This window comes from Mchenga conophoros, linkage group LG11 (assembly GCF_057382185.1).
Source record: "Mchenga conophoros isolate Kocher_MC1m ecotype Shallow Benthic linkage group LG11, M_conophoros_male_GT1.1, whole genome shotgun sequence".
Classification (NCBI taxonomy): Eukaryota; Metazoa; Chordata; class Actinopteri; order Cichliformes; family Cichlidae; genus Mchenga; species Mchenga conophoros.
The window spans coordinates 28,912,718-29,051,695 of record NC_140536.1 but is presented as its reverse complement, the minus strand read 5'-3'; the positions used below and the strand labels follow the sequence as shown (position 1 = coordinate 29,051,695).

The 138,978-nt window shown below is 41.3% G+C and overlaps 12 protein-coding genes across 21 annotated transcripts in view; 9 read left to right on the top strand and 3 right to left on the bottom strand.

Moving 5' to 3' along the window:
* Positions 1–7,262, bottom strand: part of ccdc12 (coiled-coil domain containing 12) — a 7,972-nt gene extending 710 nt beyond the window's left edge. The window contains exons 1-6 of the mRNA XM_085292283.1: positions 7,106–7,262; positions 3,851–3,924; positions 688–767; positions 496–557; positions 377–411; positions 187–263 (exon numbers count right to left, since the gene is read on the bottom strand). Of these exons, the coding sequence (XP_085148409.1) occupies positions 187–263; positions 377–411; positions 496–557; positions 688–767; positions 3,851–3,924; positions 7,106–7,189 (412 nt within the window). The 5' untranslated portion in view covers positions 7,190–7,262. The remainder of the gene's footprint in view (positions 1–186; positions 264–376; positions 412–495; positions 558–687; positions 768–3,850; positions 3,925–7,105) is intronic.
* A 1,082-nt stretch (positions 7,263–8,344) lies between these two features.
* On the top strand, positions 8,345–40,430 carry nbeal2 (neurobeachin-like 2). 4 transcript variants are annotated; one of them, XM_085292274.1, is made up of 55 exons: positions 8,345–9,040; positions 15,422–15,510; positions 15,682–15,846; positions 16,354–16,435; positions 16,742–16,854; positions 17,118–17,200; positions 17,908–17,993; positions 18,108–18,411; positions 18,560–18,666; positions 19,059–19,145; positions 19,939–20,022; positions 20,234–20,332; positions 20,475–21,130; positions 21,232–21,364; positions 21,543–21,662; positions 21,765–22,095; positions 22,334–22,416; positions 22,524–22,616; positions 22,845–23,016; positions 23,645–23,778; positions 25,522–25,681; positions 26,010–26,112; positions 26,294–26,444; positions 26,682–26,837; positions 26,959–27,118; positions 27,613–27,701; positions 27,810–28,523; positions 28,660–28,841; positions 29,012–29,168; positions 30,209–30,352; positions 30,999–31,322; positions 32,479–32,628; positions 32,713–32,870; positions 32,994–33,118; positions 33,206–33,323; positions 33,428–33,585; positions 33,665–33,798; positions 33,953–34,060; positions 34,153–34,248; positions 34,355–34,479; positions 34,566–34,706; positions 34,794–34,924; positions 35,013–35,122; positions 35,236–35,353; positions 35,466–35,563; positions 35,667–35,780; positions 35,879–35,962; positions 36,077–36,186; positions 36,820–36,992; positions 37,080–37,174; positions 37,300–37,416; positions 37,935–38,096; positions 38,195–38,343; positions 38,458–38,593; positions 38,749–40,430. In XM_085292274.1, the coding sequence occupies exons 1-55, from the start codon at positions 8,966–8,968 to the stop codon at positions 38,854–38,856; spliced, it is 8,454 nt and encodes a 2,817-aa protein (XP_085148400.1). In that variant the 5' UTR covers positions 8,345–8,965; the 3' UTR covers positions 38,857–40,430. The 4 variants fall into 4 exon arrangements, with proteins under 4 accessions (XP_085148400.1, XP_085148399.1, XP_085148403.1 ...); XM_085292273.1 differs by having other exon boundaries at positions 28,657–28,841; XM_085292276.1 differs by lacking the exon at positions 8,345–9,040 and adding an exon at positions 14,093–14,262 and having other exon boundaries at positions 28,657–28,841.
* Positions 40,431–43,184: 2,754 nt separating this feature from the next.
* nradd (neurotrophin receptor associated death domain) lies at positions 43,185–53,108 on the top strand. Its single transcript, XM_085292272.1, has 6 exons — positions 43,185–43,639; positions 47,459–47,591; positions 47,696–48,049; positions 48,895–49,099; positions 49,228–49,370; positions 51,590–53,108. The coding sequence occupies exons 1-6, from the start codon at positions 43,601–43,603 to the stop codon at positions 51,898–51,900; spliced, it is 1,185 nt and encodes a 394-aa protein (XP_085148398.1). The 5' UTR covers positions 43,185–43,600; the 3' UTR covers positions 51,901–53,108.
* A 1,790-nt stretch (positions 53,109–54,898) lies between these two features.
* setd2 (SET domain containing 2, histone lysine methyltransferase) lies at positions 54,899–75,923 on the bottom strand. Of its 3 annotated transcripts, none has more exons than XM_085292270.1 (22): positions 75,599–75,923; positions 74,104–74,225; positions 70,000–70,021; positions 65,913–69,877; positions 65,669–65,800; positions 65,357–65,485; positions 65,006–65,129; positions 64,828–64,905; positions 64,638–64,735; positions 64,367–64,499; positions 63,194–63,328; positions 62,973–63,101; positions 61,815–62,885; positions 61,645–61,693; positions 61,287–61,566; positions 60,442–61,168; positions 59,928–60,050; positions 59,402–59,538; positions 59,192–59,303; positions 57,623–57,697; positions 57,343–57,444; positions 54,899–56,765 (listed from the first exon to the last, which is right to left on the bottom strand). In XM_085292270.1, exons 2-22 carry the CDS (start codon positions 74,130–74,132, stop codon positions 56,604–56,606), a joined length of 7,812 nt encoding a protein of 2,603 aa, XP_085148396.1. In that variant the 5' UTR covers positions 74,133–74,225; positions 75,599–75,923; the 3' UTR covers positions 54,899–56,603. The 3 variants fall into 3 exon arrangements, with proteins under 3 accessions (XP_085148396.1, XP_085148397.1, XP_085148395.1); XM_085292271.1 differs by lacking the exon at positions 75,599–75,923 and adding an exon at positions 73,420–73,460; XM_085292269.1 differs by lacking the exon at positions 74,104–74,225.
* Positions 75,924–84,520: 8,597 nt separating this feature from the next.
* Positions 84,521–89,089, top strand: rbm12bb (RNA binding motif protein 12Bb). Its single transcript, XM_085292262.1, has 2 exons — positions 84,521–84,663; positions 86,733–89,089. The coding sequence occupies exon 2, from the start codon at positions 86,755–86,757 to the stop codon at positions 88,657–88,659; it is 1,905 nt and encodes a 634-aa protein (XP_085148388.1). The 5' UTR covers positions 84,521–84,663; positions 86,733–86,754; the 3' UTR covers positions 88,660–89,089.
* Positions 89,090–89,836: 747 nt separating this feature from the next.
* gra (granulito) lies at positions 89,837–97,566 on the top strand. 3 transcript variants are annotated; one of them, XM_085292267.1, is made up of 8 exons: positions 89,886–89,944; positions 90,804–90,863; positions 93,918–94,000; positions 94,104–94,147; positions 95,129–95,186; positions 96,768–96,874; positions 96,967–97,025; positions 97,309–97,566. In XM_085292267.1, exons 3-8 carry the CDS (start codon positions 93,919–93,921, stop codon positions 97,334–97,336), a joined length of 378 nt encoding a protein of 125 aa, XP_085148393.1. In that variant the 5' UTR covers positions 89,886–89,944; positions 90,804–90,863; position 93,918; the 3' UTR covers positions 97,337–97,566. The 3 variants fall into 3 exon arrangements, with proteins under 3 accessions (XP_085148391.1, XP_085148394.1, XP_085148393.1); XM_085292265.1 differs by lacking the exon at positions 90,804–90,863 and having other exon boundaries at positions 89,837–89,944; XM_085292268.1 differs by lacking the exon at positions 90,804–90,863 and having other exon boundaries at positions 89,883–89,944; positions 93,854–94,000.
* On the top strand, positions 89,848–102,148 carry upp1 (uridine phosphorylase 1). Of its 2 annotated transcripts, none has more exons than XM_085292264.1 (8): positions 89,848–89,944; positions 98,670–98,712; positions 99,061–99,172; positions 99,279–99,437; positions 99,579–99,693; positions 100,879–101,088; positions 101,190–101,336; positions 101,421–102,148. In XM_085292264.1, the coding sequence occupies exons 2-8, from the start codon at positions 98,675–98,677 to the stop codon at positions 101,570–101,572; spliced, it is 933 nt and encodes a 310-aa protein (XP_085148390.1). In that variant the 5' UTR covers positions 89,848–89,944; positions 98,670–98,674; the 3' UTR covers positions 101,573–102,148. The 2 variants fall into 2 exon arrangements, with proteins under 2 accessions (XP_085148390.1, XP_085148389.1); XM_085292263.1 differs by lacking the exon at positions 89,848–89,944 and adding an exon at positions 97,706–98,414.
* A 1,644-nt stretch (positions 102,149–103,792) lies between these two features.
* On the top strand, positions 103,793–107,823 carry stmn2a (stathmin 2a). 2 transcript variants are annotated; one of them, XR_014894434.1, is made up of 6 exons: positions 103,793–103,950; positions 105,563–105,658; positions 105,821–105,993; positions 106,144–106,335; positions 106,434–106,543; positions 107,091–107,823. XR_014894434.1 is itself a non-coding variant. In XM_085292261.1 (5 exons), exons 1-5 carry the CDS (start codon positions 103,932–103,934, stop codon positions 106,491–106,493), a joined length of 540 nt encoding a protein of 179 aa, XP_085148387.1. In that variant the 5' UTR covers positions 103,793–103,931; the 3' UTR covers positions 106,494–107,823. The 2 variants fall into 2 exon arrangements, 1 of the variants encoding a protein (XP_085148387.1); XM_085292261.1 differs by having other exon boundaries at positions 106,434–107,823.
* Positions 107,824–109,412: 1,589 nt separating this feature from the next.
* Positions 109,413–111,447, bottom strand: LOC146564455 (hairy/enhancer-of-split related with YRPW motif protein 1-like). The gene is made up of 5 exons (XM_085290368.1): positions 111,286–111,447; positions 111,048–111,120; positions 110,869–110,952; positions 110,696–110,777; positions 109,413–110,585 (listed from the first exon to the last, which is right to left on the bottom strand). Exons 1-5 carry the CDS (start codon positions 111,369–111,371, stop codon positions 109,957–109,959), a joined length of 954 nt encoding a protein of 317 aa, XP_085146494.1. The 5' UTR covers positions 111,372–111,447; the 3' UTR covers positions 109,413–109,956.
* Positions 111,448–121,514: 10,067 nt separating this feature from the next.
* On the top strand, positions 121,515–122,412 carry fabp4b (fatty acid binding protein 4b). Its single transcript, XM_085292259.1, has 4 exons — positions 121,515–121,675; positions 121,779–121,954; positions 122,043–122,144; positions 122,281–122,412. The coding sequence occupies exons 1-4, from the start codon at positions 121,603–121,605 to the stop codon at positions 122,332–122,334; spliced, it is 405 nt and encodes a 134-aa protein (XP_085148385.1). The 5' UTR covers positions 121,515–121,602; the 3' UTR covers positions 122,335–122,412.
* A 2,388-nt stretch (positions 122,413–124,800) lies between these two features.
* LOC146564453 (protein FAM8A1-like) lies at positions 124,801–128,852 on the top strand. The gene is made up of 5 exons (XM_085292260.1): positions 124,801–125,438; positions 125,605–125,725; positions 126,407–126,530; positions 127,476–127,615; positions 127,724–128,852. The coding sequence occupies exons 1-5, from the start codon at positions 124,940–124,942 to the stop codon at positions 127,866–127,868; spliced, it is 1,029 nt and encodes a 342-aa protein (XP_085148386.1). The 5' UTR covers positions 124,801–124,939; the 3' UTR covers positions 127,869–128,852.
* Positions 128,853–138,077: 9,225 nt separating this feature from the next.
* The window catches only part of atxn1b (ataxin 1b), a 16,471-nt gene continuing 15,570 nt past the window's right edge, over positions 138,078–138,978 (top strand). The window contains exon 1 of the mRNA XM_085292258.1: positions 138,078–138,151. The gene's annotated coding sequence lies outside the window, so the exon portion shown is untranslated. The remainder of the gene's footprint in view (positions 138,152–138,978) is intronic.

The window sequence follows — 138,978 nt, the reverse complement described above, 5'->3', positions numbered from 1 at the left end:
GCCTATTTTTAGAATCACTCATCAGTTATGATCACCTCTGATGTTATCAGACAGCTTCAAGCCTCCAGAGTCTGTCAACCACAGAGCAATTAGCCTAATAAATTATGCCCAGCTCAGGCACCGTCATCTCTGTGGCCTCACGAAAATGTAGTGATAAAAGGCAGAAACATAACAGGAAATACTGACGGATGAGCTCAGCGATGGCTCTCTGTGTTCTCCTCTCCAACTTCTCCAGCTTCTTTGCCACATCGCGCTTTAGATCCCTAAATCCAGAATTACAATTTTTAAAAAAATCATTAACGAAATATCTTAAAATACACCAAGAGTTCATCATGCACCGTACAGCTTGGAAAGCTATTTTGAAAACAGGTCTTACCAGTCTGGTTTTCTTGGGGCAAGGTTGGCTAAATCCTGAAGAAAGAAAAAGAAAAAACTCAACATGGCAGATAAAAATGCTTCAGTGAAGAAAACTCACGTTTACACAGGGGTACCCACCACTTCCTCAATGATGGGCTCTGGATTAGCTGCCTCTAACTGATCTTTGACTTTATCTTCCACTGCAAACAATAAATACTTATCATTATATAGCCAACAGGAGTCAAAACTACAATCAGTAAGGCAGCATTGACACCAAAAAGGGTTTTTTAAATGTTTTTTAAAGGTCGCCTTTGATTGAAGATTTCTTACCTGATGCTGGTTTGGCTTTAGGCACCTGTCTTTCCTTTAGCTCTTCATCCTCTGGAGCGTAATTCCTCAATTTCAGTTCTCTGTGGAAAAAAATACCACTTAATGTGATACTACTATTAGAAGTCTGAATGCTCTTAAAATGCTTTTTTCATACCATTAACCCACACTCTAGACCTCCAGGAGGTGGCAGTGTAGGCAAATATACTCCACCGGAGACTAAAGAGCATAAAAGACCACCTGCAATCCCTACACAGCTGCACATCTAATGTCTAAAGAAGGTTGGGTATAATGTCCCTCTTTATTCCCGTGAACACTTCTGATTAACATGTTCCACCTGCCGCCGGGCAGGAGAGCAGCAAACAGCTGAGGAATTCTTCCCTTGATGTTGCATTATACCGTCTTTCATCACAACTCCACATGGAGGAATTGTTGGCAAGCTTAGCTGACATCTCTGCAGATTAAACCGAGGGTCCAGAGGCAGAGGTAAACTACCGTCTGCCCAAGCACCAACCAAGAGTTATCAGCTGCTCTGAGCTTAACGTGGATTTGTGATGAAGCTTGAGAGCGTACACTCTTGATGCATTCATCAGACTCCTGGTGCTGCCAAAAGACAGACCAATGCCTTGTATGGGTGTGGGCAAAAATGCTAGTCATGTTCTGTGGTTGGACGCCTGAGGTCCACTTTTAATTCACACATCTCTCTTTCTCTACCTCCAGCATATCAGACCTTGAAGGGGCTGTTTTAAGGAGGCACTGTGCTGGTTTGTCCAGCTGATTATTAAAAGGGACTTTTTTTTTAGCATTAAAACTGCAAACACAACGAATAGAAATAAGACATTCTGTTGCACTTATCTGAAAGGAGCACAGCCTGCTGTTTAAATCGTTGCATCTTTGCAAAAGGCACCCAATGAGAAGAAAGTCAGCTCAAAGAGTGCACAAAAGTCTAGTATATGGTAAAAAAACGACTATTTGAAATAGTTAATCATGCAAAGCTATTGTAGGAGCATCTACAATGAAAAATATGGACCTGGTAATGAGCTTAACATGTCATCTTTATTTAAAACATCGTTACTGCAGTAAAATTTATGTGATATGCAGAGGTATACTGATAAACTGCTTTAAAAGCAAGCAGAGCAGGTTTTCCTAGCAGCCACAATACACTTCAAAGGTTAGTAGAAGCAGTCATTTATCAGCCTTCATCACGTAAAACTGAAATAAATAGAAATGCTTTCAAAATGATAGCACAACATGTCTTCCTCAGGCATCCTGAAGCTTGGGTTGGAGCTCTTCTGTTACCCCTTATCTTCTGACAGCTTTCTACAATTAACAAGCTATTAAACAGGCACAAACGTAGCCCAAAACATGTTGCTACATGTAAGAAACATGAACACATTTAGCACAATCCTCAACTAAATTATGCATTATACTGTGTTTAAATAATTAACGTATATACGGGGCCAGAGGAAAGGGTGGATAAGTGTCACAACGTCAAGCACAAAGTCATTCTAATCTCTACTGTCTAAGAATGGAGCTAAAGTGGCACGCAAAGTTCCAAAAATACAAAAAATAATTCCTGTAGGGAGCAACATCAAGGTAAGTGGGAAGAAAGGAAACATCAGCGTCATCATCTGAGGACCACGTCGTGGAGGTGCTGGAGCCTATCCTAGCCATCACTGGGTGAGAGGTGGGATACACCTCGACAGGTCACCTGTCTATCACAGGGATTTTGTGCTATTTTTTTAAGAGGGTTTGTCACAGACAAACTGTGCTACGACTCGAGGGAATTATAACCCACTAATCTATCAGGAATCCTCCCCCCGCCTCCAACCCCACACCCCCTTTAGCAGAACAAAAAAAAACAGGACAAAGAGTTCATGTAAATTTTCGCCCTTCAAAAGCTTTTTGTTCCTGACTGTCTCTTAGTTTTACACTTCCAAACCTTTTGACGGTGTTTACACATTTCCACTTCAAGCACACCGTAGCATCAAAGAGAACCTGTGATAAATTCAGAGCTCTGGTCGAAGTCTGGCTTTCTCAAAATGTTTAGAGTGAACTGTTTTTAAGGAGGAGGTGCAGCAGTGTGTTCAAATGTTTGCACTGATAAAGCTATCTGCTTCATCAAACCCCAGTAAAAATAATTCCAGGCTACCAGAAATCCTTTAATTTAAACGTGAAATTAAAACAAAAAACTAACATGTAACAACAATATTTCCAAGTTCAGATTTCTTAAAACATGTTTGCCATTTCCAAGAACTACTTACCTATCTTTAAAAAAAGAAAAGACAGGGAAACACCCTGACACCTAACAAGATCTAACAGGAAAAGCTGCCTGGTTTGGTTGGTGCCTTTTGTGGAACAGGCTTGGAGGAATGCATGATATCACACAGGAAGCTAAAAGGTTCTTTGCAATCTTAATGAATTCATTTTGACATTTGAAACTGGTGAAGCTCTCACAAATTAAAATTGGAATAACCTTGGGACAAACATTTTGATTGTTCTGTTCCCTCATACATTCGTTTAGTCATTTGATGCCCCATGAAATTTTAATACCAATCCCAAGATACATTACACTGGCACCCTGCTAAAGATGAGTCTCAAATTAAAACATAAAAAAAAGAAAAAGAGAAAAAGCCTATAGACTGCATTGAGCAATAATTAGCCTTCGTTGCAGACAAATGTCTAAGTTAGGCTCTTAACCCTACAGCGAGTTTCTCATTCGCATGAAAGAGATCTGCCCTGTTGGACTGGAGGAAAAACAGAGGCACTCCCTTGGTGCCGTCAGTGCAGTCATTAAATATAAACAATGGAAAAAAGGTCCTGTAGGACAGGAAAGATGGCTGCTCCTTCCTACAAATGAACGCACATAAGTTGAGTAAGCTGAAGGTTATTTGAGCAGCTACTAGCACAAGGCTGGGATCCAGCCAAGTGTAAATACTGCATTTCACAACTTACACCGAGACATGCATTGGTGTCTAGATAAAGGGCAGATAAATGCTCTGATGATGTACTTGTGAGTCAGTTTCAGTTCCGTTTGCACAGCTTAAAAAGCCTCAGCTAAAGGGGCGAGTAACAGCAATGAGTGGAGACGCAGTAACAAGCTTTTATGACGAATATTTAAAAGATAACAGGCATTTGTTTTCTGTGGGAGGTGCAGCAAACCAACCTGTGTTTCTCTTGAGTGGCCTCTTCTAATGTGGCTTTTTTGCTCTCTGGCTCCCCATCGTCCTGCTCTCGCCCCTGTAAGGACATCAAAGTTATTAACATTACCGGCATTAATTGTTCATTATTCTTAGAGTACAAACTAGAAAAAAAAAAACACTAAAAAATTATTGTAATCTGCCCTGAAGAATCATTTTGTAACATATGATAAGAAAATGAAAATCATTTTTTCTTTTATATTATTTACATAAACGAAATGTATTGGCAGTGGCTGGTGAAAGTGAAGGTATGTATGTGGTCATTTTAGCTCCAGCACCATAGAAAAACATGGTGCTGTTTGCATAGAAAAACAAACTAATATCTGCTTGTTGTCACTCGTCATTTGAGAGTCAAATAATGAATTTACATTTTAAGCTGCATTATTTCTTGACACTGAGCTATTCAGGAGAAGTAGTTCATAAACCCTGAGAACTCCATCCATTCTCTTATGCTTATCCTTATCAGGGTTGCGTGGGAGGGGGGTTGGTTGCTGGAGCCTATCCCAACTACAATATGGCAAGAGGCAGGGTGCACCCTGGACAGGTCGCCAGTCTGTCGCAGGGCTAACACAGAGAGAAAGACAAAAATTCGCACTTACATTTACACCTATGTGTAATTTAAAATCAGCCCCACTAATCCAACTCTGATTACTCATCCTGATCATTTAAAGCTTTGTTTCTAGTCATGATGCATCTGAGATGGTGTCACACACTAAACCTTTCATTTGTAAACAACAGTGTAAGTGAAGAATGAAAAAGGCTTGCAGAAATTCCAAAAGCACAATATTGAGCCCATGTCACATCTTGTAACAAAGGATATCAAACCACTCCCAGCTTACATTTTCCTGAAGAGACTTCCTGACCACCTGCTAGAACAATTCAGGGTACTGGCTCATTCTTGAAGCGCAGCACAAACGGAAAACAACGACACACTGCAGGAATGTCAATGATCATTTATCGGCTGTTGCTAGCAAAACTAGATAACGTTTGCTTAGTGAAAGTTGTGATCCAGCTTCCAAAACAGTAGCTTTCGCATTGAATGGGCCTTCCTGTTGCTAAATGAATTGATAACTAGAATTGAAACTCTGCCATAGTGGCGGACAATGATTGTGTAACCTTTAAATTGTTCAACACAGACTGCAGCCCTGTGGAGGAGTGACAGAAAATCTGGTGCAACATCCCCGTCTGAGTCCTGTAGTCCAAGAGCCGAGGTGTGCTGAAGCAAATGCAGCATCAGTTCTGATTGTACATGATGAAGAACTCATTCTCAAACACATCTAACACACTGCTTAAATTTACTACACAACTGACTGCTTTGATTTATTCTCGGCATATTTAATAAAACTGAGGTACCTGCATACTTTACTCAAAATCCTCCAAATAACAGGGAGTCCGAATTTACCCTACCGTATTTTTTTTTACCAAGGTTTCTCCAACTTTCACCATAAATGATGCATTTTTTAACTAGCAAGTTTATTTTTGTTCCATTTACACTGCATCAGTATTAGTAAATGAGAAACAAACAATATCTGAAAACTATTTATTTATACATCTACAGTATAGTGACTTGATAAATGTAGACTATAGTGGCAATCATCACTGTTTTCTTCTTCCTCAGGGTGCTCAACACAAACATACACTAACACTCACCTGATTCACTGATACACTCTACATGTATATACCATTAATTCTGCACTAAAGCTGCTACAGTATTTTTAGTAAATATATTTTCTTTATTTTATTTTTACCCAAATGCTACTTATCTGCAACTTTACATTTCTATGCACCATTCTGAGGGAGCTCTGAGCCTAAGAATTTCATTGCCTTTATATGACAAATAAAACCTGAACTTTGGCTCGATACTGTGGTATCTGACCTCCCAGCCCATTGTTCCTTCAGTGGTGCTAGTTTCAGTCATTATGCAAATGTACTGTTTATAAGATTGGGAAAACCTGCAGTCAGCTGAGGCTGAAGAAGTCACTTGGATGAGTGATGAAACGTTTCTCCCACTGAAAACGCTACGTCCAGATGAACAGAATTAACTTTTGGTGATACTGTGATATTCATTTCAATTTCTTTATTTACATGAGTGTTTGAGGTTGAAGTTTGTGATGAAGAATATTTATCCATTTATGCTTAATTTCTTTTATTTTATGTATTGTTAAGAAAGATTAGAATGAACGAGCTGTGTGGGCAACGTTTTTCAGAAGTGAATACCCACCCACCCAAGTTTTGAGCCACCCTCATTTCTTGATATGTTAATAGGAAAATAAGAAAGCACAGTTTGCACAATTCTAACAGTCTTGAAAGTCAATATTTGGTATGACCCCTTTTATTCAACACAGCCTGAGCTCTCTTCGGAAAGCATTCTTGTCATTTCTTTAAGTAGTCTTCAGAAATAGTTCTCCAGGCTTTTTGAAGGACATTTAAAGCTCTGTCTTCTTTTCTGGTTTCTGTCGAGACGATCCCACACTCCTCATGTTGAGATCTGGTCTGACTGACAGTGCTTCATTGTGTGTTTTTCCATCCAGTGATATTTTTAATGCACTGGCAGCTTTTTGAGATCTCTGTCGTGCTGAAAAGCAAACCTGTTCCCAATGAGACACTTTCCATATGATTTTGCATTGGGGAACAAAATGCTACTTTTCCTTTTTCATAACTCCATCAACTTTGACAAGATCCCTAACACCACTGGCTGACCTGCAGCGCCAAACCATAACACAGCTTCTACCGTGGAAGCAAAAAGGAGAAATGATGGCCCAAGACTCTTGCACAGTATTGTAAACTGGGTCGTAAATGATCTATAGTCTAACTGACTGTAGTTAATGTACAGCATCTGATGTAGTATCACTGTAACTGACTTTGAGAAGCGGTTTTAATTCAACTGTCGACGCTAGCAGCGACCTAACATGAAACCGAACTAAAACACAACGAGAATGTCACGGTGCAAGAACAATCACATGAGATTAGAATAAATGCAAAACATACCAGTAAAATAACAATTAATTACTAAAACTGTTTATATTTAAACGAATTTATCGAAACTTTGACAGCTCACTAACAAAGCTACGGGCTAAAAATAAGGCTGATTTTACACACGAGTATGCTAATATTAGCTAAAAGCTAAGTCTGCTAACGGTACCTCAGTGTCAAAATGACGGGGTTTCTGTGGCCTGTGCTACACTTTGCAACATACCGCCAACGCCATAAAAGAAACTTACATGAAGCTGTTTCTCTCTTAGAGCCTTTAGCCTCTCCTTCCTCTTTAGAGCCTGCTCCTGAAGCGACCCAACACTTTGCTCCATGTTTTTAGCCACACGCCGCTCGATTCTCTCTGAAATCTACTCATTGTCCTGATCGGACAAAAGAAGTCCATAGAGCACATCGATTGCGATGCCTTTTGCCTCATCATGTGATTTTGTTATTTGTTGTGTTCATATTTTTAAAATCACAATCATCCGTAAGTTTCACTTGAAATCTGAACGAGAATTATTTAAAAACCAAACTCTTGCTTACAATAATGCGATCCCCAAATAAATAATTAAAACATACTTTATAAATAAGATGTATGTGGTCTATGTTAGTTGTATTATCAAGTACCTTAACTAATGTAACTTTCAGCAGCTTACAAGCTATCTTTGAATGGCTTATTTCAGTCTATTTTAACGATATTGACAAACCTATATTTATATACTAAACGTAAAACACGGACTTGTACACAGACCTGCCTGCTGATGGTCCCAGTGACAGGTCCTGGTTAGGAATGTAGGCCATTGCCATGGTAATACAGCTGCCTCGAGCTTCACCCTGTCTATCCTCCTAATCGAGAGTGTGTATGACAATACAAACCTGCTGCTGATATTACTAAGGTGGTGATCATAAAACTAGGAGGGATACGATTTATATATCAATAAAATGACCATGTGCAATAAACCATGTTATTGCTCAGTCAGGGGACAAACATACTTCTGACATGCATTCAGCACAGAGCGGAGAGGAAACATTGTCATTTACAGTAATTCCGTAAGGTAATATTTTACAAAATAAAACATTCCAGTGTGTATTTATTTTTTGTTCAAGATAAAGCCGTGTTTTTTTCAGTATACCCCTCATACTTGCAGGAGTAAATGTTTTGAATCTTTCACCTACGTATTATTTCAGTTTTTAAGGACTAACGCAGCCACAGTGTCGCTTTATCTGATCACAATAAGGAATATAGTAAGGACCCACTGTGAGCAGCTGTCATCAGAACTGAAAGTTGCTCGCTTTAAAAGCTGACAGTTACACCCCTACACCCGTAACTACACAACGCAGGCTTTTATTCAATAATCAAGTGAGAGTTTGAGCACTCAGTCTTCTTTGCACAATTTTTTAATGGTTATTTGTTTTATTTGTACGGAAACGTTTATATGATAAAAACTTTGGGGGCAGCTGCATTCATTGCTCCCGGGTGGCAGTCAGTTAGTGAGATCAGCCCTCGAGCAGGCAGTGTTTATATGTGTGTGTGCCTTTAAGAATATCAGCCTACCTGTGAGCATGATCTAGAGAACTCTTCACCACATTTCTTGTCTTTTTTTTTTTTTACAGGGTTACACACTAGTTGGTGATAATTTTCTCCTGATTGTCACACAGCGTTTAGGATCGCGCACCGCTCCAGACCGAGACCGCAGGGGCAGCGCATTAATTTGTTGGTCTTGAGCGGATGGCATCTGTCGCTTCCGTGGGAACTCTCTCCAACAGGAATCATACGGCAGCGAGCTCGCTCTAAATGCGGACATGGGTGTTTCTCCAGACATGCATTTCCACGCATTTGTGTTCCTAGTTGCACAGTTTGGGCAGTGACCGCACCGCGGCCACATCCACACCGTCATGTTTTGCTTTTTCACGTCACCCTGACAACTTTGTGTGTCGAGACTGAAGAGCACTTTTTTTTTATTTGGGATTACTGTGCCCGAATTTGCAGGAATGGTTCACCCAGGAGCGTGCTGCGTCCTCCTGCCTGTAGGAAGCAACTTCAGACAGCCGTGGCTTTGACCATCTTTGCCAGTTTCATGATCTTTTAAAAGAAAATAAAGGAAATAATGAGCAACCACAAGGGCGGCGGAATGGCATCGAAAGAAAAGCTGTATGAGCTGTGGATGTTATATTACACTAAGGTGAGTGCAAGTGCGGAAGAGCTGACGGTGACACCTGTTGTTGCCACAGGTTCCTTGCCTGAACTTTATTGTGACCCCTAAATACTCTGCGTGATTCACGGTGTGTGTACAGGGTCGCTCTTTGAAAAATCGAGGTTTTATTGAGGAACTCGCGTATTTTTTTTCTCCTGCATTTACAGTGACGCTCTCTTAATAGCCGAAGCTGCCTTGTGCACACTATAAAATAATATCATGTCACATTGATGCGCCTCTAAGCTGTCCCCAATTCGAAAGCAACGCGTAAAAAAATGGCATTTGAAGCTGATTAACCACTTGTTCGAATATCCGTTGTTATACCTGTGATGCAGGTGTTACTCAGACTACTTCCTGTTTCTGCTGCTTGCCTGTCTCCCCTAGTGAAAGCATGCGCCTTTTAAACTGTTGGAAGATCCTACTGTCATATATTACTTGAAGCATATGCTTAGGCTTTGCACGCAGCAGCACTGTTACGCAGTAGCCAATTGCTTTCCTCTCTCCGATGTTGAATTGACTGTCAAATTTGTTTGTGTGGGAGTTTGGTCTCAGATGTTGTCCCCTGTGGGCGTGAGTGCAGCTCAGGTTTCTGGATGTTTATTAAGGTGTAATATATTGCTAATATGGATGAAAACAAATTAACTGGAGTAAAATATTGCAAATGCTTTCATATCATGTTCCTACTTGAAGAAGGAAGACAGTTTGGTTGGGTATTATTATTATTTAATGAGTTTGCAATCTGCTTCCATGCCTGAGGACACAAAAAAGAAAAAGAAAAAAGAAGAAGAGGAGCGTTTTTTTTTTCAAGTTTGTACGCGCTGTATCTCATCATCACAGCAGATCTAAAGGGCTAGTCTCTTGACAGTGATAAAACCTTCTCAAAGAGTGGCTCATGTTTCATTATGTATCTCACTGAATGTTGTTTTAATGAAGGGCTTAATCCCAATCTTGGAAAGCAGCCAACGACTTTCTAGAAGAGTGAAGTCAAAGGTGGACAAACTGCAAACAAACCCTAATAAATGCATCACCGATGAAGGTCAACAGTGTATCACCTTTTGCAGCATTTACTGTCAAAGTGGTGATTGTGGTCGCTCTGGGCAGATCCCAGAGGAAGTGTGTTTAATCCACTCCTCTGTGCTCCTCCTGCTGCTGCATGTAACTGCAAAGTTACTGAACTTTTCTGGTTATGCAACAAATAAAACAAGTAGTAGGTGCTGTCACAATCCATTGCTAGAACAAATCATTGGGGGGGGTGTGTCTGTGAGGTAGGGAGGGGTTGCCCTGAATCTGGCTCCGTCAGCTGTCTCACATCTCTATGTGCAAGATCACTTCCTTATTAAGCTGCCTCTTGGCTCCGTGTCACTTTCCTTCAGTTGCCCTGAAGCCTAAAAGGACCAGAAGTTTCCTCCTTTGACTTTAAGAGTGGCACATGTTTTCGCAGCATTCTTGAAAGTGTATTTTTCACATGTGTAAACGACATACCCCGTTGCTCGAGCGGGATTTGATTTGAGCTTAAATGTCACCGCCTTATGTGACTCAGAGGAGCACAGCAGGCCGTGGAAAGGCAGGAGAACCACTACAGAGAACAATCACTGGCCTCTCCTACAAACACCACCATGTAATTGTATTCAGTGTTTTTGTTACCCGCCTGTTAGTCAGGTAGACACAGACAATATCATCTTTTAGTACACAGCCCATCTCTGACTCACAGACCTTGTTTGTAATTTGTCACACTAAAGAACGTATTGACTGCTGTAAATCAGTCAGATGGACAAGAAACCTGAGCTTTATTCAACAGGGGGTTTTGTCAAAGCTGTAAATAAGCCCTCGGCTGCTTTACACCCTGTAACACGTCTCATTTTAAGTCCGAAAGCGCCTTACGTGTCCCTGTTTGTGACACTGACAGATTTGTTATATTGGTTTAGAAATGTTGTGCATTTATCACCTCCTTTGTGCACCCTGACAAAACCAAAACCGGTGTACTCAAATTTTCAGTGACCTTATATTGTCCCGTGGAAGTTGTTAAGTATGTCACAACAACTTCATACATCATAACAATCGATTTCAGCATGTTTGAGTAAATGTGGTATCTCCAGCCTTTAATCTGTTTTAGAAAGCACAGCTTGTCATTGATAAAGGAGGTCCGCCTCCTTTGACTGTGCAAAAAAATCAAATTTCTTGCCAGACCTTTAGATCAGGAGCTAATGTAAATGTTTAATAGACATTGTGATTGAGTAGCGTATTGCGCTAAAGCCGGTGAAAAATGGTAAAAGTTCTGTGCAAGTGACTTCAAAAATCACAGGCAGACGATGATTTATAGGCTGATTATTTTCTCGATGCCAGCTTCCTATTATTTTGCCACATACTGTAGCTCAGTAAATACCTGAGCACAGGCAATTTACATCTACACTATTTACTCACAGACAAGTTCTTGGTTTTCAGGGCTTGCTGATGTAATTTTGTCAGGAAATGTGCTAAACAAAGTTGTAGTTAGGGCACTTTAAGATTTTGTGCAAGAGACAGGACGTGTTTGTGTCTCCAGTTTTGTAAGGCCAGCCTTTCCAGCACTATTTCATTGCTTCATATCTCACATCTAAGAATATTTGAAGGCCATTATAAAATCCTCATGACTTGCGGTATGGAGGTACGCAGAAGAGTCTGATCTAATCGCTCTGGTGCATAACTTGTTAGATCTTGTCTGGAAAAAATGCAAAAAGGTATTGTTCTTGGGCATGTTTGAGCTTTTCACCAAGTCAGGATGTAGTAATAACCAGTACTTGATCAGTTTTGTTGGTTTGATATTTTATATCTGTATCAATGTAATTGATTGATTGATCAATCAACTGGTGATTATAGTAAAAAGTTACATTTGTATCTTCTTGTTTTCTATTTTGTCCAATTAAAACCAAGGACTATTACATAAGAATAAATAGGCAGCGAGTAGTTTTACTAGAGTTAATAACATTGTTGTACTTACTCTTATTGTTTGAGTTCTTCTTAAATATTGAATCTTTAATTGACCTGTTGACTTGGTAAAAGTCAGGATAGCTCAATGAGTCATATTGTCTTAAATATCTGGTAAATATGCTTTCATGTTGTTACAAATGCATCAACACGCACCACTAGGTACAAATGAAGTGATCAGTTGATGAGATGGCTGACATAAAAAAAAATTAATCAACAACTGCTTTAATTAGTGTTCAAATTAATATACTGGTAAAAAAAAATCCAGCTTTCACGTGTGAGAATTCTTTGTTTCCCCGTCATATTTGAAAGTACTACATAAAACAAATCTGAGGATAGTAAACAATAAAAAGGTGGATTTTCAGTCTGTTTAGATAAGATGGTCAATAAATCTTCAAAAATAAAGAAATAAAAAAGACTGATAGTTCCAACCTTTCAGGCTGCTCTAAGTCAGGAGTAAGCCTCCAATCACAGATGCCATTTTTCTGCCAAAAAAGAGAAGCATCATTTTCAGCCAGTAAAGATGTAAGAGTAAGATATTAGTCTGGAAGAGAAATGGTGTGTTATTATTCTGTGGTCCATAGCTTGAGGACCTAATTAAAGCCTTGAGACGCAGCGCTGGGCCACAGCGTTAACCCAGCTGCCACCCATCAACAGCTGTGAAACCACCTCCTCAGATTTCTATGAAAAGAACAAATCACACATCCTTGCTTTTGTCCCTACACAGTCAGTCGTGCTACTGTGTGTTTGTCCCAGTTACTAGTGCTTTGATGCATGTCAGCAAACTGTTCTCAGAGATACATCCATCCCTGCAGCTGACGATATATAGCCCTGTTAGCCCTCTGATTGAATCCCCTTGTGTGCCTGGGCTCCCCTGTTTACCGACCGAACGGCTAACCAGGAAAATCAAAGTTCTCTTTGCTTTCCCTTGTGCAGGAAGCTGGAGCGAAGCTGAATGCCAAGCAGCACTGAGCGGCACAGCTGCTTGGCCATGTGCAGAGAAAACAGAGATAAATGACATGCTTTATAGAGGCCGATAGCTCATGGTTGGTTTGTGACATTTGTTCTAATTGTGGTTTTAATTAGCTTTTCTAATTGTAAATCTGTCTTTGAACTAGCTTGTTGAATTAGCTGCGAGCAAATGATTCGGATTTGTTTAGAGGGGCTGATCAATAGTAAGTCGATATGGGAAGATTTTAGGAGTCGTTAAAGGTGGAGACATAAAGCAGCGCTGTACCAGAAGTCTAAGCCAGTTCTGTTTTATTAAAAAAACACACATTTTTTGGCGGGTTTTTATAAACAAGAACTGATTCAAACACCTGGTGTATCTGTGATCTCTGTCTCTCCCTGTTTTTTAATCATACACTAAAATCTACCTGTTGCACAGCCAACCAATGTACCTGGACTGAATGCCACAGCCTCTTTAGTCAACCTACACTTTATGAAGCATATTAGTGTGCATACTTGTGGATTCTATTCAATAATGAAAAATAAAAACCAGCTTTAAGATTCTTATCTTCGCCCCTCAAGTTTAAAATACTTAATTGTTCAGATGACAGAGCCACACAACAATAGGTTGTTTGTCATTTCCTGTTTTCGTTGAGCACACGCAGAGATTTTAAAATGCAGTTTGTGTATCAACTTTAAAATCAGATGGGGGGTTTTCTGCATGTAAAGTTTAACCGTTTGAAGGCATCTAAAGTCAATTTCTCCAATTTCAAATGCAGTTTTTGTGATTTTATAGCATCCACCTACTGTTTCAGCTGAATCTGCTCACAGTCTTCTGGTCCCTGTGCATAAGCACAGCCAGACACACTTTACAAAAACAAACGCTAAATTTCAAAGTTTCTCCTGCAACATCTTTTTTTTTTTTTTGGCTAAATATAGGAATCATAAATGTAGTCCCGGTGCTTTATTGTTACTGTGGGATGTTTTTATAGAGGCCTCTCATCAATCTACACACAAGTTGCACTACAACCAAAAGAGGAAGGGGTTTGACGAGGAGGCGAGGATGAAGGAAATAAGCTTCAGTTAAAGTGACAAGTAATTTCCTGGTTGCTCGCTTTACGCTTGAAGACAAAAAACGAGCGAGTCAGACGCTGCTGGTGGTCAGGAGTGATGTGCAGCTGAGCCGCTGACTTTTGTCTACGCCGACGGTTCATCTGAGACTGGGTTCGCAAGAACCCGGCACCCTGCTCAGCCGCATACAATGAGAGATGGACAGGCACATAAGTCAATGCCAGTTGGTAATGTACATTTCACATTAATGCAGGAAAGGCATAGTTGCACAAAGGGTTCAGGTTATTAGATTGCTGCTACTCTTATTCAGGCAACTTAAAAATGCAGATCTAACAGAACATGAAAGCATACATGTTGGAGAACTGTGCTGAACTGTAAGATTTTAATCGCCGTGCTGCTTTCCCACACGAGCTGCAGCAAACGCTGCTCACTCGAGCCATTTCCCTGCTGGTTCAGGGGGAAGTACCTGATGAATTGTTATACCATGTGCTGTTTTTTATGTTATTTGTGTACAGTGAGTCAGGCGGTCTGAGACAGCTCATGTCTTCCTTCTAAATCGGAGAAGATTCACGCTACGCTTACTTGCTTGCTCAGTTATCAGAACGCACAGGTTGTTTTGGCACATGAACATCAGAGAACATTTCTGCACATTTCTCAGTTTTTTGAGTTTTTTCAGATTGAGTTTTGAAACTTTACATTCTCAAAAGTAGGGCTACTTGTCTATCGATAATAATGAGCCAGCTTTATATCGAAATCAAAGCATTGCTCATAAAAGAAAAACAGTTTAAAGTTGACCTGTTTCGCCTGTGACCTGTGTCATTTGTTTGTAACGAGATCAAGAGACTGTTGTGTGGAGGGAAGACTGACAGGATATGTTGCAGTGCAGAGACTGATGGTAGCTGTGATAGCAACTGTTGTATATAAACATCCTTGTACAAATGAAGTTGTCTTACATGACATTATAGAGGGGCAGTAATAAGAACATCTTGTCCGAGACGAGGATGTGCTCACGGTGAACACAGGGCCACTGTTGACGTTATGGGTGGAATTATGATTTGAATGAAAGGAACATGTTGTTTTTGTTTCTTTCAACCTCCCCCGTGATGAAAAAGGAAAGAAATAGCTCATGTGTTCCTCTCTGTGAGAATTGCATCTCTTTGCAACATCCTGTTACAAAAACAGGTCATAGCATTTTCTGTAGCCACCGTGTGTCAGAGTTTAGCGCTAAACCTTTCTGTTTGATACTACTTGGTCCAACTGACCACAAAGAGCTTGCTTTTATAGGTGGGCATTTTTCATGCCCTTCATTGTTTACTAACACTGTACGCCTAGAGGCGTGAAGGCCGATTTGTTATAGCCTCACCTGTTTCTTCTTCCCTTCCACAGAAGGATGTGGGCTATCTGCAGCAGTGGCTGGAGGCATTTGTGGCATCCTTTGAGAGGCTCATTGATGTGCAGTCGCTGGAGCCTCGGAGGTGAGCGGCTATTTATTTTACACAAACTACAAAGCCACAAATTTCCACCGGTTTATATTCCGCACTGTGGACATTGGATGTGACATGTTTATGCTTCACGGCCTCTGCTGCAATCCCTCTTTGCTCTTACTTCCCTTCTCTTCTCTCATGTCCTCCTCTCTCATCTCCCAGGCTGGAGGAGTGCAGCTCAGAGGTGCCCCTGCTCCCCCGGGAGGTCCTGGTGTTCCTTAGCACGCAGCTATGGCACAGTGCGCTACACCTCACCGGCGCTGCAGAGCAAAACAGCAGCACTCCACACCCACTGCTCCTCATCAAGTTCTTCATCATTGTTTGCAGGTGAGGGCACAGCCTGCTGTGCAAATGTGTTGTAATGAGAACTGTAAACATGTTGCGCAGTTAATAGGTTGTGCTAATCGTAGCGTTCTGTAAAACAACTTGCAGACGTTCTCACGACGATAGGCAGGAGATGACTAATTAGGACAGGCTACATCTCGGGTTCCAAATCATACGCCCGAATTTGCGTCGCATGTCTCATGATGTCACCTTAGTTCACGCAGTGGGTGGAATTAAATCTTAACCACTATCAGTTCTCTTTATTCAACAGTCTGCACCAAAAAAAACAGGGTGTGAGGGGAACTGGGTAATTTCTATTTTTCACAGATATAGTAACGTTTGAAGGTGTTTTTTTTTAATTAAATCAGATTTGACTGGTGATTCTACTGTAGATTTTTTTATTATGCTCCACAGTGACTAACCGAAAAAAGTGCTCTCACCCCTTTCAATCTGTGAGACCTTTCCTAGCACCTTTCCTAACCTAATTCTATGATTTCTCTTTACTTCTAGGAATATGGAGAACATTGATCCAGAGAAGACCCCTAGTTTTGTTTTCGAGACTATCAAACTTTTGAATTTCTGTTTAAACCAGGTAAGGCCCTCATAAGCAAGATTTCAGCGACACAGTTTGGCTCCCCATACATGGACAAATTTGCTGAAATAGGATATGGAAGTAGAGATCCAGTAGGCTTACACAGAACTGGGTAGTAAAATATATATGCTTACCCTAAGGAAAGAGAACTAGGCTATGGTTAAAAGAGAAGTGGGTGGGTGTGCAGTTGACCTTGTTTTCATTGTTAAGGAATTTGAAAGATGTTCAAACAGGGGTTTCTACTCTGATTATGAACTACAGATGATGCAGATGTGAATAAATGTGTACCAACTTTCATTCGATCAGTTAAAGAAGGGACAAGGGGAGAAATCGTCTCTGGAGTCGGTCGTGCAGTACGGACTTGTGCTGTGCGAGAGCCTGTTTGACCCTTATCAGACGTGGAGGAGACGCCTAGCAGGGTGAGTGTGTGTTACTTCAACACTGGACATTGCCTGCGTGAATGTGTGGGAGGTGGAATTTGGGCGCACAAAGACTAGAAGAATACTCTTATTTGCATTCAACGTCTTGCACAATCTTTTGTCACAGTAACACCTCATCTTGTTGCATCTAAGCCTTCAAGTCAAACAAACCTCATTAGTACCAGCGGTTTGAGTGGCAGCCGCACACTAACTAGGCGTGATGTGAATGGGAGCGTGGTGACTCGAGTCTTTGTGTGTTACAGGGAGGAGGTGAGCTTGCTGGAGAGGAACAAGTATAAGTTCTCCCCGCTGGCCTTGCCAGAAGAGCTGCCTGCCCTCTTCCATGGTGAGACACTCCCTTTCAGCTGTTCTGCAACTCTGATCTTTGTCAGGCTTCACATACCACAAGAATCAAACAGTTCCAAGTGAATCACTGTCTGGGAATAAAAAAGAAAAAATATATGTGTATGTAGAAATGGTTCAGTTCTCAGCATGTTTACTTCGGGTAAAAAGAACTCAGTTATTCTGCGTCTAATTATCAGGTCTCAATCAGCTGTCCAAGCGTTAGTAATTATAGAGTCACGTTTGCTCTAATCTGTTAGCCATGTGGGAAATCTCAGGCTGGACAAGTTTCAGTATGTCCACATTTTAGGAGGATTATCATAATACCAAGCTGTAATTGGCAATGTTAAGGGGCTACTTGTGTAATACCGAGCCTATAAGAAAGGCTTAGGCTTTTCTCTTTTGCATAACTGTAAAACAAAGAAGGCACTCCAAGGGACGTTTTCTGAGGCGTTGTGGTATGAAGTTTTCCCTTTCATTTATTTATTTTTTGCTGTTGGTCATTTACTATAGCCCCGTGTGCTATTTATAGTGACTGGAGCCTGGAATCGGTCCCAGTATGCATTAGGGAAAGAAACAAACTAGAGAGGCTGAAAAGAAAATGTTTTTGCTTTAATTTAATTATATTTTGAGAGCACTGCGTTTGTTTTCTGTCTTGTGGTTCCAGTATTAGCTTGTCTTACATAATATTGTTTTGGCTTCCTGACACAGAAAGTCTGCAGGAGAGCGAGAAGATCCCAGAGTTCCTCACGCTCAGATTGGCTCATCTCCAAGGCGCTGTCATCAGTGGAGGAAAGGTCTGCTACTCTGTCCTGTCTATCAATAATCACTCAGCAGTCTGAGGAAAAACAGTAGACAGTCAAACTAAAATACAAGTGAGTCAGAGTCACGCTCCGCCTTGTTTTTTGCAGAAGAATGGTCTTCTTTCCATCACTCCTTACTCTGTGGATGACCTCTTCTCGGTCCTGCGAGCATGGTGCTGCCGGACCTCCCCTGAACCCAAGGACACCAGACTCCCGCGGCTGAGCTTGCAGTGCCTGACAGCGATGATCCATCTCCTGCACACCAGCAGCCCTGTGGAGCGGCAGGTGGAGATCAGGACCATCCTGGAGAACTACTTCCAGCTCCTCAACTGGAACCGTCCACTTAGCAGCGATCAGGAAGACAGGCAGTCCTGGGAAGACAGCCTGATCTCGCTCCAGAGCCAAATGCTAAGTAAGAGCACATTCACTAAGTCTCAACTCTGCCTGGGGGCAGATTGTTCCCTTTTTGTTGATCTCTCTCAGTCGGTATGAAGGGCAAGAATCAATTGTCCCAGTGTGTGATAAATAAGATGAGTCAACCCTATTGTTGTCACTTTTAGCTGCTATTCCTGAGATCCTGCAGTGCTCTGACAGACCAGTCCTTCAAGCTATCTTCCTGAACAACAACTGCTTTGAACACATCCTCAGACTCATTCAGAACAGCAAGGTCAGAGCAAGTCCTTTAAAAACATTTTGTGTCTGCTCTTTCATCTCTGTGCTCTTCTGAACCAGCCTCCCTACCAGTCTGTCACCTTTTTATTTGTCTCACGTCTATTTCCTCTGTTGTTCTCATAAATGTCACATCTGCCGCCTAATCTCTTTCTTCTTTGGTTACCTTGAAAAAAAAAAATCACAAATGTTCATGCTTCCATGTTACTTGTCCGTCACTTGGCTTTGATAAAGAAGTACCCCTGCATCTGTTGAGAGAGACCAGGATCACACCTGTCTCTTCTGCCTCTCTCGGATGAGTTTTTTTTTTTTCTTTTTTGGTCTAATTGTCTGTCTTTTTGTGCTCTCTGTGTGTGCGTGTCTGCCTGCGTGTGTTTGTATGTCCTGTAGCTCTTTCAGAGCAACAGGCGTAGGCCGGAGCGTGAGGTTGTGTGTGACCTCACCACGCGTTTACTCACTGAGGTCGAAGTGGACCAGGTACTTTCCCCCACTCTGTGTTGCTATTGGACTGTCAGCAGGAAACTCAGTGCTCTCTCCACTCGTTAGCTGCTCTGAGCTATTTAAACAGGAAGCTTAGGGCAGGAAGTCTGGCTTACACTCATTTGTAAATACAGCAGGTAGCACTGGCTGTACATGATAGTTGCCGTCTCGAGTTTTCTTTTTATCTGCCATCACACAAGTGTCCTGTCACAGCTCATCTTAGTTATTTCAGGCATTATGTTGATTTCTATCACAGATGTAAATAGGCTGAATTCCCTGTTGACAGCACTGAGCAATAAGAGCATGCTGTGTTTTTCATAGTGCATGAAATGGTTGCTTTTGGGTGCACGTCTTTCCTTCTTTTCCTCATGCGTTAACTGCTCTGACGTGTGACTGGTGGTGCTTGTATAAAAGATCTGGCTCCTATCCTGGAGTTTGATGTTGCTTAATTTCTCGCAGTAGTTGAGGATTGCCTCAGCTCTTTCTTTTTTTTCGGGTTTTTTTGGTTGGCTTTGGGTTTTGCATGCTGAGACCTATCAGTAATTAACAACGGGGCGATTGTTTGGTGACTTGTTCAACAGTGTGCTTACTTTTAGTACTTACGGTGTAAAAGCTTTTTTAAAGAGGGCTGTTTAATAAAATTCCTCTTACAATTTGTAGATATTTGGTGCAAAATTCATGTGTTGAAGCTTTTGTGTAGGGTTTACTTTTAGTTTGTTTTGGGAAATTTTGGCGCCAGCTCATGATGATGCACATTTCTAATCAACTGTGCCTCCTTTTTTCCATACAGGTCTGGGAGAAAGGGTCAGACAGTATTACAGTTCATGCTTTGGGAGTCCTCACAGCTATAATGAGTAACTCACCCAATGCTAAGGTAAAGCCCTCCTTGATGTCCTCTAGACAAAAACCTGCATGTTCTCCTCAACGCTACAAATGTTACAATTCCTGGTTGCTGACCAGGAAAGTTCCTTCCGTTAATGTGGGGAAAGCTCATTGTATTTCCTTCCAATATATGGAAGTGTGCCAGCTAGCTATCCCCTGCAGAACAGCGTTCTCCAGCCTATTTCTGTCTCACTTCCCCTCAGGAGGTTTTCAAGGAGAGGATTGGCTACTCCCAGCTATTTGACGTGCTGAAGAGTCAAGGTCAACCCACCAAAAGGCTTCTGCAAGAGCTGATGAACATGGTGAAATATGAATTTTCTCATTTTCCTTAATGAGTACAGAGACAGTAGAAGTCAAACTGCCCCAGTTTAAATGGTGTTATAGTCATTAGCCTAACCTGTCTATATCTTATCCTTTATTTCTTATTCTCTGTCTTCTATCCAGGCGGTGGAGGGCGCGCACGCCCATGCTCATCACCTTGGCATTAGTAACGACCAGCCTCTGCTCCTGCTCCTGCAGTGGCTGCCTGACCTTTCAGGTCAGAGGGACCTGCAGCTGTTGGTTGCTCAGTGGCTGGCTACCGTTTGCGGTGGCTCCTTGTCTTGTCGCACGGTGGCTGTGGAAGCAGGCATGGTGGGGGCTCTGCTGCAGGTGCTCTCCCATCCCCAGTGTCTGGACAGGCAGTGTGCAGACTCCCTGCTGGGCCTCTTGCAGGACTTGGGCTCTCTATGTTTCAAACCAGAGGAGCTGAAGAGTCTCTTGAGACTCCTCAGGGTTGGCCAGGACAACGGCGCACTGGCAGGGAGGGTCCACCCCTACTGCACTCGCGTTATACGTGTGCTTTCAGCCATGGCAGCCAGAGAAGGAAAGGACAGTGCCTTGCAATATTTTGATCTTACACCCCCGATGGCAGGGATCATGGTGCCCTCAATCCAGCGATGGCCAGGCAGTGGGTTTGCTTTTCACGCTTGGCTCTGCCTTAACATGGAGTTCCCCTCTTCTCACTCAGACTTCTCCAACAACCGTAAACCTGCTGCCAGCTCTGGCATGGGTACTCAGCATGACATGGGAAAGGGACCACGCAGGAAACAGCTCTACAGGTAAAAGGACACATTTGTGAGCAATAAAGTAACAACACGATATAATTACATTTATTGCTGTGGACTAAAGTGCTTGACTGAGATGCTTTTTTTCTGTAAAGTTTCTTCACAGCGAGTGGAACTGGACTGGAGGCCTTCTTCACCATGGAGGGCGTGCTGGTGGTGGCTGTTTGCACTAAGAAAGACTACATGGCTGTTGCTCTGCAAGACTATCCACTAGCTGACTCGTGCTGGGTGAGTGTGGACACCTTGGAGTATATCTGATGTAATAAATTGAGTTTTTCTCTTGAGAATAAAGTTGCTGTGAATTTTGAACTAATGTTCATAATGTTCACCTTTGTAGTATTCAAACTTTTAGCATGGCATTTTTTTTTTTCCATCAACACGTGTGTTTGCTGTGCTATATTCACAGCATTCAGTGGCTATAGTTCACATCCCAGGCCGCCGTCCTTTTGGTCAGAATTTGGTCACTATCTACATCGACGGGGAGCTGCGTAAAACCGCACAGCTTCGCTTTCCATCTTTCAGTGAGGTAACTGAAACTAGCATCGCATGTATTCTATTATTAGAGAGGAGTTCCTCCTTATCATTCTAATTCCTTCTCTTTGTACCCCACCCAAACCTGATCCTGAAGCCTTTTACATCCTGCTGCATCGGCTCTGCAGGCCATCGGACCACTACCACCACCACCTCTCCTAACCTGCCCACATCATTTTCCTCCACTCCGTCACCTGAGTTTGCCTTCCCCTCCCATGCCCCCTCCCTCATCCGTTCCCAATCCTTCCCAGCTTCCTTTGCGGGTGGCCGCTGGGGGTCCATAGGAGACTCTCCAGTGCACACAATCCCAGCAGGACTGCAGGACACGGAGTGGGGGACACCCACATCCCTGGATGGGCTCCTAGGCACTGCCTTCATCTGCCACGAAGCTCTGCAGCAAACCCAAACAAGAGCTCTACATGCTGCAGGTGCAAAATGTTCTTAATCACTTTGAGTATTAGTGTAAGTTAGGATTCACCTCTGCCAGAATTCAGCATACAATCAAATATTCAGGAAACCAGCAGTAAAGAAAAATCACAGTCTCTCAGACGTGTTGCTGAAAGATTAGTCCTGCGCACACTGAAAACAAGAGTAGCTTTTTTACATGTGCACCGAGCGATGTTTGCATATTTCATGACCTACATTGCTTTCTACACTTCATCACAGGCCCCAATCACGTGTCCTTATTCAAAGTGGAAGGAGAGCTGTCTGAACTCAATAGCAAACTGCTGCTGTACTACACTCCACAGGTAGCTCACTGAAACTTTCATATTGCACTACAGTGCTGTCATTGGGTGAATTATAAACAGTACAGATTATTCCTGTTTATGCATGTGTGTGTGTATGTTTTCTTCAGGCCTTTAAAAATCAGATATGTCTGGACCTGGCACCCAGTCACCATTATGATGGCAGGCTTACAGGACACAGGGTGGTGAACTGGGACATCAAGGTTAGATATGAAGCATTTTCAAATGTATTGTATTCATTTTGAAACTGTATCTCACATTTATGGCAAGTAAGAAGTGTTATAACTACCCATGTTATATGCCTGCGAACTCTTACCTATACTGTACTAATAATGCACTGAGCACTGCACAATGCTATTTTTGTCATGGTTTAATTTTCTTTTTCTTTTTCTTTTTTTATGATTGTGATTTATTTTGTTTTGTCCCTGCAGGATGTTATAAACGTGGTCGGTGGTATGGGGGTTTTGCTGCCCCTGCTTGAGCAGGTGTGTGAGGCTGAACAAGTTTACAATGGAGGTCAGGAGATCTCAGACTTGCTGGGGCCAGAACTCACTTCCCCCAGAGGCCCTGCTGCAATGCTGCTGCCGCTGAACAAATCTGCAGGTCAGTTAATCTTGAGTTAATTTAATTTTTTACTGCTCTGTGTATTATATGCGGCTATAGCATACAATCAAATAGCTCGCTCGCCAAAATGAATCTCACAAATCTCTAGTAGCATATAGATAGTCTTCGATTTGTTTGCCCAGGTTTTGAGATATCTGCTTTTAGTAAATTAAACCAAGCTGTCAGCATGTCTGCATACACTGCATGTATACTGGTCAGAAAGCATTGCATGTTTATAGTTTTCAAAGCTAGTATCACAAATATTCATTATTTCCTGTTGAATTTAGTTTAGATGTAATCTATAAGTGACATCCTGACTAGTAGTAAATTAGAGCTTAGATGTAGTGCACGATGCAATGACAAGCAGGAAGTTGCAGACAAACAATAAGCATTGTGCAATCAACCCTAATAGGTTAAATGTCAGAATCTATGTGGGCATAATGATGAGAAGTCAGTAGGTCAGTTCACCTAAGACTGGAAAAAATGTAACAAAATGAAACATATAATCTGACATATGTCGGATGACTCATCATGAGATTAGAAAATGTCAATAAAGTGCCTGGTAATGCGAAATGATGACTGCCGGTAACACCGGAAAAAATGATTTGCCCTATTTTTCTTCTCACAGAGGGCAGACTAGAGAGAAACAGCATCGCCGCGTTCCTGCTGATGGTGAAAAACTTGATTCGCCAACACCCCGTTAATCAAGAGAGCCTCTTGCACTGCCACGGCCCAAGCATCATAGGAGCCATGCTCAGCAAAGTAAGCTCCCCTCACATGCTATCCATTCCATCGAGTGGGAACTAAATGAGAGAAGAACTGATTATCATCTGAAAGCGAATATCTGACCTTTTCCATTGTATTGATGCAGCGTAATCGCCGTGTAATAAACGGGTCTAGTGTTGTCGAAAGAGCAGCGGTTCTCTCAGAATGACAGTATCAAATGATTATGTGGGGTGAATGTATGGAGTTTGCTAGACTGCACAGTCACTCTTTGAATGAGAGTGGTGATAGCAGCTGTACGACCTGAGAAAGTGCTGAATTGCAGTAAGGTTGTTTTTTTTTTTAGTGATATCTAAGGACAGAGTAGTGTTTACTTTTTCTCACAGTGACATGGGAAACATTAGCCTCATGTCTCAGAGTCTCCTGCTTTAAATATTTTCAACAGTCTTCTTGTGTTTAACTTTACACAGGTGAACTTTTGCACAGACTAAGAGTGTATAAGCTATAGTTTATTTAGTTTGTTCTACTAAAGTATGTATGGATGCACAAGTACATACAGGATGTGGCATATTTTATAAAGTGTAGTAGTATATGGGTAAAAAGCTCTATTCTGGTGCATTATATGTTGCAGATGTTGCACAAGTACTGTGGCACACATACTTTTGAGGAAATGTCTGAATAAAAACACGATGAGCGTGAATGTCAGACTGATCAATGTTACATGTTTGAAAAGGGCTAAACAAAAACACTCACTGTCTTGCATCAAACAAAACACGGATTAATGTGGCGTGTTTCCGAGTTACAACAGTGCTGATTCAGCAGCCACAGTAGTGTTTTTTCTTCTTCGGGTCAGTGATAATTTCCTGTATGTTTAAGCTCTGAACTTGACTTCATCATACAGTATTCTCAGATGTAATTCTTCAATGCACCTAGCTAGGTCTTGCATTCTGTGCCATCTTGGCCATATACACTAATCAGCCACTTCATTAGGCACACCTTCCTATTACTGGTTGGAGTTCCTTTTGCCTTAATTCTTTGTGGCATAGATTCAACAAGCTGCTGGAATTCCTCAGATATTTTGGTCTTTGTTGACATGATAGTATCACACAGTTGCTGCAGATTTGTTGTTTGCGCATCCATGATGTGACAATCCTGTTCCACCGCATCCCAGAGGTGAGATCTGGTGACTGTGGAGGCCATATGAGTACAATGACCTCGTTGTCATGCCCAAGAAAGCAGATTTGAAATTTTGTTATATGGCATGTTATCCTGCTGGAAGCAACCATCAAAAGATGGGTACACTGTGGTCATGAAAGGATTGACATGGTCAGCAACATTACAGGTAGGCTGTTGTCCAGTTTTAGTAAGCCTGTGCAAATCGTAGGTTTCCATTTCTTAGTCAAGTATCATTCAAAGTTTCTTAAATCAAGTAAGACATCTTGACCATTCATACTTGCATAAATGCATTAAGTTGCTGCCATGTGATTGGCTGGTTGAAATGCTTGCATTAACAATCGGGGGTAATTAATAAAGTGGCCAGTGATTGCATGTTTAAATGTATAATATTAATGTGTTCAATCCTGTAAGGAAACTACTTCTTATTAGTGTGGCAGTGGCTCACAAATAGAAGTGTTATATACAGTAAACAAACACTACTTCTTCTTCTTCTTCTTCTTCTTCTTTTTTAGTGTTATTTAAACGGGGCTTCATTCCCAAAAATCCAGATAAATGAAAGCAAACTGAACTTTAATACAAACTGCTATCTGCTTGTTTCTTCTGCAGGTTCCAGGCAGTATGATGGACATGAATGTTTTAATAGCATGTCAGCTGCTGCTGGAGCAGGTTTTCAATGAGGGCAACAGTCTGCTCTTACAGCATCTCTACCAGCACCTGCTCTTTAATTTCCGCATCTGGACCAAAAGCCACTTTGCTGTTTGTCTGGGTAAGCCACAAGCAGCCCCTTGTTGTGGAGTAATGCACCTGTGAACCTTTTAATGTCTGCCGAAGCTTTTTGTGTCCCTTTTTATACATGTGCACATGGTGGGAGGAGAAGGAGACGGGTCAAAGCACAACAGAGTGGGGGCTGAATACATTAATGTCTCAAGTTCAGGCTGTGGGACGGGTCAAAAGGGAATCGGTGACTGATGCACCACTTCAACGCCCCGTGTTATAAATTGCTGCTCCTCTTCACCACAGTCTTGCATATTAGTTTGACATTTCTAAATGTCAGCCTGAAAGAAGATGACAAAAGTATTCTTTGTCTCCCAAAGCACACATACAATACCTGCAGTCTGTGATAAACAAAAGCAAGCAGCGGATGAGGAGGAAGTACGGCGTTCAGTACATACTGGATACCGTTCGAACATACTACAGGTAAACCTTCTGTTACGATGATGAACGCTCACATTAGGTAAATGATTAGTGTATTCAAAAATACTCATCACTCTTATCCGGTTATTGTAAATATCCGTGTTTTGTTCACTCCCCTTTGATACCAAAACGTTGTTCCTCAGATGGGATTTCATTGAATTCATTGAAATATCTTTGGTCACAGTGTGGAGAAAGACGGCAGCTCTCTGTCTGATGAGAAGCAGACGATTCAAACCTCTCTCTTCGCCTTGCTGAAAGATTTTCTTAAGTCTCCTACACAAGAGGAGCTTCACTGCGTCCTTGCCTACGTTCTGACTGTAGGAGAGGAGCAGCAGGTAATAACTCGCATGTTTTACAGCTGTTTTTATTTCAGGAGTTTAAAATTGCTATCATTTGACCTTTTCCGTGTAATATTTTACTCCTAATCTCTTTTTCTTTATATGTTGTTTTGGTATATCTGCACTTTTCGAAATGCTCTTTGTGCAACTTCAAACTTTACCCTCCCTACTCCACATTTCTTGGCTCTTCATCAACCTCCTCCTTCACATCTTTCCCGTGTCTCTCTCACTCAGGTGGTGAAGGCCTTGGATGTGCTGTATGAGCTCTTGAGGAGCAGCCCTCCTCGCGAGCAGGTGCAGACAGTGCTGCTGGAGTGGGGCGTGGAGCAGCTGTACAGTTTGCTGCTCAATCCAAGCTTTGGGGATGAGGCCAGAGAGAGGGTCTTCAGGGTGAGATCCAGTCACCGGACCTCTGCTTAACATATTGCAATTTATTAAACAGCAGATATGTGCATCGTACTGTAAACTGTGAAAATGGGATCCTCACAGTTTCCCTGTGGTTACCTTCTAGGTTTTGTACAAGATCCTCAAGAGCGAGCGTGTGTCGGAGCGCAACAAGCATCGCATTAAACTAAGGGATTTTGGCTATCGTGGACTTGTTTGCTGTCTTGATAACATTCCCGTAACCATGACCACTGTCCGGTGTCTGTACGAGCAGGTCCTCGCTACAGGTAATACAAACACAAGAGTTTTCCTTTTATGATGGAAATGGATGACAAAAAACATTTATCTGATGTTTAGATAAGAAAGCTGCGCTTTAGCCCAAAATCAAGTGCAGTGGTCAGTCCTGTTTTTTGTAATGCTTTGAGAAAATAATATAATAATAGTTATAAAACGTTCTAATAATGACAAAATAGTGAATTAAATTGAATGTTTCACTAAAGGTTCATAAATGTATGTAAGATTAAAAAAGCAGCAGGCAGAAGTCCAAAAAAGAAACTCTCTCCCAACTCGCCTAGCTTGCTTTTTCATGCCTCCCAGACCTCCTCAGATACAATATGCTGAAAAATGATTGCAGGTTTCTGTTTGAAAGTGACGCTGAAAACATATTGCCTACCCCAGCCTTGAATCGACTAACCAAACAAACTGAATAAACAGCAATAACTTCCTTCCATTAAAACAAGCTTGAAATGATGAAACCAATGAATTAACTGCTGCTCCACAGATGCCAGTCCTAGTTTTAGAGACCTCCTGGCTGTGGCCTGTCTGTCCCATCGAGCTGAACTTACTGTCCGACTGGACGTGTGTCGCAAGGTCAGTCTGCTTAAGAAGTCGTGCTCTTATAAAACTGGCTTTTTCCCTCCTATCCCACCAAAAGATTTATTCTCAGTAATGAAAAGCTCTTGTTCTGTTTTACCCCAGCTCTTTCATCTGATCTACTCCAATGAGGATTACGTGAAACAGCTTGCGAAGCAGCCTGGCTGGCAGGATGTTCTCACCAAACTCTATGTGAAAGAGTCCTATGAGGCCCACGCCGCCACCATTGCCGACTCGAGCAACCACACTCCAGCAGAACCAAACTACCGGCCGCCTCTGCGCAGAGAGCAATCCCTGGTCATAGAGGACGCACGCACAGACATTTTCATGAACTACCGCACCTCGCAGGAAATCGAGGATGAGGACGAGGAGGATGAAGGTGGACAGCGGGACATCTCTGAGGGTTTCTCGGATTTATCACAGTCGCCTCCCAGTGGAGGCGGAGGCCCGCTGAAAAACTTCACAGGCTCCCTGCATTTCAAGTCGTTTGACTCAGTGGATCAGGGGAGCCACTCATCCTCTACCTCCAATCCCGTTGACATCGCCTCGTCTCACCATGAAGAAGAGGGAAGGGACTACCATCCGCTCTCCCCCTTCGGTACATCACCTTTTGATTTGGATTTGCCAGGTGTGGGAGAGACTGGCACACACACACCTGCTGGTAGTCTGACCAACACACCATCCCCTCTAGAGCACTACAAACCATTCCCACCGCTCAGACCAAGGAAGAGCTCCAGTTTGTCCAATGTGCTGGATGACACCAGCTATGGGACCGATCCTCCTACTGGAGACACAATCTCCAACACGTCCAACCCACAGGTATGCCTGCTCCCTTAATGCGGGTTTCACTGCACTTAGCATGTAAATCCAGGCTTTGAAATCTCGTTCCTTGTCTATGATATCTGATGAGATTTTGTTGAGCTCCATTTACCAGCTATTGTTCACACTGCAGCAGACCCCTGAGGAGGAGCTGTGCAACCTGCTAACCAACATCGTGTTCTCCGTCCTGTGGAGCGGCAGCGGAGCGGAGGGCGCGGAAGATGTGGTGTGGAGAGAGCGAGGACAGGTATTTTCTGTTCTCACCAAACTGGGCTCCTCCTGCCAGCTGGTCCGCCCTCCCGATGACATCAAACGCAGGTTAGTTACGCGGACTTGGAGAAGAAACGCACCAGGAGTGAGCCTGTCTCGCAGCTGAAAAAACAAACGAAACCACTCCTTCATCTTTATCACCTTATTGTAAATATCTAGAAGCACCGTCTTGTTATGCAGTGAATTATTCAAAGTCTGTTTGCTGCTTTGTGCATCAGCTTGTTGGAGATGATGCTGGAGTCATCACTGTCAGACCTGAGGGACGCCCAGGGAGCGTTCCTGCCTTTCTGTCCCAGTCTCGTTCGGCTCCTCAGGCTGCTGCAGGACTTCCTGTTTGCAGAGGGTACAAACAACCACGCGCTGTGGAGTGAAAAGGTATATTAGCTGATTCATGTAACAGCAACTCATTCAAGTGTTGCATTATTGAAAGCCTGTATTTAACTCTCATAAGTGAAAAACACCAAAGACAAAAGAAAGTCCCTGACAAATTTGATTTAATATTTTATGGTTATATAAGCAAAATGAATCAATACACCAAGAAAAAATATGCTCTTAATAAAACCTGCCAATTTGTAGCCCAAATAATGTCACATTTTCTCCTCTTTATCAGTCCAAATTCTTCAGTTTTAAACACAAAGCACAAGTGCTCAATTTAAGTATAATCAGCTTACTGAATATCCTCATGATTGTGTCTTATTTTATCTCTTTCTATATGTGAGTTGAATTTCAAAATAAAATTCAAGCTAGTACAGATCAGTAACGTTAGCTTAGCTTAGCACAGGGTTTTTAGAAAAAGGTGGCCTGGCAGTTTCTGTGACTGCTCCAAGACCAAGAAACGGTCATAAAATTTGTAAATGTGCTCCACCTTCATGATCCTTTTTACAAAGTACTTATAATGTGTATATAATGTGTTTCTCACTACAAGGTGCTCATCTCCCATCAGAATCAAACAGGGATACACAGTGGCTTACCCCAAAACACCTTGGTTTGTAGACAGAGCAAGCAAGGAACGGCTGTGATTGGTAGAAAGCCTGCTCTGACACCATGCTGAGTCATGACTGACCCTTTGTTGTTTTAAAGGAAGATTTTATTATTTTGCGATGCAGCTACGTTAGCCATTGATTTTCTCATTTAACGCTCAGCGAGAAAATAAATCAGTGTTTCCAAAAAAGATTCTCAGACTTTCCCTGAAAACTAGAAAAGTACTATATAAGAACCAGTCCATGTACTAAATGTGGAACTTGCTCTACTGAAGGGTGGAGAGGCGTGGTTGGGTGAGAAGTTTGCATTTGAATAACCTTTAAAGTCAGGCTGTACTGAATGGCTTTGGATTTTTATAGACGCTGCAAGGTGTGGAAACAGGTCTAGGCTTTGTCTTGAGTTCTTTGTTGACAGATGTTGTTGTTCTGTTGCAGATCTTTGAAGGGGTGGTGAACCTGCTGGACAAGTTAAACGCCTGGCATAGCACCCCTGGAAGTCCAGGAAACACTGAACTGAAGGAAATGGCCCAGATCGGCCTGCGTATCATCACCGGATATATCCAACAGCAGCACCCCACGGTCAGCTGCAACCACGATATTATGCACCAACCATATATGTCAAATACTTTTCACCAAGCATGTCTTTCACAACGCAAACACCTGCAACATTGAATTTTGCAGAACTGTAAAGGTTTACAGTCCCTATCATGATAAGTAAACCCAGATAAAGATAGTTTTTAAATACCAGGCCTTCTATGGCTTTCTGTTCAAAGATATTGCAGTCATACTTTTTAGGGAGTGTTCTGTATGAAAGGGCAGCTTCTCTCTGAGTTATCACGGCTGTTGTGGCTGTTCTCGCTGTAGGATAGAGAGAGCAGTGTTAAATGAACTGACCATAAGGCTTTCCATTACATGCTGCTGGTTTCATTCATCTCCTAAGTAGTGCAACTCCCCCTTTTGTCACTTTAAAGATATATTAACTTAATTGCACTTTGACACATATCACAATTTTTGGTCTACTAAGGAAAGTAAAATGAATCAGGTGTTTGGAGGTAGTCATGGATATTTGCTATGTACACAAGTGTGATTTTGAGGGACTTTTTAACCAGTTTCTTTTTAACTTCTCAATCAAATACTGATATAACACATAAAAAATGTGCCTATAATAATAAATTAGTGTTATTTTTTTCTTTCTGAGATCTATGTGTCTGTTTCCCCTTATCAGGTGAGTGAGATGGCCTATCTCAAGCTCCACAGCCTTCTTCAGACTGTGCTCTGCCTGAGCTGGGAAGAGGTGTGCTTCTTGCTGGGGCGGATTGGTTCCCCCTTGTGGCCTGGTGGTGCAATGGACAACACCAACTACGGACAGCCAGAGACCTTTTCCCACCTTGTGCCCATCGTGCGTACGCTACTTGACCAGCACGCCGACCCCGTCAACCTCCAGAAGCTCCTGCCCAACCTGCCCATCACCAACGGCAGCACCACCTTCGCCCAGGACCTGAAGGCCTATTGTCAAACACTGGAGTGGCAAGGCTTTTACCAGCAGCAGGTCAGTGTCCGCTGAAATGGGGCATTTAAAAATAGATGCCATTTATCTTTTGTTTAGGGAGTCTCGAGAACTTGTTCTCCTCACTAAGCACGTTTAATAAAGCGTGCACTCTGATACGGCTGCCTCTGTTCTCTGTCAGGTTTGTGTACTTTAGGAATATTTGCGGTTTTATTTTCAGGCTTTACCAGTTACCTCCCGGTGGGCAACTGAGAAATCTAATGCAAAGTTTAAAAAAAAAGAAGAAAAGCTATCACAAGTTTAGAAAAATGAAAAGGCAATCTTAAACTCCCTAATGTTGCCTGGTATTTTAGGCAGAGCTTAGTTTATGCTTGTACTTGCACCTTAAATAGTTCATGAACTGATGCCAAACAGACACACTCCACACTGAGCTCAGCATTGATTTATCATTGCGCTGCGTGACAGTGTGTGTTTATAAATCTGCTTCGTTTAGATTACTTATGTATACGGATCCCGCAGTACATTAACCAGTATGGCATAACTTTGGCTAACGTGAAACTTCCAGGGCGCTTTTTTCATGCAGAAAGCGATCACATACCGTCTGTCTTAGTGTGTTTTCAGTTTATTTTTAGAACAGTTTGTTGTAAATGTGCTTACAGTTTTAGCATTTAGCGTTAAAGCAGTAAGAATCTTAATACGCAGTGCTTAACGGTTAACGACAGAAGGTTTATGCCACAGCTGCCCTAAATAAAACAATATTGGTCCTGACCAAAATGATGTTCTTGTCATGGTTAATGTGCAAGCTCTCTAATTGAAATGATATTTGATATTTAGTTTGAATGACTGAGTGTTACCTTGAATAATTTTTGACTTCTCAAAGATGACCAGTGTGCTGGCTGTGTGACCAAAATCAGTTTGCTTATTTGCTTTTATTAACCACTTCAAAAACAGTGTCCGAGCTGGGAGACAATACCAGAGTATCATTAATTCCTGCATAAACTCTGACACTGTCTCTCTGTGTTTTAAACGTGCTGCGGTCCAGAGTGTTTTTGTCCTATCTTGCACTTATATAGCATATTGGAATCCTTTCCGTCTGGCTTCAAAGCCTTTCCTAGTACAGAGACGGCTTTTGTTCTGTTTAAGCTGCGTTTAAATGTGCTTTATAAACACATTATACTTACTTCAATTGCGCCTCTAGGTTCAGCCCACCATGGAGCAGTACGAGCTGGACACGTTTGGGAGGAGCCATGACATCATGTCCAATTTCTGGAACTCGTGCTTCGATGACCTGATGAGTACAGCCTTTAAACAGGAGAAAGAAAGATCTGACAGCAAATCCAAATTTCAGGTTAAGACCTTACGACCTTCGCACTGCAAACTGCCGAAATACAGTTTCGCATCGTTTACTTCATGCATGTGCCTGTAAAAACAGGAGGCAATAGTGGATCCCTGCTTGAAGCGAGCCCGGACTGAGAACAACAGGTACCTCATTTGGCAGAAGCAGAGCTCCAGCCAGCAGGGGGTGGTGTGGCTGCACTGGAAGTCTCTCCGCAGGCTTTTGACCTGTGAGAGAGCAGCATGGGCCAACAGGTACGACAGCTCCTCTCAGCTCTGATCAAGATATCATGTTTAGCTGTGGATTTTTAAGACTAAGTTGTTACTGTGCTCACTACCCAAAATGTTCTGATGTGTACTTTGTGTCTTTGATCCCAGAGTTCAGCCGGAAGTAAAATGGAAATTGTCCAATGCAGAGACATATTCAAAGATGCGCCTCAAACTTGTGCCCAACTATAACTACGATCCACACAGCGAGGCCAGCGCCCTGCGGGATAACATGGGTATGCCACAGACTGTAAGCACGTGAGTGTTTTTTCTCAAAGTACAAAGCTGCACTCACCACGTTGCCATATTTCTGTGATTATCAGGAGCTGAAAGCCCCCGTGGCTCCGAACCCCTCCCACTGGCTGTTGCTAAGGAAGCAAAAGTAAGCGACATGGAGGACGATCAGTTAGGAGAAGAGGACCTTCTCTTTTGGGATAAGACGTGAGTTCTGCAGAGCTACTGCCACCTTCTGCAGCAGGTTTCAGTATTAAAAAATGTAAGGTACGGACATCCACTGAAGCTGTACTTTTTTTCAATGCTCGCAGGGCGGAGGGAGAAGACGAGAGCCAGAAAGAAAAGCTGGTTCTGTCTGAAGACTGTGAGCTCATCACCATCGTGGCAGTTGTTCCCGGTCGTCTGGAGGTTACCACACATCACTTGTACTTCTATGACTGCAGCAGTGAGAAAGAGGAGACAGAGGAGGGTGAGAAATCTTTGACACTGTGGAAAAAAAACCAAAACACGTGTCCAAGCTGAGGTCACTAATAAATGTGTCCCCCCAGGAATTGGGTTTGATTTCAAGCGACCTCTGTCACAGCTCAGAGAGGTTCATTTGAGGCGCTACAACCTGCGAAGGTCTGCACTGGAGCTTTTCTTCATCGACCAGGCTCACTACTTCATCAACTTCAAAAAGAAGGTGACGCCTGATTTAAATTGAACTGCTCAGGAAGCTGCAGCCATAATTGAAACTGAAGAGCTTCTGCTGTTTAGTTTCAGTGAAGTCTGTGCTTTTGAAGTTATGAAACTGCGGCTTCTGTGCTCTCTAAGATTCTCAATCTCTCACCCTTCAGGTACGAAACAAAGTCTATTCTAGGATACTCGGTCTGCGGCCTCCAAACCTCTTTTACTTTGGCTCCCGCTCTCCCCAAGAGCTGCTGAAGGCATCTGGGCTCACACAGGTCTTAATTCATATCATTTCTTCAGACATTCTTCAGACAAAGATCATCAATCATGTACATGTTTGTGACCAGTCCAGTATTGATGTTAACAGAAATGGGTGTGCAGAGAGATCTCCAATTTTGAGTATTTGATGCAACTGAACACCATTGCTGGACGCACTTACAACGACCTGTCGCAGTACCCTGTGGTAAGTGTGCCGCACTTGTATCTGCTACCACTGCTATCACCAAAGAGTTTGCACTTTCAGTGTGAGCAAATGCTACAGTGAGTTGTGTGTTTTTGTTTCTCTTCAGTTTCCCTGGGTCTTGTGCGACTACACCTCTACTGTTCTGGATCTGGAGGACCCTGCAGTGTTCAGGGATTTATCCAAACCCATCGGTGTGGTCAACCCACGTCATGCACAGAATGTCAGAGAGAAGTAAGTGGGTCTTGAAGCAGTTCCTGTGTTACCACCTGAATCGATAATATAAATAATTTGTTGACATATTTTTCTTTATTCTTTAGATATGAGAGCTTTGAGGACCCAACGGGCACCATTGACAAATTCCACTATGGCACACACTACTCTAATGCAGCAGGAGTCATGCACTACATGATCCGCATGGAGCCATTCACCACCCTGCATATCCAGCTACAGAGTGGAAAGTGGGTGGGAGTGCTGACTAGTTCAGGAGTTTCTTGAGTTTCCTGGTATCTTGTTTTCTCACACAGGTCTTTGTTGCCACTGTTTAGGTTTGACTGCTCTGACAGACAGTTCCACTCGGTGGCAGCAGCCTGGCAGGCTCGCATGGAGAGTCCAGCTGATGTCAAAGAGCTCATCCCAGAGTTCTTTTACTTCCCAGAATTCCTGCAGAATATGAACGGTAAAGAGTGCCCATATATATATATTTTGTCAAATAAATGCTTAAAGATGAAAAATATTAACTCATAGCTGCTCCATGACTGTTATAGGCTTCGACCTAGGCCAGTTACAGATATCTCAGGAGCCTGTGACAGATGTTGTGCTGCCTCGCTGGGCGACATCAAGGGAAGACTTTATCAGAAAACACAAGAAAGCCCTGGTGAGTCTACACAAACATCCTGTGTCTCTAAAACTTACTCATGCATTTTCTTGTGAGAATATTTTGTTAAGGAAACTGCTAAAGAACGTAATTTCTTTTATCTTAAACTGTAGGAGTCTGAGTACGTGTCCAATCACCTCCATGAGTGGATTGACCTGATCTTTGGTTATAAGCAGAGAGGCGAAGAGGCAGTGAATGCCCTCAATGTCTTCTACTACTGTACTTATGAGGGTAAGGCTAGAATAAAGAACAGGAAAAAAAGAGGAAACTTCACTCAGCATTAATTGTTATTCTGTTTTCTTGGTTGTGGCTCTTTCTTACAGTTTTCTTGACCTCTGTGCAGGTGCAGTAGATCTGGATGCAATAGCCAATGAGAATGAGCGCAAGGCCTTGGAGGGCATCATCAGCAACTTTGGACAGACACCTTGTCAGCTCCTTAAGGTACACTCAAAATATTTCACAGCTTTTTTCAAGATAAATAATAATCTGACTTTTTGTTTAAAAAAAAAAGCAGCAGTGTTATAACACATTTGTGTCCAATCAGGAGCCTCATCCGCCTCGCATGTCAGCTGAGAACGCATCAAGGCGGCAGGCCCGTCTGGACACTCTCCCCCTGAATATCTTTGAACATATCCAAAAACTCCGGCCATTTAAGGAGGTACGGCCTAAAATCTTTTTAAACTCATTCCTCAACTCAAATAATGAATATTAAGTCATGTTTGTGTATGTGTATGTGTTTATTCGTGTGTGCCTCAGGTGGTAAGTGATGGCTTTCCTGTGGTCCAAGCTGTGGTACCAAAGACACAGACCCGCTCCATCACCCAGGGCTCAGATATACTGGTAAGGACCAAATTCATAACTAAACCCAGGCAGTAGCAACAGTAAGACATTTGTGTTAGATAGTAGAGAAAAGGCTGGTGTAACTTTTGCATTAAGATGATTTTTCCTCTGTAGGTGACCGTCAGTTCCAACGGGTTGATAGGGACACACAACTGGCTGCCGTACGACAAAAACATCGCCAACTACTTCACCTTCTCTAAAGACCCCACGATGAATAATCCTAAGTGAGTGCCTTAACAAATAATACACCCATAGGAACTCCATTTTCTAGGGAGAAAAGTGTTCGTAAATTACACGTAATAATGTCCTGATAAGGGCCCAATTGCAGGACTCTAGAGGCAGGTGTGGCAAGCAGTAAAAGAGCTCTATTTAAAAGCTGATGGCAGAAGAAATCACACTACCCTGCTATTTTTTTCTTTTCTGAGAAGATCCTCTGAAGTACAGGATCCTTATCTGACTCTACAGAAACGGTGACAAGATTACTTTGGGTACTTTGTGCTTAAATTTAAATGTTTTGCACTCATTGCAGCATTTCCCAGGATAAAGAAAATTCCTGATAGCTGGATGGAAGCACAACATCTGTCTGTCCTCGTCCGTGATGATTCAGAGTTCCTTTTAATTTGTTGAAATTTGCTTTACTGGATCTTATTTTCAGCTTATCGTTTCCATGGATCAGGAAGCAGGAAATAAATAACGATAAAAACCATTTGAACATTTTCTTTCACACAGGTTGTAATCTGCAGAAGTCGTGACAGTTTTATGGCACATTATAAATCGTCCACATTTAGACCACAGCTTGCTCTTGTTGTTTGTTTCGAAGTCGCTTTGATCTTTTCCAATCCCGCTTTGTGTCCCAGAACTCAGCGTTTCTTGAGCGGACCTTTCGCTCCTGGGGTCGACATCAGCGCTCAGGTGCTGGTCGTGTCTAATGATGGTCGCCTGCTGTTCAGCGGGGGACACTGGGATTGCAGTCTCCGCGTCACCCAGCTGGCGAAAGGCAAGCTGGTTGGAAGGATCTGCCGGCACGTTGGTGAGTTCTGATGGTTATCTGTCTTAAAGCAATATTTGTATTTTGCATTGTTGCGCATTTATCTGTGTTTCTGTGTGTTCTTCGAAGACGTTGTTACTTGCTTGGCTCTGGATCTCTGTGGCATCTACCTCATCTCTGGTTCAAGGGACACATCCTGTATAGTGTGGCAGGTTCTACAGCAGGTGATCATCTTTATGCTTAGCCTCACTCACATGCAGCAGTTGTAAATTGCACTAAGAAGCAGCTGTGCTCAAAATGAAGCCTTCACGCAAAGAGTCTCTCTTTTCTTTTTTTTTTTGTCATTCAGGGTGGTTTCTCCAGCAGCTTGTCTCCCCGGCCAGTACAGATTCTCTGTGGGCATGACCAGGAGGTAACCTGTGTGGCCATCAGCACTGAACTGGACATGGCTGTCTCAGGATCAAAGGTCAGAGATGTAAAACGTGGACGTGTTAAAGATGAAATAAAAGTACTTATGCTACTATTTAAGAGAGAAATTTAAAGATGTTATGCCAGCGATTTTTTTTAAAAAGTATCTCATTATTAAATGATCTAGATCTGTTTCACACATGAAGTCCAGGCAACGTTCAGAAAATCAAGCCAGGCTGTGGCCCAGTGTTGATCTTTTGCACATGTAGCATACAACAGAAGATAGTATGCTTCAGATGTGTTCTCCCTTCTGGAAATACTCCGTTTTTTTGATTAGAGTGCACAGAAGGCGTCCTGCCAAGCTGCCCCTCAAACTTTTATATAAATAAATAGCATCAAATCCTCAGGGGGCAAACAGAAAATTCAGGTCTGCAATTCTTAGCTCTTATTACAGGAACTTAAACTTGACTTCTTACGCCAAGAGTTGTCACCTCGCAGCATGACAAGATGACAGGTTTAAGCTTGAAGTGCTGTTGGATCTTTAATGAAGCTCTGCTTGTGCTTCCTGTGTGCCAGGATGGAACTGTGATAGTGCACACAGTCCGACGAGGCCAGTTCTTGCGAACATTGCGGCCACCTAACGAAAGCTGCATACCCGCCCAAATCTCCGGGCTACAGGTGGGAATGGAAGGCCACATTGTGGTACAGACGTCTCTGGAGGAACGCTCCAACAAGAAGGCACGTCCAGTAAACATATATTTTCTAATGCATTCGAATGTACGGCTCCTTTTTTCTTTCCGCTTATGTCACTATCCAAATGTTGCTTATTCCTGCAGGGCAAGTACTCCATTCATGTTTACTCAGTGAACGGCTGTCTGCTGTCTTCTTTCACCATGGAGGAGCAGGTGACTGCACTCCACCTGGTGTCTGAATATGTCATCCTGGGAACTATTCAAGGCAACCTCCACATTCGGGACTTATACAGGTAAAGAGATGAAGAACACGGTGCAATGTTAATTTAAAGGCTGCTAATTTATAGCATTTGCACAAAACTTCAGAGCAAAAAAATGTTTGGTTCTAACTCTTCCCTCTTTTGCAGCCTGGATGCTTTGGTGACACCCCTGGCCTTGAGGGTCACTGTGAGGAGTGTGTCTGTCACCAAAGAGTGCAGCCACATCCTAGTGGGACTAGAAGACGGGAAGTTAATTGTGGTGGGGGCTGGGAAACCAGAGGAGGTGAGAAGCAGGAGTGGTAACTGTCAGATGTGAGAGAGTGGGGGTGTGGGAAGGAGGCTCTTGTATGCTAAATATTTGCTGAAAACAAGGTTTTTCTTATGATAATCGAGCCTTTTTAGAAGTGAAGATTAACGTGCTGGCCCTCCTCCTTTCAGGTTCGCTCAGGACAATTCTCCCGTCGTCTGTGGGGCTCCACGCGCCGCATCTCTCAGGTGTCGTCAGGTGAAACCGAGTACAATCCCACAGAGAATGCTGGCAAATGAGACGAGCGACAGTCGGGAGGAACCCTGAGGACTCTGTAGGATGCATCGTCACACGCTCGCGAGACTCAACAAGGCCTCCTGTCCTTTACAAACTGTAAAGAATAGTAAACTATGCTCTCCAGCCAGCCACTTGTCTCTCTGAGAGAGCAACTATACACTGAGCACTTTCTACTCTTAAATGGTTTTATATTTTATTGCATATTTCATTGATGGTTACACTGTTTTTAATCAGCATCATTCCAAAGAGTGGCCTTGTTTTGTGTATGGAGAAGAGCTCCGTGTTTGCGGTTGTGGACTGCTGTCGAACTGTATGTGCTCTGAGTCATATTTCAGGGGACTGACTCACTCTGATCCACATTCAGCCTCAGACGCAAAGACGAGTCGTGCTGTGAACTCCCCGGGCTCCATGTTTTTCTCCTTTATTGTCGGAGACACGGCTACAATCCCTGTACTGTTGAATGTCCCAAAGCCATTCTTTGGCAATGGCAACTTCTTAAAACTCCTGAAAACTTGAAAAAAAACTACAGTAGATGTTGCTTGAGATTCCCAAATTGCAATACTGGTAATACCACAAAAGGTCAGATTTTGTAAAGAAAGACACGGGGTAACAAGGCTAGTATACTTAATGCCGTTTTATAATGTTTAGTGGTTGAAAGATCCTTATCCTAGCACCAGAAATACACCAGGATACCACATTTTATAATCTCTGCATTCCTTAAGGCTCTAGGTAATGTAAGACTGTTACAATTAAAGCAATAACTGCTTTAATGGTCAAGTATGTGAAGTATATTCGTTTTTTTAACTATGTGGAGTTTGGATGCAATGAACCTCAAATGCAGGGCCCTCTGTTGCCTTATTCATGATAGCGTTAAGGCTTTTATAAATTCTTCTGGAATGGTTTTGTTGCTACTCTGTTCACCATATGACTGTATTCCTGTTATATTTGAGCTCAAAAGTGCCTTTTTCATCTAAGGCCTTGTATAAACACTGAATCTAAAATCACTATATGTCAGATTTGTTGTCCCTGTTGATCCATTTTGAACACACTTTTCTACTCCGCTGTGACTCAGACGTGGATTCGATGAACTGTTGACTGTGCTGGTATTGTAAAACCACTTATGAAGTACTGAGAACATCTGAAACATGTGTGTAGAAAGTCTGTCAGTGAGTTTTAGAGGAATTCACTTCCTGCCAGCTTTTTTTTTTTTCCTTTTTCTTTTTTCTTTCTTTCTTTTTTTGTAATACTGCGGTTGGAACAAAGTCGATGTTTTGCAGTGTCATTAATGGGAGAAAGACAAAGGGAACTATCTGGGTGAAAGCAATACCCATAATATGTTGCACACATAAAATGACTAGTTGTCAGAGATTCTCTGAATAAATGCATAAGAAATGTAAAGGAAACTATATTTGAAATGAAATGTTTACTCCTCATTTCAACCTTTTTCTCCACTGTTTGATTCAATGGGTTCAGACTGTCTAAAAATCATATTTACACAGAAGTAAGATAAGGATAAATGTATAAGCTGTGCATTGCTGAGACAGTCTGTGAATAAAACACGTCTTGCAAATACTGATATCGGTTTATGACGTTTTGCTCTAACCAGGGCGAATGCATTATTTCACACAACTATGCAGTAACTCTCAGAGACTTTGAATTCATCAGTTTTAGATGTACGTCTTTGCAGTCATTGCAGTCCCGATCCTCCATCTAAAGCACTTTTGAGTCGTGCTGTATTTTACGTATTTTAATTTTGGTGTTGAAATCATTCAGATTCAAAGTGATCCGTAAGAAACGCCATGCGTGTTGCAGTTGGACTTGATCCATTTCTCTTTCCCACTGTTATTAAGTGGTGGCATTGCTCTAGTAAAAGAAACGTCCAGCTCCTTGTAACTTTAAAGACATTATTGTTTCTGTTTGCTCTCAGTGTGAGAAGTTGTATTGCTCCTTCCCGATGCTTACTTTCAATCGTCTTATTTTCAGTGAACCAACAGCCCTGTTACCTGAGGTTGATCAGATGATAGGGCTGAAAAATGAGCTCTGATTGTGCGTGTGTGTGTGTGTTTGTATATGTGTGTGTGTGTGTGTGTGTGTGAACCCCAGGAGGAAGGAAACTGATCTGCTGCCACAATGTAGCTCATCCAGCTCCTCCATAATCCCAGCCTTGCATGCATCTGTGATGTTAACCCTAAAAGAGTTGAAAAGGTCACAGCAAGCAAGAGCGCATTTACTTCAAGTGACTTTGATCTCCTGGTGGGCCGAACATCCTGTCAGCCTCCCCATAAACGCCTCTATGAGGTACAATTCAGTAGGGTTGGGAGGGGGGAGGTGGGTGGTAAAACTGACCTGTGGACCTCCAGTCAAATACAAACCACAGCGCAGTGAATAAGGGAAGTGTAGTAGGAGGGTGCAGTTGCTCTGATGTGGTCCCTCTGACAATGGAGGGAGGGATTAACACCTCGCTCCCAGTTGCTGCCAGCATCTCCGTCTGACCTCTCCAGACCTGAGGGCAGGCAGAGGGGATTGATTTCATGATATGCTGCAATTTTGGTGTTGTTCAAGATGTTCCTGCCAAGAACTGCAACAACTCTCAAATAGTCCTCGCTCAAACGACCTCAGATCCCAACCCCCGCGTCCTCCTCTTCTTTTTTTTCCTCCACTGGCCCATTTCACCTTGGCCTGTGGAGAAGAACTTCATTTTCTTTCCTTTTTATAGCTTCCTTATCATTCCCAGTCATGTATAACTACAAACAAACTCTGATAAGCAGTTTGTGCTCCTACAGCCAGATAATGCAGACAAGTGAAGGGGGAAGACACTGATGAAGACTGTTTATTTTTCTGATTTATGATAAAACTTGCTTTGAAGGATGGTTACTGAATCCTAAAAAAAAAAAAAACCAACTTTTTTTCTTTAGTTCCAGTAAGATAATCTTATTGGAACCTGTTCCCCATAAAAATAAACTTTTAGGCTTGTTTTCATAGTGAGGCAGATTTGTCTGCTGTAACTACAAACTCATTTATATTATTTATTTTTAAATCAGTCTTGAAATAAACTTTATTTTTCTTCGTATTGCGTTATTTAACAATGCATGTATTTTTAAGAGCGCTTATTTGATTCACACTCTCATAGTGCCTCAATTATAAACTCATAGAAGATAAAAAAATCTACTTGATTTTGCAGGGCAATAGTAGCTCTACGTTGTGGTGGTTTACACATTCACCTAACAAACTAAAGTTCCTTGGTTGAAGGAGACGCAGATCCCGAAGTTTGAGTCAGGCAGGGCATCCGGCGTAATTTCTTTTTTTTAAAACTTAAACAAACATGCAGCCGAAAGTAGATTTAATAGGGTGAAAAAAGAAAAGAAAAGACGTGTTTAAAATATAGACTCAAAACTAAAAAAGAATTCCTCAGGCAGATTGAGGTTTTTGCAGTGCGGAGACTTTGTCAGTTGTTATGAATGAACGCAAAGGAGATCCCTGCTTGTCTCAAATATTTTTTGGCATTTTATCAGAGGAGGAACATCCTCAGTCTCCTCTTATCTCTCGGCAGGCTTTGAAGTGCAAGTAGTATTGTGTCTGAGAGATCTTTCCATTTGTTTGCCTCTGAAGTCTCCGGGCCCCCTGCGATGCGCTCTCTAGAATTTACAAGGTGTGTAATTTAGCCTGGATTGGTTTTCTAATCTTTTGAATTACTTGAGATCAAACATGTACTTCTTCTTAAGGGCGCTTGTTTGATTCGCATGCCCTCTTTTGTTTCTGATAACAACTGATCACAGCTCTTTGCGAGCATCCCTGTAGGGCCTAACGCAGTAAAACGTGATCGGTAAAGTCCTGCTTTTACGCATTTTTCACTAGGATTACTCAGCTTCAGATTTAAAAAAAAGTATCCAACAATGCAACACATTTCATATCTGCATGTAAAGTCTTATTTTGTTGGCTAACTGACAAAAAGAGCAGACAGATAAATACAGGAGAGGCAATAATTACAATAAAATTTTGGAAAAAATTAATAAATATCAGTACAAACTATCTGAACAGTCTAGTCTATAAACTAATACCTTTATCCCATTTATTAACAAGACTGTTTATGTATTAATGTCCCATTATTGTGTTTAATACTGGAAACTTTGGGGTTGCTCTTTTTAAGCTAGTGCACTGAGCCTGTAGACACGTAACATTAGATACATAACATTGACACACAGTCGATAACAATGACGGTTACCTTTACTTTTCTCCCTTCCTGTATCGTCTGTACTTGTTACCGAGCTCCGGGATGCAGCCAATCACGAAGCCGCACTGAAAGCCGAGTCGATGGGAGGAGAAAAGGCTCCTGAGAACTCGCAGCAGATTCATCTGTTGCAAAGCTGCAGGAGTGTGGCAGTTGGTGCGTCCTCTGAGCTGAGACAGAAGAAACTTTGTTTTAAGGTAACATTGAGGAATGCACTGACACAGACGCATCGGGCTGCAGCGCTACGCGGAGAAGACCGAAGGATTATACACATTTTAAAACTGCTTCCTCACGCGTAAAAACCCTCATCTGGTTACTGGACTATGATCGAATTCTCCTTTCTGTGGAACCAGCGCGTTTTAGGACAAGTTGGTGTATTTAACTAGACTCGGGGAACTTGAGGTTTTGGCATTTTTCATGCCATTGTTGGAGGCTGCAGAGTGAAAACACTGTTCTGTGGACGATTTTGAGACGCCCCTGTGTGTGTCGAAGCCAAAGAGGATTTTGGAGCTGAAGACATGAAACCGTTTGTCGTATGCGCATTTCTGCTGTTAAAAGTAAGCTACAGTTTATTGCACGCTTTACCACCACATGAGCTAAAGTCAGATTTTCACTTTGACGTGTTTTATAAGGCGTTTCTTACTTATTCCACACTCGTGGCTTTACATCAGGGGTCTGTTTAAACTTGAGTAAACTTAATCCAGCTCAGTTTGCACCATTGCTCCCAAAGGAAATCTGTTTCACAACACAGAACCGTACTTCGTCAGGGCTGTCACACGACACATGTTGGTGAATATAAGCGTCACAGGTGATAATAGAGTAAAATTAGTGCGTCTTTGAAAGGCTCTCTTGACAAAACTGGAATCGAACCGTGGTAAACATATTTCTCAGATGCACATGCTAAGACGAAGCCTACTGAAGACCTCCTTGGCACTATTTCTTCCTCTTCTTGTGTGTGTGTTTTTTTATTTATTTATTTATTGCAATCTCATTGTTTTCCCACGAAACTTCGCATTTTGAGCCCATCACACCGGCTACAATGAACCAAACACATAAAACAGGAACAAAACCCAGGAGCACACCATTTATCAAGATTAAGCAGCCACATTAAAATAAATGGTGTATGATTTAAAGACAGATTATAGTTTCGGTGGTGTTTGATAGCATGCCATTAAGCCAGGATCAGGGTGCAAAGAAAACCTCTACCTCACAGTTGCAGACAATAATTTGACACTCATCTACCTGAAAAAGCCCATGGGGCTTGTAGTCCTGTCTAGACATGCTTTTTAAGAGTCAGAGCACTTTTGTTAGATCAAAGTGGTTAGATAAGGCTTTAGTTCTAAAAAAGATAGGTATCTCTTTATAATTATAATATCAGTAGGATTAATTTGTGGAATTTAAGATGCTTTTCATTTGGGAAAAACACAAAAGGAATCTTTTGTTTCCAAAAATAATTGTTTCATTAGTCACTATATGATTCAGTGTGGAAGTTGGGTGTTTTTCTACTACCTTAACTCTTTCTACAACACATTTTCCATTTAGTTTACTGTACGCGTTGATACATTTGTTGCTTGTGGCAGTTCCTGGTGAAAATGTGGCCTAGTCTATTACTACTGCTGGGGTCTGGATATCTGGAGCAAGGCAATTATCATAATTTTCTCCCAGTTTGTGGTGTTTGTGTGTGTGTGCATGCAAGGGGGTAGTTTAGTGTGTTCCCACCCTAATTTGAATTTCCACAGAGTAGGCAGACTTCAGGATCATTTAGTACTTTTAATTACCTCATTTACTTTGGTGAGAGTTGAAAACCGTTAGATGAATAGTTGGTGTATCTGCGCGCGCTGTCTCGTTTGATTTAGGATCACGGTTGTGGTGGAACCCTGTGTCCTTTAATTTGTCCCTCATGCTGCCTGCATACTGCACCAATAGCAGGAATGGGCACAGATGTGCTGCTCAGACAGGTTTCCCCTCTCAGCCTGGGCTGACTCTGCTGAAAGACCTCTCACTGTTGTTGCCACAGCCGGATTGTGAAATATCATGGGTCAGCATCTTCACAGGCGAAGAGCAATCTTTTCATGTTTATTTTCACACAGATTAGATTAACAGTGGAAACTCACATCCGCAGGCTTTAAAAGGGAGCTCACTTCAGAAAACGTTTCAGGCAGAGAGGCGGCTGAAATGAATTGTGTATGTGTGTTTGTGTGTGAGATCCCCGATGACTGAGTGACTCCAGCAGCCGTGGAGTTGAGAGCCCCATTGAAAGCTGTGCTCCTCGGTGGTCCGTCTGTTCTCACTGGGGAATCCCTTTAGATTGCAGCTTCTTACCTTGATGGAAAAAGCAACTGCAGCTTGGTTCCCCTCAGACTTTATAACCCCCCAGTACAACAGATAAGACCCAGAGGACTCTGAGGGAAATTAAACTTTGCTTGAAAAGTGAACATAATGACAAGGTATGACGTTGTAGCCACACAAGCTGTAGCAAGATGATTAACAAGAGCCAATAATTAAATGGAATCAAGTTATATACATGTTTAGAAAGCAAAGCGTGTCGATTTATGTGGCACGAAACTAAAAATAACAGTTTTTGCCTTCTGAGTTTACAAGCAACAAATAATTTAGATGTTTTTTTCTGTTATTATGTCTCCTTTCTAGACTTAAACAGGAAACTCATCATTGTCCTGTAAAAGTATAATTTACTCCTCTTAGTACTTAAAGTTCAATTTACCCTTAATGAGTACTATTTAATTTACAATGAGTAGGTATTTATTCCTGTAAGGAGTAGATATCAGTTCCCGCTGGTTTCCAGTGTGGCATGAATTAAATCTTTCATTGTATACTGGAGACCAATGGGTTAAGCGCCAAGCATTTGCCGGCGCCTGCTCTCCGTACAGTTGGCCCCCCAGCCAAGTTTAACGAGTTACACCAACCAGACCCACACCAGACGTTATAAAATGCTACAAATTCAAGCCCGAGGTCAACACCCCCCCCCCCCCCCCCCCACACACACACACACACCAAAAAAATGCCAAAAAACAAAACAGAGCCACTGTCACTAAATATTTACTAAAGGATAGATTAAGAGGCCAAAAGGTTATTAAGCACTTCATCAGTCACATGGAGAGGGCAAACCAGGGTTACCAGGATACCTCTGTGCTACAAGTTATTGTGGTTATGACGCCAACTCAGATATCCTGATTCCTCCCTGCTGGATCCTACCACCCCAGTCTCCTAAATGCCTCTGTTCTGGGTTGTGTGGCTGGTGTTCAGATATCATCAGGCTCCTCTGTAAGCTGTGCGGTCAAACCGGCTGTTGTTTTTGGTACGAGTCGAGCACAGTTTCAAAGCCGATTCGCCTGTATCATCAGCACGGAACATTTTGGGTTTCGCGACTGGAGTCGCACCACTGTCTCTGTCTCTGTGTGTGTGTGTGTGTGTCCGTGCGTGAGTGTTTGGTTTTTATCTGGGGGGCTTTTGTTGGAGGCTACAGGTTCACACATGTCTCCTGAGTGTCTTGGCAGACTTCAGAAACAAAGAGAGACATCATTGAGGTTGTTTAGCTGTTACTTTTTTCCTTTGCAGGAGGTTAGTTGTTAGACATCTGTTTGCTCTTGTCAGGCCCCAGGCGGAGTAGGTCAATCTCCCTTAAATATGTGTGCATGTTTAAGATGCCGTTGCATAGGGCCTGGAGAAGGGCGTGTTAGTGAAATACTGACCTTCACAGACACACCTGCGGGGCTTTGTGACTTCAAAGCGCTCCTCTTACCCAAACGGACACTCTCATGCTGAGCAGCCTTGGTTAACTGACACTCTTGCCTGGGGCCATCTCCTTTATTCCCAGTCACCGCCACAACCAGTATAGTTAATTCACACAGAGAGCGCTCATTCACACAGAATTTAGAATGAGTGGAGAGGCAGAAACTCAGATTTTTTCTTTTTTCTTTTACTTCTTTCACGCTCCTTTTCTGGTTGTTTTACTTCCCCCTTTATGTTTCATTCTTTTCAATGACCTAAAGCCATGTGATTAAATCCAGCAACTCCTGTCAGGCACCCTCGCTCCCTGCACAAGCTGTTAGGAATGTCTGATCTATTCGTCATGTCATAACTCAAGCTGGGACCTCCATTACCCACTTGCAGATAAGGATTAAGAGCACTTATGGGTGAAAACCAAGGCAGATCGAAAGATAAAAACAAGGCGGGTTTGGGGTGTGTGTGTGTGTGTGGGGGGGGGGCGCATTTACAGTTTATCTTCTTTGCTGCTTCTTTAATCGTGCAGTCCTAAAACTTTATATCCAAAAATGGCCCAAACGTATGATTTGTTGCCTTAAAAAAAAACCCAGTAGGGGTATCTTATTTTTCTTACTGTGTCACTTTTGCTGTAGGTTACTCTTGGAAATGCCTGTGCCAGCGGTAAGTTCACTGAATCAGGGGAGTGTTGCAGTCTGTGCCCTCCTGGGTTTGAAGTGAAGGTAGAATGTGGGAAAAAGGACACCACATGTGCACCGTGCCCAGAGGGTAAGCACTTATAATCTAATGTTACTACTCTGATTCAGCGTGTTTCAAGTGCCTCATCATTTTCTTCACCCAGTTTGACGCAGAGTTTGTAATCTTTCCCATAGGCAGATTTTCCTCATCTGAAGACCTTGGCTCTTGCCTTCCATGTGCTAGGTGTCCACACAGTATTCCCACTTTCTCTCCATGCTCTGCCACTCAAAACACACAGTGTGAATGTGACAAAGGCTACTTCTTTTTGAGCTCGCACAGCTTGTGCGCACCTTGCTCCAAATGCAATCGTGGTGAGGGGCTTGTACGGCAGTGTGGCTCTATGGGAGACACTGTGTGCGCCACCTGCGGCCCTGGAACCTTCTCGGAGGCGGTTCGTCCCACAGGTCCCTGTCAGCCTTGCGCTCGGTGCTCTGAAAATGAGGTGGAGATCCGGTCCTGCCTGCCCCAATCTGACACACTCTGCATGGGTGAGCTTTATCAAAGATTTAGACTCGGTAAATAAAATGCATAAAGGGACAGGGAAAGAAAAACTCCCTTTTAACAAGAATAAACCAAGAACCATGAATATTCATGGGGGAGGCTTTTATCAGCTGTAAAAGTTATTAAAATAAATTATATTAAAAATAAATTACCCAGTGGGTTGATTGGGGTCTTGATTTTATAACTGGCTGATAATTGGAAAATACAGAATAATGAGAGCTTTATCCTTTAAAGATCTGATGCAGGCAATAGTGCATAAAAAAGATGAAAGAGAGAGCTGAAGGGAAGGGGGAGACAAGCAGCGGAAGAGTCTCTGAAAAAATGAGGACATGTGGTCAACATCTGCATCTACGCTTCACTTTGTAACACTGTGAATTGGGAAACATGAGTTGTGAAAAAGAGCCCACTTAAGTGCTGTAGTCCAATTGATATGAGCTTGACAGGTCTTTAGGTTAACTGTCTCAAAAACCTGAAGGTCAAGCGAGGCTGCTGACCCTGACAGCAAGTCTGCTCGCTCCCAAATGGCTACACCCGCTCTCCAGGAGTTAGGTCATCTGTGCACACCGTGGGTCCATAAGTCATGACTTTTTGACCCCTTGTGGGTCAGCACAGTACGATATACTGTTTGATCCCAAAATAGGCAGACGGCAGGAGGGAGAATCAGGCTGGAAACGGGGGCAATGAAAGGTCTGAAAACCTCAGGGGAGTGGGATAGCTGAGGCTATCATTACATCTGGTCCTAATTTATGGTGTGCAAATGTGTTCTGACGTGCAAAATGTGCACATGCAATGCTCCTCACTGTGGCGCATGTCCATCTCCTAATCTTCACAGAGAAGAAGCTGCACATTCTCTCTCGCCCCGGTCAAACCGATGCTCCTCGGTGGCCCGGCGTAACGGAGGACGGGAAGACCAGTCCTGCTCCTGGAACGACTGATTTAACCACACAGGAAGAGAGCGGCAACAGCAACATTCTTGTATATGTGTCTGTTCTGGCTGCTGTGGTGCTGGGTTTGCTTATTTATGTGGCTTATAAATGGTAGGTTTTCACTGAAGAAGGGTCCTTATTTTGAAATGTGCATAAGAATCTGTACATATTCCCCCAGTGATTAAAAATAGGACCTAATGGGTAATTAACTATCATTGTTTTTACTGTGGTCTTCACAGCTGGAGGTCATGCAAACAGAAGAAGGCGCTCTCTAAGGCCCATGCAGCAGAGTTGGGAACATCTCCAGAAGGAGAGAAGCTTCAGAGCGACAGTGGTGTATTTCTGGATTCTTACAGCCTACAGGACAACCAGCCCAGCAAAGGTATGATAGCCACAGACGCTATGAAACTAAATTAAACTGATTTCAAATGATTCAAGCTTTCTAAAAATGCTGCTAAAACATCTAGCAGCTCCCCGAGAACAGTGGATACAAAAAAAAACCAACCTTTCCACCCATCGCGGGTTTTTGGGATGTCAATATAAATAATTTCAGAGCTTTTTCCATCTTTAATATGACGAATAACCTCTGCAATTCAAATGAGAAGCAAACTGCTTAATGTGTAGTGTGTTTGTATAAGAGTGCACACCCTCATATAACTGAGGATTAACCAAAATCAACCGATTTTGTTAAACTAATCTGGTCACGGCAAAAAGGGCCACTGAGAGTTTACAAATTGTCAAATTGCTGAAAGGTATCAGTCAGGAGAAGGGTACAACAGAATTCCCAAGGTATTAAATATACCATTGAGCACAATGGAGACAGTCATCAACGAGTGGAAATAATATGGCACAACAGTGACTTTATCAAGAACTGGACACCCCTCAAAAAATGATGAAGAGATAACAAGAAAACTGGTCGGGGAGGCTGCCAAGAGGCCTGTAGAGACATTAAAGGAGCTGCAGGAAGTTCTGGCAAGATCTGGTTGTGTACTGCATGTGACAACAATCTTCATATTCTTCATATGTCTGTGCTATGTGGTAGGGTGGCAACACAGAAGCCTTTTCTTGCAGAGAAAAATACCCAAGCCTTGCTAGTTTTCCAGAACAAAATACATCCGGTCTTCCTAAAAGCATGTGGGAAAATGACAAGACTGGACTTTTTTGCTGTAATTCCAAAAGTTATGCACATCACCAAAAGAGCACAATAGCTACGCTGAAGCATGGCAGCAGCAGCATCATGCTTCAGCTGGAATGTCATCTTTCATCACAACAATGACCCGTAGCATACATCCAGATCAACAAAAGAATTACTTCAGCAGGGGAAGATTAAAATTTTGTGCCCGACATCTATAAACACACCAGGAAATCTGTGGGCGGACGTGAAGACAGCTGTGCACAGGAGACAACGCGAGGGAGGGTGAAGACGTGTCACGCTGATAGAGTTCTACCTAAAAAGACTAGATGGTGTTTTAAAATAAGAAGTCACTGAAGCAAAGTATTAGGTTAAGGGTGTGCATATTTATGCAACCAGGTTGACAGTTTTAAAGTTTTTAAGTAACAATAACAATGCTTGACTTTAATGATGAGAAGAAGGCCAAAGGGTAATGTTTATTGTTGTTTCTCCCATGCTTTTGGAATTTTAGTTCATTCCTCGTGACCAAACACTTTCAGCTCACGCTGCTTTCTTTAAAAGCCTGAAAAGTATTTTCAGTGCCTCTAAATGAGAAGTGAGGACATTTCAGGAACCAGTCCTAACTTGGAAATACGCCGAGGAATGATTTCTTGCTGGAAAGTCGAGCGATTACAGTTTATCCACTCAGCGCATTGTGTTATTCTTTTAAATGACGTGGTGCCTCAGACAATCCAAGACATCAGTCATATGTTATTATCTCAGCTGTTGTTTTTAAACATCTGATTCTTCTCGGCGAAACCTTTCTTCCATGCCCAGGGAGGTTTGCTGCTTTACCGATGAGTTTTTAAAGTTATGCATGATGCCGCCTGCCGTGTCTCTTGGAAGTTGACGTGCCGTGAAAATCCCTTTTAAATCACGTGTGTTTGGTCTAACCTCCTCTGTTTTTGAGACAACTCCATGAGCTTTGCCGCGTTTATTGGTTAGCTTGGAAACTTCCACAGGAGGAATTTCATTTTCAAGTTCATCCATTATTACTATTTTATTATAATAAAATGCAACTGCATTTTGCAGGGGTTAATTTAAGAAAAGCGATTTGATTGAATATATATGAAAGCAAGTTCAAAAAGTTATATTATAACCATAGCTCCGTTTTATATAAGCTTGTCTGCAGACTGATGTCTTGCAGACAAGCCATGTATTGCATTGTGGCTTTCAGAAACTAACACTAAAACTAAACAAAGTCTCTTTGTTTGGATGAAATCTCTGTATCACCTTTAAGTTTTCAGTGTTTTCCACAACAACTGTAAACTTCCTAATTTTGCAATAATTAACTTGGTATTTCTAAAAGGACACAATTATTCTAGCGCCCATGTTTGTGGTATTATTTATAGCTTTTGATAATATACTGTAAGCACTGCTACTGCTTTTCGGACAGATGTGGTAACTTTGGTTGGATTTTGTTTTCACAGGTAACATGAGAGACAAGCAGGACAGCCGTCTTTACACGAACCTACCTCCACAAAGACAGGAAGAGGTGGAGCGCCTCCTGCAAGAAGGAAGCGGCCGAGGCTGGAGGCACCTTGGCGCGGCGCTGGGTTATGAGCCTGAACAGCTGGATCTGTTCGAGCGGGGAGAGGCCCCGGCCCACACACTCCTCTCTAACTGGGCCCAGAAAGAAGGCTCCACTCTGGGACTGCTGTGCTCTGCAGTGGCCCGCATCGAGAGGCCCGACATAGTAACAGCTCTTAACTGTCCCGTGCAGGGGGTGTCTGTGGTCTGACAACTTCTCGACCCTACGTGTGAAATTCAGAGACTCAGGTGAAAAACTCTGACATGATGAGAGGTACTCTGATATCACCACCTCTGCCACTGATGGGTTTTTAATCTCTTTTTTTTTTTTTTTTACCTTCTGAACCTTTACTCCAGTTTATGTCACCACTTGATTGTACATTGCTCTAACTGCATGACTGATTCTCCTGTTAATGTGTCCTATCAACACATAAGCAGGACGCTAACGGTATAAACTGTTGTATATCTCATCACTGCAACTGATGCTACCAGTGAGAGAACAACCTGATCATCTGGGATGACGTGGAAAGATCTCCTCTCACACAACAATAAGAGCATTTACAGTGTTGTTTATACGCGCACACTACTATGTCTTGTAAATATTTAGTTAGTGGCAGGAAGCGAAATAACATGTTTACATGTTGCATGAGTTTTATTATTCAGAGACATCATAAATTAGATCCATCCCTATGTAAAAAAACTCCAAATATATATTCACATATATGTATCCCGCCCCACGTTGTTGTACAAATGCACACAGGTTACGTCATCATGTTTTTAGTATGGCTAGCCTTTTTGTTATGACTCACAACTGAAGCAACCACTATGGTACAGCTGATTTTGGCATGTTTTTTGCCTGTCCAGTATAATGTGGCTTTTCCTAAAGGGGATCATTTGTGCGGGTTTAATGGGCATGTGGTCTGATTTCTTCAGGAGAACACCAAGGTCATATCTCTGTAATTGTCCCCATTATTGCTTGTAGTTTATATTTTTTATAAGAACACTTTTATCTTGTATGTAGATAGGAACTGCTCACTAGGTTGTTTGTTAAAAGTTATTGCCTATTCTGTTGGGTTTTTTTTAATCTTTTTTTTTTTTTTTCTGCTGCAGCCACAAAGTAGCTGTGGTCATTTACACTGAGGAAATATCAAGCACCGTCAGATTCTGCTAAACAACTTTCTTAGCGCTTTCTGTCATCATTCAAGTCATCATTTAATTGTAAACGCTTTAAATGTTAAGGGGTTGGTAAAGTCCTGGATTAAAGTGGAAATTTGTGAAGATGCAGATGGAATTTTCCATTTTAAAATGTAGAAAAAGTTCTCAACATTAATCCTTGTGTTCAGCTTGACACCTTGTTTTTGTATTTATTTTAACACCACTTCAAGTCAGAAAGTAAATAAAACCTATGAGATATCTGTGGTGGCCTAGTTGTCATTTAACAAATACCCTTACAGCCACTTTGTTAGGTATAACTGTTTAGATACTTTTTCACTAAACTTACTTACTAATCAGCCAATTTCATAAAATGCTGATTTGCTGGGATTTTAATCACAGAGTTCACAGAGACTGGTCTAAAAGGAGAAAATATCTAGTGAGCGACAGTTTTCTGGGCGAAAACGCCTCGTTTGATGTCAGAGGAGAATGGCCAGACTGCTTTCAGCTGACAGGAAGGCAACAGTAACAAGATAACCGCTCATTACAACCAAGGTATGCAGAAGAGCATCTCTGAATCCACAACATGTTGAACCTTGCTAGAGCTGCAGAAGGCTTCTCCAGTCAGCTAAGAACAGGAAACTGAGCTCTGAAGGTAAAATGAGGTCCATTCCAGTACTCACTACCTGTAACTAATGAATTGGCAAGCAAGTCTAACTTTGATGTTTAACTTCTTTTGCTTTTTGTGGAATTACTAATCAAGTGTAGCATTATACAGACGATAAAACATCAGTCTTTATGCTGCAGATCTGCTACAATCAGCCTGGGGAACTTGCACCTTTTATTTAGTTTCTCGAGGCTAAGCGATTATTTACAAACTCGTTAAAAACAAAAAAAGAAAAAGAAGCAGAATTACAATTTAAAGTTACAATCAGAACAAATGTTAATAAGTTTTAAAAGGGCCTTAAACATGAAGCACAGAAATGAAGAACAGATGAAATATGTAAAAGTGATGATAAAAGAGCTCAGCTGACAAGAGATTCGACAGGCCTCATTAGTTTCACACAGTATAGTTTAATTTTCATCTTTTTGTCATCTTCCCAAAGGCCCAAACAGTTCTGGCATTGTTTATGTAATAATGATACAGTGTTTTATGACAGTCTAGTGAAAGGCAACAGTGAACAGTTGTATTTGCACCAAATGAAAAGTCTTTTTTTTAGGTTTACGGAAATAAGACATTTATTGCTAAAGAACCACAGTCCCATAAACCTACGTCTATCATCTTTAGTCAAAGTATAAAACTCATCTGATGGGTTAGAGTAACAAAGTTTGGACATGGAATAAACTACTTCTCTTCAAGGGATTTAGTGTATGAGGACGTTTCCTGTCCAAAACCCTGAGGGGAAATCATTTAAGAGGTATTTAATAATTTGAGGGCGAAACCAAAATAATCTTAAATCTTCTGGAGGAGCAGTTTTCTGTTTCTCACCGAGACACCATCTCTCATTCCTCCTCCCCTTCTGCCGTGAACTCGGATCTGTTAATGATCTCTTTGCCTACAGTCCTAAGTGGGAGCAGGCATCGTGCATGGCCTAGAGCAGCGTTACATGCCGTCACACACTCCAGAAGGGACTGCTTAACTGCGGTCTGGAGCACACTGGCATGAGGCTGCGGAATGTGCATACACTGGAAAGGGGGTGGGGTGGGGTTGGGACCCAGAAGAGAGAGGGGAAGCACAGCAGCGCCTCTTTCTACTCCTCACAGCTCTCCATATTTAGAGCACACTGAATGTATCTAATGAAGGCAGTCCATACTTTTTTCCCCTTTTAGCGGGGCCGAACATCTGGCTCAGTGCTGTGCGAAAGTGCCGTAGTGGCATTCGTGCCATGTGCACCCTTTATTAGAGGCGGGAGCAGATCTAAAAATGGGATTGGGTGTGCGCGACGCTGTTAATCATGAAGCACAAGGCAGTCACATTTGCTTAGAGATATTCTGGTCTATTTAATTGATGCTCAAACGAACCTAACTGAACTGCACCGCAGGAAAAAAAATTGATGTGATTTTACAAAAAAAGTTTATTATCTTTAAAATGTTTTTACACTCGGTATGACAATGTGCTTACACAATACTTACAGTAGAGTTGGGTGAAATTTAATTTGTACATAGAAAAATAATAATTAAAAAAAAGAAACACCACCAACAATAACAACTAAAAAACAAAAACACATGAACATCTCCCTGGCCACTTCATTAAAATAAATTGGCTGTGAGTCAGTGGGCTCCTAAGTTTCACTGACTGATATGGGAACTGCATCAGGAGGACTAAGCTGGTGAGGATGGGTGGGCTCACTGTGCTCCATCACCCTACTCTCCTGCATACAGCTTTGGTAATTTTACACAATATTTACACTTTTAATCACCAAATCATATTCCATTTACAAAGTGTCGGCTTAATTAAGCATTCCAAAAAACTATTATTCAGTATATTCACATATAAAGCAATGTACATATGTTGGAATTCTTTTTAATGCAATTTTATGCGATGTAAAATCGATGACCTAATGCTAAAGAAACAACTTTTAGTGCCAACTGTAAAAATCTCAGAAATTAATGAGCGACAGTTTGTCGACCAAAGTGTCTCAAATGTCTTGCTAGGACTAAGAGTGGTAAAAAGACTGAACACGTGGGATGTTTAGAAACGGTTAAAACTGCAATGCTACGACCTTCATTCTCAGAATCATTCCTGCAAGAAGAGGAAATCGGGCAGAACAAGTTGAGGAAGTGGGGCCGGACAAGAAACGAGGGGGTGGGGAAGTAACTGGACACACACCTAAACAGCATGTCAAACATAGCATTCAAACCCTGCTCCCATTATTACACATTAACTGATAAAAGTCAAGAAAAGATTGACCGCTAACTCCTTTTCGCCAGCCTGATTGCCACCGATTGATCCCTCAGTATACCGTGAGCAAAAAGCTCATCCCCGTGAGGGAAGATTACTTGAAGTAAGAAGATGTGGAAAATGTAGGGATTTCCATAAGGATCACTCTGACCTCAGGTTACATCATGCATTCATAAAACAACAGAGGCTCCAAAGTCTTGTGGTTAAGAAGGCAGGGTTTGCAGGAGTGGAAGCTTGGACCTCCACAGCCCATTTAAAAGCAGCACCAGATATGGTCAGTGGCAGGGGGGCTGAAGCGTGTACAGAGGGGGGAGAAAAAGGAGGCTGGGGAGGGAGAACTCGACTGTTCGGGCACGGATCCTTTTTTTTAAATTTTTTTTTTTTTTTAAACAGTGGAAAGTAACAACAAAACTTTGATAAATGTGATACCAAAGCTGATTCCTGTGAATGATCCTCATTCAGGGATATAACAGTTTAAAAACTGGAATTGAGGTGATCATCTGAGGAACTTTTAAGAGCCGCAAATGAAAAAAAAACACAAAAACGCTAAAAAATAAAACAGTCAGTGAAAACAGTCTCTGTAGCACCCCTCAGTGTCATCGTCTGAGAACACTGCACCTGGAGTCTTGGGTTGGTCATCAACAACCAAGTCTCCCAGAGTCCGTATATCGGGGCTCCTGTGCGATCCGCAGGGCCTGGAGAACTTCAGCAGTGCAATTCGTAGACATAAATAGAAATAAAGAAACTACTTCACTGTTCAGGCTGGACAGTTCGTACATGTGGGAGTGAATGGAAAGGCAAATCTGTGCTTCTCCTGTGTTAGCGCAGAGCAAAGTATAACATCTGTGGCCTGAAATGCTTCAATACACCTCTGTGTCCTCCTTGGGTCTGTACACGGCGCCGAATCGCTGCATGTACTTTTTGATGTATTCCTTGGTCTTGTGCTTCACATTTTCATTGCACTCGAGGTCCTCGGGATTCTTGCAAGCTTTCAACTCCTTATTCATAACTCCGTGAGTTAGCTAGAAGACAGAGCAGAAGTGAGGAAAGAGTTAGGCATTCATTCTTGCCCTCAAGTCTACAATAAACTGATATTGAAGTTGCGGTAGAGTGGTTAATCCCCTTTAGTGACTTTGCTCTTTATAATTTGACATAATACAATGCTGCAGTCTTTAAATGGGTGAAGCCTAAGTCGTCTTTCTGTTTACTGCGCCCATGTCCTCAGAGTCCTGGTATGTTCGAGTGGCAAACCACTCACATGCACTATCCATGGACCTACTGAGAATCATAATGGAAAAAAACCCCCACCGCCCTTTGAAGAGATGCTGGTTGAAAACAGCTTTTGAGAAGGAGCTAAAACAAAAGAGACAGTGATAATAGCTAACATGTACAACATTTGTTCTGGAGGCAGAACACAAAAACATTTGGCTGGACGCCGAAATCGTGGGAGTTTAATTATTTAGTAATAGTTTGAAGGAAACTTTGAAAACTTTGTTTACATTAAATGCTGACCAGCATCCTCACTGTGCCGTGACCACACTAGGAAAGAAAGAAACGTTTGCTTTGTGGAAAACTTAATCCATGTATGAACACGGTTACCTTTCTAGCCAGGTGTTTGAAGTCTTCTGTGTTGCTGATGCGTCCAGATTTGCAGTCTGGCTTTCGATAAGGATTCAAGCATTGCACTATGAACTGTGACATCTGATTAACAAACAGGTATAAAGTTAAGTAATGTACAGAATTAAAAAAACAAAAACAAAACAGAAATGGCCGGACAGATTCACGACCATGCAGATCGAAGTGCAGACACTGTATATATGTTTAAAAAAAGGAGTTAAAAACATTGCTCTTAACACAGTTTGTGGAAACTCTGACTCACCTCCTTGCGAAAGGTCTCTTTACTTTTCTTAGCGAGTTCACTGGAAGTGTCTGCTTCAGCCGTCTTTGTGGAAAACTACAACGTCATCATAAGAGAAACTCATTAACAGGCTTGTTTGCGGACAAATATAACTCTGAAATGTTGCGGACCAGAATTAGCACGCCACTTTGCAAACTGATTTTTCTATGCTGCAAACCCAACCCTAGCTTAGCTTAATTAAAACATTCCTACAAGTTGCAACGACAGCTACTGAGGTCAGTAGGGAGTAAATGCAGCACCTGTTCACCAGCTATTTGAAACAACGCAGGGATATCCTGCCAGGGTGCCGCTTCCTCTCTGGCCGCAGCCTTCCACAGCAAAGCCAAGCAGGCAGCAGTTAACTGCCTACACCCACTATGAAGCGGTGAGTATCAAGAACAAGCATAAAGGATTCACACACACACACACACACAGCCGCACACACAGAGGAGGAATCCAGACAGTGAGACAGAATGCTTTGCAAGGCTAAAGCATGTGTCATAGTTTTGAGCCCTGGAAGTCGGCACCACCATTGTCTAAAGCCTACAGCTCACACACATGTAGCCGTTCTTGGATTATTGAACAACATGGATGTTTCACCTCAGTCTTGTTTGTTAAATGAACCAACACACCCTACGAATAAATCAAGGAATCTCTGTATGCGTGTCAGTGTGTGTCTTCTTTGTGTTTCTCAACAGCTGTTGTATCTCGTGAGTCGAGTTTGCCCGGATGATGCGTGGTCTCATTTCTGGGGTTTTGCATGCAGACAACACTTAAGACTTGTGACCTCCTACACGATGGTGCGTCTCTGTACTGTCACCACTTAAAATGACAAAATTTACAAATAAACTTCCACCGACTCTCACGTCTACCTTTGCTGTGGGTTGCATGTCCGTCACTGTGCAAGTCTTTCAAAGAGACAGTTATGCAGTTAAAGCGTAAAACCCCAAACTGCAAATAAATGAAGGCTAAATCTCCCACATGGTTTCCATTATCTTTAAAGACAGGATAAAAAAATGAAAGGGGAAAACAAAGGAAGCAGAAGAGAGGAGATGAGCTTAGGCATCGCCTCCTCTTTAGCCTTGAGGCTAAAGGACAGACAGCTGAGCAGGGGGCGGGGCGTTTAGACACACTCTTAAAATTTCTGTCTCTCTGTAGAGTGCGATGAAGCCATTTTGAGAGGTGTAGTCGCCGCCAAGTTTATAAGACTCGACAGAACGTGGTGTTGTGCTGAAGGCTTTTCTTCTTCTTCTTCTTTTTTTCTTAGTTGAGAAACAGCTGAAAGTAATCACTGGTGCAGCATCTTCAATTACCTCAAGGAGCAAACACTATAATCGTGTTTTGCATCCAAGCGCAAACTTTCAGGGGAACTAACGAAAAAGTAATGTGGATTCTTTCTCATTGTCAAACGAAGGAATGCAGAGATACTTTTCCACTCTGTGAAGACTGTTACTAAAACCCGCTGTTTCTGACCACCCACCTAAGATTAGATCACAACAGTTAACTTTTTAAAAATCTTTCAGTGAAGAGTAATCAATGTCAAAAGCTCACTTTGGAAGGATTTTCATCATAGGTGGGTGTTCCCAGGTCCATCTCTGATTCATGGTCCACACTAGTGTTGTCACTATTTCCTTCCCAGGTTGGTGGATCCCACTGTGTTTGCCTAAAGGGAAAATAAATAAATAAATGAAACGCAATATGCTTGTGAGGACTTTACTGAGGCACACACACAAAACACCCCTGCAACACAGTTTTACTAACCTTGTAACAATATGGTAGTAGTAAATTTTGCCTTCAGGGTCCCGAGCCACTTTCCAGTTGGGAGGTAGGACGATAGTTTTGGGTTTAGGGGGAGAAGGTGGAGGCAGGTCTATCACACTGTTGGGCACAATCATTTCCTGGAGAAGAAAATAAGTTTTAAACTTAGTATAGGAGGATCACAAAATATACACATACAGCTTCACTTTAATGTGTTTAAAAAGAGATCAAAAATTACTGACACAGCTTTCATTTAAAAACAAAAACAAATTGACATCTAATTTCTAATGTATATGGCCATTATGTAACAACTTAAATTTGTCACTATAACAACTGTAGTTTGAAGTCATACGTGTTTACATTCTTATAAACAAATGGGACCCATTTAGCTGGATTCTGTCTCATATTAAAAGGGACAGATGCATAATTCAGATCTATACCACCCCCTTGTGGCCACGACAATAGGGCTTGTTCAAAACCACAAACTCAACTGCCTTATAATATCCCTGTTTTACGTCTTGTCTGTTACCTGCTGAACAGTTTGAGATGTTACAATGGTGGTGACTGTGCCTCCCTGCTGCACCACCACTCCCTGCTGACCAGGATATACCGGCTGGCCATGTAGGTAGCTGGCTGTGGGATCAGTGTATGCCTTCAAAAACAAAGCACAATTAGATGGCAGTCTTACAGACGTTCAGAACCTCTTTTTTCTTTTTTAAGGAATAAAATAAAATATCCTCCTCTGAATTATGAGCTTAGTTTTCCCAACCCCCATTGAATTTGGGTCAAAAATATACTACAGATTGGTCAGGAAAAACATAATTTCCTTTATTAACCATCTTTTAAAAGACTGTCTTGTATTTTCATACAGTTCAATCACAATAAAGATATTAACATTCGCTTTTTTCTATATCAAGGAGTTATCTCTTGTATATCATAATGTAGGTTATTTATAAAAATTACACAAAAATCAAACGTGGGCAATGAGCAAATCTAAGAAAGGTAAAATGGACATTTGTATATGACCAGAGCAAGAAGATTACCTGTATGACTGGAGTGTTGGTCTGGGGGTAGGGAGCAGGGATGCTGTAGATTGTTTGGCAAGGCTGGCCCTGATAATAGATAGCTGTGGGGGTCTGACCCTGTCCCGGGGCTGTGGCATACTGCTGTGCAGGTTGTGTCTGCACAGTCACTGCCTGCTGAGTGGTGGGGTCCCAGAGAGTGGTGTAGCTCTGTTGGCCCTGTACCTGAGGGGCAGACTGGGCTGGTACCGACAGGACAGCTACGCCTGCATCCTGGGTTGCTACAGTTGGCTGGGCATAGTGCTGAGGGTTGCCAGAGGCAAGGTTTGCGGTAGTGACGTGCTGAGGGAGATTGGTGACTGGAGTGGTTTGGGGAGTGGAAGATGGAGAGGTCAGTCCTAGATCTGAGACGAGACGCTGGGGTGGAGTCTGTTCATAGTTGAGACTCGGCTCCACTGTAGGTGTTGGGAGAAGTACTTTGCCCGCATTGGGGTTGGAAGGATCCACAAAAGTCTGGATGGGATATCCAGGTGGGTACATGATGAAACCAGGGCTGGAGGCATAGGCTAGAGCCGGGTCATAAGCCAAAGACTGGAGCTGCTGCTGCTGTTGAAGCTGTTGCTGCTTCTGTGCTTCCCGCTGGGCAACCTCCTGTTCAAACAGCTTCCTGCGCTCCTCTGTGGACAGTTTGTTGCGCTCCTTGCCACCAACTCCTCTTGGTGTCTTGCTGCTGTTAGATGGATCAAACCTTCACAATTCAGAGAACATGAGGACAGCTGAGTACCAAACCTTCACTAGGAGAGTTTGGGAAAAGAAAAAAACACTATGATTCGAGGACACAATCAACAAATAACACAAATTCCTACCGTTCCTCAGTGCGTCGGCTGCTCCTCTCGTAGGATGAAGGTGGAGATGGCGAGCGTCTCCTCCGTCGCTCAGAGCTGCGCGGAGTTTTCTCAGAGCCTCGATCGCGGTCCCTGTCTCTGTCCCAATCTCGATCCCTGTCTCTGTCCCAATCTCGATCCCTGTCTCTGTCCCAATCTCGATCCCTGTCCCGTTCCCTCTCCTTCTCTCGCTCCCGTTCACGTTCTCGGCTTCCTGACGTGGTGCGTGGCGTGAAAGATGTATCTCGATCTCGGCTGCGATCTGCCAGAAAAATCTAATTATATTAAAAGTTATGCAAATAATGTTTCAAGCCAAACATAAACTTCGAGGTAACCGTACCTCTTCCTTCCTTATCTACTTGAGTCTTCTTTGGTATCCTGTACACCTCCTGAAAATAACAGAACTTTGACTTTGGAATACAATGATGAGAGCATCGCAAACATTTGGATGATACACATTTTATACATGTTTATCTATTTTCCTTTGAAGGCGACAACTTATGAATATACCTTTAGATCCTTCCAGCTTTCTAGAAGCCTAGCAGCCATGCCACTAATGTCGAAAACACTGAGCTGTGGTTCCTGACTCCTCTCACTCTCCACATCTGAGACACCTTCCTCTTCATCTTGAGAAGGCGTCCCTATCACTGATGGATCCACAGGGGTTGCTGTGACCGCTGAGGGAATCGTGGCCTCCGGGGCTTCAGCGATAGGTGGAACATCAGTGGTTGGTTCACCACTGTGTGGCTCACTGCTAGGCAGTGTTTTCTTAGCCTCTTCAGCCTCTGTCTGGGATTCCATAGTCTCTGAAGGCTGCTCAGGTGGAGCATCAGCAACACCCGTTTGACTGGATTGGGTCTCTGGCTCATGGACTTTAACACTGGGCTGGCCTTCTTCTAATTCTGCATTTTCTGTCACTGATTGGGTATCTTGAGGCTTCCCACTCTCTTGTGTTTCAACTGGCTCTTTTGCTGGTTCCAGCTCATCTGCCTGATCTTCACTTTTGACTTCTTTTATATCGGAGTCCTCTTCCACAACCAAATCAGGTTTTTCCTTCACCTCTTCAGTTGGAGGTTGAGGTTCACTGCTTGAAGTCATCGCTGCCTCTTCCTGTTTCTCTCCTATGACTTCTTTTCCCAACTCTTCCGCTGAATCTGTGGTTGGATCTGCAGCGTCCACCGGTGTGTCTGGCTTCAACTGCTTTCCTTCAGGAAGTCCTGCACGTGAATTTTCATCATCTTCCTCATCATCCTCCTCCTCCTCTTCCTCTTTCCCATCGGATGCTTTGCTAGCATCAGAAAGAGCGCTGTCCAGACTGTTTTCGCTGATGATTTTAAGGCGTCTGTACACAGCAGGCTTGGACGTGTCACTATCTAGTTCTGGTCCCATTTTAGCGGAGGAACCATCAGGAGTGTTGAGGGGAGTTTGGGCACGGGAGGTGTTCTCACTAGAGTAACCATCCATCTCAGTCTGCTGAGGAAGAGTTTTTGTCTGAGCCCACCGCTGAATGAAAGTCAGGACTCTGCTCTCCTCCAACATGTTCTTAGTTGAGATGGGCAGCACACTGAGGGTCTTCATGATCTGCAAACAAGGCAATCGCTGGTCAAACAGCAAGTGGCTGTGTATGGGCCATACAGTGATATATGATAACATTTTGACATATCTCACCTGTAATTGCAGTTTGATGTTGTTGGCACTGTTGCCTTTAGCTTCGGAAAGCTCCACCATGAAAATCCAGAGCAAAGACAATCCATGGTGGTCTAAGAACTGCTTCAAGCATGATGGATTTTGTGTATCCTGTACAAAACAAATATAACATGTTATAACCTAAAAAAGAAGATAAAAAAAAATCAACAATATAGACAACGTATTCACAGATCTAGTCATACTTGTATGAGCTTTAGACAGATGAGTTTCTGTTCCATCGTTTCCACTCGGACCATCAGTCTGCAGAGAGACACCACCTGTTTCTCATCGTATAAGCCTTCGCCATTCTCTAGTAATGCCTCCAGCTCTTCATCGACCTGTGAAAGGACAGCATAGAAACAAGAGTGAAGATACATTTTGGCATTTAAAACACTCCGTGTATACAGCCTGTAGTTACAATGATGGCTTCTCATATTACACAAGGACAAAGTTTCAAATAATAAAGGTCAACTTATGTACTGTGCAAGTAATCACAGTGAGTCAAAATGCTTGGGCTGTTCTAAAAGCTCATTCCCCCCCCCCATTTCTGGCTCCGTTTGACGTCAAAGGGAGGGGATATCAAGGCACACAGTTCTGGCTCTGCCCCATCAACCTGCTGTTCAAAATGAGGGGTGAGGCACTCTGAAGAATTCCAGCTTAAATTGAGGGTGGCCTTAAAAGGAGGGTAGCTAAAACAGTTAGTTTCAGAGTGTCTACTGACATGCAATATAAGACAAGTATAAAAACTGAACTACAAATTATGCAGAGATATTCCAGCAGTGTCTAAATATTAAAAAAATAATAAGCTTGAAACAAACAGATCTAATCTAAGAAGCAAGTACAGGCATTGTAATACAGGCTGTTATGAATCCTCTACTGTAACTTTAACACTATGACTTCAAAGACCACTACAATTACCCTGTAAATGAGGCTGTGAATACCAAGTAGTCAAATATCCTGAAGTTCTGGTACATTACTAACACATTTTCACTATATTGCTGAAGCAGTTACTTATTATAGTGATCAAAAGGAAAAGAAAGATAACATTTTTTGCACTGTTATTGTGTAAACTTTTTAAAAACGGAACAGTTAATGAGTTCACAGCTTCTGTTGCCTTTTCTGATATGATTGATTTTGCATGAATATTTTCTAACAGGTTTATGTACCTGATTATTAAGAAGAGGAAAATAACAGTTGCACACAGCAGTGTATGCAGCTTAACAGTTCTCAGCACTCAATTTATACAAATTTGTAAGTCTTTCCCTCTCTTAGTTGTTGTGTATCAGTCACTAAAGTGCCGGCCTCCATGCAAACCTGTTAAAGCTACACTTAAAAGAAATGCCTTAAGACCTTTAAATATTACTAAAAGAACCGACCGTTGTGAGAGCACTCTTTCGACTGCGGTCTTTCTTCATCTTCCCACCAGCTGCTCGAACACTAACTCTGTTCTCCCCACCCAGGAAGCCTCTGCAGCTGGGTGCTCCACAGAAGCATTTCTGTGCTTCTTTCCTGCAGGGTACAATTAAACAGAGATGAAACCACCACTGCTAAACCATTCGATGAAAAGGTTAACCAGTCTTTCTTTTTGAGTCTATTCATATATTATACGTCGAACACAAAAATACAGTAACCGCGCAGGAACCGTACCCATATCTCTGAAACTGGTAGTCAAACGTGAGCTCAGTTCCTGCAGTAACAGCCTTGGTTGTGAAGAACCCAACTCGAAGCTGACCGTTGACTGTCCACTGAAACGATTAAAAAATTAAATAAAAAAACAAAACAAAAAAGTAAAAGAAACTAAAAGGATACGCCAAAGAGTTTTATTTTGCCACCGTACCTTTTGGGTTTCACAGTTGGGCTCGCAGCTGTGGTTCATGAACCGAGAGCAATTACCCTTCAGCGTTGCATCAATAATCTGAGAGAGGCAGTACAGCGTCAGCCGTTTCTTCCAGCCACCACAAATAACCATTAAAACCATTTACAGACGCCATTTGATGTGTTAAATCATCACTTACCTCGTTATTCTTCAGAGACATAAAATAGTAGTGGATGTTCTTATTGCGAGCGTACTCTTTCACCCTTGTTTTGAACTCTTTGTGGTCCAAAACCTCACCGCAGTATTCCAGTACAAAGGTGTTTCTAAGAAAACAACAAAAGCAGTTTCACATATATCACCACTGTTGTTTTTTCTTTCCACATGCATTTTTATCTAGTATAAGTCAGATCTTATAACCTCTTAGGAAGCACTGTCGAGGCCTTGTTCTATCGTTATGCAGTGAAACAGAGAGCCTCTTTTGTCAACTACTGAATGTTATTTTCTAAAAATTATTTCACAGCGTTCTATTAAAAACCAATAAGTGTCTTACGATGCCAAGTCTTTAGCTGCCCGTAGTCCCCAGCCCTTGTCTTCTGTAAGGATCACATCAAAGTCGGCATGTTGTTTCATCTGAAAGCGGCGATTAGAGCAGTAGGCTCCATTCAGGCACCGTGACGAACTAAGAAAAAAAAAAAATCACATGGAAAAAAGATGTTACGAGAAAGACGTAAAAAGATTTGATTAACAAAACAGAAAAGGTGCTTAGAAAACTATGGATTTCCAGGTTCTTAATTAAGGAAAGTTGTAAAATATTTATTGATGTAAAAGATGCCAGCGGTTCAATAACCTTTATTACACTTACCACTCAATCATCAGCAGCCGGTTTAAACAGTCATCTCCGCATGCTAGTACGCCCCTTGCTCGGTCCTCTCTGGGTAGCACCGGGCACTCACACTGCATTCGTTTAATATCTCGATGAGATTTGCTTTTTTTCCTGCAAATTACATTTTAAAACTTTCAAAGATCAAGTCTGAAAATAATTCAACATTTTGCTAGGAAGTTACTCTTCACAAACAAACTTGATTCTCTGACGGGAATCATCTTACCTTTCTGTTAGGTACAAGTTCTCCTCAATCAAGTCAAAGTACGGAGGCATCTTTTTAGACTTGGCAAACTCTTTCCATCTATTTGCATCTTGAAAGTCCTGCAGAGTGAGTGATGGACGGTCCGCTGCAGATTTTACAAGAGTTTCTTTAGCGACTTCAGTATCTCCTTGACGGTCCCTTTTAGCTGCAGGGCCAGCCTCTGCCTCGTTGTCTGAATCGGACTCTATCTCTGGACGCCTTTTCTTGGGAGGGCCCCTTCCTCTGTGGGGCCTAAAACTGTCTTCTCTAGAGGGGTCGGGTACAGCAGAACCCCTGCTATTGCTGCTTATTTCATGACCTTGTACAAAGCTTGATGACCCTTGAGTGTTAGGCCCACTGCCCTCAAAAGCCGTTTTGCTACAACTTGATGATTTATCCCCACTGAAGTCGTCATGATCATTAGTGAGGGAGTCGGGTTGAATTTCGCCTGAAGGATCCTGATCAATGACATTTGCATGGAGGTAGTTTTTTCTGCTTGTCTGCATGTTTTGCGACTGCTGGATACAGGAAGCAGTACTTGGTCTGTGTTCTTGTTCCTTGGAAAAAGATCCTGACAGTTTAGTGTTTGTTAACTGAGGCCCGTGGCTGCTATCAGGCTGCTGGTACGTACTAGTAGGCTGTTCTGGTTGTGAGAAATCCCAACCCAGGTTGAATTCATGCTTCTCATTAATATTGTCAGCCCTGGAGAAATGATCTTGTTGGTAATGCACGTGCGTCCGATCTCCTCTGTTGCTCACATCATGTTGTTTGTGCCCTTGCTCACACTGTTTGGAATTATCACGCATGGGGGTGGAATCTGTGACACTTGCATGGGAACTGGTATGACCAGCAGTATAAGGTTGGGTACTGATGGAGGTGGAGGCCTCTGAGTGACTGGTGCTATCAATCATATTGCTCTGGGACTGACACAATGTACTATTACTGAGTGAATCGCTTATACCGGTCTGTGTTGTGGGTTGTTTTTTCTGTTGGCTAACTTGATTTGGGGGTTCACTAATATGTTTTTCAGCTGCTAAGGCATTCTGCTGTTGTAAAATATTCAAAGGTCCCCTCTCCTCTGTATTCATTGTTAGACAAGAATTCTTTGGCACCACTACTACAGAGTGCAACTGTTTTATAGCCTCGTCGCAATCAGAGTCATACTCTGAGTTATCGCTATCACTGGCCTCACTCTGTCCTGACGCATCCTGACTGGGAGACATTCTCTTACTCAGTTTGCTCTTGCTAGCACTGTCCTTGGATTTGTTTTCGGAATTTTCCTCATTTGAGTGCTGTGCTGTTGCTGCCGAGTTGATCTGTATCTTGTCATTTATGTGCAGTGGCTGATCTGTGTTTGACTTTTGAGAAGCAGACAGTTTGGAGTCACAGTGGTCATTGCTGGTGCTGGCTTGCGAAGGCTCACTTTGGTCTTTGCAATTAAAGGTCACGGGTGTGCTCTCTGATTGGACTTCCTGCTTTGAGATCTCCGTCTGCCTTACCAGTCTGGAATGTGTTCCAGCTTCCTGCTGAATATCATCTTTAATATCACAGTCTTGTTGAGCATTATCTTTAGAGAACTCTATTTTTTTGACAGAGATCACCTTTTTAACAGTATTTAATAGTTTACTCTCTACACAAACAGTTCTCTGTGAATTTTCACTCTCCGAGGAATCCTGCCCAACAATATCCCACCGTGACTTTCGGGTACTACAGCTGCCCTTTTTTACATCGGTAGGTAGTGACTCTGGCGGATTCTCAGACTGAAGACAAGATGAATCAGATTTGACTGGCAAATTTGTGTCAGACTCTTTACTGACTGGCTGAGCTTCATCCAGCTCAACATTTTCTGGTTTAGTGTTTTGCTGGACAGCCTCTGTGACAGCTTTATCCACTGAATGAAGTACAGACTCTGGCCCAGTTGAACAGTAAAAAATTTCCTCGTCCTTATTGCACATTGTACTGTCATTACCACTACATAAATTTACGACAGATGCATTTGAGTTCACATGTGTTGGATCATTAGAGGAAAGGCTATCCTTCACATTAGACACGTTTTCCAGAGTAGAGTTTACATGCTTTAGGCTCTCGCTGTAAGTGACATCAGAGGCAATGTTATTTTCCATTTCAAGACCTGATTTTGCTTCTGTCTTAAGTGACAGTTCTTGCAAACCCTCACCACAAGACCCCACCTCCTTTTCATCTTTATTGCCATTTTCATTTTCAACCGGTTGGGAATCGGATTTTTCTTTTGAACTCTGAGAAAATGATTCTGTTGTGGTTGCACAAGATGGTGCTTTTCCAGGGCTATGAAATAAATCATCTGATTGTCTATCTTGCCCAGAAGATTTCACAGAAGATCTAGAGGGGACCTGTTTCGACTCTGGTCTACTGCTTTTCTTTTGAGAGTTTTTACAGTTCTCCAAGGAGCTGGAGCTTCTGTTGGATGACTGTAATTTGCCCTTATGATCCGTTTCAGAGTCACTGGGGCTGCTTTTTTGCCGTTTTTCATGTGTCTGAGAGTGTGTGTAACTACTGGAAGATGAAGATTTATTGTTGGCCTCTGACTTATGATGGCTGCTAGATTTACGGTGACTGGAGTCCAGATCAGGAGAACCCTTGCGTAGGGTATCAGAGTCCGATAACCGCTTTGTAATCCTTTCAGACTTTGAGGACTGTGTTCTTTTATCCAACTCTGAAAAGTGAGGTGAATCTACAGATTTTGAGGTTTTTTCAGATTTTGAGTAGGATGATGATTTTGACTCCTTATGTGAGCTTGAGTGGTTAGATGACCTACTGTTGTCACTTGTCCTCGACCTTGTTTTTCTGTGGTCATCTTCAGAGTCGGAACTGTCCCGAGTTCTGTCAGTCCGAGAGCGAGAACGTCTTCTATCCCTGCGTGGAGAACTCCTGTGCGATCTCCGGTCTGATTCATGATAGTAGGACCTTTCAGAGCGCGATCCTCTGTCACTTCTAATTCTGTCTGATCTGGAGTGTGAAGAACTTGTTCGAGAACCTCTTGATCTAGACCGTGATCTAGATCTGGACCTTCGGCGATCTTTCTCTGATCGGGATGAGCGTGAAGATGTGTGTCTGGAATCACGGTCTGATTTCGAGTAACTAGACGACCTTTCGTAATTCTCTGAGCGCTTTGAGAAACTTTTTTCCCTTTCCTCTGCATGTGAACCAGAAGAAGATTTTCTTACATCTTTACTTCTGCTGTCAGAGTTTGTTTTACTTTTGGAATCAACTGATTTGTGGCTGGAAGACATCTGGGCTGAATCTCCATCAGATTCGGAGCCAGGGGGGGCACTATCTGACTGTGACCTGGTTTTCCTTTTGTGTATCTTTTCATCCTGCTCAGTACTGCTGGATGTCTCCCCATCTTTTCCTGAGGAGGCAGCTGGTTTCTTGAGGCTTGAGGTTTCTCTCGTCTCAGAGGTTTCAGTGTGAGCACTTTCAGAGGGACAGGTGCTGATGAGACTCTGGGGTGCTGGGAGTTCATTCTGAAATAGAGAGGTGTGCGGCTCTTCTGGCATAACTGACTGTTTCTCTTCAGTCACAGAGTCATTAAGAATTTGCTTCTTGAAATGCATCATTTTCACTTTAGTAGCTGTGGGGACTGGCGTCTGAGGTGTCTCTGTTTTTGATACTGGCACCAAGGGTGTCTGCCTTTGCTCAGTTTTGCTGTCTGCACTCTTTCCAGGTTTTTCGGAGGTTGACTGTGACGAGGCAGCATGAGGATCTGACTTATCAGGACTGGGAGGGATGAAGAACGAGCTTTGGAGTGGCTTCTTTGTCTGTGAGAAGCTGAAGGACACTTTCTGACGACCCTGATCTTCTAAGTTGACCTTCATCTTGGTCCCTTTAGGCAAAAGGTGGTTGGACAGCATGACTCTGGGAGACAGGCTTTTGATTAGAGCTGCTTTAGACAGGCCCTCCACCTTTACCTACAATACAAGAGAAAACACATAAACGTGCTGCCTCAGTTCTTTTATATAATAAAAAAGGCTGTAAAATGCTGATAAGACCGCAGATATTTATAGTCATTAATTATATTTAGTTAACTTACCGATGCACCACTCCCTTCCTCTCTGGATTTACATAAGAGCAATATGGGAAAGTAGAAGAAAGGAAAGTCAGAAATTAATTTACAATCGTAAAAGTAAAGAAAAGAAACTTTAAGATTAAAGCCAAAATTATCAGGGTAAACCTGCGGATGTAAACATTTACCTGAAAATGTTCTCTGGACTAATGACAAATGACTTCAAAACAACTGTTGCCCAATCTGAAACAGTGGTTCAGTATCTTTCACTCATTGCCCAATATTCTCAAGTTCAAAGGGAATGCTATGCCAAGTGTATTAACACTTCTGATTTCTATCAGAGTTAAATTAATAAACAGACAGAAATAAACAGACTCAAGTTTCATTTTAACATTTTAAATATAGCGGACAGGGAATTAGCTTACGGCAGCCATGTGATCATATGTGTTTAGACTACTAGTGGCAAACAGTGTTAGGCAGTAATGGATTTCACCGATAAATAAATGAAATGGAAGTGCTGAGACTGTCAGGTTAACTGACCTAGACATGTCACATACATCTAAGGGGGGGGGGGGGGGGGGACAGGGACAGGAAATTGCTTTACATTACATAACTGCTCAGATCAACTTTAAATAGGTTTCCTCAAACCCACCAAAGTTTGAGGAAGCCTGCTAAGCAAAAAATAAACTTCAGCATGTGATGTTGAATACAATAACATTTCTGAGGAAAGTTACATTTTATCTAAATGCACTGTCTTTTGGATGCCTAATTCTCACATAAGTATATACATATTATGTCTATATAATTCCAAATTCCTTATAAAGATGCCTTTGGTGTAGAAGAATGTGACATAGTTGGAACGTACCCATGCAAACATGGTATGAGCATGCAAACTACAACCAGATGAACAGAACAGACATTCAGCCTCTGAGCCTGTTACTCTGAGGGCAGAACAATGAGCTACTATGCAGAGAAAAACTAGAAAAGCTAACAAAAAAACTGCATGTTCAATCAGATTACTAAAAGCTGACTAACTTGCAAGATCAGTTTTAAAGGTTTTAGTTTTTTGCTAGGGAAAAAATTGATACAGCATAGTATTGTCATTTTGCTTGGTGACATTGTATCAACACAAGAACAGCAAATAGCAATTTTTTTATTAGATAAATTCAAATACTCTGGGAATATTACAACAAGATGCAGACGATATCGATGCAGACAGCAACACATATGATTTTCAACATTATTTGATCACAACTAATTCCTGTATTATCAGAAACAGATTGCATGCAAATGCCAGCTTGCCCTCATTCAATTGCAGACTGACAGACAACGGTCTGACTGGTTTTTCTTTGAAAAACCAGACAGACAACGGTCTGACTGGTTTTTCTTTGAAAAACTGACGGAACCAGCTCAGTGTTCCTTCAGTGGGCTGGTTTCAGTTATTATGCAAATATACTGTTTATAAAATTGGGGAAACCTGCAGTCAGCTGAGACTGAAGAAGTCACTTGAATGAGTGACGGAAAGTTTCTCCCACTGAAAACGCTACGTCCAGATGAACAGAATCAACTTTTGGAGAAATTGAAGTGAGACAACTTTATCTTAGTGGATGAAACAGATATTGACAAAGTTTAACTTTGAGGACATCATTCGCAGTTTAAAAATTATGAAAACTAACAATATATATTATTGCAATGCTCAGAATTTCGCAAAATTTAAAAAAAAAAAAAAAAAAAAAAAAATCACAAAAATATTGTATCATGAGTGAAGTATTGTGATAATACTGTATAGTGGAGTGTCTGGTGATTCCTGCCTCTATTGTTTACATTTCCTGCTTATTTCGAAATGATTTCTGTCAGACATAAATAAAAGTTCAACTCTCTCTGAACTTCCAAAAGTGATCCAGCATTGCATAACACCACTTCTCAACACCACTTCTCAACCAAAACAAAGCGCTACGGCTACCACACATTCTTAGAGCTGAATGAAATAAGTGGATATTTCAGTGAAGACCAGAACAAAAAATATTTAGGATTCACTTTTCAAACTTTTTTTTTTTTTTTTTTTTTTTTTTTAAATATGCAGGCCTTATTATATCTAGCTGTGATGCTCTTGTGGGCTGACCCACATCCATCTTTAGGCCCCCACTGGTTATGTCGCAAGCCAAACATGACGTCACCACAGCCCTGTCACCATTTACACCAGCACTGAGGGGGCACCAGATTCACTGCAGTATTCTCCTGAACGACAGGTGCTGCCACACAGACAAAGCCTATACGACAGCATTGGTATGGGAGTAAAAGACGACGAAAGGGGAATACTTTCTCCAGAAAGTCTCAACTTTCCAAATCTCTGAGCTCCTGCACTGATATATCACTGAAATGCCGATAAAACCCATGACCATTGAAAACGTGTGTCTTCAATCTGGCTGCCCCCAACTACACAAGGGTTAGAAAAACCTAAGAAGTCCACGGCTAACTGAAACGACACCAAAGCGCAGCTCGCCTATGCGGATATGACGTCACTTATGGTGCGCGTCACCATTGACAAGGGTGACAACGGCGGGTCTAATAGGCCCTTTACACAGTGTATTCTGTGCTTTACCATACCGAAGGACAAAGCATTCAGATTTCTCCCCTTTTTACTGCAAGTAAGATTTTTTTCTGGCAGTACGAGTTTCTTTCATCACTCTTTCAATAGAAACACCGAAAAGAATAACAGTTGGTAAGATAATTGTGGAATGTCCATGAATTTAAATGTTTCGAAACTTGTTCTGAAATAATTACGTTCTACTAAATGGATTCATATTCATTTCTAACCCTGAACTTAAATAAATAGAGCTCACATACAATGACACTGAGAGTGAAAAGGGGCGACTGGTATGCAACTCCTGTTTCAGTGGCATAGACTACAGAACAAGGGGTTTGGCACACCATTGGGCATTCTTTTCTCATCGCCATGTTGCTGTTATATATCTTTACTCTCTTTACTGAGACTGGTAACTGGTGTTCCAAAACAACAATAAAAGCAAAGAAATAAAAGCGGTCAACATATAAGAAAACTTAATGTGTGACTTTTTATTCCCTTTCTACTTTTAATAAAATGTGTCTGTTTTCTTTGGGCAAAGCTTGATATGGGTGATGGGAAAAATGGGTCATTTATTCCTTTAGGATTTCAATTTTCTTTTTTTTCTCCTGTGACCTTCAAACTGAGACACATGCGCTGGGACATTCAGTAATACAGAAAGAGCTATGAAATGCAAGAATGGGGAATAACAACTGGTTCCTGTTAAGAACTGCTTCCAAATAACCCCATTAGCTCCATTGGAATTAAATGCTTCCAAGCCAATCATTTTTCATTAATTAGTGCTGCCATGTATTCCTTACAGTTGCCCGTTACAAAGAAAAACAAAAAACAAAATAATAACAAAGAGTGGAGTTTTTGCTCACCTCAGTCAAATCCAAGCCATATTTTCTACTCTGTCTCTGCACTGAAAAGATAATAAATCAGTTACACTGATGCTAAAAACATGTGTAGGACTACTTTTTTCCCTGTAAAGATTGAATCTGGAATCAATAAGGGCAATCAATTAAAAAAAAGATTATAACACAGGTTTCAATGAATATCTTTCCCTTTGCAAACAGCTTTCTTGTAATTTTTTTGTAATTGTAATTTACAAGCATCTAATCTTTTAAGCTGATAAATAAATTATAAAAAGAAAATGAAAAATATATGGTTAAAAAAAAATACATCTTCAGGTAACAATTTCTATTCAATTTGTTCGATATATATATATGACTTGTTTGTTTTTTTCTGCTTTTACTGTCCTGTATTACCACAACAAACTTTAAGGAACTGTGTATGAACTACAAAAAACACACCATCTAGACAATGACTGACAATTAATAAATAAACAGATGAAAGGATGTGGAAAAAGCACAGAACTTATGAGTTGCATAAGACACTTTAGTGCTTAAATTAAAAAAAAAAAAAAGAAGCTCTTTATATGAACAATAACATGGCGGTGGATGGGTTGACGTAGAAGTCAAAATGTTTTAAAAGTAGCGTGCCAGACTATATTCATAAACATAACACAACTTGGTAAGCATTCTACATTTTCTGCTGTCTAATACCTGATCTCTGACTTGTGCAGAGCATCCATAGAGAAATTCGTCTAGGATTAGTAGGCCTGAAGGGGCTGCTGGCCAAGAATAATCCAAATCAGAGAAATGAGCCCTCCAAAGTGACGCCACACCTGACAAAAAGAAAGACAAAGCAATGAACTAAGTCTCTCTGTATCCACAACAGCTAATCACTCAGGAACTTGTACACTTTTGACACCATTAAAATCTCAGTAAAGTTCCTGCTAATGACACAATAACTGCAGTATTTCACAGTTTGTCTCTGTTGTCCAACACACATTGTATATTCAGCACACAACGTCAGAAAGCACATTGTGTCACATGCATTAAAGCGTTGCACAGTAACGACTTCTGCAGACCCGCCTTCCTTTCTGTTATCTATCGATGCAATGTGGCCGTACCTCGTCTTACTCCCATTAGACATGGACCCCCTCCCCCCAATTTAAGTACATTTGGCTGTAAATTTCCACTGTTGTTGCTTCAGCTGATCAACATATAGGAAGTTACGTTCGCCAATTGTTTATTAACAGCAAGTTTCATGGTCGAAGATAAATGGAAAAACATGGATGGATGCAGGGCGGGCATTAGAAGATGCAGCTGATTATTAGACACGGCAAAGACAAGCATGCGGACTACATAAAACAAAATGCTGTTTGCAGAACAACGATTTATGTGAATGACCACATCGACACTGTAATGGGACAAACAAATCGTGACTGAATGCAAACTGAGTAACTACACTTAAGCATGGCCTGTGCAGTGAGTGTATGCAGCCAAAACATGGCCTTTAAAAAGACAGCCACTTCTAGAACTAGCTAAATTATTGTTCTAAAGCAAATAATTTAGTCTGCTATTTTTTAAGGATTGCTTACACTAACACTGAGAAGGCAGAAAACACGTCATACCTTAGTTATTAGACCGTGATGATAATTTGCTAAAAAATATAATAGCTGAGCTAGCTTGGGTAGGTTAGCAGAGATTTCATGGGCCGTCTTTAAAGACAGCAGGAGCATATTCCTTGTGTATAACGTAGGCTATTACTGTCGACTAGCAAACAGTTGTGTACTTTGACATGCTAGAAGTAAGGCTTTTAGTGTGTTTTCGGGTGCCTGTCAGGGGGTTGAACAATCACATTTGCTTCTGTAAAGGGCTAGCATCAGCAGCTAACACTAGCTGTGTTAGCTTTGCCTCGCTCTGTAGGCTAACGTGGCTGTCGTAAACTTGTTATACTTTGAGCTTTACCTGGTGTGTTCACTCAGAATAATTGGGGTTTTTTCGACAGTGTGAGCACCTTACCTTTGTAGTTGTTTGACACGGAAGAAAATATATGACATTCACTTCTATTTTAGGATACAATGGACCCCTATAGTGGAGTCTGTGACCCGGCTTTGCTAGCATGATAGCTAATGTTTTGTTTTGTAGTAAGGTGGTTTCACCAGAAATAAGGACCCGCTAAACAACCGGGACATGCTCACGAGGTACTCACTTTACGAAGTGTTTAAGGTCACAGGGATCCCCCATCTTCGAAATCACCAGTGATCGGCTTTCTAAAACATCAGGCAGCAACGTATACCGACGTTAAATCCATACGGAGCTGTCGGAAATGGTCGTCGGCTCACTGGCTCCGCTACTGCTGCGCCCTAGCTTCAGCATGGGTGAATGGTGGTACGACCGAGCCAGAATGCGCTCACATAGTTAGCGAAGAGTTGTGGGAGAGCTCTAAAACACAAATGATAGCGAATGCAGCGCCTCGGGAAGTGTTTAAAATGACAAGACTAACAGTCTGATCCCCCAACGAAGTCTTTTGAGCATGTGTTTTAGCCACTTTTTATTTGTATCAGCCACTAATCGAGTGCCTCTGTTTCTGAGGCTTCTCTGTTCAGCATCACATGATATGGGTGCACAGCTGGCGCGAACCCCGGAGCGCACTGCGGCTCCTACGAGTCAAACAACCAGTTAAAATTTCAAAAAGGCAGGCCTTGTTAGAGAGCATCACACAGTGATTAAAATCTCAATAACAGAGACCTTGGTCCTTTGATAAACATTATACTTCATGCTTCATTTATTTGATGTTGTTTATCATAGTCTATTATTTGATTGATTACTTTTTGTGCTGCCTATTCAGTTTTTTTGTCATCCACTGGAACAATTTGAACTGCACTAATGTGATTGTGGAGGTAGTCATTGTGTAGGACTGGACTCTCACACACGTCACCACACATTTTCTATAATCCTATAATTCCTATAATTTATAATCCTTATCTTTATAATCTCTTCTGCTATTTGCACATTCTTTACTGTAAATTCCTAAGTTAATTTGTACATTTTTGTAGTAACCTGAAAATTGTAAATATTGTAAAACTTTTCTTCTGTCATTTAATGGTCGGGCATTGTACAGCTACAAGCATTTCACCCCCATGTCATACTGTGTATGGTTGTGTGTGTGTGACAAATAAAATTTGAATTTGAATTTGATGATGGAAAGAGAAATACTTTTGTTATCCCATACTTTCTTTTAATTCTTTTGGTACAGCAGTTGCAATGAATAATAATATTACTGATTATGATAGTATGCAGGAGATGATTCTGTGCCTGACAGATACTTTAAATTATTGAGGTTGATCGCAAGTGATATGAAAGATTTCCTTTATCTGTCCTTGTGCCATCAGAGCTGAATCAGCCTGTTAGAGAAAGTGATCTGCTGTCTTTGGAAGCCCGTTTCCGCCACAAAAAAAGTATCCATAACTCGAAGTTTTGGTAACTCAAAGTTTTGCGTTATCTTTCTTGAAATTTCAAGCTACTCTCTTGAAATTTCGACTTATTAACTCGAAATTTTGAGATAAGTAGCTCAAAATTTTGACTCACTTTTCTCAAAATTTGGCCGAGCTAACTTCAAATTTTGAGTTAATAAGTCAAAATTTCGAGAAAATAAGTGGAAATTTTGAGAAAATAACTCAAAGATTTGAGAAAGATAACTCAAAATTTCAAGTTATCGATACTTATTTTTCTTCCTTTTTTAGTGGTGGAAATGGGCTTCCATAAAAAATTGCAGAGCGGTTTAATCAGTTTGCTGGTATCAGCTCCAATGCTGCTCCCGCAGCAGACTACACCAAAGTACACTGCACTCACAATACCTAAAAAGCAGATTTCATCTGATCTCTGTTTTGATTTGTTCTTCTTTTTTTTGTATTATCATTAGGCATAGCAGAAAATATTAACACACACACACACACACACACACACACACACACACACACACACACACACACACACACACACAATATAAAACTGTATATTGTGGGGGAAAAAACTCTAGATGAATGTAACTTTGGAGAAGATTGTAAATGTGTTAAGGATACAGGCTGGTTAATTAGCAAGTCAACTAATGGTTAGGCTCTGCTAGAACTTTGCCTGAGCATTCTCACGCCGGTACAGTAGACGGCAACATGCACCTTTGACTTCGGTTTGGACCGCGCCGCCTGAGGAAGAAGAAAAAAAGGCGCCGAAGAAGGCCACTTTCGCGTTTCAGACCACACTCCATACCAGTTGGTGGCGGTAATGCACCATTCAGTTGTTTGTCAACTGGCAATAAAAATTTAAAAGGAGGAAGAAGAAGGCCATTTTCCCCTGAAACAGTGCCGTGAGAGCGACGTACCCGAGCTTTATTGTTCTCATTATCTCCACTGCTCTCGATATTTTAACGAGAGTCTTTGGTTGCCTTTTGTGTAAGTTCTGACGTTGGTTATGTGACAGTATGGTGGTAATATTAAAAAACGAAAACGTCGTCATTGCTGCTGGCCGGGTTCGGGCGATAAACGAGCTAACGCTAAAGCTACAGGCCTAGCTGGGTACAAAGACGAGTGCAGCTCAGCTCGACATTTTGTTCTTGGTTTCAGCGGCAGAGGCGTTTGAAGTGCCAGAAACAACCTGGGGAACAATCCACGTTAGCTAATCTCAGCTGGCATACAAGGTTACGATGTGTGCAGGTTGCGTGTATTTTACGTGTATATTTTGTCAACGATGCGGCTAACGGGGGCATGTCCGATTCAGTATTGGCGACGTGGTTGTTATGTACTTGGAGCACTGAGCTTTTGATTAGGTGCACGTTGGAGACACATTTAAGTCATTTAGCAAGTTATTGTACATGTTGGGGGTTTCTCTCTACGTGGATGGCCAACCTGGAACAGTTAAGGCTCTGTCGTTGGTCGTGCCCCCCTCCCGTGATGCATGGGTGGTGATTTCTGGTTGACAGCAACTGTCAGTTTGCAAAGATTCTGAGATCTCCCTGCCGTGCATGAAGGCGACTCATCAAGATACCATGTTAGTTCGTTTTCTCATTGATATTGGTGGTAAAAGGTCCTGTAATTTTCACTTTGGGTTAATGATCTTGAACTGAGCAGTGACTTCAGCGTACTCCTGCATAAGGACCATACAGGGAGTGCAGAATTATTAGGCAAATGAGTATTTTGTCCACATCATCCTCTTAATGCATGTTGTCTTACTCCAAGCTGTATAGGCTCGAAAAACTACTACCAATTAAGCATATTAGGTGATGTGCATCTCTGTAATGAGAAGGGGTGTGGTCTAATGACATCAACACCCTATATCAGGTGTGCATAATTATTAGGCAACGTCCTAGTGACGGACGGTTGACAGCCAGGAGATGGCAGTAATGCAACAGTTTTGGATGCAAGCTGCCGTTAAACTTGACTGAAGAAGAAGTAGGCAACGTCCTTTCCTTTGGCAAAATGGGTCAACAGAAGGACTTGACAGGCTCAGAAAAGTCAAAAATAGTGAGATATCTTGCAGAGGGATGCAGCAGTCTCAAAATTGCAAAGCTTCTGAAGCGTGATCATCGAACAATCACGCGTTTCATTCAAAATAGTCAACAGGGTCGCAAGAAGCGTGTGGAAAAACCAAGGCGCAAAATAACTGCCCATGAACTGAGAAAAGTCAAGCGTGCAGCTGCCAAGATGCCACTTGCCACCAGTTTGGCCATATTTCAGAGCTGCAACATCACTGGAGTGCCCAAAAGCACAAGGTGTGCAATACTCAGAGACATGGCCAAGGTAAGAAAGGCTGAAAGACGACCACCACTGAACAAGACACACAAGCTGAAACGTCAAGACTGGGCCAAGAAATATCTTGAGACTGATTTTTCTAAGGTTTTATGGACTGATGTAATGAGAGTGAGTCTTGATGGGCCAGATGGATGGGCCCATGGCTGGACTGGTAAAGGGCAGAGAGCTCCAGTCCGACTCAGACGCCAGCAAGGTGGAGGTGGAGTACTGGTTTGGGCTGGTATCATCAAAGATGAGCTTGTGGGGCCTTTTCGGGTTGAGGATGGAGTCAAGCTCAACTCCCAGTCCTACTGCCAGTTTCTGGAAGACACCTTCTTCGAGCAGTGGTACAGGAAGAAGTCTGCATCCTTCAAGAAAAACATGATTTTCATGCAGGACAATGCTCCATCACACGCGTCCAAGTACTCCACAGCGTGGCTGGCAAGAAAGGGTATAAAAGAAGAAAAACTAATGACATGGCCTCCTTGTTCACCTGATCTGAACCCCATTGAGAACCTGTGGTCCATCATCAAATGTGAGATTTACAAGGAGGGAAAACAGTACACCTCTCTGAACAGTGTCTGGGAGGCTGTGGTTGCTGCTGCACGCAATGTTGATGGTGAACAGATCAAAACACTGACAGAATCCATGGATGGCAGGCTTTTGAGTGTCCTTGCAAAGAAAGGTGGCTATATTGGTCACTGATTTGTTTTTGTTTTGTTTTTGAATGTCAGAAATGTATATTTGTGAATGTGGAGATGTTATATTGGTTTCACTGGTAAAAATAATTGAAATGGGTATATATTTGTTTTTTGTTAAGTTGCCTAATAATTATGCACAGTAATAGTCACCTGCACACACAGATATCCCCCTAAAATAGCTAAAACTAAAAACAAACTAAAAACTACTTCCAAGAACATTCAGCTTTGATATTAATGAGTTTTTTGGGTTCATTGAGAACATGGTTGTTGTTCAATAATAAAATTATTCCTCAAAAATACAGCTTGCCTAATAATTCTGCACTCCCTGTATGAGCGACTGGCTCAAAGTCTTACTTATTTCCTTTACCTGAAACAGCCATTGCTGCTATAAACTGCACGTTTTGGAATCATTGGGAGAAGCTGGATCAAGGCGGCAATGTAGTGAAGAAACCTTGAAGAAGAACAACATCCTGATTTCTTTGAGGTCTTTTTCTTTCCTGCTTTGCTTCATCAGAAACAACAGTCTAGCTCGACCTGTCCGACCAGCTTGAAAGCAGGAAATCTGAACTGGTAACACAAAAGGAGTGAACAAAGGAGTGTGAATTTTCACCATCTAATTAGGTTTGCTTATAAGAAGATCCAAATTCATTTAATTATGAATTGAGGTGGACTTTGTGGTGGCTGAAGCATAAAACATTTTTTTAACTAGCTTTTTACGAGCAGTCAGTTATTAACTTCTGAAACATTGGAGTGTTTTGCACAGCTTTGAAGCTAAAATGTACATAATTGATACATTTGGGTATTGTAAGTAACGTCAAGTAAGGACTTCTTTGCCCAAAACAAATGAAAATGCTGCTTTGAGCTATGCCCACACTGGTATACTCCTAGCTCTAAAGCAATACTGAAGGGTTTCACGTGTTGTAAATGTGCAGCTTAATTAGGGCTGCTCGATTATGGCAAAAATGATAATCACGATTATTTTTTATTAATTGAGATCTCGATTATTTGACGATATTTATTTAACAATAACAATGTATTGAATAATGACTTTAAAGATTGTCATAAAATAGTGTGCAAATACGGATAACTGTGCAAATGTTTGCAATATAAAAATCAAATGAAAAATGTAAACATCTGTTCACTGAACTTTGCAGTGTTGCTCTGTGGTGCAGCTACGACACTGTAGCAAAGTTTACACACTATGTCTACTTGATCCACGTCTGACTCCGCGAACCCATAATGTTTCCACACCACTGAAGTTTTTTTTTACCTCTCTTTTAAACCAACAGCAGTCACTCTCCTCTCCAAATAACTTCTGCTTAGCTTTCCGAGCTTCCCTCGGGTCCTCTTAATCAGCGGTCCCCAACCCCCGGGCCTCGGACCGGTACCGGTCCGTTAGTCGTTTGGTACCGAGCCGCGAGAGTTGAGGCTCAGGTGTGAAATGTATAGTTTTCAGGGTTTTTATCGGTTTTCAGCGTTATTTTGTTATCGTTTTTATCGTTTACTCAGTTTTCCTTGGTCTTTTCACGTGTGTTATGAATAAATGTTCTTTTTTTCGGTACCGGTACTAGTTTTATTTTGTTGTATTTATCCGCGACACCTTAAAGGCCGGTCCATGAAAATATTGTCGGGCATAAACCGGTCCGTGGCGCAAAAAAGGTTGGAAACCGCTGCTCTCAGTGTTGCCAACTCCTCAGTAAGTAAAATCGCTATTGGTTGTCCTAAAAGTCGCTAGAAGTCGCCAAATGACGTCATCGCTTAATTTGTAGAATTGGTCATGCTAATGTAATTGTAACCTACGTTGTTGGAGAGAGAAATAACATCGTGGAAGAGACATAAAGTGAGTAAAAAACGTCCTAAATGCAGTTAGAATTTATTTAGAACTACAAATTAAATTTCTTTTAACAACTATTGTTTTTAATGTCACAGTTCCAACCCTGCTCCTTTATCCGGGCCTGGACTGGCAAAAGTGACCCGAAATTGGCGCTCTGGTGGAGTTACTTTGTGTGTGAGAGTGTTTGTTTATAAGTAGTTTTAAACTTTGTGATCCACAAAACAGCATAACAGTAAAAGAAGAATTGACTGCGTTACAGTCAGTGCGGGAGCAGCGGCTTCACTCATGCGCGATTCATTTGTCCTTTGGACGCATGGATGTGAACATCTCCTGCCCTGATAACAGCGGGGGAGGACTATCCTCCGCCTGGGAGAGCTTTGGCACGGGTGAGGTGCCCACGGCAGCACCCGCTGCTTGTTGAGAGTAAGAGCGATGCGCGTTTTCACGTCAAAAAGTCGTCATAAATAAGTCTCCAATAATACCAGAAAAGTCGCCAGATTTGTCGCTAGTCGCTTTTTAGAAAAAAAGTCGCTAAGGGGGTCTGAAAACTCGCTAAATATAGCGACAAAGTCGCTAAATTGGCAACACTGGCTGCTCTTAATTGTTGTGACACGTGTTAGAAATGCAGAGAGGTGCGCTGGATTCGCCACACGGAGCAGCGCGAGAGTAAAGCACGAGGCAGGGGCTAATAATCGGCTCAGTCATTTTTAATGATCGTTGAAAGCCCAGATCGTAATCTGATTAAAATTCGATTAATTGAGCAGCCCTAAGCTTAATGTTCTTGTGAAGTCTGAGACTGATTTGGAGCAGCGTTTGATCATGTCTGTTTTATCTGCTAAAAGCAATACTCTATTTCAATTTTTGATTGAACTTGTTATAGTGTGTATTCCATTTCATCTTACTGTCTTTTTGTCATTTTAAAATAAAAATGGATGCTTTTGAATTGTTAACATTAAATTAGGATCTGCAGGATACAGATAAATAATAAATAAAAAATATTTCGGGTTCAGTGATGTATTATTTTTTTCTCCCCTCAAAGACCTGTTATGATATTCTGCATTTTATTGATTTAATTTTTTTGTAGACAGCCTTCAAAGAACAAAACCTTAAATACGACCACCGTTTAAATGGTCACTACTCATCTGTAGTGGTGAATATGGTGTACTGACAGGTTTGAAATAATAACTATAGAGGCCTGTCTAAAACTATTGCTTGCTCCGCTACTGCTGCGCCCTAGCTTCAGCATGAGTGAATGGTGGTACGAACGAGCCAGAATGCGCTCACATAGTTAGCGAAGAGTTGTGGGAGAGCTCTAAAACACAAATGATAGCGAATGCAGCGCCTCGGGAAGTGTTTAAAATGACAAGACTAACAGTCTGATCCCCCAACGAAGTCTTTTGAGCATGTGTTTTAGCCAATTTCTATTTGTATCAGCCACTAATCGAGTGCCTCTGTTTCTGAGGCTTCTCTGTTCAGCATCACATGATATGGGTGCACAGCTGGCGCGAACCCCGGAGCGCTCCTACGAGTCAAACAACCAGTTAAAATTTCAAAAAGGCAGGCCTTGTTAGAGAGCATCACACAGTGGTTAAAATCTCAATAACAGAGACCTTGGTCCTTTGATAAACATATTTCATGCTTCATTTATTTGATGTTGTTTATCATAGTCTATTATTTGATTGATTACTTTTTGTTCTGCCTATTCAGTTTTTTTTGTCATCCACTGGAACAATTTGAACTGCACTAATGTGATGATGGAAAGAGAAATACTTTTGTTATCCCATACTTTCTTTTAATTCTTTTGGTACAGCAGTTGCAATGAATAATAATATTACTGATGATGATAATATGCAGGAGATGATTCTGTGCCTGACAGATACTTTAAATTATTGAGGTTGATCACAAGTGATATGAAAGATTTCCTTTATCTGTCCTTGTGCCATCAGAGCTGAATCAGCCTGTTAGAGAAAGTGATCTGCTGTCTTTGGAAGCCCGTTTCCGCCACAAAAAAAAGTATCCATAACTCAAAGTTTCGCGTTATCTTTCTTGAAATTTCGACTTATGGACTCAAAATTTTGAGATAAGTAACGCAAAATTTTGACTCACTTTTCTCAAAATTTGGCAGAGCTAACTTGAAATTTTGAGTTCATAAATCAAAATTTTGAGAAAATAACTCAAAGATTTGAGAAAGATAACTCGAAATTTCAAGTTATGGATACTTATTTTTCTTCCTTTTTTAGTGGTGGAAATGGGCTTCCATAAAAAATTGCAGAGCGGTTTAATCAGTTTGCTGGTATCAGCTCCAATGCTGCTCCCGCAGCAGACTACACCAAAGTACACTGCACTCACAATACCTAAAGGGCAGATTTCATCTGATTGCCGGATCTCTGTTTTGATTTGTTCTTCTTTTTTTTGTATTATCATTAGGCATAGCAGAAAATATTAACACACACACACACACACACACACACACACACACACACACACACACACACACACACAATATAAAACTGTATATTGTGGGGGAAAAAACTCTAGATGAATGTAACTTTGGAGAAGATTGTAAATGTGTTAAGGATACAGGCTGGTTAATTAGCAAGTCAACTAATGGTTAGGCTCTGCTAGAACTTTGCCTGAGCATTCTCACGCCGGTACAGTAGACGGCAACATGCACCTTTGACTTCGGTTTGGACCGCGCCGCCTGAGGAAGAAGAAAAAAAGGCGCCGAAGAAGGCCACTTTCCCACTTTCGCGTTTCAGACCACACTCCATACCAGTTGGTGGCGGTAATGCACCATTCAGTTGTTTGTCAACTGGCAATAAAAATTTAAAAGGAGGAAGAAGAAGGCCATTTTTCCCCTGAAACAGTGCCGTGAGAGCGACGTACCCGAGCTTTATTGTTCTCATTATCTCCACTGCTCTCGATATTTTAACGAGAGTCTTTGGTTGCCTTTTGTGTAAGTTCTGACGTTGGTTATGTGACAGTATGGTGGTAATATTAAAAAACGAAAACGTCGTCATTGCTGCTGGCCGGGTTCGGGCGATAAACGAGCTAATGCTAAAGCTACAGGCCTAGCTGGGTACAAAGACGAGTGCAGCTCAGCTCGACATTTTGTTCTTGGTTTCAGCGGCAGAGGCGTTTGAAGTGCCAGAAACAACCTGGGGAACAATCCACGTTAGCTAATCTCAGCTGGCATACAAGGTTACGATGTGTGCAGGTTGCGTGTATTTTACGTGTATATTTTGTCAACGATGCGGCTAACGGGGGCATGTCCGATTCAGTATTGGCGACGTGGTTGTTATGTACTTGGAGCACTGAGCTTTTGATTAGGTGCACGTTGGAGACACATTTAAGTCATTTAGCAAGTTATTGTACATGTTGGGGGTTTCTCTCTACGTGGATGGCCAACCTGGAACAGTTAAGGCTCTGTCGTTGGTCGTGCCCCCCTCCCGTGATGCATGGGTGGTGATTTCTGGTTGACAGCAACTGTCAGTTTGCAAAGATTCTGAGATCTCCCTGCCGTGCATGAAGGCGACTCATCAAGATACCATGTTAGTTCGTTTTCTCATTGATATTGGTGGTAAAAGGACCATATGAGTGACTGGCTACTTATTTCCTTTACCTGATACAGCCATTGCTGCTATAAACTGCACGTTTTGGAATCATTGGGAGAAGCTGGATCAAGGCGGCAATGTAGTGAAGAAACCTTGAAGAAGAACAACATCCTGATTTCTTTGGGGTTTTTTTTCCTGCTTTGCTTCATCAGAAACAACAGTCTAGCTCGACCTGTCCGACCAGCTTGAAAGCAGGAAATCTGAACTGGTAACACAAAAAAGGAGTGAACAAAGGAGTGTGAATTTTCACCATCTAATTAGGTTTGCTTATAAGAAGATCCAAATTCATTTAATTATAATTATGAATTGAGGTGGACTTTGTGGTGGCTGAAGCATAAAACATTTTTTTTTAACTAGCTTTTTACGAGCAGTCAACTATTAACTTCTGAAACATTGGAGTGTTTTGCACAGCTTTGAAGCTAAAATGTACATAATTGATACATTTGGGTATTGTAAGTAACGTCAAGTAAGGACTTCTTTGCCCAAAACAAATGAACATGCTGCTTTGAGCTATGACCACACTGGTATACTCCTAGCTCTAAAGCAATACTGAAGGGTTTCACGTGTTGTAAATGTGCAGCTTAATGTTCTTGTGAAGTCTGAGACTGATTTGGAGCAGCGTTTGATCATGTCTGGAACAGATGGAGCAAAGGTTAACGGTTGGAGATGTTATCTGCTGTTAAGCGTGATCTTGTCATTTTTTTCTGTAAGATGACAGTGCCAGATGAAGAACTACTCCCTACCCCCCCACCAAGCGCAGATTTCACAGCTGGATTTATGACTGGTCATCGAGGCTGTTCTGCAGTTGATCACTTGGCTAAATAAGTGGACATTATTTATAAACTTGAAAGTGGACTCACTATATTGAGGATTTTTCTTCTTTGGGAGGTGGTTTCATTTTCAGCTTGGCATCTTTCAGAACTAATCTTGCTCGGTTATTGAAACCAGTATGGTTTTATTTTTATTTTTTCCCCCCTCATTTGCTGGTGAACACTGTGCCACCGATGTTTTTTGTTTGTTTGTTTGGGTTTTTGGTGAAGTAAATTTGGTGGGAACTTGAGTCAAATATTTTAAATAGTGAGCAGAATTTTAGTTTTAATATGGTCTGTGTTTTAGTTCCTTAATTTTGCTGCGATTTCAACGTAAAGGCCTTTAGTTTTGTGCTTTGAAGCTTGGCTCTTTAGAATGTGAGGTGGATTTGTGATTAACCTCTGCAGTTCTTATTAGGCAGTCTTGTGTGTGTTTTTTTTAAAAATTGACCGTTTTGGGTATTGGTGTAAATGGTGTATCTGCCCCTGAGAGTGCATTGCTTTTCAGATTCCATGGTGGTACAGTGAAATGCCGGGAAATTGGCACAGAGCTACAGATGCTCTGTTGGCAATAATATTATTCTATATCCTTCTGTCTACAGGTGCTGTTGTTTGTGCTTCAGCATGGCGGTCGTCATCCGTTTACAGGGCCTGAGAGTCACAGCGGGTTCTGAGGATATTCGCAGGTTCTTCACTGGCCTCAAAATTCCTGATGGAGGGGTGCATATAATTGGTGGGGAGCGAGACGAGGCTTTCATTATCTTTGCTTCAGATGAAGATGCAAGAAGAGCCATGATACGTTCAGGTGGTGTCATTAGAGGCTCACCTGTTACATTGCTTTTAAGTAGTAAAGCAGAGATGCAGAATATGCTCGACAGAACAACAAAAATTGTGGAGAGGGATCAGAAAAGGCGGCTTGAAGATGACATTGGACATCCTCGCAGATCTATGGAGCCAGAGATGGGCAGGAGATCAGCCAGCAGATCGGGTGACAGTCCTCCACCCCTGCTCCAGAGGGCCCCAAACACAGATGATGTGTTTTTGTTTCTAAAAGGTCTGCCTTTCTCTGTCACTGAAAAGGAAATTTGTGACTTTTTTGGTGGTTTAGTTGTTGATGAAGTTGTTTTAGTAAAAAATCGCCAAGGATTAAACAATGGAACAGGTTTTGTCAAATTTGCAACAAGAGAGGATGCAATGGAAGGGTTGAAGAGAGATCGGGAATACATTGGCGCAAGGTATATTGAGATCTCCACGACAACATTGAATGATTGGCATCGGGTTACTGGTAGAATGCCAACAGCTGTAATAGGTGGCAGTTTCCAAAGGGGGAGATCACCCATTCCTGATCAGAGGGATCCACAGCACCGTGTAAGGTCACGATCACCTGTGGCTCAGAGGCACATTGCTCCTTCAGAAGGGGAGTACTGTGTTTTGTTGGAAAATCTGTCATTTGCAGTGGAAAAAGAACATATAAAACGTCTTTTTCATAATGCGAAACTTGGGGATGACCAGATCCTGCACTTGATTGACTCTGACGGGAAACAAAAAAGATCTGCACTGGTGCTGTTCAAGAGTTTGCGTGACTATTGTGAAGCTTTAGCTCATGAAAAAAGACAGTTTTTCAATCGACTAGTGCATACCCGTCCAGTTTCGAGGGAGAACATGATTGCCCTTCTGAAACCTCAAGGTACCACTGTCCGGCCTTCTGGAAACTCTGAAAGGTTTCGGGAGGGGCCTGCATCTTACTCCAGTGATCCTTATGACTCAGAGAAGATATGTGTGTTTGTGCGAAACCTGCCATTCGATGTACGAAAAGTTGAGATCATCGACTTCTTCCTTGGGTTTAATATCACAGAGGACAATGTGTGTGTGCTGCAGGACCGAGAAGGTGCTGGGGTTGGACAAGCTATGGTGGTCTTTGGATCTGAGACGGAGGCTATGAGGGCACTCATTCTCGATGGACGACGGTTTCTTGGGTCAAAAGTCATACTAAAATGCATTACACGTTCTGAGATGCAGGAGTTGGGTGTTGATCCACCAGTGGTGCAAGAGCCACTGCTGAGAGGGGAGCAGTACTCGGGCAAGAGCAGCGAAACATCTTATCTCACTGGTGATACTTCATATCCTGACTTCAGGGTTCCTCGTGATGGGGGTATACCAGTAACTAATGCACAGGATAGCATCCATGGAAGTATTGATTATGAGTCTCGTGCAGCGCGGTCTCGTTCTCCAGAAGACCGGGGCAATGGAGTTCGTGGCAGTTTTCGCTCCCCTGTGGAGCCTTTTGACGCTCCCACCTGTGTTCAGTTACTCAACCTACCTTTCCAAATCAGAAGTGAAGAAATCTACGATTTTTGTTACGGGTATCGTATAATACCTGGATCTGTGTCACTGCAGTATGACCAGAGTGGAAAACCTAAAGGCTCTGCTACTTTGGTATTTGAGTCTCGTCGAGAGGCTTTAACGGCAGTTGAAGAACTAGGTGGGAGACCAATAGGGCAGAGAAAAATAAAGCTACTCCTTGTGTGAAAGTAAAATTGCTTTTCATTGCACTTAAAATTCCAGGTGTAATTGGAAATGTAAACAATGTTGATTTGAAAAACCACTGCCTTGTTTTTTTCATTTTTTTTCGTTTTTTTTTTTATTTTTTATTTTTTATGTAGGGTGGGGAAAAGGAGGGTGTTGGGGGCTGTTGATATGGGGTGGCTTTATGATTCTAACTATAAAGTTAGCTTGCATGTATTTAATTTAGCCTTGTTTTATCTGCTAAAAGCAATACTCTATTTCAATTTTTGATTGAACTTGTTATAGTGTGTATTCCATTTAATCTTACTGTCTTTTTGTCATTTTAAAATAAAAATGGATGCTTTTGAATTGTTAACATTAAATTAGGATCTGCTGATCAAGCTTGTCTATACAGGATACAGATAAATAATAAATAAAAAATATTTCGAGTTCAGTGATGTATTTTTTTTTTCTCCCCTCAAAGACCCGTTATGATATTCTGCATTTTATTGATTTAATTTTTTTGTAGACAGCCTTCAAAGAACAAAACCTTAAATACGACCACCGTTTAAATGGTCACTACTCATCTGTAGTGGTGAATATGGTGTACTGACAGGTTTGAAATAATAACTATAGAGGCCTGTCTAAAACTATTGCGTGGTGGGGGTTTGTGTGTGTGTGTGTGTGTGTGTGTGCTTTCTGCTCATTTTACATAATTTGTAAGCACTGGGAGAGCTGCACTGGGAGAGCTGCACAGCTCAAACCTAGTGAAAAATTAGTTTAAAAAATGTGAACATTTAAAATGACAATTTCTAATTTTCTCTTGTGTATAACAATCTAAAATAACTTTGTATACAAAATTTCTCAAGACATTTAGTTAACTGATAAACGGTAGTTGATCAACCACTAAGCACTTATCCAATGTTGCAACGAGGTGTACCGGGTCCTGGTAGCCGCCTAAGCAATGGCGAGGTGTGGCTTCACATCAAATACGGCTGTTACAGAAGACCGTACAGTTATAAAAAGAAAAAACACTCCTTTTAATGCTGTAACGATAGTCAATACCTACTTGTACAGAAAAAACATTCAGATATTGATAAAATTGCTAATTAGATTAAATGTGGAAACAACACTACTCCCTTTTCACAACAGTAGAACGTGTATCGATGATGGTGACTGCATGAGTTTTATTTTGAAAATTAAAATTCGGAAGTCGTGTTATTTGTGTTTTTTCTTCCTCGTGACTAGCATGACACTGGTGAGGCGAACAGGCTGAAATCCACGCTGAGGGAATTTCGTTGAACTAGAGGTGAATAAATTTTAAACCTCAATATCTATAAATTCGCGCAATGAGCAGAGCGTTGCTAGTTAGATTTAATAGATGTTTATAGGAGTTCAAACTTTTGCATCGTTTTCCAAGTTATGTTTTTCTATTACTTATTTTTCTTTCTCGTTTTGTTGTTTTAACGTCATTTAGCCTATCTGTACACACAATGCTGACCATTAAATACGCAGCGAACTGTGAACCTTCACATCAACCGCTAATGTTAACGTTAGCTGCTCGCCGTTGCCTTGATGCGCAGGCTTTACACAGATTCATTTTATTTTTTAGGGGGTGCCATGAGCGCGTTATAGTGGACAGCGGGATCGTTACACCTGTTTTCAAAAGTTGTTTTGTTAATGCAGTTAAATTGAGATTTAGATTTTTAGAAAAGGCTTTTAACAACTATTGTTGACAGCCTCATAAAGTTTGGCAAGTTAGCTTACATCCAGTGTAGTAAAGTTAAGCTAAATGAAACATGTTAAGTAATAAGTAAATAAACAACTAACATTAAACCGATTTTTATTTAAGTATATTAAGCCGGAGAATTTATTATTTATGTAAGGTTCTTATTTAATTATTTTTCTATTCTGTTTCTCTGTATGCTAAACCTTAGGAGTTTGATATTTAACGGTCTAACCCTGACCAGACTATTTTAGCTAATAAAATGCGAATACTTTCTTTTTCTTTGAGATTTCCCTATTTGTGTTTATCGTTATCAGTAATTCTTCCTTTTCATCACAGATATCACACCGCATTTAATCGTTGTATTCTTTAAACAAAGATGAAATGAAAAATTGTTTAAACAAAATTACTATTATTATTATTGTTGTTGTTGTTTGGCCAGCCTTGTCTGTGACTTCTTACAAAACACACTTTCACACCTGGATGAGTTAACGCCAGATGAGTTAATACATTTTGCTGTACAATATAAAGTGCCTTGGGGTGACTGTTGCTGTGATTTGGCACTGTGTACTGTCATGTGAGAAAATTGGGACACCCCCATTAACTAATCAGCTCTTTATTATGAACTGTTCACATATCAATTTCCAATCATGATTTTATGTATTACTGGAAAAGAAAGCGACGTAATTGCAATTAAACAACATAAATATAAATGATAAATTTCAATCGGCCTTCAAACAACATCACAGCACTGAATCAGTGCTGCTTCGTGTTTTCAATGATCTTTTACTAATGGCTGACAATGGACGCCCCTCTGTCCTAGTGCTATTGGATCTTTCATCGGCATTTGACATGGTTGACCATAACATCCTATTGGCGAGACTAGAGCACACTGTAGGCATTAAGGGCGCTGCCTTGGATTGGTTTAAATCCTACCTCTCCAATCGGCTCTCTTCGGTACATCTGGCCACATCCTCTTCTTCGGCTGTACCTGTTTGCTGTGGTGTCCCCCAGGGATCTGTGTTAGGCCCTACCCTTTTCTCATTGTACATGCTTCCTTTAAGTGCTATCTTTGAGAAATACCACATTGCTTTTCACTATTATGCGGATGATATCCAGATCTATTTTGAGCTAAACGATGATCTTGCTCTGTCTTTGAATAGCTTCCGAGAATGCATGTGTGAGGTCAAGAAATGGCTTTTGGCAAATACTCTTATCCTTAATGATAAGAAAACCGAAATTATGATTTTTGGTAGTAATGCCCTTCGTGCCAAACTTCGGGATGCCTTTGGTTTTCTCACTAGTTCTTTCTCTGACACTGTTAGGAATCTGGGTGTCTTATTTGACAGCTCATTTACACTTGATAAACAAGTATCTGCTGTTGTCAGATCTAGTTTTTACCAGCTTCGCCTTATTTCTAAGGCCAGGCACTATATCCCGTATAAAGACCTAGAAAAGCTCATCCAAGCCTTTGTAACGTCAAGGCTAGATTACTGTAATTCACTTTATTGTGGTCTCCACTCTTCCCTTTTACATAGATTACAGACAGTTCAGAATGCTGCAGCACGCATTCTAACTAAAACCAAGAAGTTTGCCCACATTACTCCTGTCCTTGCTGATCTGCACTGGTTGCCTGTCAAATATCGTATTCAATTTAAAATTTTGTTGTTTACTTTTAAAATTACCAATAACACTGCACCAAGCTATCTTAAGGAACTTTTAAACCCATATGCTCCTGCTAGGGCTTTAAGGTCATCCTCACAGTTACTGCTGGTTCAGCCCAGATCTCGACTGAAATCTAGAGGTGATCGATCGTTTGCTCTAGTTGCACCGGAGCTGTGGAACAATCTCCCGATTGGCATCCGGGCGTCTGATTCTATTCATTCTTTTAAATCACAGCTAAAAACATATCTTTTTAAACTTGCCTTTTCTACCAGTTAAATGCTGGCTTGCTTGCAGTGACCTATTGACCTATTGTATTAAATTCTCTGCTATCTTTCCATTATTGGTGTCTTTTATCATGGTGGTACAGTCTTACCTTGCTATAACCTATGTGCTGCAGTTTACTCTTATTGGTGGCTTTTATCTGTGAACATAATTCGTTACCTTTATGTATTTGATGTTAATGTGTGAACTGTTTTATTTTTTATTGTTTTATGTAAAGCACTTTGGTATGCCCAAGGCTTTTAAATGTGCTCTATAAATAAAGATTGTTGTTGTTGTATAAATGAACATTTTGTGAAACATCAAAAAACCCAAAAATGTTTGTTTTAATGGAGGAAAAAGTTAGGAAACCCTACCCCCTGATAACTAGTGTTGCCTCCTTTGGCTCATATAACTTCAGCGAGACGCCTTTTGTAACTTTTTACCAGTCTCTGACATGATCAGAAGAAGGTTCGCTCCACTCCTCAGTGCAGAATTCCTTCAGCTGTGAGATGTTTGAGGGTTTTCTGGCATGTACAGCCCGTTTCAAGTCACCCCACAGCATCTTAATGGGGTTAGGATCAGGGCTTTGACTTTGCCATTCCAGGACTCTCCACTTCTTAGTTTTTAGCCAGTCCTTGGTAGATTTGCTGGTATGCTTTGGGTCATTGTCATGTTTTAGTGTCCAGTTCCGCTTCAGCTTTAATTTTTTAACAGATGGTCTCACATGTTCTTCAAGCACCCTCTGATACACAGCAGAATTCATGATGGATTCTGTGATGGTGAGCTGGCCAGGTCCTGCTGCAGCAAAGCACCAAACTAAATTTGAGGTATAGATAAGGCAAGGTTCTTTTAAAATGCTGGTTAACGATGTACTGATCATGTGCACCTAATGTGATACACCTGTGTGTGATTTTAACCATTTTAAGTGGGATAATATGTGAGGGTGTCCTAATTTATTCCTCACCAGAAATTGCATTCTTTTAAAATTACATTTCACATAAAATTTTAAAACGGCTTTTCTTATTTTTTTTAATTGTTTAGTGATATTATTTGGATTCCTCAGTATCATTAAAATTGGCATTAAATATCCATATGGCCAAATATATTTTAAAATATACAGGCTTTCATAGGGTGTCCTAATTTTCTCACATGACTGTATATAAATTGAACTGAAACAGGGACTGTGATTGCAGTTTGGTTTTGTATCACAAACGTTTTTTTTGTTTTTGTTTATTTTGCTAGTTTCACAAAATCTAAGCAATCATCTTGTTATGTAGATGCATGACATTTACAACTTTTCATACCAATAAACTCAAATTATTTAGTGAAGTATTTGAATATTGTAGCTGTAAAAAAAGATACTTAATTATGAAATAATAAAGTCATTACCAATGGGAATAAAATAATATCAATAATTTATAGGGTCATAAATCATTACACACTATAGTGAAAAGTTGTAAGTATTCCTGATATGCAGCCTTGGCCTTGGTTTGGACTCCAAACCCCTCTTTTTAAAACACTGAAAAGTAATATATTAGTGACTAATGTCTCCTTCTGTTAATGCAGCACTGCTTAGTAGGCTTGTAGAAATTAGTTGGCTTAAAGCATGTTTGAACCTTACTGACGCCAGAATGGAGGTATCAAGGAGAAGAATCCTTCAAAAGCACCTGGAGCCAGCGAGACCCCTGCGCCGCTGCATTCCTGCCGACATTGGTAAGTCATCAGTGCAAGTAAACAGGATCAAATGTGCCAGTTTGAAATGTAATGTGTTCCCGTGTAATGAATGTTCATATGGGGATTTTAATACTTTGTTTAGATCCACCAATAAATCCTGCTGCACATGTCCTGATGGATCAAGAGGCAAGTAAAAAATAAAACCCTAATTATGAAGATGGTTGCATGGTGATGCAGTGGTTAGTACTCGTGACTCATAGGAAGAAGGTTAGTTCTGTGTGGAGTTTAAATCTTCTCCATGTGTCTGCATGGCTTCTTCCCACAGTCCAAAGACATGCAAAGGTTAGGTTAATAGCTGTTCATCTGGACGTTACGTTTTCAATGGGAAAAATGTTTTGTCACTCATCCAATTGAATTCTTCAGTCTCGAGACTGAAGAATTCCCTTGGATGAGTGACGCAACGCTACGTCCAGATGAACAGAATCCACCTTTTGGGATTTACTTACCTTAATGATTGAGCATGCATCAAGACGTTAGGTTAATATGTGATTCTAAGTTGACTGTAGGTATGAATGTGAGTATGTCTGTCTCCCTCTCTATTACAGCTGTGCACTATGAAAGCTGGGATAAACTAAACATATTACACTTTTTTCACAGAAGGTAAAATATAGTTTTGGTAAATGAAGCCTACTAATAAAAAAGGAGTTTAAACATTGTTACAAAAAGGTAAAGCTGACAGTGTATATATGATATGGAGATACATGTATAACAGTACTGAAAAAAAGTACTAAAAAGCATCCACCTGTTTGAAGGTAATTCATAATCAAACAACAAAAAAGGATGGGAAAGTGAACATGTTCTAAGCTTTGGCTTTCCATAGTTTGTCCATCAGGCTCTAGCTTGTCACTGCAAATCTGGGTTTTGTAGAGATGCTGTTTGCCATGGTGAGACGTTGTCAGGCTAAGATTAATCTAAGATGATTTTTTCCACTGTGTGAGCACCTTATGCCACCAGAGTAAACCTGTGACACACCTCAACATTTGAGAACGGTGGCACTACACAAAGATGACACATAACACTAACCTTTCAAATAACTTCAGTATTTTAGACTCATGATATCATGCTTTTTAAAAAAATATATTTAAGCTGAAATTTTGTATTTGATAGACAAATATTGGTGTAGAGCAGTTCTACAAGATCATCAACCTTCATAAACAGAAAAAAGGTGAGTCTTTTCTTCTTCTTCTTCTTATATTATTTTTTTCCAAAATAATATATTTTGCTGTCCCATAGGCTAATAAACAAGGCGTGGAAAGCACTTCAGCTTGTCAGTGTGGTAAACAAGTGTTTTTGGTGTGCATTCTAGTAGCTGCAATTCCAGAAATGCCAAGGAGGCTTAGCAGGAGATTAAAAAAAAGTATACACATAGATAGTGCATTTCATATATTTTCTGAATCACAGATTAAGACACATACGTTTGCATGAGAGTGAGACACAGTTTTCACTTCGTTCAGTGTTTTTTGTAAGGTTACGGTTTAATAACTTGCACATATAAAATTTATTCTGCCAGAAGAAAATCTATCACAATGCTGAAAATGTTCTTCACAATTTTATACCAAACCTCTGAACCAAACATAACCTGCTCCTGGCCGTTCTAGTTTTTATTCTCCCACCTGCAGCTTTTCTGGTTTTTAAGGGTTCAAGCATAAACATTAAATAAAAAACAAAATCATAGACTCAGTCTATGAACAAATTTGATGGGAAGTCAACAATATATGGTCCTGTTTTATGATCATATATTAATGCTTATAGAACAATGAAACTATTTTAAAGTTTTTTGTTGCCAGCAGAAAAAAAATATATCAAGGAATCAGATTTTGTCATCAGGGAAACTCAAAGACTTCAGACCCTCGTACTCTCCCCTCAGGTGTCTGAAGAATCTTCCTGGAATTAGTGTTTTGTGAAGAACTGTTTGGTCATTAGGCAGTAATTTCATACCGATTGGTCTCTAATCTGGAACATAACATGCTCCAGAGCAGGTTATAAGTTATCATGGCAATGTACCCCAGTAAGAAGTAAACCACCTTTGTAGTACGGGAAATCCAAGGTTAACTCTGAAGTTACCTGGATAATCTGATATCCTGCTTCACAGTCAGGCCTCTGGTCACTCTGACTGAAAATCTGAGTGTCTCAACTCTACTGCTTCCAGCTCGACCTTGTCTCTTTTTGTCAGAGCCACTGTCTCCAAACCATTCATCACAGCAGGTCTCGCTAACGTCTTGCAAATCTTCCCTTTCACTCTTGCAGCGATACTTCTGTCACAAATCACTCAAACCTCCTCCACTCCCCCTTGCCTGCATGCTCTTCTTCACCTCGCTTGTGCTCTGTTCATCCCTTTGAAGGGTTAACCCCATGTATTTAAACCCATTTACCCTCATTACCTCTATACTTTACAGCTTCACTGTTACACCTGTCATCAAACCCTGAATTCATAAACAGTGACAAGGAGGAATTTTGGACCAAAGACATCACAAATGTTTCCTCAAAAAGCTGATATTGTGAGGAATGACCACAAGAGGGCCTTAACATCCAGTAATCAGAGAATTATCACACACCTGAATAAGCTTCTTAGAAGGAGTTTGTCTTTTAAGTGAGGTTGTGTTTGATGTTAGCCAATGCAGAAGTGTTGGTGAATCCCAATGCATCACAAACATTTTTTGTCAGCTTTATTACCTTTGAGGTAAAGAAGCAACCAGATTCTTTTGGATATCCCTAACTTGAACTCTTATACCATGTTTATCTTCAGACAGGATATCTTACACAAGGGACTTCTTAATTGGTCTGGCCAGTTGTCCGGAGGCCAGGAAGAAGCCAGAATTCTTGCCAGAGCACCCAATAGTGTTAAGTGAGGCAGTAAGTGTAAAATTCTTGTTGTTTACTTGCTAAGTGGTCCAAATAATATCAGTAGTGTCTGGATTTAAAATGCTTTTATACTATCTTCACAGAGAGATCCTGAGCAACTAAGGCTTTATGAAATGAGGATGAATGGCAAGAAAGATAAAATGTGAGTTTAATACTGTAAATTTGTTACCACAGTTTGACTTTAATGCTTTTTTCATACAGTAGAAAAACAGTAGAGAGTATAGATTATGATTTGAATGAAATACCCATTGTTCTTCAAGAATAATTTGAACATTGGACATTTATAACACCAGTTAATGTGTATATGTAGGAATTAAGTTAAAGTTAAAACCTAGAAAAAAAGGTAGTTTTTACGGTATATTGTTAAAATTAGGTCGCTAACATAAACACCATAATAAAAATATGTCACCTTTGTTTGTTTTTAGGGCGGCTGAAGGGCTTCACTCACCTTGAGAAATTAGTCTTGCTTGTGCAGTGTTTGTGTTTGCTGTTCTTCCTTTCAGTTTAATTTAACTTTTTATTTCCTATTTATTATTTTGCAGGAGGTTCACAAGAATTTCGGTTTTTGATAACCCCCTGAGAGTGCTGTAGTGTATTTATACTGTGTGAACACCTTTTTGAAACAGAAAAAAAAAAACTGAATGGCTACTTTTCAGATGCTTTAATAAAAGTCCTGAACTGAAGTGATGGCGCCAATTATGTTTACACATAATTAGAAATTCTCTGGAGTTAAGATTTGCATTTGTCTACAAATTGCTTTTGATTTTCTGTCCTATACCTCTGCTATTATCAACCTGCTTCAGCAGCAGTTTCCATCACAAATGACACACCTGTGTATTGTACAGCTGGTGAGCATGTCCATGCATTAAACAGCTTAAGAAATTGGCATAAACGGGAGTGACTCTTGCATCAGTCAAGCAGATATTAACAGGAACACCAATGGTATTTTATTTTATCTGTTTGTTATGTGTTCTACATAAAGTGGTTATTTGACAACAAATTTGCTATAAAAAAAAAAGATTAACGGTCAACATGAATCTACAGGAAGTGAAAATCACACATGAAAGATTTTGTTGAGCACATTTTATAAAATGTAAGTATTTTTTACACTATTCGAGGATAAAACCACGATTCCTGTACTTAATGAATTAATTTCTTGTACAACCTTCGTCATTTTGACCAAACTGACTCACACAAAATAAACTCGGAAAAGTACTGCTTTTCCCAACATATGCGGAAATCCTTTGATAGCGCCGCTGTAACTGAACATCTGCTGCACTTCGTCGACCTCTGTACGTGACCGGAAGCCGGTAGCCAACAAGTGAGTGGGTGACGAGACTCATTTAGTACCCCTGTGACTCATCCGACGTCACGGCATTGTGGGCCGGCTCTCGGCGTTAAGTCAGATTTTAATACTGAAATGAAACGGAGGAAGACAGCAGCAGAAAAGTAAGCTCGCAAAGAGCAAAACATCTATATCTGCTTTTTATTTTTTGTTTGGTTTCGTGAGTCCCGTTGGCTGATCTTTCAGGTAAGGATGAAGCTCATTACCGTATTTCCTGTAGCCGGTGCGCGATAGTGCTGAATCTGCATGTTGACAGTATGTTCCTATGGTGACTGTTTTAAATGTAAAAACAAAACCAAAAACCTTAATTGTCCAGATTCGAGAACTGAGTTAGATGTTGGTGAAATTCTAAGTAACAGGCTTTCTCAGCAGCCAGGTGTGGTTATGCGTTTCTTTCATTCTGCTCACTGAGTAATTTTGTTCGGATTCGGCTGTTCGCAGGAAACATGGACTCAAAGGCCGAAGGAAGCGCTCCGTGCAGCAGGTGAGAAGTTCCGGTCAACATAATGTTCGACATATTTGTTTAAAAACGCAGGTACTACTCGACAAAACCGCTTTACACACGTCAACTGCAATGTCGTCTTGGAATGAGGAAGCTGGGGTGTGACAGGATATATGGCCATTGATTTTCTTTTCTTTCTTTCCCCCCCTGAAAGTCGTGACGGTTTTGTTATTGTTAAATAACACCGTCTTTACAGAACCAATAAGATATTTGTAATACTGCCCCGTTAGCTACCCACCATATTTACGTAACAATCATTGCTCTTCATTGATCTGTGTGATTCAGTGTTTTAACTGACCCTTTCATGTCTATCCTTCTCCCCTCTTAAAGCCCTGTTTATGTGCACAACCCACACCTGGATGCACTGAAAGAAGACATCCTCTACCACTTCAGTCTAGGAACTGAAACTCATAGCCTACAAGATATGTTTGGTGATGTCAAAGTAATGTATCCCATAGTCATCTTTTTTAATTTTTATTTTAAAGCCTTGAGCCTGTTTTTGTCTGTGCAGTTCTCATGTCTATCTTTATGTGTGTGCTTTACTGTAGTTTGTTTGTGTGGGTGGGAGTCCCTGGAGAATGAAAGCATTCACTGAGTACATCGCAGCTGAGCTCGGTATGGAAGACCCCAAATCTGAGTATCCAAATATCTGTGCTGGGACGGATCGTTACGCCATGTACAAAGTTGGCCCTGTCCTCTCTGTCAGTGTATGTAAGAACAATATCCTCAATGTTATTTTGTTTTCCACATGATCGTTTTCTTAACTTGTATTTGTTAATCTACCAAAATGCATAATAATATCATGAACGTCATTTAAAAATTGTGTATATCTCTGCTTGTTTTTGCAGCACGGAATGGGCATCCCATCTATTGCCATAATGTTGCATGAGCTAATAAAGCTCCTCTATCATGCAAAGTGCACAGATGTTACAATTATACGCATTGGGACATCAGGTGGAGTAGGTATGTGCATTTGGGCCCTTTTCTTGTTGAGGAAAGGTGAAGTGACCCTTTGGAATTGGGTGCTGTTTGGGATTAATTTGTAGATTAAGCCTAAAGACCAGCTTGTGATAGGATCTTAGTTACCATGGGACTAATTACATGTCATACCAGACCCATTTTCCAAATCATTGTAGTAAAATAAACAACCAAAATAAGGTTTTTTGTTTAATTTGATAAATATTTGTCAGTTTGGGGACTGATTTATTTCTTGTGCGCAGCTGTGCAAGATGCAGTTACAAAATGTTACCGGTGAATAGCTGAAAGCGAAAGTATGATCCTGTCAACAAAATGGTCTCTAGGTTAATGATTTGTTTTCAGTTTAGACAAAACGAGGCAAAGGTTTCTGTGTTATTAGTTACATTTTAACAAAGCTCAAAGGATCGGGTATTACAACTAGCGGGAAAGCAGAGATGGTGTAAGCAAAAATGAGAGACAGCATAAGAGTGATGAATGCTGAGCACTAGACTGGAAAACTGTGACATTTTAGGTTAAAGTTACACTTAAATGAAGATCAGTATTGAGGGGTTATATATTTTTTGTCATTGTAAATATATAATAATACATGTGCAGCATTAGCAAGCTAGAAATTCGTTTGTTATTTAGAATATGCTAATTTCCCTTGTAATTGTGTCGCACGTACTTTCCAGTAGATGGATCGTGTGATGACGCAAGAGATGACAACAGAGTCTTTGTTTTTAAAAAGGGCATATTTTTCTATTTTTATCCCAAGAAACAGACTAAGGTTCCTTAATCAAATTGCTTCATGAAAACATTTTCACAATTAATTGCAAATACTTGGTTTTAACTCATTTTATCAGATTTTTGAAAGAGAGATCAGCTGATCTTTGAAGCCTGCCTTTGAAATTTACACAACCTTGGCCTTACACAAGCAATTGCATGAACATTTAGCTGTTGGCCTGTGTTGCATCTTTGATTTTGAAGTCTATACATGTAACATTTCCAGCACATGATGCACACGATGGTGATTCAATTCTAGAAGCTGTGACTAAATTTTACAACCACAGATCTTCATAGTAAAGATATATGCTCTAGAAAGGGCTATAAAGTAATTTGTCCTAAAATCTTTACATTTGTATTTTCACTTTAAAAAACTTTTTCATCTAACCTGCTATATTTGGCTTTCAGGACTTGAGCCTGGCACTGTTGTTGTCACCAAACAGTCTGTGGATCCCACCTTTCAGCCCAGGTTTGAGCAGGTGATCCTTGGGAAGACCGTGGTGCGCAATACTGATCTGGACCAAAGCCTGGCTGAGGACCTGCTGCAGTGCAGCAAGGAGCTAAACCAGTTTAAGACAGTTGTAGGCAACACCATGTGCACGCTGGATTTCTATGAAGGTTTGAGTTCTGATGCATCAATGTGTTAGCGAGTACACTGTTTGCCAACATCTACACTCTTTCACTGTCTTCCTGTTTTCTCTGTTTGATCACACGTGTAGGGCAAGCCCGTTTGGATGGCGCTTTCTGCTCCTACACTGAGGAGGACAAGCAAGACTACCTCAACAAAGCTCAGGAAGCAGGAGTTTGTAATATAGAGATGGAGTCATCAGTGTTTGCTGCTATGTGTAAACTGAGTGGTCTACGAGGTAAGAAATTTCAATATCAGCATCGTTTTACTTCTGACAGCATTTTTTTTGTGTCTGAAAACTTTTATCTCTGTTTGTGAAAAGCGGCTGTGGTTTGCGTCACGCTCCTGGATCGGCTGAAGGGAGATCAGCTGCGCAGCTCTCACGAAGTTCTTCACAGTTACCAGCAGCGTCCTCAGATACTGGTCGGCTACTACATTAAGAAGCAGCTGAATGCCAAAGTGAAAGATAGCTAAATAAATGCAAGCATACAGTAAATTCTTATGATCTTCTGTCTAGAAGTCATACCTTTAAATATCTCCAAAAGACTTAAATGATGCCTTCTATTTATCCTTTGACACTGATTTAGTTGATACACTGCTATAAAAACATGCACCGCTACACTGTTGTTTTATTTCGTATTTCTCTTAAGTACACTTGAATTGATGTAGCACCCTTGTATTTAAAGTGAGTTAAGTTCATGTGTATTAGTTAAGGTCGTCTTATTCTACTTGACATGTAAAGTTTCAGATCCGTAAAACTTGAACCTGTAAGTCTAAACTTACAGTGGTGCCATAACAAAATGACCTTTTTACACCTATTATAAAAAATACATTTTTAAAATATTTTATAGGTTTAGATTTGTTATTGAAAACTTAATTGTGTATGTGGAGATTTTTTTTTACATTTTTATTGTCATCCAGATTGTATTCAGTTTCTTCGACCTTTGTATATGTGCTCAGCATTTCTTTCACAATATAAAATTGCAACAACACAACACTCCGCTTGAGAAAGATTTCTGCTTTGTGTCATAAATAAAGCAAGCAAGTAAAGCTTTGTGCAGTCTGAAATTTCACAACATATTAAGAAAAGAATTCTTTAAGTAAGAGGCACTGCGGCACAAATGCAATGTGAAGTTTGTTATATGATCTGTCAGTATTTGCAGCTCTTGAAAAGCCTGGTGAAGTCAAGATCAGCATCCTGACCAATAAACAAGCCAAAGATATTAATAAATGGTGTTCTGGTGTGTACTGATTGAACAGTAAATTATCAATGATAATAATAATAATCTCCCTAAAAGATTTTGGGTAGACTGGTGTTGTTGTCACATTAACTGTTAACGCCACATTAAAGGACACTTTTGCGGTGGTTAATTTGTGGAAAAGACAGAAAAGTTTGAGGGGAGGAAGTATTTTGTCATTTTTAGGGGTCAGAGTAATTTTTCATGTTGCTGCTTTTTCTGTAATAAAAAGCTCACACAGTATTAGTCGGTTAAAAATTGGACACTTGTTAAAAAGCTCAAGGTTTTTCATCAGCAAGCTTAAGCCATGTGGTAGCTAGGTTAAAATGTGACACATGTAACAACTGAGCCCCCGCCCGAGTATAAGAAATGAGAAAGGTATTTGAAGCTGTAAAGGCAGTGTTGTATAAATATATCTGTTTGTTTCTTTGTTGGCAGAATGGTTTGTGTTGAGCCACACACAAACAGCTGGCCGAAGGAAGTATGGCTTTGTTGTGTTGTCTGCTAAGGTTATCATAAAGTTACATTAATTTGTTACAATTAATGAAAAAAAATGGAAAGAATACCTACTTTGAGGTCGTACCTTAGGCTTGGATTTAATGAAGGAACAGTTATTGAAAGATGTTTCAATCAATCAGCAATTCATGTAAATTCGAGTCAAAATCATGAATACTAACCTTGGTCTAACCTAGTTTGTCTGTTAAAATCAGCTATATGGGGAAAACACCTGGTTTTAAAATTTTCAGCTGGTGTCACAGGGTTCATTTTCTAGAAAGATCTGCTGAGACTGAAGTTACTTTGGACTGCTTTGGTCAGAGGAATAACTTTAGTACACTCATTCCCTCTTTTGTCTAATGCTGGTGATAGATGACGCATTAAAGGTTGAGATAAAATTGAACACTCTGACTAATGGCGAGTGTCATTGCTGATATTTTTGACCAGCAGGCGTGGCAGTCTGCAGCAGCTCGGTGAAGAAGTCTTCATTCTTACTTATGTTACAGTATTATCTGTTTGAATTAGTTTAACAGATCCTTTTCACCGCCACAGCTTTGACACGAATCAGTATGTGAATGCAGGTGTTATAATCACGTAGACTTTGGTTTTGTTTTTTTCAATCTAAACTTTAGTCATTTATAATTCCTGTAACTTCTTCATACTGGACTATATCATGACACAGTTGCAGGTTGAGGAAATATCGGTTGTTGTCAGTGTGGTGAATCAACTGCACACCAGGATATTCACTTCTTTACGCAAAAAAAGTGACAATGTTGGTGTATTTTATTTCTGGCCTATATTTTTTGCACTGTTAACTTGGATCGTTCTCAAACACATTATTATTACATTATTATTCAGGCTTGAGGACAGATAACGGCTTTATTCTGTGGTGTCTCAGTATTTTGAGCTTCTAGCCTACACTGGGTGGTGTAAGACGCGCGGCGCGTGAGAGGAGGGTCTGTTTGCGCGCTCCCGTGCGTGTCCACCTCCCGTCTGCTATCCGATCCTTCCTCCGTCTCTTCGCTGACTCAGTGCCTTAAGCAGCATCACCGCTCACCAGAACAGATCTACAGCATCCTCTGCGGAGAAATACATCAGCCATGGCTAAAACAGCAACCGGTAAGCATTAGTCTGGATGGGTTCAGATGGATTAAAGCGGGATGGATGCACGGTACAGGTGCAGGATTTTTGCGGAAGGTCTGTGTCGGCCCGGTGTAGCCTACCGGCTGGTGGTCGTGCTTCTGTAACAGCTCCACCATAAAAATAAATATATAAATAGATAAAATAAAATAAAATAAAAGCTTTCTTTGCCGTTTTCAACACTAAATTGCATTAAATCACATTTCTGCAGACTATTGTCTCCACGCAGGACTCTATTGATGATAAGAATGTGGGCTCACGCCGAGCATCCTCTGTCGTTAGGTTACTGAAAAATCTCCTATATTATCCTACCTATGTAAACATATTCATTTTTATATAACAATTGTGTTAGGTAACATTGTGTAATTATACAATATGGGCTGCCTGAGAGGGGTTTACTAACCTTACAATGCTCCACCTGCGGTTCACGCTACAGCGGCCCCAACATGCAGCATAATGCAGACGGACCGCACCCAAGATGCTGGGTTGCCGATCATTTAGCCGACACCAAATCATTTGGAGGCTTCATCTGTTTGACTTTTACATTCATGTGGCTATAATGAAAGGTGCAGGTGATCGTTTCACTTTTTTTGTCACTTAAACGTCTCTTTAAGATGATTGTTGTCGGTTATAAGATTGCACCCTTTATTCATGTCTTTAGCTTTCCTTATCTATTCCTTGCAAAGGATTGCACCAGCTGTGGCAGAGGTGCTGCAGTTTATTTTCCAAAAATTCATTATTGATATATGTTACAAAAATAAAATGTAGGTAGAGTTAGCACACTGATATTAGGAACTAGATTTTACGCTAGTCATCTCTTCTGATGGGTAGTTATTGTTGTAGGCCAGACATTTAGCATGGGTTTGTTTGTTTTTGGCTACCTATTTTACAAAATTCTTAATATAAGCCACCCATTCCTTCAGGGTTTTTTTTTACATAAAATATAATGTGCCAACTCACTATTCTGCATGTAGTAGCATAGATTTGTAGTTAACCAGACAGGTGTACGGCAGGGTGGGAGGCAGGCCAGCCCTGCAGCAAGGGGCTGCTTCACACGCTGGCCTTTGCAGCAGAAGGCATAGCAGCACTGACAATCTGTAGTCCTGAAGAGCCAGGTGGGCCCTTTGTCAAAAATAGAAAGAGCACGAAGAACTGGCGGTGAAGATTAAAAATAGTCCAAAGATCTAGTGAAAGTTAATTAAAAAAAGAACGTTCAGGTCATTAATCTGGTGTTTTTTATGACTATGACACCACGGTGACCGAGGCGCATTATTGGACAAAGCTGTTTCATGTCCTGATTTTAGCTCACATGTGAACTTCAGTAAAAGTAATGGTTGTTATGCTCTTAGTTTGATAATGCTCACAGAATACATTCATCCAATTAATTATTAAGCAGTGCTGCACTTAGATACATTTCAGACTTTTAACAGCTCATTAGGCAGTCATCTGAGCTAACAGGCTTGTTGAGAATTTCCCCTTTCTTAACAAGTAATCAAATTGAAAATCTCAACTATATGTATCCATTTGTGACAATGTTGGTTGTGACAAATGGATAATGCTGTGTTTGTTTTATGGTTTTATGTTCTTGCAGCATACAAAGAGAAGATGAAGGAGCTGTCTGTCCTCTCCCTCATCTGCTCCTGCTTCTACCCAGAGCCACGCAATAAGCTTGTGTGTGACTTTGAAGGTACAAAATCAGCTGAATCATGGATTTTCTTTTAAATTAAACAAGCTAACTCCATGTTGATGATTTCTTTCAGATTTTAGACAAAAAATACGTATCATTGGACTGATACAGTAATATGTCTTGACTTTGCTACCATTAGCATTGTAATTGTGTCATTTACAGACATGGAGGTGAAACCTATAAACAAGCGGGCCTCGGGTCAGGCTTTTGAGGTGATTCTCAAGCCTCAGTCTCCAGTGTCAGATGTAGCCCACAACCTTCCCTCACCCCCAAAGAGGGATATCTCCTTGGACGACATTGAGAAGAAACTCGAGGCAGCTGAAGAACGGAGGAAGGTGAGTATATTGCATCGATGTCAACAAGCTTTAGGTGTTTAAACTGTAAAACAAAAGAAATCTTTGAGACATTTAACTATGGAAAATGAATAATTCATGTTACAAGATGGAGGTGCAAATGATTCAATTTGAATACTTCTGTATATTCAGTACCAAGAGGCCCAGGTGCTGAGGGCTTTGGCAGAAAAGCGAGAACATGAGAGGGACGTGTTGCTAAAGGCTATGGAAGAGAACAGTAATTTCAGCAAGATGGCTGAGGAGAAGCTCCAGATGAAGATGGAGCAGATCAAGGAGAACCGTGAAGCCCACCTGGCGGCCATGATGGAGCGCCTACAAGAGAAGGTGAGTCGTCAGCTTTATCAGAACTAAAAGCATATGAAAGGGGCTGGGCAGCGTCCTGATGAGTAATCATTCTCACTGTGCTGTTGTGACGTTTCCAGGAGAAACACGCGGCTGTGGTGCGCAGAAACAAAGAGCTGAGGGAAGAGCTGACAGCATGAGCCTCACACGAGTCCAGACTTCCATCCACCCAGTCCTGTCCCCTTCCTCGGTAGAGCCTTCACCCTCTTCGTAACAGACACTCAACCCTGGAGGCTGAGAGGTTCAAGGACCTCACCACTATATCACAACCCACCATGCCACCAGTACTCACTATTATCAGTATTATCAGTGGATATAAACATGAATAACACTCATCTTGAGAATTGAATGGTTTTGTTGATTTAAGAGAAATTGAAAGAATATGGGTTTTATTGGCTTTAATTTTGTCAGTACTTTTATCTATCTATCTATCTATCTATCTATCTATCTATCTATCTATCTATCTATCTATCTATCTATCTATCTATCTATCTATCTATCTATCTATCTATCTATCTATCTATCTATCTATCTATCTATCTATCTATCTATCTATCTATCTATCTATCTATCTAATATTTTCTTTGTCTTTGATTAATGTTCAGTTCTTGAAGTTTGACTCTGCGACCATTTTCTTGTGGAAGCTCTCAGTGGTGTGAGTTGGCTGTAGACAGGCATTTGCATTGATTCCCGATGATGTCCTGATAATGATGTTTTTTGCTGTGTCTTTTGTGAAGAATGACGGTTGGTGTTTCCAGACTACAGACTCCTCAAGATATCAACGTATCTCATCTGTATCTCCCTCACGCGCACCTACTCATTCTCAACACGCACACTTGGAACTTAACAATAATCGAATCCCCACAGATACATAGAAGTCCACTTCCTCTGAAATGAGCTCAATAGGTGCTTTATTGTTATTAAGAATGTCTATGCCCAATGGGAGCAACTGTTTATACACTTGCAGATTACCACTTTACCCCGACGGCGCCATTTTTCGATGAACCCATCGTTACCCAAACGAATAGCTTTGTTAAGAACACGGTATTGGGAATGAACCTTATAAAGTTGTGAATGTTATGACACCATACTGGTATCATGCATAGTGTCTTGGACAGTAGAATGTGCTGTTGCTCCCATCTTGATATTGATAGTGTGAACATTACTTATGTCTGTGTGGGTGTGTGTGAATGAAGAATTACCTTGAGGCATCATCAGCACCTTCTCTCATTTAGGGGGTTAGATAGAGAATGGATGCAGGATGCTTTACATTCAGCACACTAAACTAGTCTCTTTTTAATATACAGTACCACTGATATCTGCCTGCATCTTCTGCTGCTTGTTTTTCTCCCTCCATCTATTTCTCTGTGAAAGCTTTGCTGAATAAAAGTTTGGGGTTCTGTGAACATGGCATGCACCATCTGAAACTTTTCTGTAAACTGCCAAATAAAAGAACCAGTTATCTACACATCCTGAGAATCTTCCTGTAAATTTGTATTCTAATCTGATTTTAATAGCGTTTTAACATTTTTATTATTGCAGTGTTTAGAGTAGTTAAAATGTACAGATATGTAATTGATCATCAGCAAGTATGAGCACCTCTATAAAAGCAGAGGGTTTTATTTTTACAGTTGGATGGTCTGGAGCAGTTGTGTGTTAACACAATGCCAAGGACGAAAAACATCAGCTATGATTTGGGAATGGTCATGAGGTCGTTTCTGAAAAATTTAAAGTGGAGAGAAGCCGTCAAAGTGGAGATGGTTTACCATAATGCACAGCCCCATATTTGGCAAAAATAAAATACAGAACATCAACACAAACATTTTATACCAACTGTGAAGCCCGACAGTGGCGGTGTAATGATTTGGGCTTGTTTTACATTTGTAGGACCTGAGCATCTAGGCTCTCCTCTGTATGCCAAAGTTTTCTAGAGACAAATAACGCTAATGTGCACTTATTCTTTTGTGCCCGTGGAGGGGACAGCATATGATTCACATGATTTCTGTACTCATCATATCACTTGGGAGCATCGTGTCCTCTCTGGAGAGAAATATTTCATCACACGTTGTGTTAAACTGCAGTAAACCTTCCCTAAGGTTTGGGCCCAGTTTTCCACAACACAGTGCCATAACTGAGCCACCAGCTCTGGGGGGTTGAATTCTTCTAACTGTACTTAAGCTTTCCACCAGCAGGTGGCAGTGTCAGATTTATTTGGGACCAGAACCCTCCCAAAACAAAACAAAACCCTACAACCCTTCAAAACTGGAACAAAATATATAATATGCTAAACAGGAATATAGGCAACAATATTAACAGTATTACTGACTGGCTGAATTAGAATATTAGATTCCCTAAAATCTGCTGTTGACATTTTAGTTTTCATAATCTGATTTATTATTTACAGCATGTGACTTAAAGCCCTGGGGGAATACAATTCAGACAGCAGATGCCCCACCTGAATGCCTGATGTGCTTCATGCATGGATAAAAGACCAAGCCATTAAAACAATGAACCCCTTAAAAGCCATGCCTCTAAAAGACAGAAACAAAAACAGTACCTAAAATGCGGAACAGTGATTTATGGGTCCAGCTGCCTGAGTGTTGTTGTTACTTTTCAACCTCTTTCCTCCAATGTCCTCATACTGTTCACACTATTGTCTCCGTTCCAGACCAACCTGAGCTGGTGAGGTCAGGGTAACATTGTAAAGGATTTCCTCTGGCTCTTAATGATTTCCTGTGTATTCATAAGGGCAACAATGCTGTCGAATTCAGTTACTTACCTGGCACACAGTAAAGGAATTACCTTTCAGTCAATAGCCAGGACCTCATTAGCTCATGATTGACTTCTATGAGACTGCAATAGAAGTGCACCTGCAGATTGTGTGTCATTATGGGAATGTATGGGCTTTATGAGTAAAGGAGCTTCTGTCGTCTGCTTGTATGTAGGACTTGGCTGCATGTGAATGAATGTGAAAAGCAACAACATGGTATACATGATAAGAACCAAAAAGGAATGAAAGAAGTGAAGGCAACAGAAATACACATTCTTTTATAACCATGTTGTATATATTTAGAATCAATTTATTGGTACAAAAATATTACAAACAGGTACAAGAATCCAGGTTTCCAAACCTTAAAAAGTTATTTTCCCAAAAGTTGCGCACATAATATGCATATTTATTGTCACTGTAGTTCCCAAAATCATAAGGAAAGCTGACATAATTAAGTTAATCTATGTTACGCCAGGTGTAGATTTGTATATTTCAGTATATGGCCTACAACAGCTGATCTCTAATTTTGTGCTTATTGTAAATCAATCCATGACCCATTTATCATACCATTACAACAGTCCTCAACCTGGAGGCAGTGCAGGCTAGCTAAATTAGTTTATGATTTCATTTAATAACATAAAAATACTTTTTTTTTACTTGTTAAAAGTAAATGAGAAATTAGATCCTCTAGCAACCGCTCCCACTTGTTCCTTATGCTTAATAAAATAAAATCAGTTTTGTTCCCCTGTATTTTATTGTTGTAAAACAGTTGAAGCAGTCTGTATGTGACGGTGGACACAGCTCAGCTGTTGCCCTCAGTCCAGGGATTGGCTTCAGAAGGCCCCGATCTCCATGCCCCATGGCCTGTAAGGTTTTGACAGTGTGGAGGAGGGACTCACGGTGCTGACGGCTGTCGGGGAAAGGAGGGGGAATGCGCTAAAGGAGAGGGGGAAGGCCGAAAGCGAGGACAGAGATGAGACCAGTGGTGGAGAAAGCTTGGTTGTTGGCATGGGAAGACTGAGGGGTAGAGAGCCATTGGGGGCAACCCTGAGGGACTCTGTGGGGGGCATGGCACTGAGTCTGGATGTCCCAGATGTCTCAGTGGAGGAGGAAGAGGAGGAGGAGGAGGAAGATGATGATGAGGGTGAAGAGGAGGAGGAAGGGGCCTGGCTACTGGCGGTTCTGGATACAGGTGTCCTGCCCTGGGGGTGCTGTACAAGGAGTGGGTGGGGTAGATGGGCAGGAGTAGCCCCGTAGGCAGAGCCCCAGGCTAAGTGTTCCAGTCCAGTGTGCACCTCCCTCTGAGAGGCATAGTTGCTGAGGTGGGACACCAAACGTACACGGAGGGTGTCTGTGCTGTCCCGACCCTCTATGATGCTCAGGTAGCGAGCTGTCTCTGCCAGGCACTCCCTGAAGCCCAGGCTGCGGTAATCCTTAGCAAGAGCGTGAGCTTCAAAGTAACCTGTGAGAAAAGAACAAACATGGTTAAATAAACATGTTACTCAAAGAATATGTCATATTTATTAATACCAGAGCTGAAACATGCATTTATTCAAAGAAAATATCCACTACCTTTCCCACCAGAAGCATGAAGCATCTTCAAATGGTCCACTGTCATTTGGAGTATTTCTGCTTTCTCCAGTTTAGCAGATCCCTGCAAAGACGTTATAATAAAGCGTCTCTTTCAGTTATATATTATCTATCAACAAAATTGTGTGTGCCAAATAAAATGAAGAATAACATACCTGTTTCTCAAAAGCACTCGGCACCAATCTTCTCAGCTCTGACAAACTGTTGTTGATCCGGTCACGTCTCCGTTTCTCAATGATCTGTTTGAAAACATATTTCAACATTAATTCAATCGTGCAGAGGATGAGAAACTTTGGAAACTATTAAACAAGAGCGGGAAACGCGGTTCACATACCCCTCTGCGCCTTTTTCTGGCTTGGACTTGCGTGGTTGTGGAGAGTGACATCGATCCGTGGGAGTCAATTTGACTAAAAAAGTAAAAACAAAAAACGATGTTGAGGCAATACATTAAAGAGCACTTTAAAAAAAACAGGATATGTAGGGAATAACGCAAAAAACACCCAATTCTTAATTAAAACATGTCGTATAGGTTGATTTTCTTAAAAAAAAAAAAAAAAAAAAAGTTAACATACCCATTTTCATCCCCACTGTCCTTCTCCACCTCAACAGTGTCGTCCAGGTCGCTGTCCGATGAGCTGTAGTTGTGGCTTCGCTTCATTTCGCCTTCAAGCCTTCAATCTCTTCTCTCGGGGCACAGACAGCACGAGGTATGCGTAACAGTTTACAACTGTCTGATCTGCATCTGCTGTGACTGTTTTCACACGGCGGAGAGGAGGGCGGGGTGACCGGAATGATGTGGGCGGGGCTCTGACAGACTTGAGCCAGTCAGAATCGAGCTGAGGCTTGAGTGACGGGGGCCTTAAAAATATCAGTGAAGTTTTGAGGGATCAAAGAGCATCATCCTAATAAAAGTGGTCTGAAACAATGATATCACATTATGAATCTATATATAAAAACAATGTATTAATTAAACATTTTAATCCATCCTGTAGTGAGCTGGAGTGACTGCAGCATAGATTCTTCTCCTGCATTATAAAGGTTGGATGGTCTATTAGCTGACTGTCTTCAACCATGTGGTTCCAGAGTGTCACTGATCAGCCAGGAGACTCCACAGTGGGCTAGCGTGTCCACGCTCTCCTGGGGAACTTCCTCCTCTAAACCTTCTGCAAACAGGTCAACAGGCAGGCAGACCTTCCAATGGAGCCATACACCCGCTGGGTGAACATTCGTCTCTCTGCAGTGCAGTGTGCAAAAAAACAGAAATTTTTTCTTAAGCTTGAGCTATAAGCAGCTATAGAAACTATAACAGCAGGTAAAGCTGCTTTGGGCGTAAAATAAGGAACACAAGGGGAACAGGGGGGCGTCTGCAGAAGTGTGATAGGGTGACCCCACTAATACAAGCGGGTCAGGGGGGCAAACTATGAAACATGGGAGATTTCAGTGCTAGCGCTACTGTGTAACTGATTCCTTTAGGCATATGTTTTTAGTTTAGGGGCATATCAAATCTTTTAGTTGGGAGGGGGGTCTCTTTCGCTGTGGAGGCATGGTTTGTCAGGGAAGGATAAATAAAAGAAGTTCTAGTTCAAAACATCAAGTGAGGGGATTCCTGTTGGGCAAATGATATTTCTATATTTATGTATTTAGATATTTATATCTCTCCAACTAAGTTCCAGGACTTGGAGAAGTCGTGCTAATGTGCAATGATGCTGTTCAGTCTAAGTTCTCTTTCACTTGTGGCCAGTGTGAATATATAAATATGTTAGAAAGAAAGAAAGAAAGAAAGAAAGAAAGAAAGTGTGTACATTATTAGACATTGTTAGACATTAGTATTGTACCTACAGTACAAAGTTTAGGTGTTTGTACTTTATTTGATGTTTTGCTATTTCTCTTTGAGATATTTGTTAGTTTTCACATTGATTTCTTTCTTTTGTGTACTCAGAAGAACCCACAACAGATCTCTTATGTTTTAGGGATTTTAAATGTAGCGTTTTATGATTTTTCTGGTTTGAAAACATTCTTGTACTTTATGAGATATTTAAACTAATAAAATACTCTTGGAAAACTGTAAAATAAATAGAAACAGAACCAAAAACAGGGATGTTTGTCTTACAAGCTGACCTTTTAGTGCTTCCCACAGGGCAGTAACATGGGAATCTCACAAAATTTGGTTTATTTATACTACCCTACACTACTAAAAGTACAGTTACAGTTAGTAGTTAAAATAAGGCCAACTTTACACACCTACAGCATTAAGACTCCATAATTTCAGTAGAAACAATAAAAAAAAGTCAATCATATATCACATTAAAATATTCCCATCGAACATTTTCTGCAAAATACAATCGCTTACTCTTGATACTTTATGTGATAAAAACAATTCTTACATTCTTAACTGAACTATAAAAACCTAGAATATAAAATACTAGAAAAAATCACTTAAAAAAAGAGTTTTAACTAACTTGTAATTTTTTGCTACATTTGGCTTTCTTTTTTTTTTTTTTGGCAATTTATCTCTTAAAATGTTGTCCAAATTCTTTTGGATTTTGAGGGGTAAAAACTCACAAAAACTCATGTATTAATAAGTAATTAGATACACTTTTAGATACACTTACAGGGTTACAGGTTAAAACAATAATGTGAATGTGGGACTTACTTTATTTACTTTATGTTACTTTATTTTTGAATTTTGGTATTGCTACTTTTATTGAACAATCTCAGCACTTCTGCTGTCATGTATGTATACCATATATCATGTATATGGTGTAAAACCATATCTAATTTCTATTATATACAATTTCTATTATTGTAAAACAAAAATAGAAAGTAATATTTGTACATTTACATAAATACTACATGATAGTGCAACTTTTAGATGCCCGAATATATATATTTTCTGCTGTTTTATCCTCCACAAAGCTGGAAATTTGATGCTTATATATATCACTATATTTGCCAACAAATAAGATCAGTAGTTACCCTGCAGATAAAGTGTTTCCATATGCAATATATGGTAGGATGTGATCCAATTACAACATATCTTCCCTGCACAAAGAGCACTTTATGGTCATATTGTAAGCACATTTAATTAATAAATCTAAAATTGTTTTCTCTTGTAACAGAAATTTGGTTTAATTACTTAAAAACAAAAGTTTTAGAACCATCACCTTACCAGGCTTTTGAAAAATACACATTTAACCACAAATGAACCAAGAATAGAAAGCAGTTAAGATAAAGAAACAGGTGAATGTTAGTCTTTTCTGTCTGATGGAAGGTCTGGAAAAATGACTTGATGTTGGGATATAGCGCCTGCTCTGACATGTGCCTGACATGTCTGTTAAGGCTGTCAGCGGGAGCGCAGTGCCCCTGCTGTCTTCAATTCCAGTGCCTTGTAGAGAAGCAGCTGTTTCTCTCCTCTGTCCATCAGGTCAGTTGTTAACTTTGTACGCTGGGAGCTAGACAAGTGCGGATGAGAGCTTGATTCTATGGAGCAACTGGAGGCCAACACGCTGGTCCCAGAATGTCAGAGGGGCTTCAGTGGTGACAGATACAATGTGCGAGCTTCGGTCACTCTGTTGATGCAGTGAGCGCGGATGAGCCTTCACACCATCCCTCACACACAGATACATGCACAGACCCCCACCTAATCTCCTCTCCTTGTCATGCCTACCTTCATCCATTTCATGCATTTCCACATTCCCATACTCCCACTTGGAGGATTTATAGATCCTAACATGTGCTTAATCCAGTGCTGAAAAATACTCACAGCCTGCCTGCTCCCTTTTTGGACTGAATTTCTCATGCAAGATGCATGAACTGTGCCTTCTTGGCCTTCCAGTGACTCTGCTACATGTCAATCTGAATATATTTATGCTCACTCTTTTGCACTGTTTATGATACTATTATGGAAATAGGGCCATTATGGCAACACAAACCACTCTCCTCACACCTGACCATCAAGGTCATTCACATTAGAGCTGACATTCCTGTGGCCCATTAAACATAATTCCGATTCGTCTTTTAAAAACCTTGACTTTTCACCTGCGGTATCGCAACATCTCCTCGCCCTTCCCAGTCCACTTTTGGTGACGCTGGACGTGAATGTCCTGTTCTGTTAGAGTGTGTTTGGCTTTGGCTCATTTGTGTTGTTTGACTACCATCTTTACATTTAATAACTCCAACAGCTTACCAGTCTGCCTATTGAACGTGGGCGTAACTTGGCACCGATTTCTAGAAACCCCTCTCAACCCAGTGCCAGGAAGCTAAAAGGTATAAGCAAGCATTTGTTTGAAACTGGCGTGTGCCCAGCTGCCTTCCTCAATCTTCCCTCAGGTTTCCCTTGGTGACTCTTTGTGTGCAAGAGCACGGCCTGAGTGTGCGCTGGTGTGTTTGCATGTGTTTATGTGTGTGCGACTGAGAGCGTGCAAGTGTGTTTAGGAGGTGCTGTTTCCCACAACCCTGATCTAATTCCGTGGTAACTCAATCTCCGTGTGAGCGCTTCCCGGCGAGTGTTCTCCCACCCGTCGGCCGTCTCTCCCTGGCTGGCTGAGTGGCTGAGTGTGTCTGACGGAGGCCGGCTCAGTCCCATTGGACCCCACACCCCCACCCCCTGCCTCTCCTCTCCGCCTTCATCCTACCCTCCCTCCCATCAGGATTGATTTACTATGTCAACCGTTGGGGCTGTCGGCAGCAGCAACGCTCACAGCCGTGCCTGCGTCCTGTGCGCACACCATCCTGACATCTTATACCTGTCACTCAACAACTGCTGGAGTGAACTGTGGGTTTGTGTGCTGTATGTATGTGTCTGTTAATGTGTGTGAGATAATTTCCTCATCCATATTTGGACGATGTTTGCCCAAAGGTGTGAGCTTTGCTGCGCATTTACATTAGGTATGACATTATTATGTAAGGCAAGGAAAATGCCACCCATGCTGGTCCTCAATAGGTTGTTTGACTGAGGGAAATGTCTCCCAGACAGCTTTCATGCAACAATGTTATCCTATGGGCCACAGTTTCCTGTCTGTCCCCTCTCTTTCTGGTCAGCACCCAGGCGCTATATTGGGCAGGCCTGAGACCCATTCCCACTCCTTAACCGTAATACACCCGCCTTCTCATTCTTTACTTTCCTGTCTTTGTTGGCATCCATTCTGCTTGTACTTTTCAGATAGGTATAAGCCAGGGAGGATATGTTGACTTCCCCCTTTCTTTGTTTAGCAAAGTTTTTTTTGCCTTTTCTTTTTTCTTGTTCTTTTTTTTTATGAGGACATCTCCTCAGGCCTCAGGTCACAATACTGACACCAGTATTTCAGTGCCAGCTGCCAATTACAGGGCTTGGAGTCGATTACAGGGCACGAACAGCATTTAGGAAAGATTCAGACAATACTTTGAACTCAATATGGACAACCTTATGTGCCTGGAAAAAAAAAAAGAAGTGGATGACCTAAGTTACTCCTGAATAAATAAAATCTCTTTCGCTCCTTTTTTTCCCCACAATGTCGCACACTCCTGCACATAGGCCCCTCACAATTATATTGTTCATAAGGTTTACCAGAATGCTTCAAATTACCAGTTAACTTATGCAAGTTCACAATGGGGGGAAGGCAGATCACAAGACTGGTTCTCAAATAAGCGCAACAGGAGACAGCACGTGATGTCCTCACAGAGAAAGGAGGACCGCGGAGCAAGCTACTTTTAAGGCCACACATTGTGCTGCCACAGGAAAAACATTGTTTGCATATCAATGGTGTGTGTGTGTGTCTCTGTGTATGTGTGTCTTAAAGTGCAGGGGTGTGAGGGCTCTAATTGAAATGTATCTCCTGGTTTACATCACAAGAAACCCTCACTGACACCGGCCATATGAATTATTAGCCAAGTTAAGCTGCAGAGTCTCTGTTTCTGCATCTGTGTACCACAAGACACGTTTGGTCATTTCTGTGGGAAATCAGTGTTTTAGAGCAAGTCTGTCTCTGAAGCTCAGCTGTCATTTTATGAGTAACTCTTTACCTCAAAAAACCTTTTCCAAAGTGTTTTTGGTCACTTACATGCAGTTTTATTTTCCCTTCCCAGTGCAGTTTCAAATAAAATCTGATTAGGAATGGGTATAACCACCAAAAATGTTATACATAATAGAGAAACTGAAAAGAGCCAATTTATGATGTGTCACAAGTTTATCAAAAAAGGAGAGAAAAAAAGTTGTCTTTTTTTAAGAGCCGGCTCCTTTCCCAGTGGATGCTCTGTGCCAGCTGTCTGCTCTGCAGTAAAGTACTGCTTTCCCAAGCTCTGACCTGTGGGAAAATCTGTTGTGGCCAGTAATTGATTCCGCCCTGCCAGCCCCATTACTCTCCACTGCAGTCAAACTGCCAGTGATCTGCAGAAAGCCTGTTAGCACAGCACCCCTTATTCTTTCTCTTCCCACTCACACAAGCATGAATCACAATCCAAGCAAGTCCGACTGTTACATCCAGTGTTGTTTCTTTTTTGCTGTCATTTTTCCCTATAATTCACATATTTTCTTCATTAATTTTCTTTCAATCCATTCTTAATTCATTATTATTCTTTTCTAATTTTCAAGTTATAATTGATTAGTTGTACCAGTAGGCTTTATTCTATACTATGACAACAATGTAAATATGCTAGAAGAAATGGATGGTAATCTCCCTGAACGTGCCCTCTCCCTCAGAGCTAGTCATGAAATATTAACTGCAGTCATCTGTTGAGATGGTTGAGTTGCTTGTCACTGCCTAACACTAGCCACATGTCTAAATAAAGGTAAGTGTTCCCCCCTTCCAATTAATCTTCAATTAGGGCTCTTGCTCTGTGCTGTTGCATCTGTGTTTCCTAGTCTCGCATCAGCGGGAGGGGTATTGAGTGTGTGTATGTGTGTAAGTATATGAGGGGGGCTTTCATGAGGATTATGAGGTTCGCAGGACGTGTATTCACATGATGGTTGTTTTGCTCTTCTAAGCGTCCCCACTTTTTCCACATGAACTAAATGGCAACACTCTGAACACAGGCTATTTAAACCTTTGGCAGAAAAGGTCACAATAGTCTTAGAAATAATTGCTCAGACTTAGAAAGACATAAGTGGCCTCAAGCCAGTGATTCTCATGACTCTGTGGCAGGCTTTATATAACTACCAGCTGAGGGGTGCACTTTCCCATGTTGTAAGGGGTCAGGAGGCCACCCTCTAAGCTCTGTGGCAGTTGTTTTTCACACAAGAATTTCAACCCACTGTTGGATGATCTAAGAGAGCATAAAAGAGGAGCAGAGAACTGTACAGTATGCATCACTTTAGCTCCTGGTGACCCCTCCACCCACTGCACTCTGCACCCGGTGGCTGTGCCCCATGGGCAGCTCTCCCTGCACCTCTCTCTGTATTGACAGAACAAGTAGTGTCTGTGTGAGAGGCAGCCCCATGTCCCCCTCCCATCCCTCTCCTGCTCCTCTGTCGGTGTGCAAACCAGAAGCCTGAGGCGCAGGGAGCGTGTGGGATGAAGAGATGAGAGAGAAGATCAAAGCAGGAAGCATGAAAAAGCTCAAAGCACACAAGCGAGAGGCACCTCACTGACCCCTGCCACACACACTCAAACTCACACACATGCAGACACACACACACACATACACTCTTCATTTTGGCTGTGCAGAACAGTCGGTAACCAGCCTCTGGTTCCCCTAGCAGCCGTGTAAAAAGGCAAAGAGGAGAGGGCACATCACTCGGGCCGTGTGAGCCGTTCAGCAGATGATCTGGACCTGCTGGGAACCTGACCTAAAGTGGTGCCCCCTGTTGGTGCCAAAGGTGTGGCACACACTGAATGTGGGCTGTACTTACTTCTTGCTCATCAGGTATTTTACATTTTTATCAAAAAAAGGAGAGAAAATTTAAAAAAAAAATGTGCAAAAATCTCTTTTAATTAAGTGGGTTTCTTTACTAGCTATGAATTTGTTGTAGTCTCTAGACATATTTTCATTGTCAGAATTTGACCCTTACAGATGAAAACAAACAAAAAAAAAAATCAGTCACTCAAAGGTTTGGATTCACAGACAAAACTCCTACGAGCGTTTCACTCATTTCTATGTGAGGGAAATTTAGCCCCTATACCTCAGACAAAAGCTTACCTGGAATAGAAAAGACAATTTAGGCTTAAAAGAAGGGAATATGATCAAATGTACACAGAGTAGAAGAAGTGAAAAGACTTCCTTGATGTGGAACATGTCACTACTCTGCTGGACTCTCACGGCACTCAACATGATCAGCTGTGACCCCAGTTTTACCTGCTGCCATATAAAGTTGTCGTTTGGGTTTTAAACCATCCCAGTCAGACTGGCAAACTCCTCCTTGGCCCTGAGGATCCTCTCTCCATTATTCATGAGTCCTCAGGTTGGACCCTGGGAACAAGCTGAACGAGGCCCTGTGTCAATACGAAACACTGGCCGCCACAATGGGCTCTGCCTCCAACTACACTGTTGACAGACACCAACACAAAGGAGCTGAAAGGGGTCCCCCTCCGTTCTCACACACACTGAAGAATGAGTCAGTGTGCTGCCGCTCAGAGCTGTGTTTGTACAGTATATACAGCTTTTGTTCATGGTCACTGTTCTCCCATCAATGGGGGCTGAAGTGTTGATGAAAACCAGAAGGAAAGGACTTCTCTGTGGATGCCGGCGAGAGTTCATGTTCATTAGGTGACCACTGTGCCTACTGGATGGCACCTGTATGTATGCGGAGAAACCCCAGGTGATGGGACATACTGGGACATTACGTGATGCATCACATCATTACTGTCTGTCACTGAAGTTAATAATAAAGTGATTCCTGGAGACCATGAAATCTAATATTGCAGCCATGTGACAGTCCCATTACAGATGTTCTATCTATAGCATGTATTCATTCCAGCATCGCTGATTTTAATCAATCACAAACTAACGAAATGGCTAAAAGACAAAATCGTTTCTTCTGTGATTTAGAGCAAGTTTTTTTTTTCCCACTGACCCACTTTTTGTTTTATATTCAGTTAATATAAAAGTGTTCTCATACTGTGCTAGGTATCATCTTGAAGCCAAAAACTGCCTGATGGCCTGCCTGTTTTATTCCACTACCAAAACTCACAAGATTCTTCTTTTTTTACGAGTTTATACTTAAGCAACCATTTCATACCTTGCAGGCAGTCACTACCAAAACTCACAAGATTCTTCTTTTTTTACGAGTTTATACTTAAGCAACCATTTCATACCTTGCAGGCAGTAACAAATCCGTTTTATGTGATTTCACAACACGCCACTTGTGAAATTTAACGATTGGAGGAGGTCATAGGAGAATGAAACAGCAGTCCACATAGATGTGCCACAGGGCACTCATCTGATCTGAAGCTGTTTTGGCTTTGAGCAGCTCCAGTCTGTATCTTAGCCGTTCCCACCGCCGTTTGATCATCTTCAGACATTTGTCAGCGGCACTAATATTAGCCCAAAATATTTAGTGAAAATGTAAAAACTTAGCTTTCTTTTGCTCTTTGATGAAAAAAATACTTTATTTTAATCACTCTGTACTTTTGTGCAAAATACTGGCCTCCACAGAGGGGTTTTAAAAAAAAGATAAGTAAATACATATGCTGGGTGAATAAATCCTTGTCTACTAAGAATGAAACATAGAACCTGTACTATACTATACTGGTTGAACTGGGATTAGTTTGCTTCTCTCTTTTGCATTGTCATACTTCACTTTGACATGTGTGGTATTTTGAGTTGCCTTTGCTCAGATATAAAGCGTACTGTAGTCTGCTGCTGAAACCACTAGGGGGCAGTACATTACAGTACCATCTCTTGAAGCTGAAGAAAAATGAAGCTGTAGTCAATCAGATCCATTGAGAACATTTCTGATGAGGCTTCAGTGAACAGCAGACAGATCAGCTGAAGGACCATATGCATCTCTCAGGTCTTTGCAGGATTTTTTCCTGTTTCTTACTGACTTTCAGACACTGTTCATCTGCTGTAGAAAGTATTTCAGGCCTGTCTGCTTGTCGTACAGCATACCCGGATGTACCAAGTTTTTGTGCCAAACACCTTCCTGGTGTAAAGATTGTATGTTATGCTCTTTTTTTAGAAAGACTACTTAGAAATGATAGGTCTGGCTCCTTGGAAGCAAATTATGAAGTACTATTGTATGTCGAAAAGATATATGAGCAAATAAATGTTGACCCCCCCCCCCCGACCTTATAAATTTGCCTGATAATGCACTTTCACACAAATTGTTCTGTCTGCACCTCTAACACAGAATTAGCCCTTTTAAAGTATTAACTGCTGTTCACATGGCGCCACCTACTGCTTAAAGTCAACATAACTATACAACTACAAAGTAAAGAATTGTGTCGGAATCTATTTTCCAATTTACCATTCTGTTGCAGTTGTGGGAAAATTCACTGAAATATAACACGTTATATTAGCAGTTTCACAATAAATCTCTAATAGGATAAGTTTAATGTAAAAAAAGCAAAACATCTTCTTTTCTACATATAAATAATACTTTTAAACATTTAAATGATATTTATTTTTTAGTATTTATTCAGGAGTATTTAGGTGTCTAAGTTAACGCTTTTTAACCCCCTTTTACTTCCGTTTTATTGCTGAAGTCAGTAAACCCAGGATAAGCTACACATTTCACTTCTATCAAACACTTAATCAAAATCAGATGAAATCTGATTTAAAGCCACGCCCCTAATCTGCTGATTTCCAAGGCAACCACGGCACCTGCTCTTGATTGGTGGGCCCGAATCAAACGCGTGCTCAATCAAGCTACAAATAGGCAATTTTCACAACTTCTCGGTCCCTTCGCCTTTCATCAGCAGAGGATTCAAGTATTCTTTGTCTGCAGCCCAAACGTCAGCTTCACCTTCACCATCATGGTTGAGCAGTTTGTTGGAAACTGGACTCTTGTTAACAGCGACAAGTTTGATGACTACATGAAAGCAGTCGGTAAGCTTGTTCATTTTGTGTGGTTTTTTTTTTTTGATTAAAACGATGCACGCTGTTATCTGTATTTTAACAGTTTACTAATTGGATCCTTCCTGTGTTGTAGGCGTAAATTACACCACTCGGCAAATGGGAATCCTTGCAAAGCCTAACGTGGTGATCAGCATGGGTGATGATGGGTTTATCACACTAAAGTCTGTGACTACATTCAAGACCACGGAGTTCAAGTTCAAGCTGAATGAGGAATGCGACGAGGACACTGCTGACGGCAGAGCCACCAAGGTGGGTCATCCCAGGTCCAGCCAGACTTTATTTTACACACATTTTAAGGTCTTACTAAAGCCCTCTCTATAAACTTTCCTAATTTCAGACCACCATGACAATTGAGGATGGCAAACTCGTGCAGAAACAGGCTTGGGATGGAAAGACGACAAGAATTGAGCGAGCAATTGAAGATGGAAAACTAATAGCTGTAAGTAACTGATGGTTTATCTGTGCCATTAAAGCTGTTTGCTCTTTATATGCAGTCTGCATGCCTAACATGGCGCTTTTGCTGCTCTACAGCTTTAAGTGAATGAATGTCTGACCTTTGAACCCTGTCTCAACAGAAATGTTACATGGATGATGTTGTTGCAGTGAGGACCTATAAGAAAGTAGCTTAATGCACTCTTTGTGAAGAGTTCCTGTTCCTTCAAGACTGTGCGCTACTGCCAAACATGCCAATAAAGTTTAAACTGTGACACTTCACTCTGTCTGACTCTTACTACAAAGTCTTGTACTTGTGAAGCATCAGGTGCACATTTACTGACTCTAATGTGACTCTGGTGCATAAACTCAAATGTCACATGCTACTCACCCATGCAATTCAACATCCTTTACCTATGGGGGTTTAAATGATTGTCAATGTGTGCAGCTCATGTCCTACTAAAAATTTACAGTGGAGCCAGTTTGTCTCCATTTCTAACACTACTTTCAAAGCCAGACTAATTCTCTTCAGTTTAACAGATTGCACTTTAAAAGGCATTTTCAATATGGCTGGTTCAATTCCAAGAATTACATTATAGACTGTATCAATACAGCATGTCCTGCATCCAGATGCCTATCACTATGCAAACGTGCATCCTCTACTAAAAATGCTGTGCCAGCTGCACATCAGGTCAAAGTTAAGGGTGCAAAATTAAGGAAATACCTCCCTGTATAGCTGCACTAGTTTAATGTTTGTAGCTGGCATGACCTGCAGTTACCTTCTTCTAAACTGTAGCAAACTGTTTAGATGTGAAACCTTTTAAAGCAAGAAACCTGATTGGCTTAAACACACATCTGATCTTGAAGCTAGAGGGGAAGGCGGTTACAAAGGCCTTTTGTTTAAACAAAGGGAAGGAAAGCTCCTAAAATCAGAGTAGCCCTCATATGACAAGGAGGTGAGAAGGCCAAATCCCTGCTTACAGTTGGAGCAGTGACCTAGTCTTGGTTGCATGGATGCAAAATTCAAGTGAGTGCACATAATTAGTTTTAATTAGGGTCCTTTAGAGCACTACACTGAGGTATAAATCCTCAAAGATTTCCAGGCTGTAGTGAATGGTTGTGGCCCCAGGTGGTGGTCAAGCAACAATGAGTATTGACTAATGACAAGCTGCTTTGTTTTGTCAAGTGCCATGTTATGTAAGATGGTGCCATATGCACACAAATGTTTTTGGTGCTTTGCCTGCACAAAGAATGTGTTGTGGAGCATTTACTTATATTTTTAAAATACATGCTCAGATATAAATATAAGGTATGCGGTGAAACCTGAGGTCCTACCAGCTCAAAAAAACAAAACAAAACCCTACAGATTAAGCATGCTTATGGTGTTGTGTGGGTGCCAGCTTTAAGAAGCATACTTCCTTTGAAATTGCTTAGCTCCCTTAAACACAATGACATGATCAGCTGCTAAATTCTTTTGTTCTTTTGTTCATTAAGAAAGGATGTGGTAGCTGTGTGCACACCAATACTGTAACAATTATTCCATTTCTCTTTTATTTAAGAAAAGCAGCCTGTTGATTGTGATGGAATAATCTCAATAGCGAAAGGTGGTTTCAGGTCCTACAAGGATCTCATTCATCAGCATGAAGCTGTAAGAAATAACATTATTTACTGTTACACAATAAATCGTGATTCCAAAATTTGGGACATTCTGTAAAATGGGAATAAAAACAGAATGCAATGATTTGCAAATCTTGCACACAGAACACATATCGTATGTATCAGCTGACTCATTTTACTATTTGTTTCATGATGATGAGGCTGCAAAATGTTTTCAGTTAAAATAACATCTGAATCAGTTCATCAGTGGGACTCTTTTACTGTGAAGCCATGCTGTTGTGATAGATGCAGTATGTGGTTTGGCATTGTCTTGCTGGAAAACATGTCACCTTGATGGGAGCATATGTTGATCTAAAACCTGCAAGTGCCTTTCCATAGGCATTGATGCACCCAATTCCTGCACAGCAGGGTTTTAAAATCAGCCCTGATGACAAGCACTCACTCCTCTTTAGTCCAGAGGACATGGTGTGCATGCTTTCCAAAAAAGTTTTAAATTTTGATGGGTCTGACCACAGACACGTTTTCTACCTGCCCTCAGTTCATTTTAAATTAGCTCTTTCTAGAGAAGATCCAGATTTCTAGATGGCTTCTTTATTGCATCATACATTTGTAACCACCATTTGTGGATGGCAGGGTGAACTTTGTCCACACTTTCATTTTGAATAAAATATATGTTTATGATTTTGCAAATCAATGCATTCTGCTTTTATTTTACACACACAACTTTTTTGGAACTAGGCTTGTATTTGCAGTCATCTTATGTAGTCTCATGTATTCATGTAGTTAATCTCATAAGTTCTATAACAATGTGATAATTACAGATGCAGTTATCCGAGAAAATCCAGAAGTAAGTCCTGAAAATCTTTTGCTGCCGTACTTTCTCATTTGAATATTAAATTGTGTGAACTCGAAGACCCCAAATGTCTCACTATCACTGCAACTTCTACCTCGCAGATATGCTGCACCCTTGTGGTTGATTCCCGTAATAGCAGGCAACTATCGGGCGGCACCACTACATCCTGCTAAGTGGAGAGGGGAGGAGGGGTAACAGTTTAACGTGAATTATAAATAGAGATTTTTTTTATTTTTTTAAATTGAAAAATATTATTCAATTTATTTGAATCCATAACATCGCATATCTTTACAATATCTCTATCTTGACACGTATTTATTTTCTTCGTCCAGATGACGTTACGTGACGCAACGCGATCAAACATGGCCGACAAAGAAAACAGAAGTATGGATGTCGATAAGAGAAAGAATAAACCTTGTGGTAGTCAAGTTAAGCCATTATCTGACGAAGTTACCCAAAGAAAAGACAACCGGGGCAGCACTGACGGCAAGAAGGACGCCGAAGAAAGCCGTGCCACGACACGATACTGCGAGAAACTACAGGCATGGATGTGGCAGTACTACAGTGGATATGTGAACTGGCAAAGCTGGCTAGCAGCGTCAGCCATGTCCTACCCTTACTGTTTACAGCCACCTAACGGGACTTCGACCGTTCTTGATATCAACTCCCAGCACTGGCATAATAATCCGTTTGGTCTTCCGTTGCCTCCTTACCCACCCGCGGCCGGCTCCTCGAGCGGCCGTGCAGGTGAAACCATCGTCGGGGCAGCAGTGCCTGCTCAGCCGCAGCAGCAGCAGCAGGCGAGGGAGAATGGAAATGCACCGAGACCAGGTAAAAGCTGCTACAGACAGTATAACCATATCCGATTTTTCCTAACTCCAAGGGTCACTACATTTGAGGGTTATGATGACCCTCTGGGACTGAGCGCCTTTAAAAACAATTGAAAGGCAGTCCGGCATCCCTTAATAAAACAAACTTCTTTGCTTCTTTTCTCCAGGCCGAGAGTACAGTATTCCTTCTCCTCTCCAAAGACTAATGGCTGAGATGGTGGATTTCTTCATATTGTTTTTCATCAAAGCAACTATAATCATCAGTATTATGCACCTTAGTGGAATCAAGTGAGTTTGTGTATTTATGCCATCCATCCATCCATTCGCTTCCGCTTATCCTTTTCAGGGTCGCGGGAGCCTATCCCAGCTGTCATAGGGTGAAAGGCGGGGTACACCCTGGACAGGTCGCCAGTCTGTCGCAGGGCTAACACATAGGGACAGACAACCATTCACACTCACTTGCACATTCACACCTAGTGGCAATTTGGATTATCCAATTAACCTATCCCCACAAGCTGCATGTCTTTGGACTTTAATGGTAAATGGCCTGTATTTATATAGCGCTTTACTAGTCCCTAAGGACCCCAAAGCGCTTTACATATCCAGTCATCCACCCATTCACACACACATTCACACACTGGTGATGGCAAGCTACATTGTAGCCACAGCCACCCTGGGGCGCACTGACAGAGGCGAGGCTGCCGGACACTGGCGCCACCGGGCCCTCTGACCACCACCAGTAGGCAACGGGTGAACTGTCTTGCCCAAGGACACAACGACCGAGACTGTCCAAGCCGGGCTCGAACCAGCAACCTTCCGATTACAAGGCGAATGCCCAACTCTTGAGCCACGATCGCCCCTTGTGTATTTATGTTTTTCTAAATTTTTTTATTTTTATCCCTTCAAGAAGGAGACTCGTAATCAGACTAAGACATTCTTTAAACCTGTATCGTTTCATTCACTTTTCAGAGATGTTTCCAAGTTCGCCATGCATTTTATAGTGGAGGAAATCGATGAAGACACATCGATGGAGGAGCTGCAGAAAATGATGCTTGTTGCTCTTGTGTATCGGATATTAGTTTGTTTTTATGAGGTGAGTGGACACGGAGAAGTTTTATGCTGTTATCTGGAGTCTTGACTAGGATGTTGGTCTTAAGGGTACAGCTGCTAGGGGAACCAGGGGCTGTCGTACTCCTAAGTATTTTGCTCTGTGTGTAATTCCGTCTTCCAACAAACTGTGTTCTCATAACCTTAGAGCGTCTCCATTAAAATGGGCAGGTGCCAGTTTGTCAGTGCAATAACATACAAAAACCTACATAAACTTGTTTATTCATTCCTGATTTTGTCACAGTCCCTTACTGTCAGCTGATTTGACATGCGACCCTCTTGTCTTTGGACAGCTGCCACTAAGCCGGCTACACAACAGCAACAGCGGGTTATAAGCTAACATTATGCCAGCTAATGTTAGGCTCAATTTTCCTAAAAGTCACACTTTCGCTCTGATAAACAGTTTGATTACACATCTCACGTCATATGAGGGTCTGGTTGGTAAGTGTCCGAGTCCAACAGTGTTACATTTACTTCAAAGAAAGTTTCACTAACTCTGACTAACAGCAGCTAATGGAGGCTAACAGCAGCTAGCAGTGGCAAAACCAGCAAGAAAAAGTCTGAGATATCAACTCACCTCAGTGTCGCTGTCGTCAGTCAAAAGTGAGCTTCACTGACTCATTGACTCTTATCGGAGACCTTTCACAAAGTTTTACAGCCTCCTCCAACATAAATGGACTACAACACCAGCATATCAACAGCTTAGGTAGCAGACTGAAAGCTTCCACTCACTACAGACGAACAGCAGCCAGAGTTGTTTGTTCTACCGTGGCCACCGTACTTAGAGTTAAGCACTTAAGGAAGAAGACTGAACTCAGTCGACTGCAATTTGCTGACATCTAGCAGTGATATTTTACCGACCGTAACTTGTTAAATTGTTTGTGGAAAATGTATTTTATGTTTGGTAGCTGATACACGTTTCTCTTTTTAGATCATATGCATTTGGGGAGCAGGAGGAGCCACTCCCGGAAAGTTTCTCATTGGACTCAGAGTCGTGACATGTGACTCATCAGTTCTGGTTCAGCCTAACAGGGTTCTTGTCGTGCCAGCAACTAATGTCTCTCTTTCTGCGTGAGTATTTATTTATTTATTTTTTTAAAGATTATCCATCAGAAGTCACAGCGTGCATGCAAACAGCCTCACATCACATAACGGTACTGTTTCTGTCTCCCTCTTCAGATCGACTGTTCGAGCCTTGAATAAGAACTTTTCCATTGCCTTCTTCTTCCCAGCCTTCATCACTCTTCTGTTCTTCCAGCACAACAGGACTGTGTATGATATGGTTGCTGGTACAATTGTTGTCAAGCGATCCAGGGTCAGATGATGCTGCACAGAAGAATGGCCCCACAATAACTCTGAACAGGCACTGAGTGACAATTTGTTTTCTTTTTAAAAATATAACGTCGACTGAACTCAGACACCTCCCTTTCAAGGTATTGTCAGAGCACAAGAGAATCGGGATGGTTGCATTGAGTTTGAGACACACCAATATGAACTGTTTCAATTTGGATTTGTTGTGTTTCTGACACACACACTGTATTTCTGCACGTATGTCTACATGCTGCTTTCAGAATCAGGTCCTGTGCAAGGAAAAAATGATGGTATCTGCTAAGTTTTTATTGACAGAAGATTTGCTTCCTTTTTAAAATTGTCTTTCAAGATTAAGGGTGACTGTCTAACTTGGCTAACTCAGTATTTAAAGTTTCAGTAGACAAGGAAACCAGAGAAGACAGGATTTTATTTAAAAGAACAGCCAGAATATGAAGATTAAAGAGCCCTTTTCTTGCACCTTTTTTTGTTCTGTTTAACCACCCCCACTTTAAAAAAAAATATTTAAAATAATATTAATAATAATATATAATAACATTTTGCACTGCTCACATGATCTGGTATGAAAGGCAACAAGATTAGAGGCAACAAATCTCTAATGCACGAACATTTCCCCTTTTAAGTTTCTGTCCCATCTAAAGGTGCTGACAGTGTCTCAGCAGCAGCTTAACCAGGCATTAACAAGTGCTCATGTCATTTTTCCAAGCGTTTATTTTCTAGTCATTTCCTGGGGGATGTGCGTTGTGATTGGCCAAGGTCTACTGGGGCAAATTTTTTATTTTATTATTTTTTTTAAAAACTTGAAGACAGAGCTGGGAGAAGGTGCAAGACTCTAGTTTCCTTTCCATCTGCTTGAGTTATTATGCAGTGTTTTTTTTTTTTTTTAAACATTTTGCCTGCAACAAGTTTAAGTTGCTAATCCTGCATTAATGAGATTATGCCATCAAGTATGTCTTTGTATTAAATACGTACCCTCAGACTTGTATGCTCAGACTCAAAATTTTTGATCATTGCTCACAGTGGGAATCATGCATTAATGATAACGTGTGATTATTGCTGCTTTGTAATAGCTGATTGTAGTCTTATCATTAGCACTAACATTTGGGAGAAATTGAAGCAGAGGAGTAACAAATGGAAAAACACCACATGGCTGGATGGATGGATGATACCACAATATGCAAAATGCCCTATGATCTGTGCAAAGGTGATTGAAGCTGCCGTGGAATCAAAACCACTTAAGATCTTATGATAATTCCTACTAATTGGCCTAATTTAATAACAGATGGCATTATCAAGTGTTTACACATTTAATTATGAGAGCTTATAGAGGAAATGTACTGTGACAATTTCTGCTATAAAAAATGCATTAATGGACATTTTCTACTCCAGTTTCCTTGATCAAAGACACTGTTAAGCATTTTTTTCTGTGTGCTAAAGTACCAAAAATGCCTGCTAGATGTGCTGTGATGAACTCTACTGTGTAACTTGATGACAATCTGTAAATGGGCCGACTTCAGTCGTGAGAGGATTACACTGTGTAAAAATGGCAGCTTACTGATCCTATTTTTCTTATTAATAAGACTTTGGCTCCACCTGTTGTACATCTGTTGGTCTTGCAGACATCAGGCTTCTGCCTCTTGTGATGAATCACAGAGATCACTACATGGTAACATGCCTACATTTGTCTCTTTGTGATTTTCATTCATCCTCGCCGAGAACCAATCGCTGTGTGCCCGTGACATGAATCAATCCGACTCTAACAGCAGCTTGACTCAGCTTGTTTTTGAGACGTTTCTCCCATGCTTAGACTTTTCTGGCATGTCACATGTGCTCCGAGGGGACTGTGGAAGTGCCAAGTGTTGGCAACTGTTGACATGGTGATTGTGTTAGGCCCACTAAGTGGCAGTTTCAGCTGACAGCCACAGATGGTACTCCCAGATTACAGAGCGACTCCCCGCCCCCCCTCACATGCGGCTGCCATGCATCATGCCATAGGGAATAGAAAAATGTAGCTTATTGTTGTGAAGAAAGTGTGGGCAGACACTGCCCACGAGTATCACTGTGCTATATTCTGATGAGTGAGTGTAGCTCAGTTTGGAGTTGAAGCGTTTTTTGTAATTGATTTTATTATTGACATCTTCTGGCTCGCATCCAAAAAAAGAGTGCAAGAGACAGATTTTAGGAAAGCTCAAGGGGACATTTATCCCCGTAGTTAATGGCAAATTTTTGTGTTTAACTTCTTAATATTTTACAAAACCTCTCAGCTGCCGAAGTAAATGAAGACCTTGCAATCGCTTGTAGTTAGAAATACTCCTGGCATTAGTATGTAAATCCCACTGATGATCGCCTACATTTCCATAAATGGAAATGTGCCACTAAGCATGGAAGTGCTGGAAGAGATTCCTCATGTAGCCTTGTAAAAATAAATTTAAATATCAATTTTTAAAACATGAAAGGAAATAATGGAGGTTAGAGGAGGTGAGCTGGGTGCAAAAATGTATCGCTCATAGTATATTTATGTTGTCATGCCCTGCTTCAGAAATCTACTTCCTACCTGTCACATGCCATTCGTTATCAACCTGATGTGTCCAGCCTGAGTTCCTGCCGCTCTGTCTGGCTCTTTTAACAAGGAAATCATGTACAGGCTCACGGATTTCTCAGACAGCCATGTACAAGCCAGAAGGAATGAAGTAAACAGTCTGGGCTCAACTAGACTAAAATATTCCCCAAGTTTGTGTCCTTACACTCATTATTTGGTCATTAGATCCTCCGCAGTGGCAGGTGGTGCTGCTGCTCTTCACACACAGACAACAGCAGCAGGCTCCAGGTGTTTTGAAGTCGTGAAAAGGTGCTGTGGGCTGAAATAGTGCTCGCTGCTGATGCTTTTCCTCTCTGGTGTGTCTGTGCCTGTTGGTATTCCTCTCAAGTGGCATCAGTAATTACAGGCTGGCTGGGTTCTGCCTGAGTGGAAAGGGCTGTTGATGAAGAGGAGACCTGTTGACTGGGGAGGGAGATAAGTGACTGCTCTAACGCTAGGGATGTCATAAGGCAACACATATTTCATGGGCACATTCACACACATAAAAACTTTTGCTGGCTCCTAATGTCGCTACCTACATGCACAGAATTTATTCAGCTGCGCAGATCAGCACTTATCTAATGGTTTCTCATTTAGTTTATTGCTTTTTAAAAACTTTACATGTTACTACTGGAGAAAAAAATGTCTGAGAGAACTAACCTTAATGTTTAACCCTATGTTTTGGCAAAAAGAAAAGAGATTTCTGGGGAAACAAATAAGGGTTGTTTCATATAAAATGTCCGTTTTTAATGGGCTATAATGGAAAATAGTTATTAGTTATTGGAAAAAGAGCTTTCTAACCTCTGTGGGATTTACTTGGCTAATTAACGGTAAATCAAATGCACACACTGGCTATTTTGTTCAACTGCTCGTTAATGCAAATATCTAATTAGCCAATCACATGGCAGCATCTCAGTGTATTTAGGCATTTATATCTGGGTGTTACGAAACTGCTGATCTACTGGGATTTTCCCACGCAACCATCTCTAGGGTTTACTGATAGTGGACTGAAAAAGAGGAAAATATACAGCAAGTGGGTAAAAATAGTAACTCAAATAACTACTCATTACAACAAAGGTATGCGGAAGAACAGCACTGGAATAATGAGGCTACATTTTATACAGGCTCACCAAAATTGGACAATAGAAGTGTTGCCTGGTCTGATGTGACTAGAATTTTGCTGCGACATTTGAATGGTGGTTTCAGAATTTGGCATAAACATCATGAAAGCATGACCTGCCTTGTGTGTGCAGGTCAGGCTGATGGTGGTGGTATTAGGATGTTTTCTTGGCACACTTTAGGCCCCTTAGTACCAACTGAGTATTATTTAAACACCACAACCTACCTGAGTGTTGTTGCTGTCCCTTTACGACCACAGTCTGCCCATCTTTGTAAAGATCATTGTAGGGTCTTTACCTTACCTTAGAGCGCTTTGAGGCAACTGTTGTTGTGATTTGGCACTATATAAATAAAATGGAATTGAACTGAACTGAATCTTCTTCACACGTACCTAATCACATTAAAACCATCAAACAATCTGTAGGTCACTTTTTGTGGCACCTGTGATTGGACTGGGATAATTTAATTTAGCGGTCGAGTCGTTGCCCTGGGCTGTTTTTACAGAGAGGTTTGGGGACTGAACAATTGAATTTTTAAACTTTTTCAAAGCAGGCTGTTATTTTTATTATATGTCTTACCTTGAAGTACATGTAGTTGCCACCTCTACCCAGTTCTTGTAGTTATTTTAGACAACTGTAATAACAGTGACGCTGCACTCAGTGGCCCTTTGCTCAAAAGAAGAGTGGTTTGAATATTTTCATTTATTTATTTTTGTTTGTATTGGAATTTTAATGGCATTGGCTCAATAGCTTACATACAGTCGATTAGTCTGATCAGCAGTTTACTATTTGAGGTTATTTCCTTTTACAGTTCCAATAAATGAACAATTAAAGGGCTTTCTAGGATAGTTGAAGAATAAGAATGCGTATGATGTGAACTCATTTTCCAGAATAGTACATTGCCTGTGCAGGAGCTCATTTTCCTGTTATAAAAATAGATGTGAATATGAGGCGCTTACAAACTCAAGATGAGTGATATAAAAGCATACAGAGAGACTGTGAGTGTGTGCATTGAAATGAAGCAGTACAGCATTCATACCATTTTCTGTGACATAACAGCGGGTTTCTGGGTTTGTGTTTCTGAATACAGTAGATTTCTGCTCTAGGCAGTGAGTGGCTTGAGTTGTCAAGACAACCATGGATACTGCAGAGAAATTCAGCCTTTTCTCTCTTTCTTAGATTATGGTGGTATAGAGCAAAATCAGATGGAAACTCCTTCATGTTTGGTGAGAAGCTGAAGGGTAAAAAAATATGTCTGTCTCGCTGGTATCATTTAGAAAGCCGCTTGTCTTTTTGTGGCTTACTTGTGACTTCGGTTTCCTTTATCTCAAGAGAGTGTATCTTGGTTACATGTCAGCAATTCACTGGGCTAAGATCAAATGCTAAAACAGTTGCTAAATATAATTAGAATAAAAAGAAGAGCGTGTACAGTCATGTGAAAAAGTAATTTTTGTATGTCACAATGTTTTGGCCATAATGCACAACATATCAGCACGAACACCTCATACTAACTCTTAAGCACGGTAGTGGTGGGATAATGAATTGGGTTTGTTTTGCAACCACAGGACTCTCTTCTAGAATCAAATGTGAGGCCGTCTGTCCTAAAGCTAAAGTAAAGCTTGGCAGAATTTGGGTCATGCAACAAAAGGATAGTGATCCCAAGTGCAGCAAATCTACGAGAGTATAGCTGAAAAAGAAAAGAATCGAGGTGAGGCAATCGCCCAGTCAAAGTCCAGACCTCGAAATGCTGAAGTGGAACATGAAGAGAGGTGAGCAATAAACAACAACATGCCCACAAACCTCAATGAACTGAAACGCTGTACAGAAAAATGGGCCAAAATTCCTCTGCAATGATGTGAGAGACTGATAGTCATACCGAAACTGCTGGGACGCCCACTCCCGCAGAAGGTCCTGTTAGAAGCTACTGAAGCATGTGGGGTACACGCGACTGCATAGTGCTGCAAAAACGTTCTTTTTCACATGACTGTAGCTGGGCTTTAAGTTAGTTAGATGAGCATAATCTGCAGCTTTTTGACTAAATGTGTTTATTAAACCAACTCTTTAGTTCAAAAGGGGTCATGAATATTTCATAAATTTAATAACAGTAAATTTTGAGAGTTTTACATTGCTTTAATCTGATTCCATATGCCTGTGTTTATAACATTTACTCATATTGGGATTTGCTGGATGGCATAAGGCAGTTTAAAGCATAAGGCAGAGACAAATGGCAACATACTGAAGTATCTATCCAGCTCTGAGCTACAGCTCAAGAGTCACAGAGGCTGATGAACAGCCCCCTGCTGTGTGAGTTTGGTATTGAGCCTACAGTCCAGTATGACGGGAGGAGCTGGCAGTCTGTCACTGGGGTCACTGAGGTCACTTCAGTCCATGATGGATTTCTTGACAGGAATATTCAAATGTTGTGCTCATAACAGAGGAAATGTGTCTGTAGTAACTTTGACTCTGTCGTAGTGATAAATATAAGAAGACTGTGTTATTAGGGGAGGTTATTACTCATTACTCTTTCCTGTCTTGGCTCACAAACCACCCAGCAAAACACTTGCGAATGTCTTTAGAAACTGCGATTAAAAGGCCAACATTAACTTTACTTCCTGGCTCCACAGTGTGCTTATTTATTTATTTATTCACAATTTGGTGTCTTTCTGATTCATTTGGTTCGAACCCCACTGAGCTCCTGCAGTGGCTGTATTCCTCCTCCACAAATCACTCCCACCCAATCCTTTAGTTGCCTAAACTATGTTCTGGAGATGTGCGTAAGCAGTGGCTTGCTATTTTCAGCTGAATGAAAAGAGTCTTGGCACTTGGACTCAGGATGAAATCTGTTTTGTTCTGCTGAATTTGGCTCCCACCACATGCACAGTATCTACATGACACAGAGTTAAAGAACTCAGTTTAATTGTGTCCTGCAGTAAAACCACCACCATCTGACTGAGAGGAATGACTTTTAGAGTGATGTTTTGTCGCCATGGGAATCTGTCGTATATAACGATGGCAAAAATAAACCCATTTTGATAGAATGCATTTGTTTGATGTCTGTTGAAAATGTTAATGCTAATCTTTCTGATCTTTCTGATGTAACAGGTTGATTAAAAGGTTGTCTACTCCTCCACATCAAGCATCAGCTGCTTAAACTATGAATCATTTTTTAGCTCTTGTGTTTTGTAGGGAAAACCTTCAGACCCTGAAACAACAAAACATTTCCTAAAATCTACAGCTGACCTTGACACTATGAAAAGTTTTTTCAACAGCTTATTTTTTTTAAATGTGCTTATTATTATTTTTTTTTTACAAAGACCCAGGGTAACATTTTTTTTTTGAAACATTTCAGTGCTTCATCCTCTCGCTTACACGTCATTCCTTTCATCTTTAGATACCCAAGGACTCTGTTCAAGGTCACTGTGAGCACAACAATTGCTCTATTGTAATTAAACCTCCACTCCTGTGATAATCTCTCACAGAAGCCCAAAGTGTACAATATCCCCTGTTCAAAACAGTGAAAACTGAGTCGATTTAATATTCGCACACCTCTCACGAGAGCACGCAGGACCCAAAACAAGAGGACGGGTCGGTATCGCCTGCCTCGTGGACCTGCTGTCCCTTTTTGCTCTTTTCATTAACTGCTAAATTCACTGGCTTTCAATAGGCTCTTTCAGCATGTCATGCTACACCACCACTGAGCTACAGCCACGTTGCCACCCATCTTTCTTAATGGGGACTGGAGACTGTGGAGCTGCCTTGTTGCCATGGCAGCAAGCGCTTTCACATTCTCCCCACATAGAGTGGAGTATGCATGTTGTCCTTCCAAACTGGAGCGCGCCACAGCAGAGACAGGTCTGCTCTCAGACAGGACTGAGCCAGGGTTATTTACCTCCTGCTCTGATACCAACTGCCCTCCTAATCCCACCACCCACACTCCACTTTCCATTCTCGTCATTACTTATGCATAGCGTTTCCCTGTGGCTGCTCTCTCACAGAGAACTTTGCTCCAACAGGTGCTTTTTAAAATATTTCTTAAAGCTTGCTTGTTATTTTTCACAAGGGTGTAGCAGTGAAGTGGAAGTAGTCATTGGGGGCTAGGAACTTATCTATTGTTTAGATGTTGTGAAGGAGCCTTAAAATGAAATAAAAAGTCTGGGTTTTAACTGCATTTTCCCCATCTTAGTAAAGATAATGTTAAGAATAATACATCAGTAGCCCTTTGAGTGACCGGTAATCTCCCCAGGGTGTTCCTGGCATTATACACCTTGTATCTGTTGCTGACTTTAGCTCCCCTACAATCCTCTAAAAGATAAGAAGGTCCACGGGTGAATAAATCAGGTTTGTATTATTAATAGTTTATTTAATTCATGTTACTAATATATCTCCAACAATATAAGGTAATACCAACATGGTAAATCCTGAAATTAGAGGAGTTGGGATGTTTAGTTTAGTTGTTGTATAGTTTTCAATTGTTTTGCTTGAAAATATTAATCAGTTAAATGGTAAATGGCCTGTATTTATATAGCGCTTTACTAGTCTCTAAGGACCCCAAAGCGCTTTACATATCCAGTCATCCACCCATTCACACACTGGTGATGGCAAGCTACATTGTAGCCACAGCCACCCTGGGGCGCACTGACAGAGGCGAGGCTGCCGGACACTGGCGCCACCGGGCCCTCTGACCACCACCAGTAGGCAACGGGTGAAGTGTCTTGCCCAAGGACACAACGACCGAGACTGTCCAAGCCGGGGCTCGAACCGGCAACCTTCCGATTACAAGGCGAACGCCCAACTCTTGAGCCACGATCGCCCGTTATCAATTTTGATTGTTATTTCCTGTCCATCAGTCCACCAAGGAATCTGTTCAAGGTCACTGGGAACACAACAGCTGTATTGTAATTAAACCTGCATGGGGACATGTGCATGTTTAAAGCCAACATTTTCATGTAAAACTAATGAAGCCTTAAAATGCTGACAAAAAAATTATAAAAGGCTGGCATAGAACATATAGGTAAAACAAAATATTGGTTTTTTTGCAAACCTCCTTATAACACAGTAATAGGGGGTTTATTACAAGCATAGAGTGTCTAACGAGTGCTGAAAAGAAAGTAACCCAATTACCATTCAGAAGTATTGTATTTTTATTTAATTTTGCATGCTACTTCATCTTATTATTAATGTGACACTTTCCACCCCACTCTGTTCCCCTGTACAGGTGGCGTTTTTGATAAGACTACTTTTTCAGACAGCTGATTCATATATTTGTTTCTTCTAGGCTGGCCTATTATACATTCTTTCTATAATGTTTTTCTAAAAGTTCCCTGAAAAAAAGCCTGCAGATGGTAAAAAAATGTTGCAGTGAGAGTACTGACCGGGGCTACAAAGACAGATCATATTTCTCCCATATTGGCTTCTCTTTATTTGCACCCTTTAAAAAATGACTACTTGAATTTAAAATCTTTCTTCTCACATAAATAGCATTGAATCCCAATAGAGCACTTCACTCTCACACTGCTGACTTAACTGTGGTTTCTCGAGTTTCTGAAAGTAGAATGGGGGGCAGATCTTTCAGCTTTCATGCACCTTTTCTGTGCAACCAGCTCCCAGTTTACACTGGGGAGACAGACAACATCTCTATTTGTAAGATTAGGTTTAAAACTTTGCTTTTTGATGAGTCAGGACTGGATGTCATGACCCCGAACTGTAGTTTAGTTATGCTGCAATCAGCTCAGACTGCTGGGGACTTTCCATGATGCACTGACCCTTTCTTCTCCACCCCCTCTTTTCACCACCCACATAATTTACTACTGCTTGCTATAAAGTTTTGTCTTCTCTCTCATGTTTGTGTTCTGTCCCCGTTTCACCAAGCCGTCCTTTTTTTCTCCCTAACTGGTCCCGGCAGATGTCTAGCTGCCTTCCCCCCGATGCTGGCTCTACCAGAGGTTATACTTCCTGTCAAAAGGGAGTTTTCCCTTCCCACGATCACTAAGTGCTTGCTCATAGGGGATTTTATGATTATTTTCCCTCTAACATTTTTTATGTGTCTTTTACCTTGCTGTATAAAGCAAGATGATGTTGTAAGTCGACGCTATATAAATAAAACGGTATAATTTCATAATTCATAATTTTTTGATGGGGGATTTTTGGCTAAATATTTATTGCATTATGTCAGTGCTGTTTTAGCTCTCTGGTTTATCTGAGTGTGAGTTATTGTGTGGAACACCTATACCTGCTTTGGACAGATGTTCTGGGGAACATTTTGAGAAACGATAAATGACCTAATGGCTACAAAAACAACTCACTATGGAAAAACAAACAAACAAACAAACAAACAAACAAACAAACAAACAAACAAACAAACAAACAAACAAACAAACAAACATTTCGTTTCCCAAATCATGTGACCATTTGCATCGTGCAGGCTTCCCCTTAGTTGTGTGTAGTAGAAGCGCTTTTGCATGTCTGGACATGCCTTCCGCAGTAGTGGATGCTCACTTATGCCCGGTAAGTGGTGTGGATGCAGGACAGAATGCGGGTAATGATGCTTGGATAATTGTTTCTTCGACACCCACCAGGTTCAAGGTAGGCCTAATATGATGCATCTCTTTACATTTAAAGCTCAACCTTGAAAGAGTTGCCCCAGAACTTAAATTGGTACTTGGACATGTTTGGCTTTGGAGTGAAGGTCATACAGCGTTATTGCCCACAGCAAGTGGAACCCACTTGAGTTTTCACGGTTTTTTTTCCCTCGCTGAAAACTACTGAGTGCGTGAGTTGGAGAGAGCGTAGACTCAGTGTATAGGAACATGTGTGTGTTTACAAATGAAAGGGTACGTTGTTTATTTTGTTAGAACGATGATATGCTGCTGCTAAAATCACTATCTATTACTAGTGCAAGTACTCCAGGACTAGTACTGTCGCTACTGCACTACTACAGTGTAAACATTTGGTTTCATGCACTCACTCTCATTATGTGTGCACCATACTGAGAAATGTTGCTTAGACTGTGCAGCTAGGCTAGCAAAACAAGCATATCGGGTTGGACCACAATAATCAGCATCCGATATTATTCAGTGTCTGTGAAGATGTCAACAGGGACTCAATATTCTGATCTGTGGTGAAAGCTTTCCCGACATACTAATGCAAGGAAGCCTTTGATCGAGATACAAACAGCCAGACACATTTGAAAGCTCTGTCTTTATGCGACTTCACGCTTGATGTGATCTCCTCTATACACTGCACATTTATTTCACCCCATGCAACTTAAGCTGGATTTGTGAATTCTCGGAAGGCAGCGTGTCAGATCACTTGTCTGACATTAATTCTGACCTTCCGTTTACAGTGAGCCATTTTATGGCAGTGCAAACCTCTGTTTGTTGTTGATGCTTGTTTCACAGCGGTTTCGGTTC

Bases quoted from the DNA above. Each gene is read 5' to 3' on its own strand.
- nbeal2 (XM_085292273.1), top strand. From the start codon at position 8,966: ATGAGCAACCACAAGGGCGGCGGAATGGCATCGAAAGAAAAGCTGTAT. The intron at 26,113-26,293 runs GTAAACCTTCTG...CTTTGGTCACAG, and splicing joins ACCGTTCGAACATACTACAG to TGTGGAGAAAGACGGCAGCT. The intron at 26,445-26,681 runs GTAATAACTCGC...TCTCTCACTCAG, and splicing joins CTGTAGGAGAGGAGCAGCAG to GTGGTGAAGGCCTTGGATGT.
- nradd (XM_085292272.1), top strand. From the start codon at position 43,601: ATGAAACCGTTTGTCGTATGCGCATTTCTGCTGTTAAAA. The intron at 47,592-47,695 runs GTAAGCACTTAT...TCTTTCCCATAG, and splicing joins ATGTGCACCGTGCCCAGAGG to GCAGATTTTCCTCATCTGAA. The intron at 48,050-48,894 runs GTGAGCTTTATC...TAATCTTCACAG, and splicing joins ATCTGACACACTCTGCATGG to AGAAGAAGCTGCACATTCTC.
- setd2 (XM_085292269.1), bottom strand. From the start codon at position 75,633: ATGGGGGATCCCTGTGACCTTAAACACTTCGTAAA. The intron at 63,329-64,366 runs GTCGGTTCTTTT...GTCCTTTCACAG, and splicing joins GAAAGAGTGCTCTCACAACG to GTCGATGAAGAGCTGGAGGC. The intron at 60,051-60,441 runs GTAATCTTCTTG...TTGTTTTTGAAG, and splicing joins CCAACACTCCAGTCATACAG to GCATACACTGATCCCACAGC.
- rbm12bb (XM_085292262.1), top strand. From the start codon at position 86,755: ATGGCGGTCGTCATCCGTTTACAGGGCCTGAGAGTCACAGCGGGTTCT.
- gra (XM_085292265.1), top strand. From the start codon at position 93,919: ATGGAGGTATCAAGGAGAAGAATCCTTCAAAAGCACCTGGAGCCAGCG. The intron at 94,148-95,128 runs GCAAGTAAAAAA...TGTATTTGATAG, and splicing joins ATGTCCTGATGGATCAAGAG to ACAAATATTGGTGTAGAGCA. The intron at 97,026-97,308 runs GTGAGTTTAATA...GTTTGTTTTTAG, and splicing joins AATGGCAAGAAAGATAAAAT to GGCGGCTGAAGGGCTTCACT.
- upp1 (XM_085292264.1), top strand. From the start codon at position 98,675: ATGGACTCAAAGGCCGAAGGAAGCGCTCCGTGCAGCAG. The intron at 99,173-99,278 runs GTAATGTATCCC...GCTTTACTGTAG, and splicing joins ATATGTTTGGTGATGTCAAA to TTTGTTTGTGTGGGTGGGAG. The intron at 101,089-101,189 runs GTTTGAGTTCTG...TCACACGTGTAG, and splicing joins CACGCTGGATTTCTATGAAG to GGCAAGCCCGTTTGGATGGC.
- stmn2a (XM_085292261.1), top strand. The intron at 105,994-106,143 runs GTGAGTATATTG...CTGTATATTCAG, and splicing joins CAGCTGAAGAACGGAGGAAG to TACCAAGAGGCCCAGGTGCT. The intron at 106,336-106,433 runs GTGAGTCGTCAG...TGACGTTTCCAG, and splicing joins TGGAGCGCCTACAAGAGAAG to GAGAAACACGCGGCTGTGGT.
- LOC146564455 (XM_085290368.1), bottom strand. From the start codon at position 111,371: ATGAAGCGAAGCCACAACTACAGCTCATCGGACAGCGACCTGGACGAC. The intron at 110,778-110,868 runs GTATGTTATTCT...ACGTCTTTGCAG, and splicing joins CGAGTGCTTTTGAGAAACAG to GGATCTGCTAAACTGGAGAA. The intron at 110,586-110,695 runs GTAGTGGATATT...CTTTTCTCACAG, and splicing joins TCATGCTTCTGGTGGGAAAG to GTTACTTTGAAGCTCACGCT.
- fabp4b (XM_085292259.1), top strand. From the start codon at position 121,603: ATGGTTGAGCAGTTTGTTGGAAACTGGACTCTTGTTAACAGCGACAAG. The intron at 121,676-121,778 runs GTAAGCTTGTTC...CCTGTGTTGTAG, and splicing joins TGACTACATGAAAGCAGTCG to GCGTAAATTACACCACTCGG. The intron at 121,955-122,042 runs GTGGGTCATCCC...TCCTAATTTCAG, and splicing joins CTGACGGCAGAGCCACCAAG to ACCACCATGACAATTGAGGA.
- LOC146564453 (XM_085292260.1), top strand. From the start codon at position 124,940: ATGACGTTACGTGACGCAACGCGATCAAACATGGCCGACAAAGAAAAC. The intron at 125,439-125,604 runs GTAAAAGCTGCT...TCTTTTCTCCAG, and splicing joins TGGAAATGCACCGAGACCAG to GCCGAGAGTACAGTATTCCT. The intron at 127,616-127,723 runs GTGAGTATTTAT...CTCCCTCTTCAG, and splicing joins ACTAATGTCTCTCTTTCTGC to ATCGACTGTTCGAGCCTTGA.